This window comes from Bufo gargarizans, chromosome 2 (assembly GCF_014858855.1).
Source record: "Bufo gargarizans isolate SCDJY-AF-19 chromosome 2, ASM1485885v1, whole genome shotgun sequence".
Classification (NCBI taxonomy): Eukaryota; Metazoa; Chordata; class Amphibia; order Anura; family Bufonidae; genus Bufo; species Bufo gargarizans.
This window is the reverse complement of record NC_058081.1, coordinates 559,341,645-559,485,823: the sequence shown is the minus strand read 5'-3', so window position 1 is coordinate 559,485,823 and position 144,179 is coordinate 559,341,645. Positions and strand designations below refer to the sequence as shown.

The 144,179-nt window shown below is 45.6% G+C and overlaps 2 protein-coding genes across 9 annotated transcripts; one reads left to right on the top strand and one right to left on the bottom strand.

Annotated features, from left to right (window-relative positions):
- Window positions 1-11,709: 11,709 nt before the first annotated feature.
- Window positions 11,710-42,521, bottom strand: TSKS (testis specific serine kinase substrate). 5 transcript variants are annotated; one of them, XM_044278161.1, is made up of 8 exons: window positions 42,471-42,486; window positions 36,575-36,655; window positions 36,270-36,499; window positions 32,658-32,795; window positions 31,841-32,024; window positions 21,318-21,401; window positions 20,241-20,539; window positions 11,710-11,926 (listed from the first exon to the last, which is right to left on the bottom strand). In XM_044278161.1, exons 4-8 carry the CDS (start codon window positions 32,786-32,788, stop codon window positions 11,752-11,754), a joined length of 873 nt encoding a protein of 290 aa, XP_044134096.1. In that variant the 5' UTR covers window positions 32,789-32,795; window positions 36,270-36,499; window positions 36,575-36,655; window positions 42,471-42,486; the 3' UTR covers window positions 11,710-11,751. The 5 variants fall into 5 exon arrangements, with proteins under 5 accessions (XP_044134096.1, XP_044134094.1, XP_044134091.1 ...); XM_044278159.1 differs by lacking the exon at window positions 36,575-36,655 and having other exon boundaries at window positions 42,471-42,521; XM_044278156.1 differs by lacking the exon at window positions 36,270-36,499 and having other exon boundaries at window positions 42,471-42,498.
- Window positions 42,522-49,829: 7,308 nt separating this feature from the next.
- LOC122928619 (AP-2 complex subunit alpha-1) lies at window positions 49,830-124,472 on the top strand. 4 transcript variants are annotated; one of them, XM_044281628.1, is made up of 23 exons: window positions 49,830-50,208; window positions 60,662-60,730; window positions 62,144-62,286; window positions 63,479-63,672; window positions 63,776-63,905; window positions 64,356-64,457; window positions 67,126-67,234; window positions 75,596-75,746; window positions 76,350-76,518; window positions 78,473-78,610; window positions 82,547-82,729; window positions 83,189-83,286; window positions 95,296-95,527; window positions 96,147-96,311; window positions 102,766-102,923; window positions 106,622-106,687; window positions 109,522-109,604; window positions 109,721-109,810; window positions 112,047-112,170; window positions 112,248-112,364; window positions 113,120-113,189; window positions 119,988-120,122; window positions 121,400-124,472. In XM_044281628.1, the coding sequence occupies exons 1-23, from the start codon at window positions 50,142-50,144 to the stop codon at window positions 121,475-121,477; spliced, it is 2,871 nt and encodes a 956-aa protein (XP_044137563.1). In that variant the 5' UTR covers window positions 49,830-50,141; the 3' UTR covers window positions 121,478-124,472. The 4 variants fall into 4 exon arrangements, with proteins under 4 accessions (XP_044137563.1, XP_044137564.1, XP_044137565.1 ...); XM_044281630.1 differs by lacking the exon at window positions 49,830-50,208 and adding an exon at window positions 55,611-57,111; XM_044281631.1 differs by lacking the exon at window positions 49,830-50,208 and adding an exon at window positions 55,611-57,117.
- Window positions 124,473-144,179: the final 19,707 nt, after the last annotated feature.

The window sequence follows — 144,179 nt, the reverse complement described above, 5'->3', positions numbered from 1 at the left end:
TATTGGTTTGGTGGGGTTAATGGAAGCACCTTGGCATTAGGCATGTATAAAGTTATTAACCCCTTCAAACCAATAACTTTATACATGCCTAATGCCAAGGTGCTTCCATTAACCCCTCCAAACCAATAACTTTATACATACCTAATGCCAAGGTGTTTCCATTAACCCCTTCAAACCAATAACTTTATACATGCCTAATTACGTACGTTATTTTAAGTAGCTTTTTCTTATTAGATTACTCGATGAATCGAGAAATATAATCGATAGAATACTCGATTACAAAAATATTTGTTTACTGCAGCCCTAGTTTTGACGGACAGCCAATTGGATCCTCCGGCTCAGTGCTGATGAAATTTTTTTGGCTCTTCCACTTGACTTTTTTGTTCCATAACCCTCAGGATCATTTAAGAAATTCCAAATGACTGTCTTACTGCGTCCCACCTCAGCAGCGATGGCGCGCTGTGAGAGACCCTGCTTATGCAGTTCAACAACCCGACCACGTTCAAAAAGGGAGAGGTTTTTTTGCCTTTACCATCACAACGTGTGACTACCTGACAGAAAATGACAATGAATCCACATCTTTGCACAGATTTGTCCTTTTAAAGGCATGTGGTCCTAAAATTTGGATCAGCTGAAAAACAGCCTGTTTCAGTTTAATCGTTATTTTCAATTAATTGAATGCTCAAAAAATGTTTTGTCTCACTCTCATTTCTTCTTGTTGCATGTTGAAGCTCTACTTGGAACCTTGTTAAGATCCAGCCAAGCTAAATATGATTTTTTGCCATTTTTCAAGTGGTCTTAAACTTTTGATCAGGACTGTACAACCTGCTGAGCTGTGTATCAAAAGCTTTATGCACACAACCGTATCCATTTTGCGATCCACATTTTTTGCAGTCCCATTGAGTTCTATGGATTTGAGGTCCTCATTTTGAGGACCAGAATAGGACATGTTCTGTCTTTACTGGAACTGACATACCGATGTAAAAAACCCTGATGACGTCCATGTGCTTTCCACATCCGTATGTCAGTTCTGCGAAAGATAGAACATGTCCTATTCTGGTCCTCATGATGCAGATCTAAAACCCATAGAACTCAATAGGACTGCAAAATAAACATAAGTTGCACATGGACAGTAACCTTATTTAGTGGATCAGCAACTTGTAGACTGCAAAACCGAAACTGTTCTGTGCAGGAGCCCTATCACTTATACTCAGCGCCCATAATAGTGACATCCAATGCAGGGCAGCATGGTTGCTCAGTGGTTAGCGCTGGGGTTCTAGGTTCGAATCCAACCAAGGATAACATCTGCATGGAGTTTGTATGTTCTCCCCGTGTTTGCGTGGGTTTCCTCTGGGTTCTCCGGTTTCCTCCCACACTTCAAAGACATACTGATAGGGACCTTAGATTGTGAGCCCCATTGGGGACAATTGGATTCTAATGTCTGTAAAGTGCTGCGGAATATAGTAGCGCTATATAAGTGCATAAAATAAATCCACAGGGCCCCCATAACAGTGACGTCCACAGCGCCCTCATAACAGTGACCCCTACAGCGCCCCTATAACAGTAACATCCACAGTTCCCCCATAACAGTGACATCCACAGTGCCGCCATAACAGGGACATCCACAGCACCCCATAACAGGGACATCCACAGTACCCCCATTCTGCCATCCATTGCCCCCCTTGTGCCATCCAGTGCCTTTGTACCATCCATTGCCCTCTTGTGACATCCATTGCCCCCATTGTGCTATCCAAAGTGCCCCCAGGGACATGAACAGCATAGCGATCAGCCTCACATAGAAGCCTGTACACTGCAGAAAGCGGCAATCCCGCGCATGCGCACTATGATTCAGCATAGTGCGCTTGCATTGTAAGTGAAGACGGTCAGGCGGAGCTTTCTTTTGCAGGAGGCGGTGACATCATTCATGACAATCCGTCTCATGCACAAGAAAGGAAGAGAAGAAGACGGAGACTCACCAGAAGACAAGAAAACCCGACAGGAGCAGTCACGTGAGCGGGTGGTGGATCTTGGAACCGGCTGAGCTGTGGAAGGTAAGTATGTGCTCAATAATCTTTCCTCCACAGGTAAGCTTTTAATAAAAAAAAATAAAAAAAAGGTTAAGCCCGGAGAACCCTTTTATAGGGGGAAAAGTAGTCGCTGTGCTGTTTGGTATCATGGTGGGTACCACACTGAACATGGACCAAAGAAAGCTAAGGAGAGAGTTGTCTCAGGAGATTAGAAAGAAAATTATAGACAAACATGTTAAAGGTAAAGTAAATAAGACCATCTCCAAACAGCTTGATGTTCCTGTTACTACAGTTACACATATTTGGGGTCACCTATCAAACTGGTGTAAAGTAGAACTGGCTTAGTTGCCCATAGCAACCAATCAGAATCCACCTATCATTTTCCAAAGGAGCTGTCAAAAATTAAAAGTCGAATCTGGCTGTTTGCAATGAGCAACTAAGCCAGTTCTACTTTACACCAGTTTGATAAATGACCCCAAATATTCAGAAGTTTAAGGTCTGCGGGACTGTAGCCAACCTCCCTGGATGTAGCCGCAAGAGGAAAACTGATGACATAATAAAGAGACGGATAATACGAATGTTAACCATAGAGCTCGGAACAACTTCCAAAGACATTAGAGGTGAACTCCAAGGTCCATCAGTGTCAGATTGCACCGTCAGTCGCTGTCTTAGACAAAATGGACTTAGGCCTCATGCACACGACCGTTGTTTCATTCCGTGTCCGTTGTTCATTTTTTTGTGATTTTCTGCGGACCCTTTGACTTTCAATGGGTCAGTTGAAAACTCGGCTAATGCACCGTTTGTCATCCTTGTCCGTGATCCGTGGTTTCAGTCCGTCAAAAAAATATAGCCTGTCCTATTTTTTTCACGGAAAACGGTTCGCGGACCCATTCAAGTCAATGGGTCAGTGAAATAAAACGCAGAGGCACACAAGATTGTCATCCGCGTTCACTTTTTTCCTATCATTTGCATGGCAAACTTGACTTCGACTTTTTTTTACTTTCCTTCATGTCTGGTGATCACGGATCACGGAACAACGGAACCACATTTTGCGGACCGATAAAAACAACTGTCGTGTGCATGAGGCCTTAATGGAAGACGACCGTGGAGGAAACCACTGTTGAAAGCAAATCATAAAAAAGCAAGACTGGAATTTGCCAAAATACATATTGACAAGCTACAAAGCGTCCGTGAGAATGTCCTTTGGACAGATGAGACAAAACTGGACCTTTTTGGCAAATCACCCGCTCTATGTTCCAGATGCAAATATGAAGCATACAAAGAGCAGAACATTGTACCTACTGTGAAACATGCAAGAGGCTCGGCTATGTTTTAGGGCTGCTTTGCTGCATCTGGCACAGGGTGTCTTGAATCTGTGCAGGGTACAATGAAATCTCAAGAGTAGCAAGGCATTCTGGAGCGAAATGTGCTGCCCAAGAAAACTTGGTCTCACTCACGGGTCATGGGTCCTCCAACAAGATAATAACCCAAAATACACAGCTAAAACATCCAAGAATGGCTAAGAGCAAAGCATTGTACTAATTATTCTTTTCCCAAAGGAATCTCTATGGGAGTTGGAAAATGCCTGAAAAGAGTAACTGTTCTTAGGGTACTTTCACACTAGCGTTTTTCTTGTCCGGCATAGAGTTCCGTCCTAGGGGCTCTATACGGGAAAATAACTGAACAGTTTTATCCCCATGCATTATGAATGGAGGGTAATCCGTTCAGGATGTCATCAGATCAGTCATTTTGACTGATCAGGCAAAAGATAAAACCGTAGCATGCTACGGTTTTATATCTGGCGAAAAAAACTGAAGACTTGCCTGAATGCCTATAGGAATGTATTAGTGCCAAAATACCGGAATGCCGGATCCGTCCTTCCGGTCTGCGCATGCACAGACCGAAAAAAAGGTGAAAAACTTAAATGCCGGATCCGTTTTGCCGGATGACACCGGAAAGACGGATGAGGCATTTCAGTGCATTTAGTAGCCTAAGTATACAGTTACAAAAGCCACAAAAAGAAACATGAAAAAGGGGTCAAAACACAAGCTTTTCTTGCCCCTGAAAAACAAACTCAAGCAAAAAAGTGTGCAAAGAAAGGCCCCATGCACACGGCCGTTGTTCACGGCCGTGTGCGGGCCGTGGAACCGCGGCCTGGATCCCTTCCTGTGAGCTGGAGCGCACGGCGTCACTGGTTGCTATGACGCCGTGCGCTCCCTGCTGCCGCCGCAATACAGTACTACACTGGTATGATCTATACCAGTGTATTACTGTACTGTGCCGGCAGCAAACAGACGAGTTAGTAGTCTGCAGCAAACAAGATCCACGTAGAAGCACGATTTCCTTTCCTGGACACTGCTCTTGTAAGGCTACTTTCACACTATCGTTTTGGCTTTCCGTTTCTGAGATCCGTTCAGGGCTCTCACAAGCGGTCCAAAACGGATCAGTTCAGCCCCAAGGCATTCTGAATGGATAAGGATCCGCTCAGAACTCATCAGTTTGCCTCCGTTCAGTGACCATTCCGCTCTGGAGGCGGACACCAAAACACTGCTAGCAGCTTATTGGTGTCCGCCTGACGATGCGGAGGCAAACTGATCCGTCCTGGCACACAATGTAAGTCAACGGATCCGTTTTCACTGGCACAATAGAAAACGGATCCATCCTCCACTGACTTTCAATGGTGTTCAAGATGGATCCGTTTTGGCTATGTTAACCACCTCCGGACCGCCTAACGCACATGTGCGTTCCGGAGGTGGCAGGCTGGCGCACAGTCACGCATATACGCGTCATCTCGCGAGACGCGAGATGACGCGAGTATGCGCCCGCGCGTGCGCAGTTCGCGCCGGCATTTCTTCGAGAAGTATTTCGTCAGCAACCTGCCAGCCAATGATCGTGGCTGGCAGGTTGCTGATTTTTAAAAAAGCCAATGAAAGTGCCAGATATCAGATCATATTAGTAAATATGATCTGATATATGGCTGCCTGCTCCTCTGCTGGTTCTTTTCGTCGGTTGGATCCAGCAGAGGAGCAGGCTTCACAGTGAGTACACCAAACACTACACTATAGCCCCTGATCACCCCCCTGAACCCCAATTAACCCTTTGATCACCCCTTTGATCACCCCTGTCAATCACAAGTGAAAAGAAAAAAGTGATCAGTGCAAACTGTCACTTTTTTTTTTCACTGTTATTGACTGTTAGGTTTTAGGTATAGTTTAGGTCCCTTGGTTAGGTAGTTAGCGATCAGTTAGCGCCCAGCCCACCGCACCGCAGTCCGTTATTCGCTGATTAGCGTATCGCTAATCAGCATTTGTACTTTTATAGTATCTGGAAGTGATCAAAACTGATCACGGTCAGATCTATAATAGTACTAGTGTCACTTTAGTTCGCCCTCCACCCAAAACGCAGTATTTGCCCGATCAGGCCTGATCGGTCGCCCACACGTGTGTTCGCCCACACCCGCCCCACCGCAGTGACAAAAAAAAAACTTTTTTTTGATCACTGCACATTCACTTTACACGCACTGCGGCGATAAAAAAATCAGTTTTGATATTTTTTATCAACCGCAGTGGCCTCCGGTACTTCGCTAGCCTCCCCTTTGTAAGACAGGCTTGCTTTTTTTTTCTTGGGTAGTCTCAGGGAATACCCCTAAATTTAGTTGCCCACATGTCTAACAGGGGGTATTCCTCTGAAGAGGCCTACAGGCTTCTGACCCAGTCGGATGAGGAGTGGGAACCCTCATCTGATGAATCCAGCGGGTCAGAATACGAACCTGTAGAAAGCAGAGGCTCTCTGACCCAAAGTTCGGACGAGGAGGCTGAGGTCCCTGATACCACCAGGCGTACCCGGCCCCGTGTTGCTAGACCGCAGGTTGCGCAGGATCCGCTTCAAGAGCAGCAGAGTGGGGCTGGTGCTGTCGGATTACGTGGTGAGGCATACACCAGCAGCCCAGCCCTCCCTGGACCTAGTACCAGCACTGCCGTACAACCTGGTGAAGTAGCGAGCACCAGAAGGGCAGTTGAAGCTGGTACGGTGGCACGTGCAGTAGTGACCCCGTCGCAGCCACCGCAAAGACGTGCCCGTAGAGCCCCTAGAATCCCAGAGGTGCTGGCAAACCCTGATTGGCAGTCCCCAACTTCAGCAGCACCTGTAGTTTTCCCTTTCACTGCCCAGTCTGGAGTTCGGGTTGAGACGGCTCAGATCGGTTCGGCCCTGGGATTTTTTGAGCTGTTCTTGACTGCGGAGCTTTTAGACATAGTTGTGGCCGAAACAAACAGGTATGCCACACAATTTATCACCGCTAACCCGGGAAGCTTTTATGCCCAGCCTTTCCGGTGGAAACCAGTCCAAGTTTCCGAACTTAAAACTTTTCTGGGCCTCCTCCTCAACATGGGCCTGACAAAAAAGCATGAATTGCGGTCATATTGGTCCACGAACCCGATTCATCACATGCCCATGTTCTCTGCTGCCATGTCCAGGGCACGTTTTAGTGACTTTAGTGACAACACCGCCTCCCGTCCCAGGGGCCACCCTGCTTTTGACCGGCTCCACAAAATTCGGCCCCTCATAGACCATTTCAACCAGAAATTTGCAGATATTTATACCCCAGAGCAAAACATCTGCATAGACGAGTCCCTGATACATTTTACCGGGCGCCTTGGCTTCAAACAATACATCCCAAGCAAGCGCGCCCGGTATGGGGTCAAATTGTATAAGCTCTGTGAAAGGGCCACAGGCTATACCCACAAATTTCGGGTCTATGAGGGAAAAGATCAGACCCTGGAGCCGGTCGGTTGCCCTGACTACCTGGGGAGCAGTGGGAAGACAGTTTGGGACTTGGTGTCACCCTTATTCGGCAAGGGGTACCATCTTTATGTGGACAATTTTTACACAAGTGTGGCCCTCTTTAGGCATTTGTTTCTAGAACGGATTGGCGCCTGTGGTACCGCGCGAACTAGTCGCGCGGGCTTCCCCCAACGGCTCGTTACCACCCGTCTTGCAAGGGGGCAGAGGGCCGCACTGTGTAACGAAGAACTGCTCGCGGTGAAATGGAGAGACAAGCGTGACGTTTACATGCTCTCCTCCATTCACGCAGACACGACAATACAAATTGAGCGAGCAACCCGTGTCATTGAAAAGCCCCTCTCAGTCCACGACTATAACCTCCACATGGGAGGGGTCGACTTCAATGACCAGATGTTGTCTCCGTATTTAGTTTCCCGACGCACCAGACGCTGGTATAAGAAGGTGTCTGTATATTTAATTCAATTGGCTCTGTACAATAGTTTTGTTCTCTACAGTAAGGCTGGGAGAACTGGATCCTTCCTCAAATTTCAGGAAGAGATCATCGAGAACCTCCTGTATCCAGGAGGTTCCGTGGCCCCAACCACCAGTGTAGTTAGCCGTCTACACGAGCGACATTTCCCCAATGTCGTTCCTGGTACCTCAACCCAACAGTCACCCCGAAAAAGATGTCGTGTCTGTAGCAGGAGTGGAATAAGGCGTGACACCCGCTATTTCTGTCCTGACTGTCCGGACCACCCTGCCCTATGCTTTGGAGAGTGTTTCCGGAAGTACCACTCACAGGTACACTATTAGCATAGGGATCATCTCACCAGGACAGGCACACAGGGCTATTAGGGCCCATTCACTCACTGCTGCTGCAAACGTCTCCTTTCACATGGGACAAAGTGCATAACGCACTTCGCCACATCTTTGGTCGATTTGCGCTTTGCACATTGACCCATGGGGAAGGAGAGGTTTGTTCTATAAAGGTAAAAAAACAAAAAAAAAAACAGGTAAGCAAACACGTTAATGTTCAGTTCAAAAAGTTAAAGTTACATGTTCTGTTCCAAAGTTAATAAAATTATTGCGTTGTGGCCTGGTTTTTTCTTTTTTTTTTTTTTTTTTGTTTTTTTACCTTCCAGGTGGACCAACCGATCTACTAGCTGCAGCACCGATGTGCATTCTGACAGAAGCATTGCGCTGCTGTCAGATTACACGCAAGTCGGTGTATGCGGCGCTGCAAGACGGGATTTTCTCCTCTGCAGTGACAGATACGTTTGCCGAGGCATACGAGCTGAGGAGGAGGCGGCGTTCCTATGCTTTGGCAAGCATTTTGTATATATATATATAAAATAAAAAATAAAAAATCCCGGCAATGATTTATTCATCGACTCATCGATTGATGCGAATGGAGAAATCTGGTTTCCCAGGGCATACGAGCTAAGTGGGTATGGATGTAGGGCGGAGCTCCTATGTCCTGGCAGACGCCTTTCCCCTCCATTTTTTTTTTTGGCAGAGATTTTTTCATCCACATTGATCGATGCGAATGAAGAAATCTGTGCCGTTCATTTTTTTCTTTCAGCCCAGAGGCTGAACGGAAAAAAAAATCTCATTACCTGTATGCTCAATATAAGGAGGATAGCAGAAACTCCTAATGCTGGCCATACATGTAATGATTGCGGAGACCCTCAAATGCCAGGGCAGTACAAACACCCCACAACTGACCCCATTTTGGAAAGAAGACACCCCAAGGAATTTGCTGAGGGGCATATTGAGTCCATGAAAGATTTAAATTTTTGTCCTAAGTTAGCGGAAAGTGAGACTTTGTGAGAAAAAACAAAAAAAAATCAATTTCCGCTAACTTATGCGAATTTTTTTTTTTTCTATGAACTTGCCAGGCCCCTCATTGGATACCTTGGGGTGTCTTCTTTCCAAAGTGGGGTCACATGTGGGGTATTTATACTGCCCTGGCTTTTTAGGGGCCCTAAAGCGTGAGAAGAAGTCTGGGATCCAAATGTCTAAAAATGCCCTCCTAAAAGGAATTTGGGCCCCTTTGCGCATCTAGGCTGCAAAAAAGTGTGACACATCTGGTATTGCCGTACTCAGAAGAAGTTGGGGAATGTGTTTTGGGGTGTCATTTTACATATACCCATGCTGGGTGAGATAAATATCTTGGTCAAATGCCAACTTTGTATAAAAAAATGGGAAAAGTTGTCTTTTGCCAACATATTTCTCTCACCCAGCATGGGTATATGTAAAATGGCACCCCAAAACACATTCCCCAACTTCTCCTGAGTACGGCGATACCAGATGTGTGACACTTTTTTGATGCCAAGGTGGGCAAAGGGGCACATATTCCAAAGTGCACCTTTCGGATTTTGCAGGCCATTTTTTACACATTTTGATTGCAAAGTACTTCTCACACATATGGGCCCCTAAATTGCCAGGGCAGTATAACTACCCCACAAGTGACCCCATTTTGGAAAGAAGACACCCCAAGGTATTCTGTGAGGGGCATGGTGAGTTCCTAGAATTTTTTATTTTTTGTCGCAAGTTAGTGGAATATGAGACTTTGTAAGAAAAAAAAAAAAAAAAAAAACATCATCATTTTCCGCTAACTTGTGACAAAAAAAAAAAATTCTAGGAACTCGCAGTGCCCCTCACGGAATACCTTGGGGTGTCTTCTTTCCAAAATGGGGTCACTTGTGGCGTAGTTATACTGCCCTGGCAATTTAGGGGCCCATATGTGTGAGAAGAACTTTGCAATCAAAATGTGTAAAAAATGGCCTGCAAAATCCGAAAGGTGCACTTTGGAATATGTGCCCCTTTGCCCACCTTGGCAGCAAAAAAGTGTGACACATCTGGTATCGCCGTACTCAGGAGAAGTTGAGGAATGTGTTTTGGGGTGTCATTTTACATATACCCATGCTGGGTGAGAAAAATATCTTGGTCAAATGCCAACTTTGTATAAAAAAATGGGAAAAGTTGTCTTTTGCCAAGATATTTCTCTCACCCAGCATGGGTATATGTAAAATGACACCCCAAAACACATTCCCCAACTTCTCCTGAGTACGGCGATACCACATGTGTGACACTTTTTTGCTGCCAAGGTGGGCAAAGGGGCGCATATTCCAAAGTGCACCTTTCGGATTTCACCGGTCATTTCTTACACATTTTGATTGCAAAGTTCTTCTCACACATTTGGGCCCCTAAATTGCCAGGGCAGTATAACTACCCCACAAGTGACCCCATTTTGGAAAGAAGACACCCCAAGGTATTCTGTGAGGGGCATGGTGAGTTCCTAGAATTTTTTATTTTTTGTCGCAAGTTAGTGCAATATGAGACTTTGTAAGAAAAAATAAAAAATAAAAATCATCATCATTTTCCGCTAACTTGTGACAAAAAATAAAAAGTTCTATGAACTCACTATGCCCATCAGCGAATACCTTAGGGTGTCTACTTTCCGAAATGGGGTCATTTGTGGGGTGTTTGTACTGTCTGGGCATTGTAGAACCTCAGGAAACATGACAGGTGCTCAGAAAATCAGAGCCGTTTCAAAAAGCGGAAATTCACATTTTTGTACCATAGTTTGTAAATGCTATAACTTTTACCCAAACCATTTTTTTTTTGCCCAAACATTTTTTTTTTATCAAAGACATGTAGAACTATAAATTTAGCGAAAAATTTATATATGGATGTCGTTTTTTTTGCAAAATTTCACACCTGAAAGTGAAAAATGTCATTTTTTTGCAAAAAAATCGTTACATTTTGATTAATAACAAAAAAAGTAAAAATGTCAGCAGCAATAAAATACCACCAAATGAAAGCTCCATTAGTGAGAAGAAAAGGAGGTAAAATTCATTTGGGTGGTAAGTTGCATGACCGAGCGATAAACGGTGAAAGGAGTGTAGTGCCGAAGTGTAAAAAGTGGCCTGGTCATGAAGGGGGTTTCACCTAGCGGGGCTGAAGTGGTTAAAGATAATCCATTCTGAACCGATGCATGCAGTTGTATTATCGGTGCAGATCCATGACGGATCCGCTCCAAACGCCAGTGTGAAAGTAGCCTAACAGAGCATTATAATGATTTACTGTATAATGCTGTGTGTCCCTGCCCCACATTAGCTGTGGTGATCTGTGCTGATGGCATTATGTCAGTACAATACATTACAGATGATGTCGGGCAGAAACACAACTTGGCAAATTTAATAACATTTACGCCTGAAAACAGCCGTAAAAGAGGAGTAAAAACAACTCCAGTCAGGCTGGAGTACTTTTTCCTCCAGGCGCACGGACTGCCGGAGGTGCGATTCATTTATGACAAGGCGAATGCGCAAGTTCATTTAACCAGATGAATAAGCGTTTTGCTCATCCATACGATGATCTGCAGCACCTTTACATGGGCCGATTATCTGGAGAGCGCATTGCGCATTAGGCCCCATGCACAGAACTGTAATTTCAGTCTTCATCCTATCTGCATTCTATTGTGGATCAGATGCGGACCCATTCATTTCAATGGGGCCGCAAAAGATGTGGACAGCACACTGCTGTCTACGTCCGTATGTCCATTCCACTGCCCTGCAAAAAATAAATAAATATATAATATATATATATTATTGTCCATTTTGCAGACAAGAATAGGCATTTGAAACATACTACGGGACCTGCGGAAGAGAAAGTGAGGCATGCACGTTGCCAGTATCCGTGTTTTGTGGATCAGTGATTTGCGGACCGCAAAAACGGATATAGGCATGTGCATGAGTGTTAGGTTTCCCTCATGTTAGGAAATCGACCTCACCCCATGTCTGTTCCCTGTTTCTAACTTGTGACACGGCAAGGCGTGGTGGCATATTAACACGTGGTGAACAGAAGACCTCACACTGACCTATTATATGACCGAAAGTTTATTGGAAGTAAAGCTGGGATGAGACAGGGAATTGGGGGATTACACGCTGGAGCTCAATTCCTGGATGTTGTCAAGTCCTTGTTGCTCCTGAGCAAAACTCCCCTGAGATAAGACTGATTCAATCCGTGTGTTCATGTGAAAGACGGTTCTATGAACGTTCTTCAGTAAGATGCTCGCTTTCTCAAAGTTCACACAAATTTGGGCCACACTGTTTCTATAAAAGTACAGGAAGATCTTTACATATTAGGCATAGGAACAAAATGAATAATTAAACGAGGAATATTTAGACATAAAATTGAAAACATAAGAAAATGTTGAATGGCTTAGGCTACTTTCACACTTGCGGTAACCTTTTCCGTCAGGCTGTTCCAGCGGGGGAACAGCCTGCCGGATCTGTGCTACCGCCTCTCAGCATGTTTGCCATGCTGCGGCCGGACCTCTGGCCCTCCCCATTATAGTGTATGGGGTCGGAGCGGACTTCCGCCAGCACGGATCCGGCAGGCTGTTCCCCCGCTGGAAAAACCTGCCAGAAAAGGCTACCACAAGTATAAAAGTATCCTTAATTCTCCTACATTATAGACCCAAAATCTGTGATTCTAATACCCTAATGACAACACTTCTTCACTGTGCTTTGATCAGCCTTGTCATAGGGATATTTGTCAAGATTTAGTAATGTAAGTGCACCTAGACCTTGTTGTGAATTATGCCACAATTTGCTGCATCTAGTTCTGCACCTAGACCAGCAAGTGGACATGGCCTAATGGCGGTAACTTTTTTTTTTTTTTATAAATTATTTATTTTTAAAAGAAGAAATATAACATACAGGAAGAATACAATAAGTATATAGCTTGCAGAAATCAAATCCAGCCAGATATACAATATGTTCACATGGAAAGGTGAGGGGGAATTAGGAATGTAGTGAATAATCCTAACAACAAAAAAATCCTTGAAGTTGCCATGTGAATCCCAGGGCCGGTGTAACCATATAGGCGAACGTAGGGCGCCGGCCTGCTCGGGGTGCCCTGGTGGGCTCCCCCTGACTGGGGCTGCAGCCCTGGGTGAGCGGCTCTTGAGCCACCCCCAGCGCCGTTACAGGGGGGCCAGGAGGTGGAGGTCCTTCTTAAATATGGCAGAGCAGGCATCTGCTTACCCTGATGGCAGGTGCCTGCTCTGCCAGTAAATTACTGGAGGAGAGGAGGCGGGCGGCAAGGGAGGCAGTTCTAGCAGCTCCCCAATCCTCCCTCATGCGTCCTCTGTGATGCCGGAATATGACTTCATTCCAGCCCTGGCATACTAAACGGCCCGCTGGAGGACTCAGGAGCTGCACCACACTGGACCCCAGGTGAGTGTTTAAGTGTTTGACTGAGTGAGTGTCTGCCTGTGTATTTATGTGAGTGAGTGTATGTATGTCTGTCTTTCTGTCAGTAAATGTATGTGTGTCTGTCATTGAGTGTCTGTGTGTGTATGTCAGTGAGTGAGTGTATGCCAGTGAGTGTGGATGTCTGTTGGTCAGTAAGTGTCTGTGTGTTTGTCAGTGAGTATGTGTATGTTTGTCTGCCAGTGAGTGAGTGTCTGTCAGTGAGTTTCTGTGTACGTCATTCAGTGAGTGTCTGAGTGCGTGTCTGTCTGCCAGTGTGTGTGTGTGTGTCTGTCAGTGAGTTTCTGTGTACGTCATTCAGTGAGTGTCTGAGTGCGTGTCTGTCTGCCAGTGTGTGTGTGTGTGTCTGTCAGTGAGTGAGTGACATGAGGGGGCGGCAAAATGGATCTTTGCCTAGGGCGGCAAAAATCCTTGCACCAGCCCTGGTGAATCCTATAAAACAGTCAGTCACCAGCAGAGCCATATTAAATAAGAGTGAGCAAAACAGAGGTCAATGAAAACACGTGAATGAAAGGAAACATAGCCACTAACTAAACTTAGGAGAATTAGGCAAGCTCCATTTGGGGACCACAGCTTGAAGAAGAGGGGTGACTCCATTGCTCCCAGCTAAAGAGCTCCTCTAATAGATATCTGATGTATCTTGTCTACCCATTCCGAAGCAGAAGGTAGATTAGGATCTAGCCGATGCAGCAGGACTAGTAATTTGGCAACCATAATGAGATAGGTCTGTAGAGTCTTCTTACTAAGAAGACAAGATTGTATCAGGAGGTATAGTAAAACAGTCTGAGGGGTAAGTGTAACCTGGAATGAGCAAATTATATTGATCTTCGCCTCTACAGATTTCCAGTAGACTTGGATACTGGGACAAGTCCACCAGATATGGTATAAGGATCCAGGAACTCGGCCACATCTCCAACAGGTGTTAACCATTGACGGTGTCATTTTTGATACAACATCCAGAGACCTGTACCATTTGGTAAGTATTTTGGGGATCAAGCGCATCTAGAGGGGCCATGAGCGCAGTGTAGAATTTGCTTAACCTCAGATTTTGTACATTGGACTTGTAGATCACTCTCCCAGGCCAAGACATAAGGAACCTTAGTAGGGGCCCTGGTTGCTATTAATTTATTATAGCTAAGAGACAGTAAGTGTCTGGGAGGGGTCGGAAAAGATAACAAACGTTCAACCCAATTTAGCTGTCGAGACTTGCATTGAGATTCAAATGCACTAAAAACTTTCATCATCTTAATAATAAAATGTTGAGAGAATAGAAACAAGGGGAGGGAGAACATCTGTAGATGATACTCTGATCAGGGAACGCCAGAGTTTTATGAAATAAAACTGTACACAATAAAAAATAGCCTCAAAGTTAACCAGGCAAGGTTGATTCAAAAGGGACCGAAGGCCCAAGCTCCCATTCAAACATTACAGGCATGAACCGAAATCACTGTAACAAAGCAATATGGCTTCCAGGTCTCAGCAGAAGAACTATTAAAAAAGGATATTTAAGTTTGTAATCATTGAGGGGCCTGGGGAGCCGCCGGAGTCTTCTGTTTGGAGTGTCGCAATTTCTGGACCATGTGCCAAAACTCTCTCTTTGGAAGCTCAGGCAGGTAAGCATTCTGGAGTTGAACTCAAGAAAATCTACTTGCAGTTGTGACCCTATCGGTGGTAGGTCTCCTAGTTTCCTAATGGTGAGGTTTTTTTCCCATTCACCATGGTTTGCAGGCCAAAAGGGTATAGGCAATTTATTTTTTAGCTGCAGTGCAGATCTGTAAGAGGTTTTAGAAGCTTGTGTTTCTGCAGGGTGGAAAGAGCTAGATCCTGGAAAAATTATAGTCGGGCGATCTCTGTCTGCGGACAATAGAGCCATTGTATCCAGATAGTTTAAAAGACCAAAAACGATGTCCTTCTGTGGGGATCACTTTAAGCAGGGTTTGGCTTGAAAACCCTGTGAGCACTTTCAATAATAATCTTGGCTGCCAGACCTTGACCAAGTCCGCAAAGATGAAAGACACCACCTCTGTTACCTTTTCCAGATTAGTGTATTCCAGGAGGCCCCGAATACGAATATTCTTTTTCTGGCTCCTGTATAGCCTCTGAGTAAGATAGTGAGCTGCATCTTCTACAGGGCCTCCACCCGACCCCCTATCTATTGGATGTCTATTCTCATTTCTGACATTTCCGCTACCAAGGGCGGCAAAACTTTGGAGAGTGCTCTGCTCCGGAAGTGTCACAGCGGGCGTGCACTCCAAATAACAGACAACGCACCAACCAGGCTCGGGACGAGAGACAGGGGAAGGGCCACCCCCCACCTCCCTCCCTGCACTGCCCAGCCCACACACAGACCCCGAAGGCAGGCCCTCCAGCCCGGGCCGACAAAACCCCGAACTCCCTGAGATGGTGAAGTGGGGAAACAGGAGCAGCCCGCTCACACAGAACCCGGATGGGAAAGATGACACAAAACAACCAAACTAGAAATGACACTTATCTTCCAGAGCAGGAACAGACAGCCAACCTTCCCTCCTAGCTTCCCAGACCACAATGATTAGTATAATCCGCTCAGATCACTTGGCTGGAGTGCCATTTAAACTAATGACTCCACCCAGTGCACTTGATGAGAGGCGGATCCAGCACGGCACCAAAACAAACACTAACTTCGTGCTGCTATCCTGGCCGACCTCCGCACATCGTCCGAGTGGGGCATGACAGGAAGCCCCAGGAGATGGAGTGGGAGTCCATGCACTCTGCTTTATCTGAAACGCTCTATGAGTAAGAGCACGCTGAGCAAGATCCTGCTGCGCACTCATGCAGCACCATCTCAGAAGCTTGTGGCTGGGAACTCGGGGGAAGGTTTCTTGAAGTCCTTCTCCATATCTGGTTGGGAGCGGGGGTGGACTTGACCATGTTGCACTAGACTTGATCATGTTGCTAGTGGGTTAGATTAGAAGCTGTGTCTGGTGTTCGGCAGCAGGAGTGATGCTCTTAGGCCTCGTTCACACTTCAGTGTTTAGTCAGTGATTTCCATCAGTGATTTGTGAGCCAAAACCAGGTGCAACTCTAAACACAGAACAGGAGCAGATCTTTCCCTTCTACCTCATGTCTGTGGAGGCTCCACTTCTGGTTTTGGCTCACAAATCACTGATGGAAATCTCTGACCAAACACTGAAGTGTGAACGAGGCCTTACTCTTCTGCCATCAAGCATGGTCAGGCTCTGTCCCCTAAGAGGTAACATTTTGTGCCATAGTTCTGCAGTGAAATTCTGTTGCACACCAAGCCAATGTGGGGTGAAATAGTTTAGAGACTTTTCTCTATCCCTGCACCGCATTTACCATCCAGTCTGAGCCACTGTGATAAGTCTAGGCAGCATGTCTAGGTTTATGCCATCTACAAAATTAGTAAAATCTGCCCCCATTGTGCAGAACCACATCACTATCCACCATTGGGGGCCATATGTTGTGTGTTTGTATGATCATATGGATTTTCAAAATTGTGTAATTTTGGTGTAATTGCAATTTAAACATCCCACCAACTTTTTTAATAGAAAAATGATAAGTCCTTCATAAAATTGGGGCTTGCACAAAAACTTGTGACTTTAGAAGCATTAATAAATTCCCCTCCAATGTCCATTTGGTACCAAAAAACCAACAGACTGCTGAGAAGGAAGCGTTACCTAGAAGACATGGAAGTAAGGTCCCAAAGAGTATTAACTCAACTAACTTCATTCAGGGAAATTCAGACCCCCATTCTCTTGATAAGTGAGGGTCCCAGCAGTCAATCAGATACTTATCCTGGGGATGGGTATATAGCTTGGGACACTTTTGACATTGATGGTCTGATACTTAACCCCTACATGTCCAATATAAATTTTTCCTCCCTACCTTCCAAGAGCCATAACTTTTTAAGTTTTTCGTTAACACAACCATATGAGAGCTTATTTTTGGTGGTACAATTATTTTTTAATGGCACAATTTAATTTACCATACCTTGTATTAAAAAGGGGGGGGGGGGAAATGTTGTGGGGTGAAATTAAAAAACTAAAATTCAATTCTGCCATGGTATTTTGGTTTCGTGTTTAAGCTGTTCACTGTGTGCTAAAAGTCATATAAAGTCCTTATTCTATCAGTCAGTATGATTACAGCGATACCAAATTTATATTACTTCCTATTATGTTTTACCATTTAAAAGTTAAAAACCTTAACTTTTTTTTTTTGCATCACCATAATCTGACAGTCATACCTTTTCTTTTATTTCTCTGTCTACAGAGCTATGTGAGAGGTTATTGCAGGGAAAGCTGTAGTTTTCATTAATACCATCTTGGGGTAAATTCAATCATTTTTTTATTCAATTTGGGGGTTAGGGGGGCAACATGACAAATTTTTTTTTTTTTTAAATTGGCTTTTTTAAATATTTGTTCCGTTACAGAGTTGACCACACAATAAGTGTTAAGCAAAATACTAGTATTTTGCTGTATTTGTGAGAGGAGAGGCTGATTACACGGCTACTTACTTGCACCTGTGAGGCCAGGCTGGGTGGGTACTAGGCTATTTATAGGCTCCTGTAGGCCTAGGCTGACGACGGGTCAGCTGATTTCACCCACCCACCCACGCCATCTTACAGTCACTTCATATAGGGGTGGCCCCCTTTAGGCTACCCTACAGCAGCAGTTACGGCACAATTCTACTGCTTGTTGAAGATAGGGTTAGATAGGTTAGGGACACCTTTCTGATAGCCGATCCGAACACAAATATTTTTATATTTTTATAGTTTGGACATTTTCAGCCACGGCTATATCTATTATATTTATTTTTGTTTGTTTTATTTTTATATGTAAAATTAGGAAAGGGGGATGATTTGAATATTTAATGTCTTTTCTATTTTTCATTTTTTTATGTAACTTTTAATTCCCTTATGGGACTTGAACATGTGATCTTCTGATTGCTTGTCCAATAGGCTGCAATAGAATACCATAGCAGCCTATGAGATTTTCACAAGGCCCCATGGTAAAGTGGCCAGAGATGGTACACACATCTGACAGACATTTAGGTGGGAATATCCCTTTAAAATTGGCCAACAATGTTTGATTGGGGGTTCAAACTTTGGGACCATTGCTTATCAGCATAATTAGGGTAGAACTTTCTTGCTGTGGATTCTGCTGCGAATCTACAGCAAAATCCACGTATATCATACAGGTTATGTTGTGGATTCACTGCTACATTGAAAGGAGTGAAAGCTGTGTTGAAAATCAGCAACAGAAACTGATAGGCTGAAATGTGTACAATCTCATCCACTTGCTACTATTACTGTATTCTGCTGTGAATTTTAAATGGAATCTGTCAGCTTGGGAACAGATCTGTAATTACCTTAAAATAACAGTTTTCATTAATGTCTCCTGTTCCTTTCCACTGCTCCCTTGAATGATAGTTGCTATAGCTCATCTGTCTCTGGCTAAGAAGACAGCAAGACGGAGGGGCGGTCCTTCACACTGCATGCCTGCATTAGGCTTCAGAGTGAGGAGGCGTGTCTCTCAGTCTCTGATTGGCTGGCAGGGAGCTGCTGTCTACAGCAAGTGTGTATGGGAAGTGAGGGAAAGCAGTTTTGGCCTCAGAGAACTGGCAGAGGAGCCACCTTTGAGAAGGTCCTCATATTGTAAATATTTAAACAGCCGTGACTAAGGGAAAAACTCGAGGAAAACAGTAGTATGTGAAGAAACTAAAGATTGCTTTATGCATAATGCTGCTGCAGCAGTGACATATGCTAAAATTGATTTTTGATGCAAACATGGCAGTTACACTTTAAGGTTGAAGCGGTACCTTTTTACTGTTTACATGGGCACTTCAGCTTCTCCTTGCAAGCACCTGGCCTGATACTGCAGCTAGTTCTATACAGTCCCATCGTAAACTAGCCATACACATTAGATTTATGTCGGATGGACCTTCTAATATGCAGATGTTGGGGAAGAAAAGGCTTGGGCATGTTGGACTCGGGCATGCCAGATCCTATTCTCAGGGAAATCACGCCTCCCCCCCCCCACTAGAGGTGCTTGGCAGCATATTTCTCTTCCATTCACTGCAATTGGTTAAATGTTCAGCTGACAGTTATCTTTATCTCGGGTATGTCCAGCTTAAGGCTGAGTTCACACGGGCGAGATTTCCACGCGGGTGCAATGCGACAGGTGAACGCATTGCACCCGCACTGAATCTGGACCCATTCATTTCTATGGGGCTGCGCACATGAGCTGTGATTTTCACGCATCACTTATGCGTTGCATGAAAATCGCAGCATGCTCTATTTTGTGCGTTTATCACACAACGCTGGCCCCATAGAAGTGAATGGGGCTGAGTGAAAATCACAAGCATCCGCAAGCAAGTGCGGATGGGGTTCGATTTTCACGCACGGTTGCTAGGAGACGATCGGGATGGAGAGCCCCGATCATTATTATTTTCGCTTATAACATGGTTATAAGGGAAAATAATAGCATTCTGAATACAGAATGCATAGTACAATAGCGCTAGAGGAGTTAAAAAAATTAAATAAAAAAAATTGACTCACCTTAATCCACTTGCTCGCACAGCCCGGCTTCTCTTCTGTCTTCTTCTTTGCTGTGTACAGGAAAAGGACCTGTGGTGACGTCACGCCGGTCATCACATGATCTTTTACCATGGTGATGGATCATGTGAGGGACCATGTGATGACCGGAGTGACGTCACCACAGGTCCTTTTCCTGTACACAGCAAAGAAGACAAAAGAGATGCCGGCTGCGCGAGCAAGAAGATTAAGGTGAGTTGAATTATTTTTTTAACCCCTCCAGCGCTATTGTACTATGCCTTCTGTATTAAGAATGCTATTATTTTCCCTTATAACCATGTTATAAGGGAAAATAATACAATCTACACAACCCTGATCCCAAACCCGAACTTCTGTGAAGAAGTTCGGGTTTGGGTACCAAACATGCCGATTTTTCTCATGCGCGTGCAAAACGCATTACAATGTTTTGCACTCGCGCGGAAAAATCGCACATGTTCCCGCAACGCCCGTGTGAACCCAGCCTAACAGTTTTTAAACTAGCCCTTATATTGTCCTAGGTGTGTGTACTTTTGTTACCATTGTATTAATTCTACCTTGACTGGTCATATAGTCATCACCTACCTTATTTCTCCAATCACAGTCATAAGTATTGTCATGTCATGCTTCTCTTCTGCCCTGCTGGGCTGTGCTCTGTGCCCTGTGGTTTCCAGGATATGCTGCAACCCTTTTACAACACTGCACAGGGAGGCCATATTTTGGTTCAGATCTCTCAATTGAGCAGTTTCATTTACAGATTCTACACTCTGTTGTAAACCTTGAAACGAAGAAATGTCTTTCAGAATTTCGTATTTCAGATTGTTCAGACTCTCTCTTTTCTCACAGATGGCTTCCAGCTTCTTCGAAATACGACTTAGTTTTTCCTTTAAGAGAATATATCACTGTAAGACGCTTGTGAGCTATGTTACGTAGATATGTAATATCAGAAAGGTAGGTTCACATGGAGTTATTTGGAGGAGGCATATTTTCCTCCAGGTTTTTTAGCCAAAGCCAGAAGTGGATTCAAAAGGAATCGGAAATATAAAGGAAGGACTTCACACAGCAGGTTTTTCCCCAGGAATAATGGCATGGACACTATGCCAAAATTCTAGCAGTACCACCTAGTTCGCAGCATCTGAGAGAAGCAACTTAAAAATCTGCTGTGCGAACGGATCCATATAATACTGTGCGGTATCTACTTCTGCCTTTGGGTGAAAAACCTGCCAGAAAATCTGCCTCAGAACCTATTCCAAAAAACTCCATATGAACCTACACCAATGGTTAACATTGCCCCTTTAAATTATGGCAAAAGAAACAGACCCTTACTTGTCCTTTCCTGCCATCTGTTATATATCTACTCCAGGAAAAACTTCATGACATAATATGACTGTTATTACTGGCTCCATAAGGGGTGCAACGCAGCTTTTCCATACTCCTGAATATCTTCCTATATATGGAGCAATAAACTCTTCCTGTACTGCTGAAGAACTAAGCAGTGACAGCTATTGGAACTTTAATGGTGACAAAGGAGGGCCACGCAAGGTCCCTTTATACATTTCTCCATAATGAGCCTACAAATGGACTTTATTTTTTTACTTAAAATAAATTTGTCTATGAAACTGTACCATCCTTCCTGATCTTCTCTGCACCCACACACGTTACCTCCATCTTATTGCAAATCGTATCCAGCTCCTCCACTTCCTGTTGTCTTTGCTCCAGGTTCTCGCATAGTCCTGCACTTTCAGTCTAAAACCACAAACCAGGAAACTGAGATCTATAGTAACCAGAAAACAATGCCACAATTCTACATGCTAGTGTGGCACAGAAAAAGTGATGCGTTTGAGAGTTCATAAAAGAAGCAATAAGGGGAGTTTGAAGATGCTGGAGCCAGAAGACTGCAAGATGGATCTGGGCATATGGTAGCTGGCTCCAGGGTGTCTGGAGAATTGTTGTCCTTAGGGCAATAGTGGATGGAACTGTGTGAAAACCTGCAGTTTGTGATAGACTAGGGATGGGGTTTGATGGCTATTTAAATAGCAAGTGAACCCATGTGAGACAGTTTACATGTGAAGAGCTACAGGACTACCTGGACACTGACTATGAAGTACTCAATTGCTACTGCTGAAATGAAGAGGACAGTTGAGAATACTCCACCTAGCAAGAGTGCTAAGAGAAGGACTGACATTTGCTGGTACAAGAAAGCTGTGAAAAGACAAGTAGAATGGCCAGACCTGGTAAGATGCTGGCTTTCACCGAGCTTGATGCCCCTTCAGCTGTGTTTTCATTCCACCCAGTCTCATTGGTGTGGTGAACCCAAAGTACTAGATCTGTCCTTGAATCACCAGCAATCTTTGCTCGATTTGGGCTGTGGTGGTGCAGGTTCCCTGGTGACAGGCACTGACCAGTAGTTTATCTGGTATTTATGCACTGTGCAGCAGCTTGACGCCTAAGGGCTCTTTCACACGAGCGGATCCCGTGCATGGAGTCCGCTGCGTGAAAGACAGCCGAACCCGTCGCGGACAGCAGAGACTAGGAGCATTAACATGATTGATAATGCTCTTTGCCTCTCTGATCTTTATACTATAAAATCACAGTGGGATAAGGTTGTCACTGTGATTTTGTAGTAAAAAGATCACAGAGAGGCATGGAGCATTATCCATCATGTTAATGGTCCGTGTCTCTGCTGTCCGGGACGGGGCTTGGCTCTCTTTTACGCAGCAGATTCCACGCACGGGATTAGCTTGTGTGAAAGAGCCCTAACTCTTCCCAGGTAGCATCAGCAGTTTGGAGCAGATACAATGTGTAGATTCAGTCAGTCATGGGACTCCGTCAATATCTCTATGCAGTGCTCCTGTCAGGAAATGTACAGAAACCTACAGATGCAGCCAAGCTTACGCTACTTTCACACTTGCGTTCGGAGCGGATCCGCCTGGTGTCTGCACAGACGGATCCGCTCCTATAATGCAAACGATCTGTCTGCATTATATTTCAGAAAAAAATCTAAGTCTAAAAGCTAGTCCGACGTATCCGGCCTGACTTTGCATTAAAAGTCAATGGGGGGCGGATCCGTTTGAAATTGCACCATATTGTTTCAATGTCAAACGGATCCGTCCCCATTGACTTACATTGTAAGTCTGGATGGATCAGTTTGGCTCTGCACGGCCAGGCAGACACCCGAACGCTGCAAGCTGCGTTCGTGTGTCCGCCTGCTGAGCGGAACGGAGGCCAAACCGTGCCATACTGATGCATTCTGAGCGGATCCGCGTCCACTCAGAATGCATTGGGGCTGTACAGATCCGTTCGGGCCGCTTGTGAGAGCCTTCAAACGGAACTCACAAGCGGAACCCCGAACGCAAGTGTGAAAGTAGCCAAATTTTGATGGTTAACGGGTTAAGTAAAAAATGGCAAGAAAAAGATAACTAACATTTCAATGGATTACAATGGCTTTTGTCAGGAGATAACACAAAACACAGTGTTATTTTGGTTATCAGAGTCAAGTTTAGCTCAGCTACATCTGTAGCCATGATCCAGTGCATGGCCTAAATGGTCAATCTATCTGCGAGACTGGATGTTAAACCAATCAGGTTTCTCAAGTACCACTTGGAACCGAACCCGAGTTCGGGAAATGTTTTTTTTACAGTAGAAATCAATTTATGAAGTTATTACGCAAAGTCTCTCGAGACTTCGCGAAGTAATAACTTCAGCTCATAGGAGCCAATACATTCTTATTCTGTACGGAGCACTCGCTCCATACAGTATTGAAACAAAGTTTTATGTGAATCGACTTCGGATGTTTCATCCGAAGTTGATTCGTTCATCCCTAATTACTACTACATTTGAACGCATGGTAATCTGACTGTGGCTTGTTTTCTGGATTAATCTCTTGTTGCTGAATTGGCATCTTCTGATTCTCCTGGTATTTTGACTATTGCTAGTTTCTTGATTAATCCCTCAAATCGCTGTTTTGGCACTAACCGTTTCTCCTGGCTTTGACCATGCTTGTCTACTACTCTTTGTACCCTAGTCCTTCTAGTACAACTTCTTCTAGCAAGCTTGCACCAGTTTTATGACCCTTTACTCTGCAGATGTAACCTGGGTTCCGAGCAGTCAAATCCATCTGGACTTGTGGCAGGCTCTGATGAAGTACCTATGGATGGCATTAGCTTCTTACCAAGTGGTTAAGGAAGACTAGTTTCTGAGTTTGCTGGCTGTGGTTCCCAGAAGTTGACCATAGGTTCTCTGACAGCCCCTTAACAGCTCCTGCTACCCGTTCAATTTCACACAAGATTCCATGGGCATTATGTATTACCCAGTGGCAAACATGCTCAATGGTCAGAAAATGTTCACTATGTTATGCACTGGAGACCAAAGCAAAGGGGCCCCAACATTGCTCCAGGCTGCATTGCTAGTGGGCAGGGAGTTTTTAATGGGAATGTGTTTGTCATCAATTTGGGATAAGCAGCATAAGTGGGTATTGGGTATAGCCTCATGTAATACACCCTTACCGGAACTGCAGCAAGAATATAGGGGCAGCAGGACACACAGCAGAATATTTCAGTGGATCAACCAAGAAACAAATATACAGGATACTGGCACTATTTATTCTTGCAGAAGTTCAGATTTCAGCGACACAACCGCTACAGGAAAAAAAATGGCATGATCATGAACAATCCATACCCATCTCTGCAGGAATAGGTATTGACCGACCAGCTGGAGAAGGGTGAACTTCAGGACCTGGGTGAGCCAGTCGCTGCTTTATCTGATGATGATTGAACAGATGTTGATGAGCTTGTAAATGATGACAAAATGATGCATACATTACAAAAATGTATGATACTTTTGTAAAGCAAGAAGAATAGGGTAAGCAAGGGTAAGAGGACAAATGTGGAGGAAAACATCTCCACATACTTCATAACCCCTAATTACCGTACATACACTTGCTGCAGAAGGTAGTGTGTAACTTAGCAGAAGAGAAGTTTGTGGATGTTTTTGAGCTATCTAGGGAAGTGGTTGCAGCTAAGGAGGTGCGCATGGAGAGCGATAAGGAATGTAGAAGAGCAATCATCGATTGGGTAAAAAGGTTCTTGGTCTATTCTAGAGTTGCGATTGAGGAAAGGCCAGAGCATGTTGTTAACATGGTCAAATATATGGATCTTATTATAAATGCAGGGTTAAGCTGGAGTGAGTATGATAGAGTCTTCAGAAAGACAATGGTGGGTAACAATGTTCTCAGTTTCGGCTACAAGGATATATATTTGTGGACATGGATAATGTGGAGAGTAGTGGCACATAGGCAAACTTGCAAGATCATAGTGTCAAGTGGTAAAGAGCAGTTTGATTGTTGGAGTTATGACAAGAGGTATTGTAACAGAGGTTTTGCATGTAAGTTCCGGCATGTGTGCAGTACATGTGGTAAGGGGCATTCATAGACAAAATGTTGAGTCAAGAAGAGTGATAGTAAGCAGGAGAAAGGCAGATTCAGAAGATGGAATGTCCAGATTGATAGAGGGCAAGGTGGAACCTCTTAGGCCTCTTTCACAAGAGCAAGTTTTCTGTCCGGATGCGATACATGTAGTTAACACATAGCATATGGACTGCATCATGTTCTATATTGTGCGTTTTTCACACAGCCCTGGCTTCATAGAAGTGAAAGGGGTTTACGTGAGAAACAGAAAGAATCAGGATACAATTTGTTTTTCACTAATGGGTACTAGGAGATGTAGATTGTTATTCTTCAGGTTTTTTTTTTGTGAAAAACACATGCAATCTGGATAGAAAAAACGCACAATTAACACAATTTCAGGCAAAAGTAATTAAGCTTGCGTCAAAACCATCCGTTTTTCCCTAAAAAGATCCTGAAAGAGGCCTAAGGGCTCATGCACTCAGCTGTGGACGTTTTTTTGCAGTCCACAAAACACGGATACCGTTCGTGTGCGTTCAGCATTTTGCGGAATGGAATGTCCTGCCATGTATAGAATAGTCCTATCCTTGTCCGTAAATAGGACATATGCTATTTTCTTTGTGGGTGCTGTGGAACGGACATAAGGATGCAGACAGCACACAGTGTACTGTCCACATCTTTTGCGGCCCCATTGAAGTGAATGGGTCCGCATCCAACCCGCAAAAAATGTGGATCGGATGCGGACAAAAAACACAGTCATGTGCATGAACCATTAAACAGAAGGTTTAGTTGGTAAGAGGGCTATGTAAGGGGTCAGTGAGGAAGATAGAGGCTTTACTGGACTCCCTGTATGTAAAATTGTTCCAATGGGGGAGGGGGATATTTTTGCAAACAATTGTAACAGTATACTGTTGTCATTAAGAAAGCATGTTTTAAGATATGGGTTACAAGCCAGCTGAAGGAGCACCTTGCTGTATGGGCAGTTTTTGAGCAAATTTAACCAGAAAGATTTTAGGTCTGGTGATCAAGAGTCAGATCAAATACTCATAGTTAGATATTTCGATGGGCATTTTATCTGGGCATGGCCACCAGAGTGGGACAAGATAGGCTTGTTGTGTAACACAACATTGATTATGCCGATTCACGTTATAACAGCAGTAGAGCTTTGGGCCACGGACCTTCGCAATAAATTCATTATGTTTTTGTTGGACATGGGTCTAGTGGAGTCGGTCAATAATCTGTAAAGTATGCCACTGCCAGTCAAAGGCATCTGGTGTTGAGGCGTATGCTGAACAACATAAAATTCAGAGCTAAACACATATGGGGCTAATAATTAAAAAGCGGATACATTGTCCAAGGACAACTGGAAAGAATTCCTTGATTTGTGCCAAGGCCATAAAGGAATCGGACCAGTGTATTAGACAACATTTTTGCCATTAATTAATTAAATTAATTAATTTAATTAATGCTCAGAACTGTGAGGTACTAATATGTGGGTGGGTTTGGGAATGAGGAATAAGGGTTTTTCAAGACCAAGAAGGGCACAACCTTTGGAGGACTTGTAGCCGGGGGCATGCAAGATGGTGCTGGCTGCATGACAAATGGTTCCAGGGAGAGGTACAGTATTAGAGCTACATGGCAATTTTAGCAATAACGCATGGACAAAGATTGTGGTGTAGTGCTACCTACAGAGCAAGTCATTTTAACTAATGCAAGTAAATGGGGTTGTGTTATGACTGCAAGTTACCAGAACCATGTCAGCTGCAATAAATCCTGCAGGGTTGGATTCCTTGTGACTGTGTCCCACAAAGATACACTCCCTTTCCTTTAAACCTCACCCCTTTGTTGGTCTAGGCAAAGATATTTTTTCTCAAACTAGATGAGCCAAATGGAAGCACATTTTGGCACAATTTATGCCAAAATCCAGGTGCTCTCACATTAGTAAACGTGGACCTTTATTTCTCTTCTACTGACTTACATCTAGTCATAGAGGTACTAAAATTACATATACAAGGCATTCCCTGTAAGGTCTGTAGACAGAAGCATGAAAAATCTGCCTAAAACAAGTTTTATATAGTGCTCCAAAAATACCAGAAGGGGTAGGCTTGTTGTATTCCCCCTTTTGTCTCAGGTCCCAGTTGTTTTGGTTACACAAGATGGTTCTGAAGAGGACCCTAAATAGTGGAGGCCAAGAGGCAATTGCCCTCCTCTAACTAAGACACAATTGCAGTGACTCAGTGGCCACTGCAAAAGGGTTAAAATTGTATGTAATCTGTATTTTCCTTCCACACGGTTGTATATGGGGTTAATAGCCTGCTCACAGAAACAGTTGCTAGGTGGGGCTGATCCACCCTCCCCTCCTAAGGGGCTGCTGCTTTGTGTAGGGAGGCAGTTGGAGTTGGTAAGAGAGGAGAATCATCAGACAGAGATATACCAGTCCTGTGAGCCAAAAGCAGCTAGTAAAAATAAAAAGGACAAGGGACTGTAATAGGTGGCCGCCCTTTGAGGGAGAGAAGAACAGAATCTAATAGAAGGTAGAGCAGCCATTACAGGAAACAGTGCATGGAAAAAGCCAGTGAAGGTGATGCATGTGTCAGGCTATGGACCTCACTGCAATTTGTTTTGGTTAGAAGCTTCAGACACCCTTCCATATTAAAGAGACAGACTAGCCATCTGTACAGAGGGTACTGTAGTATTACTGAGAGAGAGAGAGAGAGAGAGAGAGAGAGAGAGACAAAGAGAATTGCACCCCTTTGGTCGGATTGGAAAGACTACACTGTTTACCTGGAAAGGGACTCGGAAGGGACCTATTTAATGTCCACCTCCTACTATATGCAGCCTTAGGAATACTGTTTTACACTATGTTTAAGAACTTTGCCTGCTTTCTAAAAGTACATGTATTTACAGACTACCCAAGTTTCTAGTAAAAAATTTCATTTGTTATACCCAAAAGCCAGCCTCATCATTCTGTAGCATTGCAATGTTTTACCAGGGACCCCTGCCTTCCACCTTACCATAACTCACCAACTCCAAGGGGACCCCAACCACCAATAAGAAGGAGAACCCAAATCATGGTGTGCCCAGAAGGACTTAGCCCCAGGGAGTGCTGGAGAATGATCATTACTGTGAGTACTACCACATTCATCATCTCACAAGCACCACCACTCATCCTCATGCCTCCCCTTCGGGCCGCCGCTCACCACAGAGTTTGCTAGAGCTGACGACATATCACATACCTTACACTGATCTCAGCAGGTCAACATCGTCTATGGGGTCTGGAAGATCTTTAGAGCAGGGCTACTGTCTCAGTAAGTGGTACCAAAGATGGTTCTCCAGGGAAATTGAGACAGTCATTCTATGTCTATGGTAGTGAGTCCCACCTGGCCAGTATGATAGGGAAGGCAGCCACATTCTTTTGCAGTCAGAATTTGGTAGAATCCTCAGCAAAAAGTGGCCGCAAGGAATATGCCACTCATTGTCCCAATGGGAGGCTGTGTTGCCGTTCATTATTTTGTGTGTAAATGAGCCTTAGATGTGAACATATAAGACTACCCCTTGTCCTAGCCCATGGTGCAGATAGAATGACCAACACTTGTCTTTGGCCACCATTTTATATATGTGTGAGCAATATGTGAGGGCAATAATAGAAGGAGGTACTGGAAAAGGGATATATATATATATATATAGAAGAAGAATAAACACACCGCAGCACGTCCATAAGGTGAAAAATGTGTGATCCTTTATTCACCCAAGCAGTGACGTTTTGGTCCGCTTACTGGGACCATTTTCAAGCTTGAAAATGGTCCCAGTAAGCGGACCGAAACGTCGCTGCTTGGGTGAATAAAGGATCACACATTTTTCACCTTATGGACGTGCTGCGGTGTGTTTATTCTTCTGGCTATTGGACACTGTGGTTGAGTGTCGATACCGCTGGCACCCTACATCTGCTACAAGGAGTGCTGCCCTGAACTTTCATCTATATATATATATATATATATATATTCACACACACACAATCAAAATATATAAACTACAGGCCTTTAAACCGTGAACGTGATGATTGAGATTTGAACTTTTCTCTTTCAGCTCGATGACAGAGTCCTTAGCAAATATCAGCCCAGAGTTCTTCATCATATTCTGAGGGGAACAACAAATAAACTTAGGCAGTCATAACGCGACCGCAGTTTAGTGTATGTATTACCAGCTGTAACCAAACCTAAATCCCAAAACCAAACTTATATCCCTGGGGGGCATGTTTTGCGGCTGTAATATAGATGTAAAGAATGTGGCCACAATGTGAATATTCTAGCAACCACTGCAGGTTTATAACACGTGGTGCATAACCCCAGCATTCTACCCTATTTTTTCAAAAATGGAGTACTAGTAAACTACAAATTCATCATAAAAAGAATATTAAGACATCTATTTCTTAGCATGCACAAAAGACTATAGTAGAACTGGCTTAGTTGCCCATAGCAACCAATCTAAGCCAGTTCTACTTTACACCAGTTTGATAAATTACCCCAATAGAGCTTAATTTTGACAGTGTAATGTGCTCACGTATTCTAAGTGGAACACTTGGACCTCTGTGGTGTTACTGTACCTTGTAAGGTCCAGGTGCTCTGTCCAAAATATATACTATACACGTAAGAAATTAATGTTATAGTAGACCAGTGTGGCACACTAGGTGGTGCTGCGTGGAGTCGGGATCCCACCCCGTATATATATATATACATGTAAGAAATTAGCCATCTGAATTAGGCCATATGGAAATTTGTCAGATAAAACAGGGGGCCATCTCTTTCTTACCCTCTATCTTCATCTGTAGACTCGCTGACATGCTTCGGTTTGGGAAGGAAACCAGCACCGAACGTAGGAGGGCAAGGTGAGGAAAAAAGGCCTGGAAACTAGGGAAAGGAGCCGGTCACCTCCTAGAGAAACCCTAATCAAGTCCTGACTGCAAGTATGAACTGACCCCAGAGGTAGGTGAGTTCATACACCATAACCTAAAGTAAAGTCCTAACTCACCCTGGAGGACCCTGGTACTAATGTCAGGACAAGAGACAACCTGTTCCTCCAAATGGCAGGACGAACAGGAGTCTCCCTCAGCCTAAACACAAATGACAGGGAAAAGAGCAACACAAAATTTTGCTGGTGCAGTGATATGTTTAAACCATTTGGTCGAATTGTTACTGTTTTGACTATATCTATACTATTGTAACTTTGCATATGTGTCCCCTGATGAGCCCAGAGTTTGCGTTGTGCGAAACGCGTTGGGACTAAGACTATTCTTCTTATTGTTTTTCACAATAGAAAGTAGGTGTCTTATTGTGCAAAGATTAATTGAATCCGACGACTCTGTATTTAACAGTACTACATTTTTTGTTTGTTTATATCTGAGATTTGTTATTTTCAGTATTTAGGGTAGGTCAGTTATTTAGACCCACTTAAGGCCACCTAAACAGGTGTTGGCTGCTAATACATCCCCTCTTTCAGGGCCATCCAAGGGCGCATAGGAGGTTCCTAAACACGGGATCGCCCCTATTGGGGTGACTGTTCCGTTTTGTAGGCAGGGCCTAAAGTATAGGGTTAGTATCAGGAACAGTTCCCCCATCTTATAACCCACACCTGTACCTACAAAACAGCCTCTCCTGTTTATGTGGAGAAGATAATATCATTTACTAATTTTGTTTAATATATATTTTTGTGTGTGTCCTCACTTTTGGGTTACTTTTAACTATATATTGATTAAAGACTATGTTTTATAATTAACAATTTTTATTGTTTTGTCAAAAATTTGTATCTATCCATACAGAAAGTAGCCAAAATACAATTACAAGCAAAGTTGGCAAATATATATGTTGACCGGTGAAGACCAGCCAGGACAGGTCATGGATAAGTACAGTTAAGAAAATAACCAAAGACAAAGAGAAGACATGGGTAATTGGAATAAATCATTATATTAAGGTTTAATCGTGCGTTACAGTATGAGCCCTGTGTCACGAGTGCTGTAGGGGGATTATCAGAGAAGGGAATTAGGAGAATTTCCTGTAATTTTTCCAGGGGGACCATACCCAGAGAAAAGTAGCTCTGGATCGTAAAGACTATGTTTTAATAGGGTGGTAATCTGTGAAATCTCTTACTGATATATACTGTAGCGAATACATTTAAACCCACTAACGGGTGATTGTCTGAACTGCGATCATCATGTTTTATAGGAGACTGATGCAACTCCAGTTACTATATGGCTTGTCATTGAGCTTTCCCAGGCTCCTGATTGACAAATCAGCCTAGTTATGCAAACAAACAAGGACGAGGGATGTATTACGAATTGCCATTTAGGATTCTGGGAAAGCTGGAAGGCAACCACAAGGCCACAACTGTAATGTTGGCTATATTGGTTGTCATCCAAAAACAGATATAACAACTTGATTGAAGAAGAGCATGCAAGGAACTGTGGGGACCATTTACTATCCAGAAATACACCTAAATGTTATTTGCGCAGCAATCTGTGACTTTTCCCCGCTCACGCCAGGTCTAAAAAAAGTGGGCGTGGCATGGGCGGGAAAGGGGACGTGCCGACAGGCCTGTCTAATTCATCATTGTCTACGCCTCTTTTAGGAGTAGAAAATACGGATCCACCGCCAGATATAGAGGTTATTAAGACCATAGTTTAAAACTTAATAAATGACCCCCCTATACCTTTGTTGCCAATTTCTTAATTTTTAGTGAAAATGTTCTTCAAATTAATAAATAAAAGAAGAAATGTTGACCATTCTGATACCTGAGATTCTGCATTCTCTTCCCAGTCTTCTGATTCTGATGATGATGATGCATTATTTTCTGATGTTTTAAACTCATAGCTGTCTGATTCGGTTAAATTCAAGATGGACACATTGGTGGAAGCTGAGGATCTTTTTAGCTGAAGACACCAGGACAGACTGTCATCAGCTTTAGGAACTTTCACCCTGAAGGATATAAGAAACTCTTGTCTAGAAGAAGGTTTGACACAATCTTTCTGTACTTATTTGACAAACTTCTCATACCATGACTTGACTCATACTAAGATTACCATAGACATTGTAAGTTCAGTCTTGAAGATTCATGTATGGTGGACAGTAGTGGATTTACATCTCAGGAGCCTATGGATAGGCACACTCATCCTGAGAATGAAGGGGCCACGGTGCTGAATCACTGCTGCTGCTCCTTTAGTCAACTGCTGTGCAGGGAACTGCTGCCGCCTCCATTTTCTTCGGGGCTGCAGTATAGCCTCCCAATTTTCAAGATTGGTGGGATTGGTGGGAATCCTAGAAGTGAACCCTCATAAAGTGACTGACCATGAGCAAAGGGAAAAAAATCTGCCCTACATCCCAAAGTCTAAAAGTATATAACAAAGGTTCCAATATTAATAGGTTTTCAGATTTCAGAAAGTGATGATGTGAAGGAAGGCGGCACAGCCTCCTCTGTATTGCAATACCTGATGTGTCCACAGGAGAAAGCAGCGCTGTGTCTAGTAAAAATGGGAAGGGGTGGCAGTGCAACACAGAGTGCAGCTATGGTTAGATAGATAATTACAATTGTGCATTATACTGTACATTTACCCATGAAAAGAGACGGCTTTCGCTCTTCTGTGCTTGTTGAGGAAACCAAAAGGTGCTTTTACTTTTATGGTCTCCATTTCTCCTACTCCGATTTCCTGAGACTGATAGATGGTCTTTAGCATTATTTCCATGAAGGTCCTGATGGGGAACATGAACTGTCAGTTTTCTAGCACCTCATTTTTATAATATTATTATCTATAAATAGATATATAATCTACATGTGAAATCAATGAGATCTATAGCGCTCCTGTGACTACCTCCATGAAGAGTCCTTGCTGCCCATGGCAACCACTCCTAAAGCATGGACTCTTTTTTTCCTTTGAGGCATACATAATATTCTGCAGACCAGAAATGTATCTCTCACGTCAACAAATAAAATATCATGAACTTATTTGGGACAAATTAGTGTTTTTGTTTTTTGCTGTTCCAGTGTTGTTTTTTGTCTTTGTTCTACACCATCCATTGAGAGCTAAAAATGGCATGATGACTTTTTTCTATTGGTCAGTACAATTATGGAGATAACAAATTTATATATTATAATTTTTATTATGTTTTACTACTTTTAAAGTATAAAAAACATCCGAAAAAAAATGAAATGTACAAACCGGATTCCAAAAAAGTTGGGACACTAAACAAATTGTGAATAAAAACTGAATGCAATGATGTGGAGATGGCAAATGTCAATATTTTATTTGTAATAGAACGTAGATGACAGATCAAACGTTTAATCCGAGTAAATGTATCATTTTAAAGGAAAAATACGTTGATTCAAATTTTCACGGTGTCAACAAATCCCAAAAAAGTTGGGACAAGTAGCAATAAGAGGCTGGAAAAAGTAAATGTGAGCATAACGAAGAGCTGGAAGACCAATTAACACAAATTAGGTCAATCGGCAACATGATTGGGTATAAAAAGAGCTTCTCAGAGTGGCAGTGTCTCTCAGAAGCCAAGATGGGTAGAGGATCACCAATTCCCACGATGTTGCGCAGAAAGATAATGGAGCAATATCAGAAAGGAGTTACCCAGCGAAAAATTGCAAAGACTTTGCATCTATCATCATCAACTGTGCATAACATCATCCGAAGATTCAGAGAATCTGGAACAATCTCTGTGCGTAAGGGTCAAGGCCGTAAAACCATACTGGATGCCCGTGATCTCCGGGCCCTTAAACAACACTGCACCACAAACAGGAATGCTACTGTAAAGGAAATCACAGAATGGGCTCAGGAATACTTCCAGAAACCATTGTCAGTGAACACAATCCACCGTGCCATCCGCCGTTGCCAGCTGAAACTCTACAGTGCAAAGAAGAAGCCATTTCTAAGCAAGATCCACAAGCTCAGGCGTTTTCACTGGGTCAGAGATCATTTAAAATGGAGTGTGGCAAAATGGAAGACTGTTCTGTGGTCAGATGAGTCACGATTCGAAGTTCCTTTTGGAAATCTGGGACGCCATGTCACCCGGACCAAAGAGGACAAGGACAACCCAAGTTGTTATCAACGCTCAGTTCAGAAGCCTGCATCTCTGATGGTATGGGGTTGCATGAGTGCGTGTGGCATGGGCAGCTTGCATGTCTGGAAAGGCACCATCAATGCAGAAAAATATATTCAGGTTCTAGAACAACATATGCTCCCATCCAGACGTCATCTCTTTCAGGGAAGACCCTGCATTTTTCAACAAGATAATGCCACACCACATTCTGCATCAATCACAACATCATGGCTGCGTAGGAGAAGGATCCGGGTACTGAAATGGCCAGTCTGCAGTCCAGATCTTTCACCTATAGAGAACATTTGGTGCATCATAAAGAGGAAGGTGCAACAAAGAAGGCCCAAGACGATTGAACAGTTAGAGGCCTGTATTAGACAGGAATGGGAGAGCATTCCTATTTCTAGAAACTTGAGAAACTGGTCTCCTCGGTCCCCAGACGTCTGTTGAGTGTTGTAAGAAGAAGGGGAGATGCCACACAGTGGTGAAAATGGCCTTGTCCCAACTTTTTGGGGATTTGTTGACACCATGAAATTCTGATTCAACATATTTTTCCCTTAAAATGGTAAATTTTCTCAGTTTAAACTTTTGTTCCGTGATTTATGTTCTATTCTGAATAAAATATTAGAAGTTGTCACCTCCACATCATTGCATTCAGTTTTTATTCACAATTTGTTTAGTGTCCCAACTTTTTTGGAATCCGGTTTGTATTTTTCCATCGTCATATTGTGACACCCGGAACCTTTTCATGTTTCTGTCAACAGAGCTATGTGAGAGCTTGTTTTTTAAGGGGCGAGCTGTAGTTTTATTGGTACCATTTTGGGGAGACATTTGATGTTAACATCACTTTTTATGAAAAAAAATAAATAAATCAGGGGGCGAGGTGACAAAAAAAAACCCTCCAAAAACAGCAATTTGCCAATTTTTTATTTTTTTTTCCGTTACAGTGTTCACAATACAGGGTAAATATTTTGGCAATACCAATTGTATTACTGCTTTTTTATTTTTATATGTAAGGGGGGTGGTTTGAGGGTGACAATTGGAGGACACCAGAAGCCCCCTCCCTCTAACTGGTCAGATACCGCAGTTGCTATTGACTGCAGCATCTCAGGGGTAAACCTGCCAGAACTGGAGCTATGTCAGCTGTAATCCTAGGCGTGAGATACAAATGACAAAGCCGTCATCCAAACATTTGGCCTCCCAGCTTCACGACTGTATTTTTTGGTCCGTGTCCGATCCATATTTTTTTAGGATCAAACGTGGATCTAATCATTTCTATGAGGCCGAAAAAAATGCGGACAGCACAAGGATGTCACCAGTGTGCTGTTTGCATCTGCTGTTGAGGGAGTTCTCACTGTAAAGCCTCATTCACACATCTGTGTTTCACGGACGCGTGCTCTCCACGGACCGCACACGTTCCCATTCATTTTATTCAGACATCAGTGCTTCAGCAAGGTCCGTGGCTTTGTGTTTTTAGCACGGATGCATGCTCTATTTTGTCCATGTTCACGGATCCATCATTCCAATTATAGTCTATGGATCCGTAAAAGCCACGGATCATTAGGAAGCGAAGCTTTGTAAATTATTTTTCAGCTGTGCAGGGTCAATGAAACACGGATGGCACATGGACAGCAAAAAACTGACACAGGGACCAAACACGGATGCATCACTGACCACCTTCTCACGAATTTGTGCACGAACACGGACATTAATTGGTGGGTTTGGATGACTTTTATAATGTCAATTAGTTTATATGTCAGATTAGCTACGTATCACCAGAACTCCTCAGCTTTCTGAGCCCCCTTTTTTTTAACCCTAAATCATCTTTATTATAAGTCACTGAAGCATTTAGATTTATCAAAACTGCTGTTTTTGGAGCTCCTTCCAAAAACGAAAGGTGGAATCTGATTGGTCGCTATGGACAAGTAAGCTAGTTTTCTTTTACACCAGTTTTGGTAAATCTCCCCGTGTCTACCACAGATGCCCCAATTCTGTCCATATCATAGAAGCCTCTAGTGCCAGCCTCAGATTCCCCCCTAGGGTGCCTGCCGCTCGTGCCCCTTATGGTGCCATTCCCAGATTCCCCAACTGAATGCCTCCTCTCAGAGCCCAGTCTGCACTTACCTCCTGCCCTGGGCTGAGCTTCCCAGCAACTGACACCAGGTGCTCACGGCCAAGGAGTAACTGACGGCTCCAGCATCAGTTACATCACATCACATCTGATGCAGATTTTAGCGCATCTATAATGGTGAAATCCACAGCAAATTTCCTGTGTGCAAATCTGTGCCGTACATTTATGCCAAATGTGAAACCACAGGGACAGGGTAGCAACCATGGCTTAATGGCCACAACTTCTAAACAGGATAAAAACATTTTTTTAAAAAGACAAAAAGAAACAGAGTACAACGTAGCACTATCTCTATACATACCTTGCATGGGGCTGCCTGGAAATCTGCAGCACTTTCATTTATTATCAGTGAGGGCCCCAACGGTCATAGCTATCCCCTACCCTGTGGGTAGGAGATCATTTTAGAGCTTGGCACAACTCCTTTGTGGTTACCAATATCTGTAGCCTGGACAGCCCCTTTAATACACGTGGCACAATTTAGGACTTTTACCACATCCTGTTTTCCAAGCACTGTTTAATTAAATTTCTGCCAATTTTGTGGCACAATTTGTGTCATCATTACGGTGCATTTTGCTTAGTAAGTCTGCCCGCTGTGTTATCCCTATTGATGGACCTGACTGATAACGGAGCTCTGTCTTCCTGAAAACTGAAGTTCTTCAGAGGGTCTCGCTACTTCTCTGTCCCTCTCCATGCTTTACACTGCAACTCTGCTTATTCAGATTGGCTTTTGTGTAAAACCATAAGCCTATAAGGGTATGGGAGGTGCATGGGGATCAGATTTCCATTAAAGGGTTTGGCCCAGTTCACACATTGGGGGCATATCTCTGTGCCCCCAATGTCTGATAGGTGCAGGTCCCAGAGGTGGGACCTGCACCGATCTCTAAGATGGAGCCCACAAAGAGAAGGAGAGAAGACTGCGCACATGCAGCCACCCTTTATTCATTTCTATGGGACTGATGAAAATAGCCGTGCCAGCGATTTCCATCAGCCCCATAGAGGTGAATGGAGCCATGACTGCACTTGCACGGTGCGCTGCCCATTTATTTCTATAGGACTTCCAAAAACAGCCAAGCGTGGCACTCGGATATCTTCAGCAGTCCCATAGAAATGAATGGAGGATCGCCTCGCAGGCATGTTCCCCTCTCCTTTTCTTTGCGGGCTCCGTTTCAGGCTACTTTCACACCAGTATTTTTGCTGTTTCCGGCAGGGCTCAGCAAAAACGCTTGCGTCATGATAATACAACCGTCTGCATCTGTTCTGAACGGATCCGGTTGTATTATCTCTAACATAGCCAAGACGGATCCTTCTCTAAAACCATTGTAAGTCAATGGGGGACGGATCCGTTTTCTTTTTTGTCTGAGAAAAAGGATCCGCCACCATTGACTTACATTGTGTGTCATGACGTCTTTCTCCGCACCACATGGCGTACAGGAAAACGCTGCTACAAAGCGGAAGCGTTTTCCCCCACTATTGAGATCTTATGACGGATCTTGATAGTGGAAAGGGAAAGCGCAGATGTGAAAGTAGCCTTAGAGATATTTGCGGGTCCCAGATGGGGCCCACACCGATCAGACATTATGGGCATATCCTAGTGATATGCCCCCAATGTATGAGATGGCAAAACCCCTTTAATGCCAGGATTTAAAGTTTGTGAACTATAAGGCCTCTTTCACACGGGCGTTATGTTTTTTGCCCGGATAAGAGGCGGGTGCGTTGCGGGAAAATGCGCGATTTTTCCGCGCGAGTGCAAAACATTGTCATGCGTTTTGCACTCGCGTGAGAAAAATCACGCATGTTTGGTACCCAAACCCGAACTTCTTCACAGAAGTTCGGGCTTGGGATTGATGTTCTGAAGATTGTATTATTTTCCCTTATAACATGGTTATAAGGGAAAATAATAGCATTCTGACTACAGAATGCTTAGTATAATAGGGCTGGAAGGGTTAAAAATAATAAAAAAAGTTAACTCACCTTCTCCTCTTGTTAGCGTAGATCCCGGTCTGTTCTTTAGCTGTGGACTGAATGACCTGAGGTGACGTCAGATCACATGCTCCAATCACATGGTCCATCACCATGGTGATGGAGCATGTGATCTGACGTCATCAAAGGTCCTTCAGCCACAGCTAAAGAACAGACCGGGATCTACGCTAACAAGAGGAGAAGGTGAGTTAACTTTTTTTATTATTTTTAACCCTTCCAGCCCTATTATACTATGCATTCTGTATTCAGAATGCTATTATTTTCCCTTATAACCATGTTATAAGGGAAAATAATACAGTGAATAGACTGTCACCTAGAACCCATGCGTGAAAATCGCACCGCATCCGCACTTGCTTGCGGATGCTTGCGATTTTCACGCAACCCCATTCATTTCTATAGGGCCTGCGTTACGTGAAAAACGCACAAAGAGGAGCATGCTGCGATTTTCACGCAACGCATAAGTGATGCGTGAAAATCACCGCTCGTGTGCACAGCCCCATAGAAATGAATGGGTCAGGATTCAGTGCGGGTGCAATGTGTTCAACTCACACATTGCACCCGCACGGAAAACTCGCCCGTGTGAAAGGGGCCTAACTAAGCTAAAGCAACGGTGAGGAAAATATGGATACGACCACGCAGCATGGTTGTGTCACGGATGCGACGAGGACGAGCTTCGGTAAAGGATCGCGCAACCATACAGGCCATAGACCGCAATGTTTAGTTAGCTGCGCAACCACGACACGACTACACCGTGCGGGAATATCAGATACTCCAGCACGCTCCAGGCACACGAGCCTCTCTTAGGCTGAGTTCACACGAGCGTGACAGATTTGGTCCGGATGCGTTCAGGGTGCGTTCAGTTAAACTCGCACCATTTTGCAAGCAAGTTCAGTCAGTTTTGGCTGCAATTGCGTTTAGTTGTTCAGTTTTTTCCGCGCGGATGCAATGCGTTTTGATGCGTTTTTCACGCGCGTGATAAAAAACTGAAGGTTTACAAACAACATCTCCTAGCAACCATCAGTGAAAAACGCATTGCATCCGCACTTGCTTGCAGATGCAATGCGTTATTAACGCAGCCCCATTCACTTCTATGGGGCCAGGGCTGCGTTAAAAACGCAGAATATAGAACATGCTGCGATTTTAAAGCATTGCAGAAGTGATGCATGAAAAAAAATGCTCATGTGCACAGCCCCATTGAAATGAATGGGTCAGGATTCAGTGCAGGTGCAATGCGTTCACCTACTGCATTGCACCCGCGCGGAAATCTCGCCCGTGTGAACTCAGCCTTAGGCCCCTTTCACACGGGCGAGTTTTCCGTGCGGGTGCGATGCGTGCGGTGAACGCATTGCACCCGCACTGAATCCTGACCCATTCATTTCTATGGGGCTGTGCACACGAGCGGTGATTTTCACGCATCACTTATGCGTTGCGTGAAAATCGCAGCATGCTCCTCTTTGTGCGTTTTTCACGTAATGCAGGCCCTATAGAAATGAATGGGGTTGCGTGAAAATCGCATGCATCCGCAAGCAAGTGCGGATGCGGTGCGATTTTCACGCATGGGTTCTAGGTGACAGTCTATTCACTGTATTATTTTCCCTTATAACATGGTTATAAGGGAAAATAATAGCATTCTGAATACAGAATGCTTAGTATAATAGTGCTGGAAGGGTTAAAAATAATAAAAAAGTTAACTCACCTTCTCCTCCTGTTCGCGTAGAGGCCGGTCTGTTCTTTAGCTGTGGCTGAAGGACCTTTGATGACGTCAGATCACATGCTCCATCACCATGGTGATGGACCATGTGATTGGAGCATGTGATCTGACGTCACCTCAGGTCATTCAGTCCACAGCTAATGAACAGACCGGGATCTACGCTAACAAGAGGAGAAGGTGAGTTAACTTTTTTTATTATTTTTAACCCTTCCAGCACTATTATACTAAGCATTCTGTATTCAGAATGCTATTATTTTCCCTTATAACCATGTTATAAGGGAAAATAATACAATCTTCAGAACATCAATCCCAAGCCCGAACTTCTGTGAAGAAGTTCGGGTCTGGGTACCAAACATGCGTGATTTTTCTCACGCGAGTGCAAAACGCATGACAATGTTTTGCACTCGCGCGGAAAAATCGCGCATTTTCCCGCAACGCACCCGCCTCTTATCCGGGCAAAAAACATGACGCCCGTGTGAAAGAGGCCTTAGGGTGGATTCACACCTAGGTATTTAGTGGAATTTTCCGGCACTTCTGGTGGTTTTTTTTTGTGGCACGTGCATTTTCTGCTGAAAGAACTCCAACACCAGATGTGAGCTGAAAAGCCTACGGGAAATATCAAATGCAGAACACACGCAGTTTTTGGCTACTAATATTTTTTCCAGTTTGGGGGCCTTTTTTAAACTTTTTATAAAAACACATGTTGAAGCCATATGGACGCCGAACTGATGCAAGTTTATCCACAGTTTAAGGCTACATGCACACGAACGTTGTTTGTTTCCGTGTCCGTTCAGTTTTTTTGCAAACAGCATGCTGACCTATTCATTTCAATGGGTCCGCAAAAAATGCGTATAGTACACCGTGTCCTGTATGTCTGTTCTGTAGCCCCGCAAAAAAATATAGAACATGTCCTATTCTTGTCCGTTTTAGGCATTGTTACAACGGATCCGCAAAAAAACAAAAAAAGGATGGCATAAGTTTTTTTTTGCGGATCCGCAAATTGCGGACCGCAAAACACATAAGGTCGTGTGCATGTAACCTAAGGGCTCATGCACACGACCGTATGCCTTCCGAGACATACGGTCCATATGTCCCGGAGCGGCATACATCGTGCGCACGGAGGCGCACAGCATCATAGGTTACTATGATGCTGTGCGCTCCCATGCGCACGATGTATGCTGCTCCGGGACATATGGCCCGCTCACGGACCGCATGTCTTGGAGTATAATTTTACGCAACTTTCTAATATACAGTAAATTATTTCAGTTCCGCATTCTTTTTCTTTGCTTAGTGAAACATATTTTCAACCTCTTAAAAAGTGGGTCATCGTTTTTCAAAAACATAATCATGCCCCTTTTTACATATGCAACCTTTGTCAAGCCACCCCCTCCTCCCCCTAATTATGCTGGTGAGTACAAGTCGCCTGAACCCCAGTGCTGCTGTCTAGATGAAGGTCCAGCTGAATGTTACCAGTTGGGGGGGTGTCCTTGCGCAGTGTAGTACTATCCAATCAATGCTGCAGCGTCAGACTGCAGGGACACGCCCCCAGCTGGTGACGCCGAGCTCGACTTTCATTGCAAACTGATAGTAATTCATCCGTAACTTCTCGTAGGAATAATACAGGACTGGTACAACATAGAGTCATAGGAATAGGCTCTCCAGAATTTCTATTAAATGGGGAATGCAAGTAAAACACATGTCAGGAGAGGGGACATGTTGACAGAAGTAGCGGCTACACCCTGAATGTTCACACTGTTCTTCAAGTGAAATCCTGCTGAATCACAGGAAAACATTTTACTAAAAGTTTCTGATGAACTCGCAACTTTCCACAAGTCAGCAAAATTCCAGAGCACACGAGGTCAGCTGCTGCACGGCCCGGCGAATAAATCGTGATTGTGTAATAATGAGAATTCCATGTCAATCATCAGCCAGACAGAATACAGACTGCTGGTAATGGCAGCCTGGCATCTCCTGCAAGCTGCACACGGTGTTACAGAAGAGCTTGAACCTAGTTCACACACAAAGCAATGGCTGTGCCTCTCCAGCTGTTGCAAAACTACAACTCCCAGCGTGTCCTGACAGCAAGGTGCCGCCTCCTTGGTCCTGGGAGCTTAAAAACAACCCTCCAAGTGTACCATTTGGGTATGTTCAATCCATTTGTGCCATGTTTTCTGCCCGTTCGTTAAACGGATTTCAAATCCATAAGGCTGGTTTCACACGGGCGTTGCGGAAAAATGTGCGGGTGCGTTGCGGAAACACCCCCGATTTTTCCGCGCGAGTGCAAAACATTGTCATGCGTTTTGCACTCGCGTGAGAAAAATCGCGCATGTTTGGTACCCAAACCCGAACTTCTTCAAAGAAGTTCGGGCTTGGGATTGATGTTCTGTAGATTCTATTATTTTCCCTTATAACATGGTTATAAGGGAAAATAATAGCATTCTGAATACAGAATGCTTAGTATAATAGCGCTGGAAGGGTTAAAAAAATAATAAAAACGTTAACTCACCTTATCCCCATGATCGTGTAGTTCCCGGTCGGTCTGTTCTTTAGCTGTGGGCTTGGGCTGAATGACCTTTGGTGATGTCAGATCACATGCTCCAATCACATGGTCCATCACCATGGTGATGGAGCATGTGATCTGACATCACCACAGGTCCTTTAGTCACAGCTAAAGAAGAGACCGACCGGGAACTAGGCGATCATGGGGATAAGGTGAGTTAACTTTTTTATTTTTTTTAACCCTCCCAGCACTATTATACTAAGCATTCTGTAGTCAGAATGCTATTATTTTCCCTTATAACCATGTTATAAGGGAAAATAATACAGTGAATAGACTGTCACCTAGAACCCATGCGTGGAAATCGCACCGCATCCGCACTTGCTTGCGGATGCTTGCGATTTTCACGCAACCCCATTCATTTCTATGGGACCTGCGTTACGTGAAAAACGCAGAATATAGAACATGCTGCGATTTTCACGCAACGCATAAGTGTTGCGTGAAAATCACCGCTCATGTGCACAGCCCCATAGAAATGAATGGGTCAGGATTCAGTGCGGGTGCAATGCGTTCAACTCACGCATCGCACCCGCACGGAAATCTCGCCCGTGTGAAAGGGGCCTTAGACACGGAGAACAAGAGTCCTAATTCTTGGCCTGGTCCCAGTGCCCACATTGAATGGAGATAAACCTGCGGGTGTATGCACAAAACGTAGACTGAAGAGCTCCGACGTTCCCAACACTCCCGTTCTGTTGTTGAAGTACAAGGCCTCTTTCACACGGGCGTCATGTTTTTTGCCCGGATAAGAGGCGGGTGCGTTGCGGGAAAATGCGCGATTTTTCCGCGCGAGTGCAAAACATTGTCATGCGTTTTGCACTCGCGTGAGAAAAATCACGCATGTTTGGTACCCAGACCCGAACTTCTTCACAGAAGTTCGGGCTTGGGATTGATGTTCTGAAGATTGTATTATTTTCCCTTATAACATGGTTATAAGGGAAAATAATAGCATTCTGAATACAGAATGCTTAGTATAATAGTGCTGGAAGGGTTAAAAATAATAAAAAAAGTTAACTCACCTTCTCCTCTTGTTAACGTAGATCCCGGTCTGTTCTTTAGCTGTGGACTGAATGACCTGAGGTGACGTCAGATCACATGCTCCAATCACATGGTCCATCACCATGGTGATGGAGCATGTGATCTGACGTCATCAAAGGTCCTTCAGCCACAGCTAAAGAACAGACCGGCCTCTACGCGAACAGGAGGAGAAGGTGAGTTAACTTTTTTATTATTTTTAACCCTTCCAGCACTATTATACTAAGCATTCTGTATTCAGAATGCTATTATTTTCCCTTATAACCATGTTATAAGGGAAAATAATACAGTGAATAGACTGTCACCTAGAACCCATGCGTGAAAATCGCACCGCATCCGCACTTGCTTGCGGCTGCATGCGATTTTCACGCAACCCCATTCATTTCTATAGGGCCTGCATTACGTGAAAAACGCACAAAGAGGAGCATGCTGCGATTTTCACGCAACGCATAAGTGATGCGTGAAAATCACCGCTCGTGTGCACAGCCCCATAGAAATGAATGGGTCAGGATTCAGTGCGGGTGCAATGCGTTCACCGCACGCATCGCACCCGCACGGAAAACTCGCCCGTGTGAAAGGGGCCTAAAGTTCTTTGCTCTTTAGGGGAAACTACATGGGTCCTTTTTTTGTGTTTTATGCAAAAATAGTGATTTTTTTCCCCTAAAATAACGACAATAACAGCAAAAAAGGCCCACAAAAAACACAACACAAAGGCCTCATGCACACGACAGTTTTTTTTCACGGCCCGCAAAAACGGGGTCCGTGATCCGTGACCGTTTTTTCATCCGTGGGTCTTCCTTGATTTTTGGAGGATCCACGGACATGAAAAAAAAGTCGTTTTGGTGTCCGCCTGGCCGTGCGGAGCCAAACGGATCCGTCCTGAATTACAATGCAAGTCAATGGGGACGGATCCGTTTGATGTTGACACAATATGGTGCCATTTCAAACGGATCCGTCCCCATTGACTTTCAATGTAAAGTCTGGAGTTCTTTTATACCATCGGATTGGAGTTTTCTCCAATCCGATGGTATATTTTAACTTGAAGCGTCCCCATCACCATGGGAACGCCTCTATGTTAGAATATACTGTCGGATATGAGCTACTTCGTGAACCTCAGATCCGACAGTATATTCTAACACAGAGGCGTTCCCATGGTGATGGGGACGCTTCAGGTTAGAATACACTACAAACTTTGTACAAGACTGCCCCCTGCTGCCTGGCAGCACCCGATCTCTTACTGGGGGATATGATAGCACAATTAACCCCTTTAGGTGCGGCACCTAAAGGGGTTAATTGTACTATCATATTCCCCTGTAAGAGATCAGGGCTGCCAGGCAGCAGGGGGCAGCCCCCCCCCTCCCCAGTTTGAATATCGTTGGTGGCACAGTGTGCCAACCACCATCGGCCCCCCTCCCTCCCTCTAATGTATTAAATCGTTGGTGGCACAGTGTGCTAACCACCATCGCCCCCCCCCCCCCTCCCTCTATAGCAGTAACATTGGTGGCAGTGTGCGGTCTCAACAGTAGAAGATTCATACTTACCTGCTTGCTGCTGCGATGTCTGTGTCCGGCCGGGAGCTCCTCCTACTGGTAAGTGAAAGGTCTGTGCGGCGCATTGCTAAAGAACTGTCACTTACCAGTAGGAGGAGCTCCCGGCCGTTCACAGACATCGCAGCAGCAAGCAGGTAAGTATGAATCTTCTACTGTTGAGACCGCACACTGCCACCAATGTTACTGCTATAGAGGGAGGGGGGGGGGCGATGGTGGTTGGCACACTGTGCCACCAACGATTTAATACAATAGAGGGAGGGAGGGGGGCCGATGGTGGTTGGCACACTGTGCCACCAACGATTTAATACAATAGAGGGAGGGAGGGGGGCCGATGGTGGTTGGCACACTGTGCCACCAACGATTTAATACAATAGAGGGAGGGAGGGGGGGCGAAGGTGGTTTGCACACTGTGCCACCAACGATATTCAAACTGGGGAGGGGGGGGGTCTGCCCCCTGCTGCCTGGCAGCCCTGATCTCTTACAGGGGAATATGATAGTACAATTAACCCCTTTAGGTGCCACACCTGAAGGGGTTAATTGTGCTATCATATCCCCCTGTAAGAGATCGGGTGCTGCCAGGCAGCAGGGGGCAGTCTTGTACAAAGTTTGCAGTGTATTCTAACTAGAAGCGTCCCCATCACCATGGGAACGCTTCTGTGTTAGAATATACTGTCGGAAATGAGTTTTCACGAAGTGAAAACTTAGATCAGAAAAAGCTTTTATGCAGACGGATCTTCGGATCCGTCTGTATGAAAGCAACCTACGGCCACGGATCACGGACACGGATGCCAATCTTGTGTGCATCCGTGTTCTTTCACGGACCCATTGACTTGAATGGGTCCGTGAACCGTTGTCCGTCAAAAAAATAGGACAGGTCATATTTTTTTGACGGACAGGATACACGGATCACGGCCTCGGCTGCAAAACGGTGCATTTTCCGATTTTTCCACGGACCCATTGAAAGTCAATGGGTCCGCGAAAAAAAACGGAAAACGGCACAACGGCCACGGATGCACACAACGGTCGTGTGCATGAGGCCAAAGACTGACGTATATACACTTCATCTTCAGAATTCAGTGGTACACCCTTTACTATTTTTTCAATTCAAGATTGAATAGAAAATAAAAATAAATGCTTCAAGTGTGGCTGGGGCACTTTGGGGGGCATCTATGGTAGCTCGATGTTATTGGGGCACTATGGAAGACACATGGTTACACACAGAGGTCGCAGTAACGCCTGTACGAGCGTCATAGACGCCTGTTCAGGCCATTTTACTCCTTAAAAAAAGTCTAAGGCCTCTTTCACACGACCGTTTTTGCGTTCCGTATACAGTCCATATACGAAACCATTAATTTCAATGGTTCCGCAAAAAAACGGAATGTACTCCATATGCATTCCATTTCCGTATTTCCGTTTTTCCGCTCCGTTGAAAGATAAAACATGTCCTATTATTGCCCGCAAATCACGTTCCGTGGCTCCATTCAAGTCAATGGGTCTGCAAAAAAAAGGAACACATACGGAAATGCAGCTGTATGCCTTCTGTATCCGTTCTGTTTTTGCAGAACGATCTATTGAAAATTTTATGCCCAGCCCAATTTTTTTCTATGTCATTACTGTATACTGTATATGCCATACGGAAAAACGGAACAGAAAAACGGAACTGAAACGGAAACACAACGGAAACAAGAAACGGAAAAAACGGATCAGTTTAAGACGGACTGCAAAACACTGAAAAAGCCATAAGGTTGTGTAAAAGAGGCCTGAGGCATACCAATATGGCTTAGGGCTCTTTCACACGAGCGGATCCCGTGCGTGGAATCCGCTGCGTGAATGACAGCCAAGCCCCGTTCCGGACAGCAGTGACAACTTTATCTCACTGTGATTTTGTAGTAAAAAGGTCACAGAGAGGCACAGAGCATTATCAGTCATGCTCCGTGTCTCTGCTGTCTGGAACGGGGCTTGGCTGTCTTTCACACAACTGATTACACGCACGGCATCCGCTCATGTGAAAGAGCCCTTAGAATTTTCCTGCCATTCATCAGCGCAGAGCGCACTGTGAATATGCGCGAAAAGCGCAGCGATGCTGCCTGTGCCTGAAAAAACCTATAACAAAGCTCCTTACATCAAGGAGCTTTGTTACTGGTTGGTTTGAGCGGGCTTCCGGATCATTGGGCACACCACTTTGAAGTTAGGAGAAAGAGTCCTTCAGCGGCACGCGATCCTCACTGTGTGGCACCTGGCGGGGTAAGTGGTCTTGGTGGGTAGTGGGACCTCCACTAATCTCTATAACGAGGAGTCTGAAGACTCAGCTGAGCACTGCTTCTCCTCACTTCTGAGTGCGGTACTGAAGATAGCCCCAACAGAAAGTCCATGAGATGTCTTCACTACTGCACTTAGCAGTGAGGAGAAGCAGCGCTCGGCTGAGGCTTCAGACTCCTCCTTATAGAGTTCAGCATCGGTGTCAAGAAAAGTGTAGTTACTTGTTAGACAGGGGGTCCCTGGGGGGCGAGGGGAGCTGTGTTTTTTTTCTGTCTAAAGCCTCATGCACACAGCCATTGCTCGGCCGTGGCTGTATTGCGAGCCACAAACAGCGGGTCCGCAATACACGGGCACCAGCCGTGTGCAACCCACATCACGGACGCGGACCCATTCACTTGAATGGGTCCGCAATCCGGAAGGTCGGTGCGGAACGGAGGCACGGAACCCCACGGAAGCACTCCGTGGTTTCTGCCCATGCCTCCGCACCACAAAAAAGTACTGCGTGCCCTACCGTCAGATGTGGATCGCGGACTGCATTCAAGTGAATGGGTCTGCGTCCGCATGCGGCGGCCCTCCGGCCGGTGCCTGTGCATTGCGGACCACAATTTGTGCTTCGCAGCACAGTCCATGTTTGTGTGCATGAGGCCTTAAATCATACAGAATCAAAAAGAAGAAATCTCTGCACAGACAGCAGATCTACACGTGGTACACAGCATGTCAAACTCTCTACATCTGGTACAGAGCATGTGACGCTCTCTACACGTGGTACAGAGCATGTGACACTCTATACGTGGTACAGAGCATGTGACGCTCTCTACACGTGGTACAGAGCATGTGACACTCTATACATGTGGTACAGAGCATGTGACATTCTACATGTGGTATAGAGCATGTGACACTCTCTACATGTGGTACAGAGCATGTGACCCTCTACACGTGGTGCAGAGCATGACACTCTATACATGTGGTACAGAGCATGTGACCCTCTATACATGTGGTACAGAGCATGTGACCCTCTACACGTGGTACAGAGCATTTGACACTCTCTACACGTGGTACAGAGCATGTGACACTCTACACAGGGCACAGGGTGTGTGGCACTACCTACAAGGGGTTAACAGCTGGGAGGGGAGGATCAGCAGGTTTGTATCTATTGTGCATTTCCAGACATTGGAGGAAACCCCATAGGTCCCCGATTCTACATGAGAACACAACAGAGGACCTATTGACTGATGGATGTGGACGCACAACGATGGACATAGAAAAAACTAAAGGAAAAGCTGGAACCATTGTCCACCAAGAAGAATTTTCGTTCCAGCACAGATTAGAAAATTCAGCGATGAACCTGAATGGCTGCAGTTTCCCTCTATGTCAGTTGTCAGACAACTCTTGGAGGGTGCAGTCTCATGTGGCAGCCTCCATGTTGGCAGCAGTGCTTGGCACATGGATTCTCTCTTGGCGTTCTTTGCACTAGGAATGACAGTGTTTCCGTTTTGCCTGGAGTATTCCTTCTGCTTCTGTATGTGATCAGTGGGGGTCCGACTCCCATCACCCTCGCTCATCAGCTGTTGGAAGAGGCTGAGGTGGTCCGGTGAGCGCCGTGGCCTCCTCCTAGGCCAGGGACGTTTACCAATCACACCGCCTAGCCGCAGCTCAGTCCTATGTAAGTGAATGAGCTGAACTGCAATACCAAGCACTGCCTGTATACAAAGGGCAGCGCTGTGACCTCTTCAAACAGCAGATGAGGGAGGTGCTGGGAGTCAGACCCCACCGATCAGATAGTGATGACCTCTCCTGAGGAAGACTACTGCATAGTCGATACATTGCTACTTTTATGGGCCTGTTTGTACATTTTTTCATGGAGAAACTACAAATAAAGAATTTTTGGGAAGAATATGCTGCCGTCATCTACTATTTGAACTTTCTATCCTGAGGAGAGGTCATCATCAGTATAAAACACTCAGAAAACCCCTTTAAGATGACCACAACTATCTCAGCCTCCTGGCTAAGCAGCGGTATAGCTGTGGTTGACGAGTCAGCGCATAGCAACTAAGGGAAAGCTGGGTGACTACACCGTGACAGCTGTATAGTGACCATCACGATTGTCACCCAACACATCATGAATTAAAGGCAACTACCGCCCTACCATTTTTAACTAGGTGGCACAGGCGGACGAGTTGAAAACATATATTTAATGGGTTGTCTAGGAGAAAAAAAAAAAAAAAAAAGGTAAAAATGTAACCCAATAAAAACAGGACCACCCCTGAGTCATTGGCTGCAGCTTCATCAGCTGTAGGGCGTGGCCGTCAAGAAGCCCCTCCTCCTGGTGACGTGTTCTCCTATAAGAGCCAGCCACTCAGCCTGCCTCAGCTAATAGGACGCGAGCCTGGAGCGAGTACGCTAATATTCTAAGTTACAAAAGTGACGTCATTTCCCACTTACACACCCTGCTTCTCCTCCCTCAGCTGCTTGGTTGATGGACGCAAGTCTCGTCCAATCAGAATAATGCTCCTGCCGTCACTGTCCAATGGGAGGCTGGGAAAGGCGGGAGAAGCCCCTGCGGCGGATTTCCTGCTGTTCCCCTGCTTTCCCCTCAGCCTGTAGCTCTTCCATTCCCTCGCTGTGTTCTGTCGGTAATAATAAGACGGGGCCGTGTCCCGGAGCGAAGCGGCCGGTGTCATAGTGTGAATTAGCCGCTGTCTGCGCTCCCGCCTTCCTCCCCCACAGTGCAGCAGCAGAAGCCCCCGCCCAGGTCTGCTCAGCTCGGCTGCTAGGAAAGATGCCGGCCGTGTCAAAAGGGGATGGCATGCGGGGACTGGCCGTGTTCATCTCGGACATCAGGAACTGTAAGTGGGGCTCGGTGTGGAGGGGCTGGGCCCCGGGCCGCGGCCTGTATTTGGCAGCTTCCAGTCACAGGTGGGGAAGTTTGAATGGGGTGTGGGAGATCCTGTCACTGTGGCCATGTGCCTCCAGTCCTGGGGGGGAGCTGCACCGGGCATGCAAGGACTGGTGAGCTGCTGGAGGACATGCCATGGGGAATGGCTGCCACTGGGCATGCAACAGGAGTTTTTAATTTCCTGACTCAGGGCATGCTGTGGGCACCCTTAATGGGTGAGCTGGCAGTGGGCATAATGGGGACCATGAAAGGTAAACTTTATCACTAGGCACAGGTAGCCTGCTTCTATACGTCAGGTCAGTTTGGGCACAATGACGGGTGGCGTGAACTAGCTCTGATGTATTGAGCTGGCACTTCATCAGTTTGATGGGTGAGCTATACAAGCATCGGGCACATTGAAGGATGAGCTGGCACTGGCTGGGCCATAGAAACATAGTGTACTGGCACTAGGCATACATTGGCAATGACAGGGAGCTGGTGCCGGGCATGTGAAGGGAACAATCCAGTGACAGCTGGCGTGGGGCATGTCGTGGACGCCGCACCCAGTGGCTCTGCAGCTGTTGTAGAACTACAACTTCCAGGCTGCCCGGCCATCTGCAGGCTGAGAGCTATAGTTTCACAGAAACTAGCTTCACATTGTGCCAACCACTTGTGATGGCAGGACCAGGTGCCGTGGGCTAATCATCTCGGCGTTCAGGTTACTGTGGGTGGACAGCACTGAGGAGGTCCTCCTAAAGAGACAAGACATGCCAAGTGACAGAAAACTTATTTTGCTGGTGGGCATAGCCATTGTAGACCCTCCACAGGTCTGATGGTGATGGCAAGATGTAGACTTCAATACTTGTCTGTAGGGGGTGCGAAAATCCTGTTATTGCCACTAAGGGAAGGCTTCGTGTGTGAACTTGGAGATCTATTCCCTCCCAACTTCAAGGTTTCGGCTACAGCTTCTTTCTCGGCCGTACTTGTGAAATAAAGTAGGATTCACCTTAAAGGGTTATTCCCATCACCTAATGTACTGGCATATTGATGCTTTATGACTGGTGGGTTGACTCCTGGGACCCCTTTGCTGCAGTGCGGATTCATCACTGCCCCCTTTTCAGTCTGTCCGTGCACAGCGGTGCCACAGTAACCTACTGCCAGAACTACAGCGTGATCCATTGACGTGAAGGAGGCCCGCTGCAGTTCCCTGTTCATCCATGTGGCTGGAAGCAAAAGATTTTTTAAAGGGACTCTCCATTTAGAGAAAAAAAATCACATTAACTGAGGAATAAATAAAGCACTTAGGCTAGGTTCACACCCACGGCAGAGGTTCCGGCAGGCTGGTCCGATAGGTAACTGGCACCTGTCCGCTGGACCCTATTGACATTAAATGGGTTCGGCAGAGATACAGCTGCTATCCGGCGAGATTCGGCCGGATTAAAACCGCTGCATCCTCTGCTGGCCAGATCACCCCGCTGCACCATGTCGTAGTTTTATTCAGGCTGCCTCTTGGCATGTTTGCTGTGCTATGGCAGGACTTCCGGCCCGCCACCATTATAGTCAATGGGGCCGGAGCGGTAGTCCGAGGGCACGCGTGCACTAGCGGCAGCACAGATCTGCCAGGCTGTTCACCCTCCGGAACAGCCTGCCACTAATGTGAAAGTACCCTTAGGCCTCATGCACACGAACATGTTTTCTTTCAGTGTCAGTTCCATTTTTTATTTTTGGACTGTATACGGAACCATTCATTTCAATGGGTCTGCAAATAAGCGGAAGTTACTCAGTGTGCATTCCGTTTCCGTATTTCCGTTCCACAGAAAAATAGAACATGTCCTAATATTGTCTGCATTACGGACTAGGATAGTACTATTCTATGAAGGGACAGCTGTTCTGTTCCGCAAAATGCGGAATGCACACGGACGTCATCAGTATTTTTTGTGGACAGCAAAATAGATACGGTCGTGTGCATGAGGCCTTAGATGGTGACCTCCTTTTCAGCTGCAGATTCGCAAATTCCTGGGCTCCTCTTCTGCCATCCAGCAGTGGCCAGCCCTGCTCGTGTGAGCCGTCCAATCCAAGCACAGCCGGACGCGTCTTGGGCTACCAAATGCATAGTATGCAGAAGAAGAGCCCAGGAACTGACAGATTGGTGGCCACAGGTAAGTACTATTTGTCTCCCAGTTATTGTGAATTTGTTTTCTTGTCACTTTAACTCCTGAAGGTTGTGAGGTGAGGCCTCCAGGCATCGGACTTGTTCCAGCACAGCCCAAGGATGCTTGATCAGATTGACAGCTGTTCCTGCAGTGTTTTACATCACATTGTCCTACTGAAAGAGCCCTCTGCCATCTTGGTTATGAGGGGGTGTCCTTGTTCTGCAGCAACGTCCAGGTAGGTGGTAAGTGTCACAGTAAGATCCTCATCAATGACAGGACCAGAGCATCACCCTGCCTTCACTGGTTTGCTTTCTTCCTGCGGTGCATCCTAGTGCCAGCTGTGGACCATGGAGAAGTGGGTGAAGGTGGCCACATGGGGTGAATCTCGTCTTCTTTCACATTATGTGGACAGCCAAGTGCCAGTGTGTCACTTCCCTGGGGAGGAGATGGCACCAGGATGTGCTATGGGAAGGAGGCATGCCAGTGAAAACAGTGTGAAGCCCTGGGCAGTGGTCCTGGCATTAATGTGGATGTTGCTTTGACACAGGCCAAATACACCCCTCTATTCCCTGATGGAAGTGGCCTTTTTTGCAGCAGGATCATGCGCCCTGCCACACTGTGGAAATTGTGATCCTACATATCTGCTGCAGGGGAATTAAAGGGGTATTCTGGTGATAACTATCAGATTGGTGGGGTTCCTAGTCCCTACCCAGTGGAGTCCCCCTGAAATGGATGGACCGGCTGGTTGGAAAAGTGCACAGCCACTCCCAAAACTGCACACCTAGAGCAAGCACCAGTTGGGGGGGAAAAAATACCATCAACCCCCAGTAATGTCGCAAACAGAAATTCATGGTGTGTGGAGAAAATCAGATTCTTTTGTTTGCTGGTGACTGCCAGCAACCAAACCATGAAAGAAGAGACGCCGCGAAAACCTGCGGGAATCCAGCCAAAGTGATCTGTATAGAGTAGACCAAGAAGTGGCACCTATTATTCGGCTTAGGCCTCTTGCACACAAACTGGTTTTTTTTTTTCCGTTCCGTTTTTGCGTATTCCATTTGGGGTGCGTATGCGGAACCATTCATTTCAACGGTTCCGCAAAAAAAAAACGGAATGTACTCTGTATGCATTCCACAAATAACGATCCGTGACTCCCTTCAAGTCAATGGGTCCACAAAAAATACGGAATGCATACGGAACACATCAGTTTTTTTTGCGGATCCGTGCTCACTTTGCCCATGTGTATACTGTTAAAACATTACTGTACAATACATTAATGATTAAAAATGTAATGTTTCTGTTTGTGATCCGCAAACAGATCGCATATGGAGATTTTTTGCAGAACTACGGCTTGGAAACGGAAAAACTGATCCGTTTAAAACGGATTGCAAAACCATACGGTCGTGTGCAGGAGGCCTTAGAGTCAACTGGGAAAATTGTAGGATTTTAGGGGGGTTTTAATATACATACATAGAAAATTACAATTAACGTCATCAATAATTCTTTAAAAAAAAAAAAATGTTTAACTTAAAAACATGATTTAAACCAGGGATGCCCAACCTGCTGCCCTCCAGCAGTTGCAAGACTACAACTCCCAGCATGCACAGACAGCCTATAGATATAAGGGCATGTAGGGAGTTGTAGTTTTGGAACAGCTGGAGGGTTGCAGGTTGGGCATCCCTGATTCGGACAATAGGGGGAAAGATATCAAACTGGTGTAAAGTAGAACCAGCTTAGTTGTCCATAGCAACCAATCAGATTCTTCCTTTCATTTTCCAAAGGAGCTGTCAAAAATTAAAGGTGGAATCTGATTGATTGTGGGGTTTTGCTCTGGTAGACAGGATTAGAGGATGTAGTATAGAGGCAACAACAAGTTCTTTGTATCAAACAATTCAGTGTTTTATTCACACTTTAGGCAAGTGCCAAAACAAGCAAGGGGACTTTTTGCGTTGTTGGTGGTAATTCACACCCTGCGGTAATTCTGCCTCAAAGAGTCATAGCTCATAGCAGCACCAACCTGTTTTCACTCCAAACAGGTAGCAAGCCTTCATCCAGCCACAAGGCTCCCAGATCCCAACACAGAGACATGGCTTCTGATCCCAGCTGTCTATTTAAGGACAGCCAGGTGCTGCCAAATCCCGGACCGGCACTTAAAGGGAACCTGTCACCGGTATTTTGTGTATGGAGCTGAGGACATGGGTAGCTAGATGCCCGCTAGCACATCCGCAATATCCAGTCCCCATAGCTCTGTGTGCTTTTATTGTGTAAAAAAAACGATTTGATCCATATGCAAATTAACCTGAGAGGAGTCAAGGACAGGACTCATCTCAGGTTAATTTGCATTTGTATTAAATCTGGTTTTTTTACACAATAAAAGCACACAGAGCTATGGGGACTGGATATTGCGTATGTGCTAGCGGGCATCTAGCAACCCATGTCCCCAGCTCTATACCCAAAATCCAGGTGACAGGTTCCCTTTAAAAACCGGTCTTGTATTTGACCCACCTGGCTGTAAATGAGCCCAGCAGCACATGCTGGGAGGAAAATACCTGTTTTCCCAGACCAAACCTCTCACTGTGTCACAGTTGCTATGGGCAACTAAGCCAGTTCTACTTTACACCAGTTTGATAAATCTCCCCCAGGTCATTTTCTGATGATACAATCCTTTTGAAGGGACTGTATTATCAGAAAATGACCTATCGTAATAAAATAAATTTTTAATGTTTTTAATTTTCCATGTCAATATCTATATTTAAACAAGCATAAAATCCTGCAGTTTTTGCACTGGCCACTATGTTTAAGGCCCTTTTCACACGAGCGAGTTTTCCATGCGGGTGCAATGCGTGATGCGAGCGCATGGAATCCGGACCCATTCATTTGAATGGGTTTGTGTACATGAGTAGTGTTGAGCGAACTTGTGTTTTAAGTTCTTCGTTCGAAGTTTGGGTTATTGAAGAATCCCGTTATGGATCCCAAATTCTGTTATGGTCCGTGGTAGTGGAATCCATAACGGGATTTTTCCATAGCCTGAACTTTGGACGCAGAACTTAAAACACAAGTTCGCTCAACACTATACATGAGCATTGGTTTTCACGCATCACTTGTGCGTTGCGTGAAAATCTCAGCATGTTCTATATTCAGCGATTTTTCTTCACACAACGTTGGCCTCATAGAAGTGAATGGGGCTGCGTGAAAATCGCATCCGCAAGGTGTTTTCACTGATGGTTGTTTGTAAACCTTCAGTTCTTTTATCACGTGCATGAAAAACGCTTAAAAACGCATTGCACCCGCATGATAAAAACTGAACAACTGACTGCAATTGCAAACAAAACTGAACTGGCTTGCAAAATCGCTCATTTTTCACTGAACCCATCCGGACACGCTCGTTTGCAAGGGGCCTAATAAGCGCAACTTCTTGGTCTGTACAGATCACATTACTGCAGTTATCTGCTTATCTGTCTTTCTAATCCTGTCTGTAATATCCTATAGATAAGTTAGCATCCACCATTCATAGTAGGTGATATCACAGCTTATCTTCTCCCTCCGGAACTCTGCACAGGTCACAGAACATGCCTAGAAAACTGTCCCATAGACGTCAATGAGGTCTCCTCCTGAACATTGTGTCTAAATGCTGTTAAGAGCAGCTCAGGCAAGATGGCCGCCCCCATATTCATGTTCAGGGAATAGAATACATAAATCTGCAATCAAAAAATTAAAATCAGATTCGAAAAAAAAGGAGACTTATTACTATCTGGTTTAAACTGGCAGATACAATTTTTGGCCTTTAAGGCCCCATGCACACATCTGAATCGTATTGGCCCCCGTGGGCTTGAGGTATCATGCCCTGTTGGGTGCATGTATGTTATGTTCCAAGCAATGCTTGTTAGGAAGAATGCTCCCATCGGAGCATGCTGAGGTGTATTTTCTTTTGGATTCTGTATGGAAGTATGCAAATGGACCGTACCTCTCTATGGGAGCCATATTGCACTCTGTACAGTTCAGAGATTGTACGAAGCTGTATAGAATAGGGCAGAGTTTCCCATTGGAGTCAATAGTGTGTGGCATGGGAGGGACAGAGATGAAGAAAGGCCGTGTTCACATCTTCCATCTTTATTGCTGTTGCTCTGCTCTGGTAGGCTACCTGCATGCAGGGGCAGGTTTCAGAATTATGGGGGAGATTTATAAAACTGGTGTAAAGTAGACCTGGCTTAGCTGCCCATCCGCAAACAATCAGATCCTTCCTTTTAATTTTCCAAGGGAGCTGTGAAAAATGAAAGCTGAAATCTGATGCTATGGAAAACTAAGCTAGCTCTACTTTACACCCGTTTGATAAATTACCCCCTATGTGTTTTCTCTCCACGTGTTCCCACCCAAAAAAACACGTTTTTTGCAGCACAGATCTCATCCTTGCATTGAGAAGGGTGAAATCTGCACAAAAAAAATCACACAATTTCAAAATCCACACTACAGGTCAAGTATACATGGGATTTCTCTAATCTCATACTCTTTGCCGGTACTGTATTACGCTGTGGTTTTTTTTTCCCCACATGAAAATCCACGTGGAAGAACCAGTCCGCAAGGTGTGCAGGGAGCATTACTGGAGCAGAACGACGGAAATAATGGAAGTGCCAGTTCTGTCCTATAACGGACACAAGCTGTGCGCAGTGAACCCCAATGACTGATGGAGTACGCCAGATTTCGGTCAGGCAAACCTGCATTTTAAGGTGAAGGTATGATGGCTAGGGGGCATTCACACTGCGCTGTCTGCTTGGCATCTGTGCTGTGAAAGCTCCCGGTGTATAAGCAGACGTGACTGGAGTCCTGTGCGCAGAGCGTTCAGCCAGCGTACGTATAGAATAGTGCAGCCCACTATGCTGCTCTGTACAAAGTTACACCGCGGGGTGCAATAGTGTTCTATGGGTGACAGTGGCATGCTTCAGAGGGGATACCCTGGGAAATCTTCCCGATGTATGCATCCGATTACCTGAACATACTGACGCCACGCTTCAGTAGTGCAGTCTGTAGGGTGGGGTGAGTTTTTGTATTTCCTGCCATTGTGTGTCTCTCCCCAATTGTATTCTCCTCATTTCCCTTTTCTTGTCATGGCTGCACATGTCGGAGAGTTTGAGTTGACCGCAGCAGATATCACTCACACAGGTTATAGGGGCGTTCACATCTGGGTCATTTATGGCATATATTATGTGCTGTAAATGTCTGATAGCAGTAGGTTCCACCTCAGGGGCCCCTTTCTGGAGACAGGAGAGGGTCCTGGAAGTGAACAGAGGGCAAGTAAATAAGCGCTGGCTCAGCTATTTTCAGAAGTCCCGTAGTGGTGAGAGAATGGTGGGCGTGCTTGCACCATGTGCTTTCTATTCTTATTTGCTTAGCTATTTTCTGAAGTCCCATAGTAGTGAACGGAGAGGACGTTGCACATGCGCAGTGCGCTCTCCTTCTCAGGATTCCATTCTGGAGATAGGAGCCATCTCTGGTGCATTCTCCACTTTTCCAGTACCAATGAGTTGTATTGCCTCAGATGCACAGATTTGTTGCAGAAATGGAATTAGGATTTCAAAAATCCAAGCACTTGCTGCAGAAACTGCCCCATTTACTTGTATGAACATGGCTGTGTGAACATCCGCTAACACCGCGACAGAATATTCGCGTCAGAAATGCCCTGTGTAACCAGGAATTCATGGTTTCCTATTCATCAATAAAGGGGTTGTCTAGGTTAAGAGCTGAACCCAGACATACCCATAATTTTACCCAGGCAGCCCCCCTGATGTTGGCATCGGATCGCACAGGGCAAGGGCTCTTTTATTTACAATAACACGCTGCCGGGCGGAGAGCCCGGTACTTCGCCGGAACTCAAAAAAATGCCTTTGCCCTGCACGATTTAGCTATTTGGGTGAAAATGGAGGTCTTTAATATTGGACATCTGGCTAAACCAAATTTCTACCCCCCAGCCAAATAAATGCTTCCCTTTAAGACAGGGCACATATGTTGTGAATAAGTGAAAAACATACATTTTTTTGAGCGTCATAGCTGCTGCGGGTGTGCCAGCCTGCGACAAAGAACCTGTGGGCACTTCGTACCCGTGTGTTGGTGGGGTTCTCCTCCTTGGCTCTGAATATTTGCCGTTGTGATCTTGCACCCATACCCGCATTCCTCCAGTATGTTATCTATGGAACATATTCCTGTCCGTTTTAGGCATTGTTACAATGGATCCGCCCAAAAAACGGATGGCATATGGATGGCATTTTTAGTCCGCAAAACCCGTACGGTCGTCTGCATGTAGCCTTACTCTTAGTGGAAATCGACTAAATAAGAAAATTCAAGCATCTTTGACAGAAAGCCCCAAGCAGGCAATCCTGTCTAGGATGCTTCACCTCATTCAGCTAAAGCTCATTAGAGATTGGAGGGCCTGCTTGGAAGAAAGTACAGGACGCTAGTGAGAGACTTAGGCCGTCTTACAGAGTTAGTGTTTGGTCAGTTATTTCCATTGGTGATTGTGAGTCAAAAGTAGACGTGGAGGCTACACTGAGATCAGTTATAATGGAAAGATTTGCACCCATTCTGTGTTTTGTCTCAGTCACTGATGGAAATCCCTGATCAAACACTGACCATGTGAAATCAGCCTTCCCAAAGGGGAGTATAAATGATGGATACTAGATCGTGCATCCCCTGCTGTGAAAGCTAGGTCTAGACATTCCAGGGGTCAATTATTATAGCTCTTGTCTGCTGTAGAAAAGTCTCAAATTTTGCCACAAGTGTTTTTTTTTTGTGTGACGTTTTAGGTTTCTCTGACACCCTCACCGCTTTTCCAAAACAGTGTGGTGGAGGAGGGCGGTGAGACCTTCATGACACAGACTCCTTTAACAACATGTGCCAGAAAACTGCCACCTCTCATTCTTTATACTTGTATTTCTATTGAGAAAGTGTCTGAGAAAGGTTGTTTACCAGACCGAAACGACACACATGTTGATTTCCCGAAAATAAAACAAAATAAAAAACGTACTAATGTCACCTGAAACTCAGGAGTACTCAAGTTACTTTCTGTTCAGATTTCAGTTTTGGCACACAAAGGGTTAGTGAGATCTTTCTTCACTAGAGTTTTTACAAATGGCCTCTTTACCCTGCTCGAGAAGGAAGCATTCCTTCCCGCAATCGCCTTCTCATCGGTGGAGGAGACATTTACATGGAGCTATCTCCTCCGCAGTATGGTGAGCAGTGATCACTAATGCCATCGCTCGTCCCCATACTGACTCATTGTCTGCCGGCAGAGACCACGATTAAGGTGACCGCACCAATGATCCCATTACCTGATGAACGAGCAGCAGCCGATTATTGTTAAGGCTACTTTCACACTGGCGTTTCTGGGTCCGCTTGTGAGATCCGTTTTCAGGGCTCTCAAGCGGCCGAAAACGGATCAGTTCAGCCCCAATGCATTCTGAATGGAAAAGGATTCGTTCAGAATGCATCAATTTGGCTGCATTTGGTCTCAGTTGCGCTTTTGAGGCGGACACTAAAACGCAGATGCGGAGCCAAATGGATCTGTCCTGACTTACAATATAAGTCAATGGGGACGGATCCGTTTTCACTGACACAATATGCGCTCAAACATATATCGGGAGTACCATCAAGACTATCTCCCTGATGACGCAATAAGCGAAACGCGCGTCGGGACGCAGGGGACACGGACCTATTTAGGTATATGCATGCGACCTTATTACTGCATAATGACTGGTGTGGATGGTTATGTAAGCACTTGGCACTTTATGTATTCAATCTAGAACCATTTGTGTTGCTGCTGACATTGGACTGATGTTTGGTTTTTGAATATTTTTCCTCTCCTGCGAGGGCTTATTATTACCCTGTATGTGCTCTTAACACCAACGGATCTGCAACCTGTTAAATACCGTTTTTATATGTTTACAAAAAATAGAGGGTAATCTAGCTGCTTCTATGGAAAAACCAGAGCAATTGTGCTTTGTACACCATGATTTTTCCATTCTGGATTCAAGGTGTCCCATTAGATTGTTTGCCGTAGGAGGAGATTAATCAGAACTGGTGTAAAGGAAAACTGGTTTAGGAGTTCTGAAAAATGGAAGGTGGAATCTGATTGGTTCCTTTACAGCAGTTCCGATAATTCTCCTCCTGTGTTTTGGCACTAGCATAGAGAATGGAGATGCTGATTTTTGCAGAATTGGGGCTTAGAGCACCAGTTGGATCAGGTTTTCTGAATATTCATTTATTTTTATTTTTTCTTCTCTCCAGGTAAGAGCAAAGAAGCAGAAATTAAAAGAATCAATAAGGAGCTGGCCAATATACGGTCCAAATTTAAGGGTAAGTAACCAACCTTGTGGGTCTTGTGTGTGCCAGGTGCTGCGTATTGTATAGTATATGAACAGCGGCTGCAGACTGTTTCTCCACTGTACAGTATATATTATCAGGCCATCATACTGTATGATGCCAGTAGTAGGAAAGGCGCCCCTCAGAAGTGGTGTAAAGAGGAGGCTTCCAGTGTTTCCATGTTGTGCTGCATCATTATCAGCATTATATTGCCATACCAGTCTCATTCTCCTGCAGAACACGTATATAAGCTGGTTGTTCATTCACTTTAGTATGAAACCCACCACTCTCATCCACATTGCTCTCTGCCGTGCTGTACCCCCCCCCCCCCCCCCCTTCCCCAGTCAGTCATCTCTGTCCGAACCTTCCTCTCCTGTCTCTTAAGATTTTTCTAGTGCTGAACCAGTTCTATGGAATATAATAACCCAGACAATAAAATTAATTCCCAACTTCCAGTTTTACGAGTTCCTGAAAATATGACATTTCATAAATTGACTGCTGTCCTTATATCGCCATTATTCCTCAGAACCTGCTCCCTTCACTCCTTGCACCCTAATGCATAGTTACTGGCGCGTATCTCGTTCATCCAGTGATCTGCCTGTGTAACTCCACCTTGACACAAAAAACACTGACTACTTTTTTTCTTCACAGATTGTAAGCTTTTGTCAGCAGGTCCCTCACTCCTATTGATCAACCCTTTTAAATCCAGCATACTGCATGTTATGGTTGATCATACTGAGTGAAACAACCCCTCTCTTGTTGAAATCGGTGACCCCAGTTTTGAGAAACCCTAACCATGCTAGTGTACGTCCTCATAGCATGCACAGTTCGGATCTCAGCATTGGGAAAATCAGCCTGATATTAGCAGGAGGACGGCCTCTTTCACAAGAGCGATACGGATTGTGTCGGAATCGGTTCAGGAAAAAACTGGTGGTTTTCCACACAGTCTGTTTTGTATGCCATTGCACTCTTCCTGTCCGAATTGCATACGTTTTTCACGCACACACACTGAAGAATAACAATCAGTAAAATACACATTGCTTCTGGATGCCTTCGGTTTTTTATGCAAGCCCCTTTCACTTCTATGGAGCCAAAGCTGCACGTAAAACGCACAATATAGAACATGCTGCGATTTATTTATCGATTTTTATTAATTTTTTTCGAGCCCTTACATTAGTTTAAGAAACATGATTTCTCTAGAGCTGGAGCAGTCTCAAACTCCTGCTGTAGGTTGGGAATCGCCGCTTTTACTGCCTGCTAAATATATATGGTTAGAAACATAGAATGTGTCGGCAGATAAGAACCATTTGGCCCATCTAGCCTGCCCAATATACAGAAATTAGTTAGTCATAGAAGCGTCATTGGATCTTTGATTTGACTGTTTTTCTTTCTGGTTTTCTTTACTAGGAGACAAAGCCCTGGATGGCTACAGTAAGAAGAAATATGTGTGTAAGCTCCTCTTCATCTTCCTGCTTGGACATGACATTGATTTTGGGCACATGGAAGCGGTAAACTTGTTGAGCTCAAATAAGTACACAGAGAAGCAAATAGTAAGTAACTAGACAAGGTTGTCTTAGATTTTCTCAGTGTTGGGGGTTGTCCCTTTAAGACAACATATCCACTATTTGCAGAGAATTGAGGTCCCAGCTCCTCTATTCAGTCCTGTTTATCTGCCAGAGATTGCGGAGTGCTTGTACTCTATCACAGGCAATCATGTCTGCATTTTTGATTGGGAGCACAAGTCCCCGCCGATCAGACCTTTATCCCCTATCCTGCGGATAGGAGAAAAGTTGTCTTAATGGGACAACCCCTGTAACACAGAGCTGCATATGGTTAGGGTCCTTTTACGTGGGCTGGTACATAGGCAGTTATCAGGAACAAACCATTCATCACTGAGGTGAGTACTGATTTATATGCAGCAGTCATCCCCTTTGTAGGAGGACAAATGATTGATACTGCCATTGTTTGTTCCAATACAGATTCATTATTTGCTGGCTACATTAAAAATGTGATTACCAAACAAGCGAGCATTTGCTCAGGTCATCAAAAGCGCCTTTGCACAGGGCAGTTATTGGAAATGAGCGTCTTTGCAAATGCTCGTTGTCAATAATTACCCCAGTCTTCAGGCCATGTATAAGGACAGACGCGCATGAACGAGGTCAGTGTGAGAAACTCGCTGTGTGTGGCAGTGTGAGTTGCCATTCTGGACTCTGCTCCTTTGACAGGATCACACAGCAAAAGGGCTCATGCACACAAACGTATTTTCTTTCCGCTTCTGTTCCGTTTATTTTTTTTTTTTTTTGCGGACAGTATGCGGAACCATTCACTTCAACGGGTCCGCAAAAACAATGGAAGGTACTCCTTGTGCATTCCGTTTCTGTATTTCTGTTACGCAAAAAAGTAGTGCATGTCCTATTATTGTCCACAAATCCCGTTCTGAGGCCCCATACAAGTCAATTGGTCCGCTGAAAATACAGACCGCACACGGAACACATCCGAATTTTGCAGATCCGTACTGTAGAAATGCTATGCCCAGCTGATATTGCTTATGTGTTTTGTGATTAAAAAGCTGTTTCCGATCCACAAAAATCGGATGGCATACAGAAACTATACGGATATGTTTTGTGGAATAACGGAATGGAAGAGGACTTAAATTGGAGAAAAAAAGAGTGCAAAACAACAAGAATGCATTTTCATGAAGTGTCTTTCATGTATCTGATGAATCTTTCTTCTTCTTTTTAGGGTTATCTTTTTATATCTGTCCTGGTGAATTCCAACAGTGAGCTTATTCGTCTTATTAACAATGCCATCAAGAATGACCTGGCTAGCCGTAACCCCACCTTCATGTGCCTGGCATTGCATTGCATCGCTAACGTTGGCAGTAGAGAAATGGCAGAAGCATTTGCATCAGAGATCCCCAGGATTCTTGTTGCCGGGTAAGATTTAGTTGCGCGTTAAATTTATTGCCATTTTTTGGGGTTTGTTTTTGTTTAATTCTTTGATGTATCCAGTGTCTAATAAAGATGATACCTTTACCAGTGACACAATGGATAGCGTGAAGCAGAGTGCTGCCCTGTGCCTGTTAAGACTATACAAGACCTCGCCTGACCTTGTGCCAATGGGTGAATGGACGTCACGGGTGGTTCATCTACTGAATGATCAGCACATGGTAGGTGTTTAATTGTACCTCCATCTTTAGGGTGTATTAACACTTTTCTTGCACATTTTTGCTGAAAAATATGCAACCAAGCCGGCATTTGCGCATACAGCATTTTGATGGGTAGAGAAATCTGTTTTTGCTTGTTGTGGGTTCATGTAAAAACAGCTGAGAATTTGGAAGACATTATGATATGTTTAGAAGTATGAGTCACAGCTAAATTAATGGTTAATTCAGTAATTATTTCACAAAACCACCGGGCAGCAAATAAATATTACTTGTACAGTCCATTTCTGCTGGACTGATGACATTTATGATAACGAACGGGGTGCGGAGTAAAATTAGTAAACCGTTTAACTATAAACCTCCAGACGCAGATCTAGAAAAATGATGGGTTATGTGCATTTGCTGTAATGGTAATTGGAATATAATGCCTGCTATATATTGTCTTTATTACATTAGGGAGTGGTGACTGCAGCTGTAAGCCTCATTACCTGCCTCTGCAGGAAGAATCCTGATGACTTCAAGACCTGCGTCTCTTTGGCAGTCTCTAGGCTTAGTAGGGTATGTATAATTTCTCTTTAGGCAGCCTCCACTAGGCCATTGCTGCGAAATGAAGTAAGCGTAGACATGAAGCTGCAGCTTGCTTTCCCGTCTCCTAGCTCACGTTGAATAAATCAGATTTTCAATAACCTAGTGGTCTGTTTTTGTCCAGACCAGCTCCACAGTGTTCAGCTTGGTTTTCCCATTTCAGTATATGTAATCTTCAGGTTTTCTCACGGAAGCATCAGAGCCCACAGAGGTGTCAGATGAATATATCTTCAGTCAATTATTTAGAAACTTGGTAGATACATAGAATGAGGCTCTCTGGCAGGAAGGTAAAACCCCTACTTTTCAGCATTCACGATTTAGTTGTTAAAGTCTCCTCTGAGTCTCACACAACGGGGTTCAAAAGGTTAATGATATTGCACATGTACAGCTGATAGTATGGGGAACTGCTCTGTGAGGCCAGGCTCAGACAGACATAGTGCGCCACATTATAGCTTCTGTATCATGGTCACAGGCCCCAAACCTTATGTGATGTTACTGAACCAAACTTGGATAACTACCCTTTAGGGCCGTTTGGTTCAGTAGAACCATAAGGAAACTGGGTCTTGTGGCTGAAATACAGAAGTTGAAATGGGTCCGTATTTAGTGTGTCAATGCAATTTCATGTCCCCTGTTCATGTAGTGTGCTTTACTTAACATGGCATCTGTCAGCAGATCTGTACCTTATGGAACTGGCTGACCTGTTGGATGTGCACTTGGCAGCTGAAGACATCTGTGTTGGTCCCACGTCCATATGTGCCTGCATTGCTGAGAAAAATTATGTTTTAATGTATGCAAATGAGCCTCTAGGAGCAACCGGGGCATTGCCATTACACTTAGAGGCTCTGTCTGCTACTCCTGTACCCTCTCCACTTTGACTGACAGGCTCAGGTGTGATAAGGTTTTCACTGCCTAGCCCTGTCAAAGTGGAGAAGGTGAGGCACTTGCAGAGGCTTAAAGGGAACCTGTCACCCAAAAATAGCCTATTAAGCTGTTTACAGTACCTTATAGTGCTGTATAGTCGTTTCCTGATGCACTTTTTGTTAGTTTTGCAGCATGTATGCTCAGTCAGAAATCGATGTTATATTCAGCTGCTGCCCCGTGCTTCAAGTCAGGCTTGAAGTCACGGGGGCAGCGGCCTCGGCGTCTTACATGGCCCTCTCCCCGCCCCCTGCCTCTGTGACTGACAGCCGAAATCCGATTCCGGGACCGCGCTCAACGGCCGCATGCGCAGTAAAGGGCGGCAGGAGCGCGGTCCCGGCTGCCGCGCGTACTACGCGCCGTCTTACTTTCGCCGCACTGCGCATGCGCCCGACATCCTGTATCAAACGCGCCCGCGCCCGGCATCTGGGCGCGGGCGCGTTTGATACAGGATGTCGGGCGCATGCGCAGTGCGGCGAAAGTAAGACGGCGCGTAGTACGCGCGGCAGCCGGGACCGCGCTCCTGCCGCCCTTTACTGCGCATGCGGCCGTTGAGCGCGGTCCCGGAATCGGATTTCGGCTGTCAGTCACAGAGGCAGGGGGCGGGGAGAGGGCCATGTAAGACGCCGAGGCCGCTGCCCCCGTGACTTCAAGCCTGACTTGAAGCACGGGGCAGCAGCTGAATATAACATCGATTTCTGACTGAGCATACATGCTGCAAAACTAACAAAAAGTGCATCAGGAAACGACTATACAGCACTATAAGGTACTGTAAACAGCTTAATAGGCGATTTTTGGGTGACAGGTTCCCTTTAATGGCAACTCCCTCATTGCTCCTAGAGGGTCATTTGTATGTATTAAACCATTTTTCTCAGCAGTGTGGGCACATATGAAAATGGGACCAACACAGATTCCTTCCGCTGCCAAGCGCACACGTAACAGGTCAGCCAGTGTCATAGGCACAGATCTGCTGACAGATGCCTATAAAAAGTTCATTAAAGTGTTACTGTATGTGTGGCCAGCATAGGGACTGGGGGAATCGTATACTATATTTTGATTCAGTATTTTTATGTAAAAAGCTGCTTAAATTCTCATTGGACACACAAAGCCTGTGAGTCCTGGTTCCCCTGCCTACCTCACACAGTGATTGACGGCTCTTTTTGTATACAAGCTCATACAGGAGGAGCTGTCAATCGCAGGGGAAGATAGACTCCCAGACTTCTCCGTGAGAGATTCCAGGAAGTGGGACTCCATGCTTTCTGTGAGGGAAGGGAGGGTAAAGCAGGACATACAGGCTTTCTCCATTATTGGATTGGGGGGTGGAGTAGAACTCGCAGGCTTTCTCCTTTTTTGGACAGGGAAGTGTGGGACTCTCGGGCCTTTTTCATTATTAGGTTTGTAAGTAGGACTTACAAGCTTTTTCAATTAGTGGGTTGATGAAGTAGGACTCGGGATTTATCTATGAATGGGCAATGGTAGTAGCAGTAGTATAGGAGACCTGGCAGATCTGCTAGTAAGGGGACCTGTCATGAGCAGTGTCCTGCCCTCCCTGAACAAGCCTGGGAAATGATATTGCTGGACTCTAATGGAAGTCCTGTGTACAGACAGCAGTGGATGCATGAGGTCCATAGCAACCTAAATGGGACGTAGGCTTTAATAAAAAAAAAATATATGAAATTTTATGACCGGATCAGATCAGAATTCTTTTCACACCTTTACACAGATTGTGTCTTCAGCCTCAACCGACCTGCAGGATTACACATATTACTTCGTCCCGGCACCATGGCTTTCTGTAAAGTTGCTGCGCCTTCTCCAGTGTTACCCTCCACCTGGTAATAAAGAGCTTTTTGCCCAGTATCCTGAGTGAACGTTTCTTTGCATAGACTAGCAAATTACCTGTTGTAAGTGCAAAAAGTTAGCAGTTCCTCATAAAGGGAAATGGACAGGTACCATGAATGCACGGCAGTACTAAAAAACAGATACAGCAGCAGCACTCTGATCAGAACCAAGAGATGTTATTCAGACAGAACACATTATTTTGTACAATTGTTCTCTCTTCACATAAGTGATCCTAGCGAATCCTGATGGTACCCTTGTACTTTATTAGAGCTTTCGGGTTACTGTCAGGATTTAGATAGTTGTGACATGAGTACAGTGCAGATTGTGTTATTCCTGTCACCAAGAAAGTTATGAGAACCCGTGACAGGAAGTGAATAGTAGTGTGAACAGAGCCTTATCTGGAGCAGTAACCATTGAAATTGAGGCAATATGTGGATTGTAGAATTTAAAGGGGTTATCCAAGGTGTAAAATATCCCCCCAATGCCCGGGACTTTAATATAGATGGTACTTACCCTGTTCCCCGGCACTTGCGTAGCTCCTGCTCCCCCGCATAGCTGCTGCTGCATCTCCTCGTCGCACAGATCAAAACTAGGGCTGCACGATATGGGAATTTTGTGCGATTGCGATTAGGGCCCGAAAAATTGCGATAACGATATGCGAATCGATATTTTAAGGGAATTGTGCTAGAGGTCTATTTGCTTGGATTTTCCCGTATGAGCCGCTGACGCCGCCACAGGAGCGGCGTCAGCGGCTCATACGGGAAAATCAAGCAAATAGACCTCTAGCACAATTCCCTTAAAATATCGCATATCGTTATCGCGGCCAATCACCCAGGTATCGTATTGTTTGCTTTATAGGACAAACCTGATTATTTAGGTTTTTGAGGAGGAAAATAAGAAAAGGAAAAAAAGATTTTGAACCAGAAGGTGTGCTTTTGGTGGATTTTGAACTAATGGTGGTCTGGGTATGACATTGTTGTGGGGGACCTGTGGCTGATGCGCGGTTGTGGGGGACCTGTGGCTGATGCGCGGTTGTGGGGGACCTGTGCTATGACACATAGGGCCATGAGGGGGGCCAGCATAAGATGCTATATGTGTGAATGACACACATATAGCATATTATGCTGGTCCCCCTCATGGCCCTATGTGTCACAGCATTATTTTATTAATGTCCCCTCGTGTCCTAAACCGCACACATAACTGTCTTTGTATGCAAAGTCTTTCTTTACTGCTGAAACGATCGCTCTCCTATTGATAAAATCACCAGCGTCTGTACTCCCTATGAATGCACTGCAGCGAGCGTGCCGGCCGGCGCATGACTGACCTCACTCAGTCACGCTCCTGTTCTGGTTCTGACAAAGCTGCCAGTTCAGTTGATGTACTGCTCCAAATTAATTAATTAAGATACGTGCACGGAGAGATCAGACAGACAACTCACTACATGGAGTTAATCAGTATCTCTGGTTTATTTCTGAAAACAACATGGGTTTCATGAGAGGAGGGAGTGGGAGGGGGGTGAAAGATAAAGTATATATTTTCTATTGGCTATGAACTCTCTACTTTTCTGTAACCTTGACGGCCAGAGGAAATTCCTTCTCCCTCCCCCCTGGGTGAAACCGTTACTTCTTTCTTTGTAGCTGCTTGCTTGAGCTGAACGGAAACCACAAAGAAACACATGATAAAAACACAAAGTAAGATTCTAGTTTATAGGTGTAGGCTGAATGCCTGGCCGCCATCTTAGCTCAACAAGCAAGTATCCATTTTGTATCAATAGTCCATAACAGTCCCCCCTTGGAGACTTGATTGTAGACTTTCCCTTCGCCTAGCGAATCCCCTGGGCATACCATTCGTATCCTCTTCACCCGCAGTGGCGACAACCTACCCCTTATAGGTAGGCTCCCGGTTGCTCGGACTTGTGGTAATACCCTGGGATTCATCTCACCCTATCTCAGCCAGGCATCATTGTGAGGAGGGGGAGCTGTGTTGAACGATGTTTCCTTCTGTCCTTCCTCATCGTAGAGGAGCATAATAGGTCGTTCATCAGTTTTCTTCATTCTTTTTGAAAAGCGGGTCACACAAATAAGAACGAGCTTAATCACTACATATATCACCAATATTACTAGGGCTACCTGCAATATTACCTGGACAATTCCCATGAGCCAACCCCAAATACCTTTGAACCAGTTATTGGGGTTAAGGGAAGAGAAGGTATCAGACCACCATGTATCTTTATCAGCTTTATGTGCATCCAGCCATTTATCTCTTAAATCCGCCATTTTCTCTATACCCACCTTAACTTGCAAATTACCCTGCGGGTCTATGTAATGGCAACAAGAGGGTCCCACAACCTGGCACATACCTCCATCTTTAGCTGTAACATAATCTAGAACTAATGTGTGTTGGTTGGTGACAATGATTAACTGGTTTTGCACAATGTTTGAGGTATTCATAAGTCTCATCACTTCCCATATTTGGTCATCCAGGTAGTCTGTTGCTACTACCAGATGATCCCACATCTGCACTATCATGGGATATATGAAGATGGAACTAACAGTTTTGTTGGTAATGCTCATCTCTACTACATGTGGCTTGCCATTTGGTCTGGGTGTGTTATCTTTGGCCCTATGATACAAGGTGTGTTTAGGTACTGCATTTATGCCAATTTCAGAGTGTGGTACTATAAAGGTGGCAGGAGTAAGCTTGGCGATGGTGCACAGTCCTGTGACATTCTCAGATAACCATTTGTATGCTTTGTGTCCACAAACTAAGTATATATCTTCTGGAACTGCTACTGCTGTGCCATTGAATAATCGGGTAATTAGTTTGGCTAATTGTCCCTTTCGCCAACTCATATCCTTTTGACTGACTTTCGGTGTCGTTAGCTAATATACCTGTCCGGAGATCCTGTACAGTACGGTGGTTACAGGGCAGATCCTTTCCGTTCTCAGCATCTACACCAATACACTGCACGTGGCTGTCTGTTTTTGAATCATTGCAACCTGAGTGTATGTGTGGACTAAATGTCATACCTTTGGTTTGTACTTGGAGACAATAACAGTGTGTCCAGCTAGGAAAACATGTGACATTAGCCCAGTGTCCCATTCATTACCCAGTGGCGTGAACACTGCAGATATGCCCACTGTCAAAGTCATGATCAGTATGTGAATCCTCATGGCTTATTGTTCCAGGGTCGTCGGGACAGCCTTTACTCTTTTACAATGTGAGGCGTGGATCCAGGTAAGCCTCCCTTCGAGTTTCACAGAGGTCGGGGTAGTCAGCAACACCTGGTAAGGCCCCTTGTATCGTGGTTCGAGGGTGTTTCTGACGTGTTTCTTGACCACCACCCACTCTCCAGGTTTGAGAGTGTGTATTCCCTCTAGGGAGTCAGGATCTGGAATGGAAGAGAAAACTTGTGCACATATGTTAGACAATTGTTTACTATGGGCAATCACATATTTAGCAACAGATTCATAATGCATTTGCAATTGTGGGAAGTACTGTCCCATCCTAGGCCGTGTCCTAAACAAAATTTGGTGTGGAGGCCTAGGGGTGTGTCTAACTGAAAATAGTGCTATTGGCAGGCATTGTACCCAACTGAGCCCTGTCTCCCCAGTCATTTTCAGCATCTTGGACTTCAGTACCTCGTTCAGTCGTTTGACTTTGTCGCTGCTTTGGGGTCTGTAGGGTGTGTGATAGGCTAAGTGTGACCCTACCATCTTCCAGACTTCTTGGGTTAATCTAGCAGTGAATGCTGGGCCCTGATCACTCTCAATGACCTCAGGTACTCCGAACCTACAGACAAGCTCCTGCATCAGTTTTTTTGCAGTAGTGGTTGCTGTCTGGTTTCGGACGGGGTAGGCTTCTGGCCACCCAGAGAACAAGTCTATCACTACTAGCACATATTGAAACCCTTGGCACATTGGCATCTGGATGTGGTCAATTTGAATCCGTTGGAACGGGTACTGGGCTTTGGGGAGACATTTGGTTGGTGTAGGCTCAGGTCTTCCCGGGTTGCACTGCGCACAGATGAGGCAAGACTGAGTATGCCTCACCAGGACAGGGGTTATCCCTGGGGCCATTGTCTATTAGTTCTTTCATGATGGTCTTAGATTGGTGGGTGGGCCCATGAGCTATTGAAGCTATCAGAGGATAGAGAGCTTTGGGCAGAGATGCTCTCCTTCCTTGGGTCCACAGTCCAGATTCTTTCTCTTCTTGGGCTGACTCTTTTAGCCAATCCAATTTTTCTTGTGGCGTGGCCTGTTTCTGTATTTGTTTCAGGAGGTCCTATGTGATTTCTTCTTGTTCCAGGTCTTCCTGTGTTATCATAATCTGGTCTGACTGGACTCTTTCCTCTTTCACTGCTGCTTCCTTCGCAGCTTGGTCAGCTAGGGCCTTTCCTCTGGCTTCAGAGGTGTCAGCTCGAGTGTGCCTGTAGATCAATAAAATCTTCAGATTCTCCAGTATACTCCCCCCTTGGAAGAGGAAGGAGTGCAGCAGGATTGAGGATGCGGCACCTCTGAATGGTGACATTATCTGGCAGAAGCAAACTACACGGAAGCCGGAGGTGGCGCTGTGCAGTGAGGTGTTTAGGTTGAGTCTGCTGGAGGATGGCAGAAACGTCATGGAGAGCCAGAATAGTGAGGGGATGACCTAGCACAACGTCAGATGTGACGTTTAGAAGAGAGCTGGCAGCATGGATAGCTCTGACACAGGAAGGGGCTTCTCTGGCTACTGGGTCCAGTCTCTTTGTATGGTAGGACTTTGGGGTCCTTCAGGGTCACAGTGACTGGTGGGACACTGAGGTATCCAATATCCTGGGGTCCTCTGGCCCAGAGAGTATTGGGGATGAGGTGCAAAATGGTTTGCAGCGAATCCCCTTGCTTATATAAATCAGTGCAGAATTTTATTGTCAGACATCCGGCATCTGTGGGTGTCACATAATTTGAGTAAAAACCACAAAGACCAAGAAGCAAGACAGTTTCTTATCAGAAAGAGGAGCTTAAACTAACACAGCAGAAACCAACATTTCTGTGAAAAGAAAAAAGGTGGGGGTCAACTGATCCCCCGCAGCTGTCCTGCAGTGTGGTGAAATGATCTGCTTGGAATGATCTGCAAATTTAGCTTTTGTCCATTTCTGTAGTTGTTCTATAAAGAATTCTCCAGACTCATGATCTTGGGGGTCAAAGTTAGCACCTTTTAAGTTCAGGAATGTGGATTTGATCCATTATCAGTGAGGAGTATTCACCCGTCTTGTTTTCCACTATACTTTGCAGGTCCGACCATGTGCACCCATAGGTTTGATGCACTTGGGACAGTTTCCTGAAAAAGGGCATGGGATGGGTCTCAGGGTCAGGCAGTAAATTCACTATGGTGAATAACTGTTGTGGGGTGAAAGACACATATTTTGGTGGTCCCTGTGGCCGGTTAAGTGCTAGGGCTTCTTTCAGTGTCTCAAGGTTTCCCTGCTCAATTTTCTGTAAGTTCTTTTGTAACTCTGTAATCTGACCCTGCAGTATTTGATCTTGTGAACGTCGTGATGGGCGCACGGTCATGGGTACAGTCCACTGTGGTGCCAGGGGTAAAGTTGGCGGATCACCGTAGTCTGTCGGGGTACCCCGCGAAGGAGTTTGCATATTACCCGGTGCATTTTGTATGCCCATTGTGGATTCTGCAGCACCGTCTGCATCCCCCTGTTCTGCTTCATCAGGTTGCCCCCCTACCATTATAGGAGTAAGGGTGGCAGGTGAGTGGGGTAGCATGAATGTACCGTCCGGGTTTATCATCGGGTACAGCATAGAGATCACCGGGACACTAGGGGTGACATAGGAGTGACGGGGGGGGTCCGGACCGAATGATATTAAAGGTCCGTTCATGGGCGTTGCCTGGGGTCAAGATGGCGCTGTAGCTAACACGGGAAGTGATGGGACGTGCCGGGGAGTAGTTACCAAGGTGTGGTTTTGTGGGTGGGGAACCCCACAGGGAAGGCACGTATCACGGGAGCAGGGATTCTGTTGACCACATGTTTTGCAGGTCCACCCACCTGCTTTCTTCCCGGCGCCATTATAGGGTGGTGGCTAGTCATGTATCAATGCAACACCAGGCTTACAGAAATATCTGTCTTTTCTCATCAAAATTTAGTTCCCCCCCCCCCGGTCTGTTCAAATTCTTTACTACAGTCCAACCACACACGGACCATGTCTGTCAATTAATCATCTTCTAACTTCCCTCTCTTCTCGTTTAACAACACTTGCCAGGTAGCACTACATAGGATGCCTCCTTTACAGACACCTTTAACTCTTCTCCAACTTACTTAATCCTTTTATGAGGATGCCTCCTTTACAGACACCTTTAACTCTTCTCCAACTTACTTAATCCTTTTATGAAACGTTTGCCTCTCCTGTCCGCCACGTACTGTTCAGGTGAACAGTAACCCTTCGGGACACTTTCCTCATTTCCCATTATCTCTCGTACCTACTGAAGCCGCCTAAAGACCTCTGCATAGAGTAATCACTGGACGTGAAGACCTTTGAGTTCCGGTCAGCACACTCTGGGCTACCGCGAACCGCTCTCCACCCATCTGTGATCGTCCCCTTTATGGAGATTCGAGTCAGACACCGGGCTGAACTCCGATACAGGAACACAGGAGAACTCCGTGTCTCAGTCAATGATACTTGTCAACAGGGTCTTCACAACTTATAGGCACAACACAGTACATCAAGACTTTAAGAAAACATATGGGGTTCTTACTTTCATGCCCTCGAGGACGTCCCAGACTGCTTCCGCACCCCTCCCTCAGACGAACACCAAGAGGCTACACCAGGGGACACTTTATAGGCAAGATGACTCAATTTTCCTACCTCATATCACGGGTTGCGATCCCGGTGTCCGTTAGTGCGCCTCTCCTCGTCTGGTCTCTGGGGGTACGGGAACAGAGGGTCCAATCCTCGAGCCCCACGATTGGGCGCCAAAATTGTTCTGGTTCTGACAAAGCTGCCAGTTCAGTTGATGTACTGCTCCAAATTAATTAATTAAGATACGTGCACGGAGAGATCAGACAGACAACTCACTACATGGAGTTAATCAGTATCTCTGGTTTATTTCTGAAAACAACATGGGTTTCATGAGAGGAGGGAGTGGGAGGGGGGTGAAAGATAAAGTATATATTTTCTATTGGCTATGAACTCTCTACTTTTCTGTAACCTTGACGGCCAGAGGAAATTCCTTCTCCCTCCCCCCTGGGTGAAACCGTTACTTCTTTCTTTGTAGCTGCTTGCTTGAGCTGAACGGAAACCACAAAGAAACACATGATAAAAACACAAAGTAAGATTCTAGTTTATAGGTGTAGGCTGAATGCCTGGCCGCCATCTTAGCTCAACAAGCAAGTATCCATTTTGTATCAATAGTCCATAACACTCCTCCCACTTCATTAATGAAGCAGGAGCGCGACTGACGTCAGTCATGCACCGGCCGGCTCGCTCGCTGCAGTGCATTCATAGGGAGTACAGAGTCTGGTGATTTTATCAATAGGAGAGCGATTGTTTCAGCAGTAAAGAGAGACTTTGCATACAAAGGCAGTTATGTGCGCGGGACCCGCAGCGACTTACCTCCAGCCCCTCCCCGCACTGTAACTGATGTATCGCCGGCCGCGCTGTGCAGCATAGCGGCCGGTAATACATCAGTGTCGGCCACGTAAAAAGTCAACCATCATTTTAAAACGCACTGCCATTTTCCTCCCACTTTTGGGGGAAAAAAGTGTGTCTTATAAAGCGGAAAATAATCGCAGTATTTTTGGGTGGGCCATATCGCAATCAGTGATTATCGCGATACAATTGCTTTGGCAATATATTGTGCAGGCCTAATCAAAACCTACGGGGGTGGGGGGATTTGGGCAGCCAATAGCGGGCTGCAGTAGGGGGTGAACGAGCCTCCCTAGCATCATGGCCCGGGTGACGTTAGGGAGGCTCGTCCCCGTTGTGGCTCGCTGTTGGCAACCACCCCTACTGACCTGCTGAGTGTTTTGATCCGCACGACGGGGAGATCGGGGTGCAGGGTAATATCTATATGAGGGGCTTGAGCATTGGGGGAATGATTTACACCTTGGATAACCCCTTTAAAAGTATTTGAAATGATCAGTTACTACTACTTCTGATGACAGAAATCAAGTCACATGCTGCAGAATCAACACCATTCAAATAAGCAAGACTGATTTCCAGTTTCTGAATTTTCTGCAGCAAACCTACCATGTGTGAACATAGGCTAACACAGATTTGAGTTTCTCTGGGAAAAAAACCCTGCATGATAAAATAGGTTGAACCTGTGTTTTGCAAACGTATTAACTATGTGACTGTTTTCAGAGGATGCAGCTGTAAAAGGACGACTTGTTGAATGCCTGGAGACCATCTTGAACAAAGCTCAGGAGCCCCCAAAGTCAAAGAAAGTGCAGCACTCCAATGCAAAGAATGCCATACTTTTTGAGGCTATTAGCCTTATTATACATTATGACAGGTAGGTGTATGTAATAATATTGCTTCATAAAGGGGTTTTCCAGGATTTTGATATTGATGGTCTAGCCTCCAGATAGACCATTAGTGTCAGATTGACAGGGGTCGTGCACCCCAGAATCCCGCCAATCAGTTTTTCTATAGTAACCCTGGCATTTGAAGTTGGTACCAGAACTACACAGTTCCATCCATTGTGTATTGGACGGAGTTGGTAATAGCAGCTCTGCTCCCAGTGAAGTGAGTGGAAGCAGCGGTGCAGTTACCTGCTCCATTTATTACACAACGGATGGAGCTGTGTAATTCCTGCACCAGAGCTACAAGGAAACAGCTGATCGGCAGGGGTGTTGGATCCCTGCTGATGTGATGTTGATGGCCTATTCTGAGGATAAGCTATCTATACCAAGTCCAAATAAGACATCAAATGTATTATCACACAATTGGAAGCATCAGACAGATGGCAGTTCTACAGCCCAAGAAGAGCGTCTTAGCAAATAACCACACTCTTATTGTCACAGCTGTATTTTATTCCCCCCCCCCCCCCCCCCCCATGTGTACAGACGCTAAAATGAAATGTTGAATTATGTGGGGTTTTTTTTTTTGTTTTTAGCGAACCCAACCTTTTGGTTAGAGCCTGCAACCAGCTGGGTCAGTTCCTGCAACACAGAGAGACTAACCTGCGATATTTGGCTTTGGAAAGCATGTGTACGCTGGCCAGTTCTGAATTCTCACATGAAGCCGTGAAGACGCACATAGAAACAGTCATTAATGCTCTAAAGGTGAGTGAACAATTCCTTGCTTTGATGGGTTCACATATTTATGTAGTAGCATAGAATTGGTACCAAAATACTTCCCAGCATTACCTTTTAAAGGGATTGTCTCACTTCGGTATGTGTCATGTAGAGACTCATTTTTCCATCACATTATACACTGTTCATTTTCCATGGTTACGTCCTCCCATCAATCCAGCATTGGTGGCCGTGCTTGCACACTATAGAGAAAAGTTCTGGTGGCTCGGACCATGGGGAGCGCACATATGCCGGCGCTTTTTGCTATAGTGTGCAAGCGTGGCTTCCAATGCTGGATTACAGGGTGGTCGTAACCATGGAAACGAACGGTGTATGTGATGGAGAAAGGAGTCCTGCTAGTGAAGGAGGCAATATGGACAATCACAATACATTAGTAAGTGCCTTGTATTAACTTTCTCTACATGATAAATGCCGTTTGCTGAACAGAGACAACCCCTTTAATGTGTTATCTGAAAATGACCTATATTTTTTTTATCATAAACATGTTTAAGTTTTGGTGATGGTTTTTAATTTCCATGTCTCCTATATAAAAACTATAAATAAATCCTAAAATCGTGCATTTTTCACATTGGCTGTGCTTCCTGTTTGTGTAGGGATCACTTTTCAGCAGTCATCTCATGGTCATGACTGAAATGATTACAATGTAGTATGGCAATATACAGATAAAACTGGATTTTAGGTGATGTCAGTTTATCTACCCCTCTCCCTAAACCCTTTTCCCCTGCTCAATGGCTTCTGCACAGGTTAGACACGTCTACATAAATCTTCATTTTAAGTCAATAAATGTTTCATGACTGCTGTGTCTGTTGGCCATGTGGCGGCTGTAAAGCATATCTCTTAGGCCCCATGCACATGACTGCAGTTTTGTTGCACATCAGATCCACATTTTTTTTGCAGATCGGATCCCATAGTTATGTAGTTAATACGGTTGAAAAAAGACATAAGTCCATCAAGTTCAACCAAGAGATAGGTGGGGACGCGAATCCCAGAAGGAAGTGAGACTCAGATTTCTACACGTTTTCATAAGCATTAATTTCATTTACTTTTAGGAATTCATCTGAACCCTTTTTAAAACTGTCCACTGTTCCTGCTGTGGCCACGTCCTGAGGCAGGATGGGTCCTGACCCATTCATTTCAACAGGACTGCCAAAATGCAACCGTCCGTTCTTCTGCCCCATCTAATCATGTACATGAAATTAAATCTAAAATTAGAAAATAAAAATATTAGAAAAAGCAAACATGTTTAACGCCCAGTTTTATTGGTAAAAGAAAATACAGATGACACCTTCCTTTTAAAGGGGGTTCCACATCATACTAGGATAAATGCCATGATGGTTAATTCAATGAGGGTGGTCTTTGAGACCCTTTCCCAAAGTCTGGAGAAGAGACCACTGCTTGACATGCACTTTAATTTTAGACATCATGGATCTTCCTGAGGCTGAAACCCCACTGAGAAAATGATTGTGTAGCCCTATGAAATGCCAGTGTTGTGTTCAGAGGACAAACCTCTTTATTATGCCTCATGCACACTAACCTTGTTTGGGTCCATATCCGAGCCGCGTTTTTTGTGGCTCAGATGTGGACCTCTTCACTTAATTGGGGCTGCAAAAGATGTACGTGTGCTGTCCGCATCCATACTCCGTTCCGCAGGTCCGCAGGAAAAAAAAAATATATATATATAGATCACAGACAAGGATAGGACTGGTTTGAGTGCCAGACCTGCGGTTCCTCAATATTCAGAACACACACAGCCGGTATGCATGTTTTGACGATCCGTAGATTGCAAAACACTGTACAGCTGTGTGCATGAGGCCTTACAGAGTGCTTGTCTTCAAGAGCCTAATTTTATTTTTATTTTTAATACTAATTGAAACCTCCTTTTGTCTTTGATATTTCTTCCCTATTCTGACCCGTTTTACTACAGACAGAGAGAGATGTCAGTGTCCGGCAGCGAGCTGCAGATCTCTTGTATGCAATGTGTGACCGTACAAATGCTAAGCAGATTGTGTCTGAAATGCTGAGCTATCTGGAAACAGCAGATTATTCTATCCGGGAGGAAATTGTAAGTAGAATTTACCTGCGTGTGCTGGCCTGTTTGGGTTTATCCTTAGAATAACATTTATGACTTGTCCTCTGAAATCTTTGAGAGATCCGAAGGATCTTTTCACCTTGTTCGCCTTTCACAGTCATTTGTGGCAAGAAAGCTTATGGCAGACACTCAGTGTGTACTAAGAACAAAACAAGGCGGCACTCACTAATGTAGAACCTGTACTTTCCTTTATTTTCTTCAAGTACCAGTTCAGAACGTGAAAAGGCAGGCGCGGACAAAACTTCCACGCAGGCACAAAGTGTAGCAACGGCCGTTTCACTCACCCGCACTTCCTTAGGCCACTGACGTCATAACGCTGCCATGTGGCTCTTTATACGTCATCAGCTGGCTGGGGTCGTCAGGTTACTCATGATGCTCCCCTATCCTGACGTTCTTAAAAACGTACAAAGAAAACCACAAAATGGACCTTGCACAAATCAATCTATAAAAACACATAAGTCATTCTTATCATTAAAGGGACACTGACGGGCTGTTAGAGCATATAAAGTGACATATAGTCTTCTATTGGTCTTAATATGCTTAATTAAACTATATCATTATCACCCCTCGCTGCCTTTCCTTTACTTATAAAAAGTGTTTTTATCAATATGCAAATTACCTTACTTTGTGCCCAAGGGGCTGTCCCTCATTCAGTTCTGTGCCCAGCCGCGCCACAACTTCCGTCTTAGTGCTGCCCAGCTCATTAGTATTCACTGCACTGGGCGGCTTTTTTTACTCCAGACGCAGCGAAATCCCACGCATGCCCAGTACTATCTTCCTGGCATCGGCTTCATCTTGTCTCTCCGTGCCTGCGCCAGATAACATCCTCGGCACCCTCCAGCTCCAGTAGAAGATAGTACTGGGCATGCGCGGGATTTCGCTGCGTCTGGAGAAAAAAAAGCCGCCCAGTGCAGTGAATACTAATGATCTGGGCGGCACTAGGAGATGGCAGTTGGGGCGCGGCTGGGCACACAACTGAATGAGGGACAGCCCCTTGGGCACAAAGTAAGGTAATTTGCATATTGATAAAAACACTTTTTATAAGTAAAGGAAAGGCAGCGATGGGTGATAATGATATAGTTTAATTAACCCCTTAGTGACCAAGCCTGTTTGGGCCTTTATGACCAAGCGTTTGTCTTTTTTTTTTTTCATGGTCTCGTTCCAAGAGCTATAACTTTATTTTTTCGTCTATATAGCTTTATGAGGGCTTGTTTTTTACGGGACAAGTTGTAGTTTTTAATGGCACCATTTTGGGGTACACATAACTTTCTGATTAACTTTTATTAACTCTTTCTGGGAGGGAGATGGGGGGAAAATAGCAATACTGCCACTGCGTTTTTACATTATAAATTTTACGGCGTTCATTTTTCGGTACAAATAACATAATCTTTATTCTCTGGGTCAGTACGATTAGTGATACTAAATACTTATAATTTTTTTTACGTTTTACTACCTTTTTTTTTTTCTAATAAACCCCTTTTATTAACCCAAAAAATGATTTTGCATTGCCACTTCACAAGACCGATAACTTTTTTTTTTTTTTTTTTTTTTTTCTCTATGGAGTTGTGTGAGGGCTTGATTTTTGAGGGACAGTTTGTATTTTTCATTGGTATCATTTTGGAGTAAATGTCGCTTTTTGATCGCTTGTTACGTTTTTTTTCGGTGGAAACTAAGAATAAATTAGAAATTCTATCTTTTTTTTTATTTTTTACGGCGTTCACCAAAGGGGATTATTTATGTAGTCTGGGTCGTTTTTACTACTTAAAAGTCCCACAAGGGGACTATAATATACAGTATTTTGATTGCTTTTAAAATGTAATGCTTTATCTCTATAAATGGATTACATTTCAATAGCCATGCTATTCAAACCTTGACCAGCAGGCTGCGCCAGAGAGGCACAGCCTGCTGGAGAGAACTGAAGACAGGCTCGGGGCCCTGATCGGAAGCAAGGTAAGCTTCCGAACACATCAGCGCCCCGCGATCTTATTTTCGGGGTGCTGATGAGACAGAGGGAGTCCGCTCCCTCTGTCACCACTTTACATGCAGCGGGCGCCATTGCGCCCAGCATGTAAAGGGTTAAACAGCCCGGATCGGCACTCCTGCCGGTCCGGGCTGTTAGAGCAGGGTCCCGGCTCTCATGTGAGAGTCGGGTCCGCGCTCCCCGCTGCACGGGGGAGCCGTGCAGCGCTTAGACCGGGCCGCCGTAAAAACGCGGCGGCCCAGCCTAAGCCCCTTAGTGACTGCCATAAAAACATGTATGGGTGGTCACTAAGGGGTTAAGCATATTAAGACCAATAGAAGAATATGTCTCTATATGCTCTAACGGCCTGTCAGTGTCCCTTTAAGGCCTAACGGGCCCATCGCTCCCGAGCGGATAATCCACATTGCTTCTTTTTGCAGCAACATGAGGTGTCTATCTCCTTGTGTGGGGGGTAGGGTACTAACTCAATACATGCAAAACTCAAGGTTCTCGGGTTCCCTCCATGAGCCTCTCACGTGCTCTATCAATCGGGGACATCCCTTTCCTGAACTAATAGAATTGATATGTTCCCTAAACCTCTCACTCATACTCCTTATTGTTTTTCCTATATAGAAGTGTGTCTAAAGACCCCCAATCACACACTGTAGGTCAAAACAGTCATTTTGGCATATTTTTTTTTTTTTTTTTTTTTTTTTTTTTTTTTTGTCTTGCACTGCATGTCTGTACAGTGGTATATGTCAGAGGCTTCCATCAGAGAACGGCACCAGGGAATACTTAATCGTAGACAGTGCCCTCCATGAGTGGCCCAACTCCTGATTGAGAGCTGACTATCAGTCACCCCATTTTTTGCATTAGACTGAAACTGTGGACATACGTATCAGAACTAAATCTTCTTTCTTCACACTGTGCAGATCTCATCCAGTTTTTCTTGCTCGTATCCTTGCAAGACACAGAAGACCATGGGTATAGCTGCTGCTGCCACTAGAAGGCGACACTATGCAAAAAAAGTGTTGGCTCCTCCTCAGCTATATCCCTCCTGCAGACACTGAGCTAATCAGTTTTAGCTTAGTGTCCGTAGGAGACAGAATTTTTTTCTGCAGGTCTGCCAAAGTTCCCTGTTGTTTTGATCCATGAGCATCACTTCTTTTGGTCTTCTGGATCCAGGCTATGTATTTCTCTCCTGTATCTTCCACAATCGCTCCCTTGCTTCTGGTGACTTGTCTTCATTCTTGTCCATCTTGTGGATATTCTGTGTGCTCTCCACTTCTTCTGAAGTCTCCTAAGCCGTGACTTATATTCCCTGGGCTGTTCTTTCTTCTGCCCAGCCGGAGCCTCTGTGTATTCAGCAGCTCTCTGGCTGGCCTGGGGAATGGTTTAATGATACGAGCGAGAAAATAGGATTTTTGTGCTTATCTGTAAAAATCCTTTTCTCGCTGAGTTCATTAGGGGACACAGCTCCCACCCTGTAAATACATTGCTGGCTCTCGTGGATGGGTCCCTCCGGTTATTGATTCCTACCCATCTCCGTTTTTCTTCTTTTATTGTTTTCTCCTGGCTGCTCCTACTGCTTTTGTACAAACTAATTAGCTCAGTGTCTGCAGGAGGGGTATAGCTGAGAGGAGGAGCTAACACTTTTTTTGCTTAGTGTCGCCTCCTAGTGGCAGCAGCTATACCCATGGAAAAGGATTTTACAGGTAAGCACAAAAAGACCTATTTTTGTGTGTCCCAATACTGGTGTATTAACCCTGAACATTTTTTAATCCTTGAACTATTCTGGGTGACAAATGGATTCCCAATGAAAGGGGTTCTAATCATAAAGCAAAGAAGTGTTTACAGGATGTGGTCAAGCCAATCATTTCTTATTATCTTGCATTTGCTGTACATATCCAGACAATCTTTTCTTCAAATGTGCTTGTTGCATTCTGTAGGTGTTGAAAGTAGCCATCTTAGCTGAGAAGTATGCAGTGGATTACAGCTGGTATGTGGACACAATTCTGAACCTGATTCGGATCGCTGGTGATTATGTCAGTGAAGAGGTTTGGTACCGTGTTATCCAGATTGTCATAAATCGGGATGATGTCCAAGGCTATGCGGCCAAAACTGTATTCGAAGTAAGATATAGGTTTTATATATAATTTTTTAATGTGCTTTAATGCATTTACTGCTCCATTGTGAAGATTGGATGAAGGGCATAGAAATGCTCCTTCAATTTGAATTTGTGATTTTATTTTTATTTTATTTGATATTTATGTATTGTATAACATGATGAATTTTTTCTCACGTTTTTGTACTTAATCATGTAAACTATGCATTTATGAACTTTTATCACACTGGGTATATATTGTTTAGAGATGAGCAAATTTCATGTTAAGAAATTTGTTCACGCTTTGTTTGGTTGTAAAGGCAGAATTGCGTTATGGATTCTGTTACCACGGATCCGTGCCGTTTCCGTTATGCAGGAGAGGACTCCCCTGTGAAACGGGGCGGATCAGTTTTGCTGCCCATTTGTAATTATTATATAATTTTTATCTGATCTTCTAAAAAGATGAATATTATTGCTGTACTTACAGGCTCTACAGGCTCCTGCGTGTCATGAGAACATGGTTAAAGTTGGGGGTTATATCTTAGGAGAATTTGGTAACCTTATTGCCGGAGACCCTAGGTCAAGGTATAGTGCAATCATCTAATGCCATCAGATATGTACCTTTTTATCTTTTTCTGAAATATTAAAGTCAAATGGAGGTTTTATTCTGTAGGCAGCTGGAACACCCTTGCAACAGCCCCTTTAAAGCTACTGTATTACCTTTTGTAAAGTCAAGCACATTAATAGAGGAGATTTTATATAAAGAAACAGAGGTGGTTTTGAACACTGCAGCCCTGACTGGTACTATGGTTCTTGATGAACATGTGTCGTCTGATTTGCACTCTGCTGCCTGCCGAACCAGTAGCACACATGATGCTTTTGCGCTGTTCCCCTTAACCATCCTTTCTCGCTGGTATCATTGGGGGACACAGGACCGTGGGTATAGCTTGCTGCTGCCACTAGGAGGCGACACTAGGCTGAAAAGTGATAACTCCTCCCCTGCAGGCTATACCCCCTCCAGCCTGGAGAGAGCATATCAGTTTTTAGCTTAGTGTCGTAGGAGGCAGACCTCCCTGCTTAGCAGGGTGGCTCTTTTACGATTTTTGTTTTTATTTTATTTTATTTTATTTTTAGGTTAAGGGGCACAGATTCGCATGCGTCTCTGTCTCCCTGGGAGGCTGGCCGGTGTTGCCTTTCCACCGCCCTGCCTCCCCCAAGAAGACAAAGTGGACCAGGGCAGCCTAGCTCCCCTGCTTCCCGCCAGCAAGAGGGCCACCTCCTCCCCAGCCCTTCTCTACATGGACCCCTGTTGCCTGGTGCCAGCGGTCGTGGGGTGGCCCTGCTGGTACAAGACTATGGGTGAAGAACACAGATGAAGTCTGGTGAGTTTTACTGTCCCTCCCTGTCCCCCTCACATGGCCCCTTCTTGAGGGGGTGAGGAATCCTCCAGCCATCGCCCAGCTCACCTCAGTAGAAAGGGTTAATCCCTTTCCACGGCCGCGGCATGTTATTTTCACCTTCCCGACTACAAACAGGCGCCTTCTGCGCCCTATTCCGGTGACCCCGCTCTCCGACCGACCGGGTGGGCTTCCCGGTCGGCCAAGCGACGCACCTTCTCGGCGGCTCCCTTTTCAGGTGTCCACTAAGCCGTCCCGGGAGAGCAGGCAGAACGGATTCCCTACTCGGCCGGACGCCGCAAAATTTAGGCCCCGGCTTTATTTGGGCCTACCGTTTTATTTATTTCTTTTTTCTTCGGCCACGCATATTTACTCCTCCGATGGGCTTACGCGGTCAGCGGACTCAGGTGACCGCATTCCGGACATCGATCCAGGTTCGCTATGTACTGACTAGCGGTGAGTCCCGGTCGGCCGGCGTGATAATTTAGTCCCCGGCTTTGCGGCCTTCTAGGCCGGAACTTCCTCCCTCATTTCAGGCCCCTGCTTTCTATAGATTCTGTCTGCAGGCACAATGTGCCTTTATATTGCAGTATACAGCCCTTCTCCATATCGGGCTAGGTCCTTCATAAAAAATTAGTAAAAAAAAAAAAAAAAAAAAAAAAAAAAAAAAAATTAAAATTGTGCGCATGCAGATCCTGCTCTCCTCAGCCCACAAGTTCCAATGGAGTGCGTATGAGGGATCCCAATCCGCCACCTGAGGCCGTTTGGTTGATTATGCTCCAACTGCGCATATCCAGTGGAGTACATCTGAGAGATTCCCATTCCGCCCTCCGGGCCGTTTGGTTGATAATGCTCCAACTGCATAGATCCAGTGGGGTACATCTGGAGGATCCCAATCCGCCCTCTGAGGCCGTTTGGTTGATTATGCTCCAACTGCGCATATCCAGTGGAGTACATCTGAGAGATTCCCATTCCGCCCTCCGGGCCGTTTGGTTGATAATGCTCCAACTGCATAGATCCAGTGGGGTACATCTGGAGGATCCCAATCCGCCCTCTGAGGCCGTTTGGTTGATTATGCTCCAACTGCATAGATCCAGTGGGGTACATCTGGAGGATCCCAATCCGCTCTCTGGGGCCGTTTGGTTGATAATGCTCCAACTACGTAAATCCAGTGGGTACATCCGAAGGGTCCCCAATCCGCCCTCCGGGCCGTTTGGTTGATGATGCTCCAACTGCATAAATCCAGTGGGGTACAGGGGCGTCTGTTTCTGGAGGATCCCGATCCGCCCTCTGAGACCGGTTGGTTAATGGTGCTACTACTGCGCAAATATCCGACTGCGCAAATCCAGTTGTGGACAACTGAAACTTCCCATCCACCCTCCGGGGGCGTCTGTTTGAGTTTCTACCCTGCGCAACTCAGCGGGGGACCTCTGGAAGTTCCCAATCCACCCTCCTGGGTCGTTTGGTTACTACAGCACCGTCTGTGCAATCGGTAAGCAGACCTTTAGTTCCATTCCACCTCCGGGTAGTTTGGTTCTTATTTCAACGCCGCCGCAACCTGCAACAGCCATGGCTAGAGGCTGAGAGGTGGAACTGCGCACGAGCGGGCCGAGGCAGGACAGTTATTCGGTCCATAGATTACGTCCGTGTTAACCGGTTCTGGTGTATGCATTAACCCCTTCCTTAGGCACTATTTACACTTCTACTAGATACAGTGCTTAATTTGGGTTTTACCTCCTTCCTGAGGTGGACTGACCTCACTAGCATTGGTCTCAATGCCGGCAAGGTGTCCCTCTTTCTGTGAGTGGCGGAATTGAAGTTCCACTGGGCTCAGTATTGTCAGCATACATTAACCGTCTGTTAGGTGGCATGATGGCATTCTCACTGCTGTCGCAGTGTTTACGTACGCATTACACCCTTCTGGGGGGGATGATGACACCTCCCACAGAGTACAGAACTCGTTAATATGCAAGTTCCTGCTAGGTGCGTTACCCCCTTCGATGGGTGATGTATTGCACTACCTCGGGGTACAGTACTTACTGGATATGTTACTCCCGATCGTAGGTAAAGCGTTTGCACTGCCATTGGGTGCAGTGTTTGCCGTCGGTTTTTCCCCCTCCATTGAGTGGGTACTTACACTTCCGTAGATTGCGGTTCTGACTATCGCTACCCCCTTCCCTACCGGGGGTTTGCGCTTCCGTTGGTTGCTATTCCACCTCCCATTTGCCATCACATACTTCCTATGGCAGTTCCCTCTACAAACGATCCAGTAACGGGGGAATCGCTATGCATCTTTGCATGCTGTATTTCAGCTACGCCACGACTCTAGATGCCTTGGTTCCCTTCACGGGTGGTCCGTGGCAACAGTCGGTACCGCTGGTGCCTGATATTCTCCATCTAGTGGCATATGGATACTGCCACTGGAGACTATGGATACCCCCATTTTGTATCCCTCTTTTCTTCATGCACCCTTTGGAGACACAAGAATGTGGCCTTTGTGCTCTCAGGGGAGTCACCCACCCTTATGTGTCCTAGAGACTCCCCATCCCCATGAGCCTCCACCGTTCAGGTCAGTCACACTGCACAGAGTACTGTGATCAAGATCCAGCAAGCAGAGTATTCCACCGACTCCGGATGCTGAGTCCACCACTCATCCTTATCTAGATGAGGGCGTTTTGCTGGCATTCTGCAGTGGCTACTACAACGGCTTCTCCTTCGCAGGGTAGTCTTCACGCTAGGGCCAGATGCTCCTAATCGCTGTAGCGAGACAGCCCCCCTCAGGTAGGGGTTCTACCCTGGTACTAATTCGGCAGTTGCTCCTGTTCAGCGCCCTTGTCAGGTGGAGGGGTTAGGGTTGGCTCTACTGACTGGGCCAGCTTGATACCAGAACTTCTCCTGGATGTTCTCAGGCCGTCCCCTCATGTCCACGCTGGCGGAGCATACGGTAGCCCCTACCGCACGAGGGGTGTTTGAGTCTCCACTACATGCGAAGGCTCCTTCTGCACAGTTCTTTCGTCAGGCAGCGGATTCCTCTACCACGAGAATCAGTGACCTCTACGGTGTGGTCTACTCCTCGGCTGGAGTATGGCGTGTGCATTACTCTTGGGGCTTCCCTGGTAGGGCCTCCCCTTCTGGCGGTGTGTCGCATCTCCACTAGACGCTGTGGAGCCCCCGTCTCACATGGGAATGGGCTTTAGTTCTGGCCTCTTTCTGGTTTTCTACCAATAAGGGTACGTGGCTCTGACAACTGTTGTCCTTCTGCCACATCCAATCCATATCCATATGTTTGAGAAAGGCTCTTGATGTGAGCCGTAACGCGTCAGAGTATTGTATGTGACCAAAAAAGACATCATCTTTTGTTGAAGGCTATAGTGAGTGCCGGTCTTTCTTCATTATTGTTGGCTATTGTCCTTCTGTCGTAGGCTCGGGTGTGGCGATGGTGTAAGTACAATGGCTGATCGGCACCTACCTTTTGAGTGCGTTCTACTGGGTAGATCAGTCCCTACGGCACTCGTCTGCTCTAGATTGCCGTTCTAAGCGGGACCTGGATCTAGTAGTCATACTGTGTCGCCAGTGGTGCTACCTCTCTTCAGATGTCAGTGATATCACCTCAAGCCAATGGTGGTTGTTCTTTCACTGCTCATTCCGGGGGTGGACTGAGAGTCTTCCCAAGACGGGTAGAGCGGGTGTATGTTACGACGTCCCCTGTTAGTAGGAGTTTCGTTCCTGGTACGGATCACACGTTTCCTTTCCGGTCTCCCCTCGTGGTGGATAACTGATCTCCTTATCCTCCTGTCTAGCTGACCAGTAGCCATGGGTTGTACGACTCTGGGAGCCCATCCCTATTTATTTATTTATTTTTTTCGGGCCCAGGGTTCCTCGGGTATGGTGAAGGCGTTGGACGTTGTGGTCGAACTTCACCCGGCAAGAGTATTTCTCTCATCTTTGTTCCACTCGTCTGCCCTTCCAGGCAGCGTTACTGTTTTGTTGAAATATGGTCAGTGACGGGGCTTCCCATCACTGGCGGTGCTCACATTGGCTTTTATTTTACTTACTTTTCCCATGTGGTATTGATACTTTGGCCGGCAGTGGGGCACGCCTGGCTCAGGCGTTTGTTTCCTAGTGATTCTCAGGCAGCTTCTCTTACTAGAGATCTCGCCACCAGCCTCTCTGGCTATGAGGGCGTTGGTCTACCAATTTTCCGCTCCCTAGGGGCTGTTCTCTGGACCAGAGGTGAATCCTAAGGACTTGGCTTTTTAGTTCTGCTTCCACAGCTGCGGCCAGGAGCCAGCTGTTTGGTGGCATTGTTTTTTATTTTTTTCTCTGAATTGTTACGCCTTCTTGTACGTACTTTTTTTCTTTAAGTATGAACATAGGGCGGTGTTCCGTCCAAGGTCCTCTTTTTTTTTTCGCAGAAGGTGGTCGCCTTTCCACGCCTCACAGACATGGTTTCTCTTCTTTCTCCCTCGTAGTACACGGACCGAGCTCTCAATCAGCCATGTGATTTGGCCTCTGGGTTTGCTTGTCCTTGTCTGGCGCCTACAGCCCTAAGGACTTCTACCAATTCTTATCCTGGGGTCCTTGTCAAGGCTGACGGCCTCCAAAGGATGTTTTCCGGATAGATCCATTCAACAGTTGCTCGGGCATTCCGCCCTCGGGTGGGCAACGCCCAGCTGAGTCTTGGCCCACCCGACCAGCGGTCGGCGATTCTCGGGTCCATCTCCTCGTGCAGTAGCTTCCAGAGTGGAAGGCAGTATCTTGGTCTTCCGGGCACACGTTCGTCAAGTCTTACCGGGTGCCTTCCTAGGCACCGGCGGATACTGTTCCAGGCAGCAAATTCTTGCAGGCGACAGTGAGTTACGCATCCTCAAGGACGTTTTTTCTCCAGGGGCATGTGATTTTTTCCCTCCCCGTGGACTGCTTTAGGACGTCCCACGGTCCTGTGTCCCCCAATGATACCAGCGAGAAAACGAGATTTTTGTGAAACTCACCTGTAAAATCTCTTTCTCGCGTGGTTCATTGGGGGACACAGCTCCCACCCAGTGATTTCTGTTTGCCGTGATTGTTGGCGGTTGTGGAGCCACTATGGCCCCAGTTCTGGTTTGATCCGACTGGCGTTGGTCAGTTGTTGGTTGTTTACCGTATGGTTATTTTCTCCTACTCCTATTGCTTGGGCACAAACTGATATGCTCTCTCCAGGCTGGAGGGGGTATAGCCTGCAGGGGAGGAGTTATCACTTTTCAGCCTAGTGTCGCCTCCTAGTGGCAGCAGCAAGCTATACCCACGGTCCTGTGTCCCCCAATGAACCACGCGAGAAAGAGATTTTACAGGTGAGTTTCACAAAAATCTCGTTTTTAAACACAGATCATGTTAGGGTATGTACATGTGAAAATAATGCAGAAACATCCCCATTTTTCAGTACCAGAAACTTCTGCCATAAATCTGCCACATGCAAACTTGGGCCTCTTTCACACTTGCGTTGTCCGGATCCGGCGTGTACTCCACTTGCCGGAATTACACGCCGGATCCGGAAAAACGCAAGTGTACTGAAAGCATTTGAAGACGGATCCATCTTCAAAATGCTTTCAGTGTTACTATGGCACCCAGGACGCTATTAAAGTCCTGGTTGCCATAGTAGGAGCGGGGGAGCGGTATACTTACAGTCCGCGCGGCTCCCGGGGCGCTCCAGAAAGATGTCAGAGCGCCCCATGCGCATGGATGACGTGCCATGCGATCACGTCATCCATGCGCATGGGGCGCCCTGACGTCACTCTGGAGCGCCCCGGGAGCCGCACGGATGGTAAGTATGCTGCTCCCCACTACACTTTACCATGGCTGCCAGGACTTTAGCGTCCCGGCAGCCATGGTAACCATTGAGAAAAAGCTAAACGCCGGATCCGGCAATGCGCTGAAACGACGTTTAGCTTAAGGCCGGATCCGGATCAATGCCTTTCAATGGGCATTCATTCCGGATCCGGCCTTGCGGCAAGTCTTCAGGATTTTTGGCCGGAGCAAAAAGCGCAGCATGCTGCGGTATTTTCTCCGGCCAAAAAACGTTCCGTTCCGGAACTGAAGACATCCTGATGCATCCTGAACGGATTTCTCTCCATTCAGAATGCATTAGGATAAAACTGATAAGGATTCTTCCGGCATAGAGCCCCGACGACGGAACTCTATGCCGGAAGAAAAGAACGCAAGTGTGAAAGAGCCCTAAGGCCCCTTTCACACGGGCGAGTTTTCCGTGCGGGTGCGATGCGTGCGGTGAACGTATTGCACCCACACTGAATCCTGACCCATTCATTTCTATGGGGCTGTGCACATGAGCAGTGATTTTCACGCATCACTTGTGCGTTGAGTGAAAATCGCAGCATGCTCTATATTGTCCGATTTTCACGCGACGCAGGCCCCATAGAAGTGAATGGGAAGCGTGAAAATCGCATAGCATCCGCAAGCAAGTACGGATGCGGTGCGATTTTCACGCACGGTTGCTAGGAGACGATCGGGATGGAGACCCGATCATTATTATTTTCCCTTATAACATGGTTATAAGGGAAAATAATAGCATTCTGAATACAGAATGCATAGTAAAACAGCGCTAGAGGGGTTAAAAATAAACAAAAAAATAATTTAACTCACCTTAGTCCACTTGATCGCGAAGCCCGGCATCTCCTTGTGTCTCCTCTGCTGAACAGGACCTGGGGTGAGCTGCTGCATTAGAGGTTAAGGACCTTTGATGACGTCACTCCGGTCATCACATGGTCTTTTACCATGGTGAATCACCATGGTAAAAGATCATGTGACGTACCATGTGATGACCGGAGTGACGTCATCAAAGGTCCTTAACCTCTATTTAATGCAGCAGCTCACCCCAGGTCCTGTTCAGCAGAGGAGACACAAGGAATATGCCGGGCTTCGCGATCAAGTGGACTAAGGTGAGTTAAATTATTATTAATTTTTTTTAACCCCTCTAGCGCTATTTTACTATGCAGTCTGTATTCAGAATGCTATTATTTTCCCTTATAACCATGTTATAAGGGAAAATAATACAATCTTCAGAACATCAATCCCAAGCCCGAACTTCTGTGAAGAAGTTCGGGTTTGGGTACCAAACATGCGCGATTTTTCTCACACGAGTGCAACGCATGACAATGATCTCCTGATGAATATGACAACTTCTCTCCTCAGGGGGTTGCCCAGCATCTCTCATTTGTCCCAGTGTTCCCCATCTCCATGGTCCTCCACTGTTCCAATGTGTCTTCAACTATATGTAGTGCGTACACCATGGCACGTGATATTGTGATTACGTCCCACTGAGTCGAGTGTTTCACTGACTCTATATTCTCCTTCCACTATTTCTTATGGAGGAAGTGGTTGTGCTGGCACTCGGGTTTAGATTTGCAGCCTGTTCTCCGCTGGTGCAGATTTTACGCTGGTACTAGTGTTTGCAGTCTCTACATTGGGGCATCCCCTCAAGTAAGGGTTTTACCCTGACGCTGGCTTGGCGGTTGCTTCTGTTCAACGCCCTTCCCAGGTGGAGTGTTGAAGGTTGGCTCTCCTTACCTGGGGCAGTATTACCTGGGGCAGTATGATACCATGGCTTCTACCGGATTCCTCTACTCTGCCCCTCAGTTTGTGCTGTCTGGGCACGCGGCAGCTCCTGCGGTATGGGGGTCCTGGAGTAACCATTACAGTCTCTGGCTCCTCCTGCATGGTTCCTTCGTCCGTTGATGGATTCTTCTAACGCTGAAATCGGTGGTGTACGCTGTATGGCCTCCTCCTTAGGCGGAGTAGGGCACCATCACTATCATCCAGTGGCTACTTCTGTGTACTACCAGGCTCAGATGGGGAATGGGCTTCGCAAATCTTGGTGGCTCACACGTTCCTACTTCCCCCTCATCTACATTGATGCAGGGTATTGGTTCTGTGGGTTTTTCTTCCAGTCTTGTTCCAGACCGACTGTTGGGCTGTGGCGTTTTTTCCATTTTCCTCCTCCTACAGGTGAATCCTACCTGTTGGTCCTGGGTGTGCTACCCGTTTCTACAACTACCTCTTTTGGGACTTAACTAGTGACTGCCATGTCAGTCCAGTGTAGTCATGCCTTTTTCATGGCACATTCCATGGCTAGACTACGAGACTCACGACGCCTGGCTGTGCGGGGGTACTGTCACGACGGTTGATGGAGTTTCGTTCCTCACCTGGCACACCCTTTCTATTCTTCCTCCTCAAGGCAGGAGTTTTATTCCCTCGTCTTGGTCTGGTCTAAATTTCTGTCAATCAGTGTTGCTACGCCGTCAATACACGGTCGCTGATGGAACTCCACCGCCGGTGATTCTCACATAGTCTCTACTTTCACCTATCCAATATGTTGGTTCCTTGACTTGCGGTTGGACATGCCTCATTTAGGCGTTCCTTTCTCTGTGGTTTATCACCAGCTTCTCAGTCTCCCCACAAGCCTCTTCGGCTCAGGGGACATTGGTGGCCACGTACCGTTCCGTGGAACGCTTCCCTTTAGCAGGGGTGGATCCTGAAGTCCTGAGTTTTTTGGTTGACCATTAGTTCCTTACTGGGTCAGGTTTGGCGCTGTGTATCCTTTCCAGCGTCCTCTGTCTCACCCAGAGTCCATAATACCTTCCTTCAGGGAAGGGCACAGACGGTTCCCCCATACCGTCCTTCCTTATCGTCTTGGGATCTGACCTTAGTCCTGTCAGCGCTCCGAAATTTTCCCCTGGAACCCTTGCGGGGGATGTCTCTCCGGATCCTGTCCTGGGAGGTGTTTTTTTTTTTTTGGGGGGTTTTTTTCTGGTGGCTATCACATCTATCAGATGGGTGTCCGGGTTGGGGCGCTCTCTCAAAGAGTAGCTCCTGGTTCGGACAGGGATAAGCGGTTCCCCAGCCCGTTCATTCCTTTCTCCCGACGGTGGTCTCTGCTTTCCATTTCGATGGAGAAACTGTCCTTAGATCTCTGGGTCCTCCCCTTTACACCCTAGGGTGAGGGAGTTAGGTCATTTGGATGGTCAGGGCTCGGATGATTTATTGGCCAGCCTCCGGTTCCTTCCGGCGTACGGTCTCTCCTTTATTTGTCATCCGGAGGATCCTCGCAAGGCATTGGCGGCCTCCAGGCTGGCAATTGCACGTCAGCATTTGATTAAGCATACTGCACCTGGGGCAGGGTTCCGCCCCTCGGTGTCACGGCTCATTCCACCAGAGCGAGGGCGCTCTTGGGCTCGGTGGATTCAAGGTTCGGCCGTGCAGTTGTGCAGGGCGACTACTGTCGTTCTTACGCACATTCACTGAATTTTGCCAGGTGCATAATGATGCATCGGCGGGCGCCGCCTTTGGCCCGCCTGGTTTTTCAGGCGGCAGTTCTTAGTTGCCTGCAGGGGCGCTTGCTCCATGGGTCTGGGGTTTTTCCCTCCCCGTGGACTGCTCTGGAACGTCCCACTGTTTCTGTGTCCCCCAATGAATATGGGCGAGAAAAGGAGATTTTTGTATTACTTACCAGTAAAATCTTTCTCGCTCTTCATTGGGGGACACAGCACCCACCCAGTATTTTTGTCTGGCCACAGTTGTAGCTGTCGCTGGTTTGGGCTCCGTTGGGTCCTTTGGACATGGTTGGTTTTCCACGTGTTTTCTCCTTGGTTGGCTTGCTTCTCCTACTGCTTCTCACAAACTGAAGCTCTCTCTCCAGGCTGAAGGGGGTATAGCTGCCAGGGGAGGAGCTAACAGCTTTTACTAGTGTCAACGCCTCCTAGAGGACATAGCTATAACCACAGTTTCTGTGTCCCCCAATGAAGAGCGAGAAAGAGATTTTACTGGTAAGTAATACAAAAATCTCCTTTTTGCACTCGCGCATTTTCCTGCAACGCACCCGCCTCTTATCCGGGCAAAAAAACTGACGCCCGTGTGAAAGAGGCCTAAGAGTATGTCCACATGTAATATCAATGTACTTGTAAAAATTGATACAAGTGAATGAAACCACAATAACTAAAGTAATTAATAGATTTTCCTTTGTACTGCTGACTAGGGTTGTTTCAAGTATCGGATTTTCGATACCCAATCGATACTTTTGTCTGGTATCGACCTAGATACCGGGATCTGCCCTTTTTTTGATAATAGGCTTTGCTATTGCGCAGACTAGTATCGGAGAACCTGGAGCGCGCTGCTCAGCGCGCTTCGTGTTCTCAGCAGCACAGGGTAGAAGGAAGCACTCTCTCCCTCACCCCTGTGCTGCTGCTGCCACCAATGAGGAGAGAGGGGCAGGCGCACTGTGCCACCAATGAAAGTAAATGTTTAATACAAATCCTGTATTAAATGTTAATTATCATTGGTGGTGCAGTGCGCCCTCCTCCCCAGTATTAAAATCATTTGTGGCAGTTTCCAGAGTCCCCTCTCTTCCTCCTCACTGGTGGTGCAGTGGCAGCTTCTGATCGGAGCCCCAGCAGTGTAATCCTGGGTCTCCGGTTACCATGGCAGCCAGGACGCTATTGAAGCCATGGCTGCCATGGTAAGCTTCCTGCTGCTGTGTGCACGGAGCACAGAGCAGCAGGAACAGTGTGGGATCCTATTCACCCTGATGGAGCTCTATTAGGGCGACTAGACAAAGGATTAAAAGATCCCAGGTTCTAGCCCCTAAGAAGGGAAATAGTTATTAAATAAAATAAAAACACCAAAATATTAAGTATAAATCGCCCCCTTTCTCAATTTTACATATATATATATATATATATATATAAACAATAAATTAATAAACATATTACATATCGCCATGTCTGTATGTGTTTTTTTTTTTGTTTTTTTTTGTCACCTTGTCCCCCCAAAAAATAGGATCGGACTGTTCTATTATTGGTCGGATGTTCCATAAAATTATAAAATGCGGAATTGAATGGTATCGAGTATTGCAATACTTTTTTATGGTATCGAAACCGAATCAAAATTTTGGTATCGAAACAACCCTACTGTTCACTAATGGGGATGCGAGGCATGGACACCCACTAATAACACAATTTGATCCCCTCCAGAAGCCCATTTAATTTGTGTACATGATTGATGGCTGTTAAGCAGGTTATGCCCCAGACCAGTGCTTTTACTGTGAGCCCATTGGTTTTCCCCTTTTTACCAGTCCATAGCTATATGTAACTCTTGTCTTTTGCTTAGTGGATTTTATTGTAATTTTATTTATTTTTTGTTTTATTTGCAGCCCTCTGGTGCAGTTCAACCTCCTGCACTCTAAATTCCATCTGTGCAGCGTATCGACCCGTGCCCTTCTACTGTCCACTTATATAAAGTTCATCAACCTCTTCCCTGAAACAAAACCCACTATCCAAGATGTTCTGCGCTCCGATAGCCAAATTAGAAATGCAGACGTGGAGCTCCAGCAGAGGGCAGTAGAGTACCTTAAGCTCAGCTCTATTGCAAGCACAGACGTCCTGGTAAGAGATTTATTTGGCAAATTTCCAATTTAAATTGATGAAGAAAGTCCAAACATGTGCATCATGCTGGCAAATTTGTCATAGATGTGGGGTTTCAGATGCTTATGTACACGTGCAGTAGGAAAGGATCTGGATGATGTTTATAGTTCACAATCGCTGCTCAAGAAAGATGTCTTGTGTTTTGTATTAGGAACTATTCACACGTCCGCATTTGCGGACAAGAATAGGACATGAAGGAAGAAACCGGCACTCCTTTGTACTGCAATTATATCAGGTTTATTCGCCACTCATAGAAGAGAATACCTCTGAGTGGCGAATAAACCTGATATAATTGCAGTACAAAGGAGTGCCGGTTTGATCATTCAAGCATCCGGAGTGACATCCGCTATACGCGCACCTATACCTTCACGCAGTGCCGCCGACTAGTCGTAACCAAGAATAGGACATGTTTTTTGTTTTGTTTTTCGGGAACGGAAGTGCGGATCCGCAATTCCGCATCCGAGCAGTACATCGTGTGGCCCTATAAAAATGAATGGGTCCAGAATTGCGGACGTGTGAATGGAGTCTTAGAGTGAGTCATGGTTTCTATTTTTATCTTCATTTTTTTTTTTTTAATAAGGCTACAGTGCTGGAAGAGATGCCCCCTTTCCCTGAAAGAGAGTCTTCTATCCTGGCCAAGCTTAAGAAGAAGAAGGGACCTGGTGCTGTCAACGAGTTAGAAGAAGGGAAGAAGGACCAGAATGCTGAAATTAACGGTGGAGTGGAAGCCACACCAAGTACTGCAGTAAGATCTCATACATTTCATTCAGAGAAGCAGCATGACTGCTTCCGATTCTGCAGAGAATCCATGTTCTCCACAAATTTCCCTCACTTTGTTCGTAGAGTGAGTAGACTCCCCCCCCCCCCCCCCCCCCCCCCCCCTTTTTGAATAGTAAAAATAAAAATTCACACTTCTCCTAGAGGGCGCCACCTCACTTCTTAATGCTGGTGGCGCGCCCATGGATATCAGCCTGCATTATGCTGCCAACCATCTTTCTGGGCAGGTTCGCCTTATAAAACGCACTGACTCTTCTTCCCCCCCCCCCCCCCCCCGTCATAAAAAGCGAAAAATACGGGGTCTACCTGCCTGACTTCACTTGATTGATCTGTCTCTGCCTATCTATCAATACCCTAGTGTCAGTCAAGCCTGGTGGGGAGAAGCCAGAGGGGAGCCTCCCAGCAGCCACCTGTGTCACTATATTTCCCTACTATAGGGCTGTATTGCTAATGCTGTGTTCTGATCTGACTCATCTCCTATAGTGAGGGTAATCTTTTTTTCTCGCTAGTATCATTGGGGGACACAGACCGTGGTATAGCTGCTTGCTGCCACTAGGAGGTGACACTAGGCTAAGAAGTGATAACTCCTCCCCCGCAGGCTATACCCCCTCCAGCCTGGAGAGAGCATATCAGTTTTTAGCTTAGTGTCGTAGGAGGCAGACCTCCCTGCTTTTGCAGGGCGGCTTACCTTTATTTTATCTTTTTCCTCTTTTAGGTTGGGGAAACAGAGTCGCCTAGCCACTCTGTCTACCCCGGGAGCAAGGCCGGTGTCGGAATCCCTCACCGCTCGCCCTCCCCAAGAAACGAAAGTGGACCAGGGCAGCCCAGCTCCCCTGCTTCCCGCCAGCCAAGGGGGTCACCTGAATCCCGCGAGACCCTCCGCCATTCCAGTCTCCTGCCACTTCGTGTGCCAGCGGCTGAAGAGGTGACCCTGCTGGTACTCTGAGAAAGGGTGAAGAGAAGAGGATGAAGATGGGGTGAGTAGTCCGTATTGGGTAAGTACCTCGGCCCTTCCCCTCCCCCTTCTCCCTTCCCCCCCGGTCACCTCATCATAAGATGGAGGACCTTTTTCCTCAGGTGGGCCATTCATGGTGAGGGCCCCACATTACCTCAGCCCCAATGTAGGTTTGGGCTTCTGTCCATACGGGGGGCCTGGGTTCTCCTCAGATTCTGGTCCAGTTGTACGGCCTGCGGGGTGAGCTCCCGCGGCCGATGTTCAGCCAGGGCACTTACAGAGCGCCGCTCCGGTCACTCCACTCCTGGCCGGCTATTCGTTTGGCCGGCGCCAAAAATTTAGCCCCCGGCTCCACTTCGGGCCTACCGGGATTCAGCCCGTGCAGTTGTTTTAGCGGCACGGGATGGGTTCCCGCAGCGAGAGTGGACACTCCCCCTCCAAATCAGTGGGCAGACATCGGCGGTTGCTCTTCAGGCCCCGCTGTGGTAACCGGCCGGCAGTACCGCCCGGTCGGCTGTGCGCCGAACTTTATGTCCCGGCTTTTGCGGCCTACTAGGCCGCAACTTTCATTCCAGTTATGGAGGGGGCGGGTTCGTCCTTTTGGCGCGGATTCTCCCCGACTAGCTGTCGCTCCTCCCCCAGGTGCCCCGCTGAGCTCCGCATCTGGTCCTCTGAGCTGGGTTAACCCTTTGTGGCAAGTCGTTTGTTTGCAGCCGGCACTGCATTATCTGAGTGTCCCCTTTCTGCAGGCCAATTACCTTAGATTAGGAAGTTAACCCTAACCCCTTCCTGCCGGCATGTCCACCCTGGTGGTGGGGTATGGGGCTGGGCCCATGTCCTATCTGGACAGGGCAGGATTGCTCACAGTTTCCCATTCCGCCCTCCGGGGCTGTTTAGTTGAGAATGCACACATGAAGAATTCCCAGACCACCTTCTGGGTCGTCTGGTGTATAGGCCACCACAGGTGAAATCCAGGGGAGCACATCTGAGGGATTCCCAATCCGCCATACGGGCCGTTTGGTTGATAATGCTCCACCTGCACAAATACAGGGGAGCACATCTGAAGGATTCCCAATCCGCCCGCTGAGGCCGTTTGGTTGATAATGCTCCACCTGCACAAATGCAGGGGAGCACATCTGCAGGATTCCCAATCCGCCCGTTGGGCTGTTTGGTTGATATTGCTCCACCTGCACACATACAGGGGAGCACATCTGGAGGATTCCCAATCCGCCCGCTGGGGCCGTTTGGTTGATAATACTCCACCTACAAAAATACAGGGGAGCGCATCTGAAGGATTCCCAATCCGCCCTACGGGGTCGTTTGGTTGATTAATGCTCCACCTGCACAAATCCAGGGGAGCACATCTGAGGATTCCCAATCCGCCCGCTGAGGCCGTTGGTTGATAATACTCCACCTGCACGGATCCGGGGGAGCACATCTGAAGGATTCCCAATCCGCCCTACGGGGCCGTTTGGTTGATAATGCTCCACCTGCACGGATCCGGGGGGAACACAGATGCAGGATTCCCAATCCGCCCTACGGGGCCGTTTGGTTGATAATGCTCCACCTGCACAAGCCAGGGGAACACAGCTGCTGGATTCCCAATCCACCCTCTTGGGTCATTTGGTTGTTAATCCACATGCGCAATCCAAAGGAGGACCTCTGGCAGTTCCCAATCCACCCTCCTGGATTGTGGGTCGATTGAGTACCGCCCACACAATCCTGTGAGCGGTCAGGTAGGGATGCCGATTCCACCTCCTGGGTGTTTTGATGGTTATATCACCGCTGTCACAGCCTGCAACTGCCATGGCTGGATGCTAAGAGGTAGAGCTGCGCACGAGCAGGACATTCCTCCTCGGTCTCCTCCGCACCTCCATCCTTCCTCATTAGGGTGATATTCAGAACCCTCCCTTCTGACAGGGGTTGGTTCTGAGGGAACAGGGAACAGTTCTGCGGACTCTGATATGAACCTTCTAGACTGCATCCATGCTACCGGCAGTACTGATTGTCTGCATTGCCCCTTCCTTAGGCGGCATTTGCTTTGCTACTGGATACAGTACTTACCCTTTGTATTCCCTCCTTCCACAGGTGGACTGACGGCACTTGCACTGGTCAGTGCCAGCCATTTGCGTCTCCCCTTTCGGTTGTTGACGGATTGCTGTTCCACTGGGTACAGTACTGGCGTTATGCATTAGCCTCTCTTATAGGAGGCGTTATGGCTTTATCGCGGGTGGCAATGTTTGCTGTAAGTATTACCACCTTGCTTAGGTGGAGGAATTCTCTACCCACCGGGAACGGGACTATTCGTATGCATTATCCTCTTCGATAGGGGTGTAATTCTCTGCCATAGGGGTCAATTCCTACTGGGTGCATTACCCCCTGCCATAGGTTAGGTACTGGCGCTAACCTCAGGATACAGTACTCCCTATATATTTTTCTCCCCTTCATAGGTGGAGTGGTTGCACTTCCATTGAGGGTAGTGCTTACTGTACGCGTTACCCCCTCCAGGGAGGGGGTTGTTACACTACCGTTGGATGCGGTTCTGTTTATCTCCCTACCTTCCTTCCTTGACGGAGGGTTGCGCTACCACTGAATACTAGTCAACAGTCGTGGCATTACCCCCTTCTACATCTTACGGGAAATCTCTGAGCATCTATGCATGCTTTAATTCAACTAAGCCTCCGCACTAGATGCCGTGGCTTCCTTCACGGGTGGGCCGCGGCAACAGTCGTTGCCATTGGTGCCTGGTACTCTTCATCTAGAGGTATATGGATACTGGGACTGCTCCCATACTGTATCCTCCCGTCTCTTCTGGTACTGGTGGTTGGCGCAGATAGGTCGTTCCTTGTTCTCTTAAGGGAGTCGCTCAGCAGCTCTTCAGGTGCCCTAGATTCCCATCCCTATGGGCCTCCACCGTTCAGGTCGGTCAGAACTTGGTCCTCTACAGCGTGTGGGTGCACGCCATTATACAAATGTTGGGATTACGACCCAGCGAGCCCAAGGTTGCACTGACTCTGTATTCTGGGCCACCACTCTTCCTCATTAGGTGAGGGTGTTTTGCTGGCATTCTGCATTGACTACTACAGCGTGTTCTCTAAGTCAGGATGGCCGAGTGGTCTAATGTGCCAGACTCAAGAGTTAATCTCTTCCGTGTATGGGTGTTCGGGTCTCCAAATGGAGGCGTGGGTTCAAATCCCACTTCTGACAAAAAAAAAAAAAAAGCAAGGGTAGTTCTCACAAGGGCCGGAGATCGAACTCATGGCAGTGGGTCATCCCCCTCAGATAGGGGTTCTACCCTGACACTGCTTCGGCGGTTGCTCTGGTTTTGCCCGCTTTTTAGATGGAATGCCTCAGAATGGCTCTGGTTGACTGAGTTAGCTTGGTTCCATGCTACTTCTGGGTGTCCTTAGGCCTCTCCCTCAGTTTTACGCTGGGAGGAGCAGGCGGTAGCTATTACTGTACAAAGGGTATTTGCATCTCCACTACATGCTAGGGTTCCTACTGAACATTCCTATTGCACAGTTCCTTCGTCAGACAGCGGTTTCTTCCGACTCTGGGATTGGTATCCTGTACGGTGTGGCATCCTCCTCAGCTGGAGTGTGGCCTTTGCGTTACTCTGGCAGCTTCCTTTGTATGGGCTCCTCCTCAAGGGTGTATTTCATTACCAAGAGATCTGTACAGTGCCAGTCCCTGATGGCAATGGGCTTGCCCTGACCTCTCATTGGTCTTCATTACTGTTAACTGTCCGTTGCTCTGACGACTATTGTTCTTGTGTCGTCAACTCGGGTTTTGCATTGGCGTCAGTGCCATAGCTATCAGCACCTTACTTGGGCGTGCTCGACTGGGTAGCTTAGTCCCGGTGGCACTCGTCTACCACTACGGTGATACTGGCCGTCAGATATGTTTACTTGGTCCCTGTGGCACTCGTCTACCACTACAGTGATTCCTTCCTTCAGTTATGGTTACTTCTGTGTCACATCAAGCGATGGTGGTCATTCCTTTCACTGCTCCTTCCGGGGGTGGACTACGGTCCCCCCAAGCCAGGCTGAGCGGGTGACTGTCTCACCTTGTCACCACTGGTAGGGATTTCGTTCCTTGAACGGAACACCCCTATTTTTCTTTCCTGTCCTTCCTCTAGCTGGACTGCTGACCACCTTTTCCCTTCGGTCTCCTCGACCGGTGGCATTGGGTTGTATAGCTATGGAATCCGGGATCTATTTTTTTCCACGGAGAGTATTCTCTTATCTTGGTCTCTGCCCGGAAGTCAATATATGTCAATTATGGTTTTTTTTTTTCCATTACCGGTTTCTTTTAACCAGAGGAGGATCCTGCGGACCTGGATTTTGGTTCCGCTCCCACAGTTGTGGTCTACAACCGACTTCGCCCCGACGATCGGTAGATCGCTGGGGGCGTTTCAGGAACAAACAAGCCCCCCCTCTGGGACTTCTTCTTCTTCTTCTTTTTGTACGTCCATTTGTCCTTTGTCATTTGCATCAGGCAGTGCTCCGCCAGAATTTTCTTTCTGGCGGAAGGTCACCGCTTTTCGGGTCTTCTCGGACATGGTTTTTCTCTTCTTTCTCCCTCGTATTTTAAGGGGCGGGCTCTCCATCAGCCATCTATTTTGGCCTCGGAGTTTTGCTGGTCCATATCTGGCGCGTTGGCGCGTTCCGCTGTATGTGTTTTCTGCCTGATTTTCTTGGAGGTCCTTGTCATAGCTGGCGTCTTCCAACGGGATGCTTTTTTTTTTTCCTGGGATGTCTGCCTGTCGGTTGCTTCCTAGCGGAGTGATGGCCTGGCCGTCCAGCGGTCGTCATTTCTCGGGTTCATCTACTCCAGACATCGCTTCTAGAGGGCAGCGTCTTGGTCTTCCGGCAAGTTCTCCGAGTTTTTCGGGGGTCTTTCCTAGCCATCATCTGTTGCTGCTCCAGGCAGCAAGATCTTGCAGGCGGCAGCGGATGCCGCATCCTCGAGGGCGTTTTTTCCCCAGGGGCGTGTGATTTTTTTCCCTCCCCGTGGACTGCTTTAGGACGTCCCACGGTCTGTGTCCCCCAATGATACTAGCGAGAAAACGAGATTTTTGTGAACTCACCTGTAAAATCTCTTTCTCGCGTAGTTCATTGGGGGACACAGCTCCCAGCCAGTGTTCTGTTTGCCGCACATATTGGCGGTTTGTGGGCCAGTATGGTCCTCAGTTCTGGTGCATTCCGACTGATGTTTGTCAGTTGTGGGTTGTGTACTGTATTTTCATTATTGATTTTTTTCTCCTACTCCTATTGCTTGGGCACAAACTGATATGCTCTCTCCAGGCTGGAGGGGGTATAGCCTGCGGGGGAGGAGTTATCACTTCTTAGCCTAGTGTCGCCTCCTAGTGGCAGCAAGCAGCTATACCACGGTCTGTGTCCCCCAATGAACTACGCGAGAAAGAGATTTTACAGGTGAGTTCACAAAAATCTCGTTGTTTTTACAGTCTACTCCTTCACCATCTGCTGATCTCCTGAATTTGAGGAGTGCCCCTGTCACAGGATCAGCAGCACCAAGTGCTGGCAATCTCCTGGTGGATGTGTTTTCAGATACACAGTCTGCCACTGCCTCGCTAGCTCCTGGTGCTGAGGACAACTTTCTCAGGTAGGAAAAAAAAATTTTGGGCCCTATGGGGAAGTTCACATCACGTCTGTTCAGTCAGAAGAACAGGGGGAAAAAATTCCAGGAGGATCCTGTTAAAATCGATCCTGTGCATCAGTTATACACAATTGGCATCTGTTTGAGCCATTTCCATTTGAGATCTGTTTTTCAGACCAGACACTCCAGGTGTTCTGAAACTACAGCTCCCAGAGTACTCCACTTTTGTGGCAGTTAGAGGAACAGCCAAGCATGTTTGCTTGCTGGGTGTTGTAGTTTCACATCAGCTGGAGTGCGAAAGGTTGCAGGACCTTTTTTTTCCCATCTAAAATAAGGGATCTCAGATGGATATAGCTCAAATGGTTGCCAAATGTGCGTAATTGATGCACAGGATCCGTTTTTTTTTTTTTTTTTTTTTTACAGGATACATTTTTTTTTTTTTCTGTTCTTCTGACGGATCAGCAGAACGGAAAATGAAACGGAAATGTGAACTCTGCCTCAGGGCTCATGCACACGACCGTTGTTTTGATGTCTGTTTTTCACGGATCCGTTTTTCCGTATCGGAGGGGTTTTTTTCTGTCTGATTTTAAGTTCTTCCATTCGGTTATCGCACAAAACATATCCATATGGTTTCTGTATCTTGATCATTTTTTGTGGATCGCATACAGAAACAGTAACTTATTAATCACCAAACACATGAGCAATATGTGCTGGGCATAGCATTTCTACAGTATGGAACCACGAAGTACGGGTGATATACAGATGTGTTCCGTGTGCGCCCGTGTTTTTTTTTTTTTTTTTTTTTTGTGCAAACCCATTGACTTGAATGGGGCCTCGGACTGTGATTTGCGAACAATAATAGGACGTGCGCTACTTTTTTGCAGAACGGCCATGCGCACAAACGGAATGCACACCGAGTAACTTCTGTATTTTGTACAGTCCCATTGAAGTGAATGGTTCCGTATACGGTCCGCAAAAGAACGGAAGCCCAAATAAAATACGTTTGTGCGCATGAACCCTTAGTCTGTTTTTATATAAAGTGCAAACGGGGCTAGAATGAAAAATTAACTACTTATAGCCGTCTTCAAATGCTAAACTTGTCTGTACTGTATATTGAAAACTAACGCTCATCATGGAAGTAGAAAATGCCATCCGTCTTCTTTTTTCCTGAGGAAAGCCAATTTGCATACATTTGCTAGGGAGCACTGCCTGTAAGGCTTCCCCACCTCCAGTACCTTCCAAGAACTAGTCTGTATCTTGAAAGCTTCTACTGGCAGTGCTATGTTATATATCCATGCACTACATCAGGGATGGCCAACCTGAGGCTCTCCAGCTGTTGCAAAACTACAACTTCCATCATGCCCGGACAGTCTACAGCTTTCAGCCTACAGCAGGGCATGGTTGGAGTTGTAGTTTTACAACAGCTGGAGGGCCGCAGGTTGGCCATACCTGCACTACATGTTGTGTGTATGCTGCTGTTCTGTCTGTCGACTGTCTAATTGCATGTCAGTTTCTTGTCTTTTTTTTTTTTTTTCTGTCTTGCTGCTGGGATTGTTTCTTGTCTGTCTGTCTTGCTGTGCCTGCCTGTGATTGGATGTACAGTGACTTGGAGCCGCCCTCTGAGAGTCCCTTGTCTTTGTTGGTCGATGCAGCCCAACCTTCAGAGTAAGGGCTGATTTAGTAACTGTTACAGCATGTTGGTTACTTTTCATCAGTATATCAACAGGTTTTTTTTTTTTTTTTTTTTATTTAACTGCACTTTGTGAAAGTTGGTTTAGTCCGAATTATCGGAATTACATATTCTTTGAACAAGCTTAAAGGTTATTGAAAACTCTTATTGATTGACATATATTTTGGGGTAAAAACATTTTATTAAACATTTTGCATGATTTCTGCAGCCGGTTCACAGTACATAGCAGCTGCAGAAAGCAGTGACTGTCAGGTGGCTCAGCCTCCATTCCCTCTCTGACTTCTGAATGAACGTGTAAGCCAGGGGTCAGCAACCTTCGGCACTCCAGATGTTGTGAAACTACATGTCCCGTTATGCACACTTGCTTGGCTTTTCTCTAAACTCCCACACAAGTGGAAGGAGCATGCTGGGAGTTGCAGTTTCAAAACAGCTGGCGTGCCGAAGGTTGCTAATCCCTGGTCTAAGCCCTGGTTATTAGCACGTGAAATTTTATTGAGCTTGAATCGATTTAAAAGCTCATTCAAGAGGTGCTGGAGACCAAGTAGTAAGATTTTTTTTAGCCAATCTGACAGATTTATCAGAGTGATAAAAAAATAAATAAAAAATTAGGCCAATTTCACATGAGTGTATTCAATGTTAGAAATAATCTGTGTATCTGAGGTTTTTCCCATCCTGAATGCTGCTCTTATGACAAGGACCCATGCCATGATGCTGTGTGTTCCTGCATGAACTCTGATTCACTCTGATGGCAATATGGGACTACAAACCATTAGAGTTAAGATCATGCAGGAACACACAGCATTATATATCATAATGCCGTGGGTCCATGTCACAGGAGCAGCATTCAGGATGGGAAACCACACAGAGCTTATTTCTCGCACTGAATACACTCATGTGAAGTTGTCAGATTTTTTGCAGTCTGGGAAAAATAGTCCCTTTTGTTCTCATTTATGATGCGGTGAGCTCCTGCCCGACCACGCGTCTGCTGTACTGTACTCGCATAATTGAGATTGGGGGAAAAAAAAAAAACACCTACTTCATGCTACCCTCTATGAAGGCAGCACAAAGTATGACAGGTTCCTTTTAAGGGGTTGTCGGAGACTGCAAACTAATGTCCATGGGGCCAGACAGTGTAAAAGTAAAAATAAGTCACTTCTGTGACAGCTGCCAGCCAGCCAGTCAGTGTCCTTAGTGGTGGCCTGTGCTGGAATGGCACATAACTGCTAATTGGCTAGCTGCAGTGACCTGCATCATACATGTAGATGGCATGTCAGAGTTCCAGTCCGGCACTGGGCGGTGAACACTTTGAGCAGGTTAGCGTTTTTGTGTTCCTTTTCCCAGTCTCTCGATAACCCCTTCAAACCTCGGGGTTCAGATTGCTGAATCTCTCCATGGGTATGCGATGGTGGGTATTGAGAACATGTATCGTAGAAGGGTTTATATCAGTTATGGGGAACCTTTTACAAACTGAGTTACCAAACTGTAACTCAAAACCCACATATTTATCGCAAAGTGCCAACATGGCAATTTACCTCAACAATACAGTCCAATATAGTATATCTTCCATGTACTATAATAGCCTCCCTACATTCAGCGCGCTGTTTGTTATGTCCATAGTGCGCCCTGCGCTGATGAATGGCAGGAAAGGTCTAAGGCATATTGGTACACCATAGACTTTATCCTGGGTGCGGGTGCCCAGAGAGAAGGCCACAGGTTCTCCACCACTGGATTATATTGTTGATTTATAATAGGATATATACTAATGTGTTTTGCTTCCATGTTACATGCTGCATTCAGTATGACAACCCATTTATATTGAACACATAGCATAAAGGTTTCTTCCTTCAGCTGCCCTTTTCTGTTACATAGTGCTTTTTTCCTTAATTCTTGTGGTCTATTAATGTTGAGACTAACGCTTTTGGCGTCTCTAACAAACACATTTAAATTTTTTTTTTCCTGTTTTGGTTGCGTCCTCGACTTTTCCATTCTCTTTCCTCTCCCTCCTCACTTTCAGCTCTGGCTCTGCTGTGTCCGAGGATCCTGCTTTACCTATCGCTGAGGCTGATGAGCTGCTAAACAAGTAAGACAGGCATGTGTACTCCTGTGTGTGTCATAGCCTTGTAGATACCCCTGTCCTTCCACCTTCTGAACGTGTGTCATGTTCATAGTGTGTTAATAGGCTGTGTTTTCACATATGTTTATCCAAGCATCGCCTCAGAGCCAAAATGGTTAGGAAATATCCCGAGCTGTTTTCTTGTCTGCTGGTATGACATGGGTGCACAAACTCTGTTGTAGTTCCATGTTATCCATGCACCATATGCTTCCGTATTCCAACACACGCTCCAGTGCTTCCTCCTGTTTTGCATAATGTACATGATACTTGAGTCCCTTTTTATAAGGGGGGTTTTCCGACCAGAGACATTTATCACAGGCTGTTCCATAAATGTCTGACAGGTAGGGACCACCCCCTGTTGGGGAGCTAGAATCCGTAGGGGACCATGCATGCATGTTTATGGTGAAGTCGGGGGAGATACATATTGGTCAAATAACAGTTTATGGCTGCCTTTTACAGAAACATCAAAGCAAGCCTCCAAGTAGACTAGAATGGAGGGAGGTGTGACTGTGAATCTCTGCCCCGATGGGGTATGGATGCTAAGGGTGGTTCAGGGTGACTGTAGGGTGTCAAGCCCCTTTATTTTGGAAATAGATGAATCCCAGAGATGATTTAGGTGAAGCACGTCTATGTCCCCACTGCAAAAGCTCCTGACCTATAAATAAAACTGACTGCCATGACATCCGTCACCCATTGAGTTTAATGGCATCCGATAAACATATACATCATGCGGACATATACTGGCCAGACGAGCCAAAAGGACAGTCCTTTAGTGTCTTTCTAAATAATGAAACCCTGTGCACATGTTCACAGTGTACGTCTGGGGTTTACCCAGCATACTTGCTAAACGTGGGTCAGAAACGCAGTGTGAACCCAGCCTAAGATGCACAGTTTGGATTAGGCTACTTTCACACTCGCGTTTGGTGCGGATCCGTCATGGATTTTCACAGACGGATCCGTTCAGATAATACAACCGCATGCATCCGCTCAGAACGGATCCGTTTGTATTATCTTTAACATTGCCAAGACGTCTTGAACACCATTGAAAGTCAATAGAGGACGGATCCGTTTTCTATTGTGTCATAGAAAACGGATCCGTCCCTATTGACTTATATTGTGTGTCCGAACGGATCCGTTTGGCTCAGTTTCGTCAGACGGACAGCAAAATGCTGCAGGCTGCGTTTTGGTGTCCGCCTCCAAAGCGGAATGGTGACTGAACGGAGGCAAACTGATGCATTCTGAGCGGATCCGTATCCATTCAGAATGCATTAGGGCAAAACTGATCAGTTTTGGACTGCTTGTGAGAGCCCCTGACGGATCTCAGAAACTGAAAGCCAAAATGCCAGTGTGAAAGTAGCCTTAATTTGCAGTGCACATGGACACTGGAAGTCCAGTATGTTAGTTACATTACTGTGCCACTGACTGTGATCATCTCTAACCAGAAGCATGACTAACAGCCTGGCCGGGAGCTGATTTTCTCATGTCGCCCATTAATCTTCATGTTTGATCTCTCCTTTAGGCCGAATGCACACGGCCGTTGTTCATGTCCGTGGAACCGTGGCCTGGATTTCTGCTGAGTGCAGGAGCGCACGGCGTCATGGGTTGCTATGACGCAGTGCGCTCCCTGCTGCCGCCGCAGTACAATAATACACTGGTATAGATCATACCAGTGTATTACTGTACTGTGGCGGCAGCAGGGAGCGCACGGCGTCATAGCAACCCATGACGCCGTGCGCTCCTGCACTCAGCAGGAATCCAGGCCGCGGTTCCACAGACCGCTCACGGCCATGAACAACGGCCGTGTGCATTCGGCCTTATCTGCATGGATGAGGATTACTGTGCTTCTGTTGTGTACAGTCACTGGGGATATCCTTTACAGTTTTGGTTAATTTATTATTTCTATTTTTTTGCGCCTTTTAGTCTTCTTTCACATTAGCGTTGGGATTGTCCTGTAGGCTGTTCCGGCAGGACACACGTGCCGCCAGGAGTCCGCTCTGGCCCCATTCACTACAATAGGGACAGGTGGGAGATGCGGCTGCAGCACGGCAAACATGCCAAGAGGCGGCCGGACAAAAACTGCAGCGTGCCGAACAAGCTAACGCTAATGTTAAAGAAGCCTTAGAAGAAAATCCTCATGGTTGAACCTTGTGTGGCTGTGTTCCTTCATGTGACCTTTAGATGGCAGCGTTTATTTTTGCATGTATTTATTTCAAGTGTAGATTCTTCCTCTTCCAGTCTCCTGAAGCATGCGTTATGCTACTTTCACACTAGTGTTTTTGCTGAATCCGGCAGGGCTCAGCAAAAACGCTTCCGTTACTGATAATACAACCATCTGCATCTGTTATGAACGGATCCGGTTGCATTATCTTTAACATTTCTTTAACATAGCCAAAACTGATCTGTTTTGAACTTAACTGAAAGTCAATGGAGGACGGATCCGTTTTCAATTGTGGCAGACAAAACGCATCCATCCCCATTAACTTGCATTGGGGTCATGACTGTTCCATTTTGCTCTGCATCCCAGGGCGGAAAGCAAACTACAACATGTTGCGGTTTGCTCTCCAGTCTGGGAACGCAACTAAACAGAACGCAATGCATTATGAAGCATTCTGTTCAATTCAGTTTTGTCCCCATTGACAATGAATGAGGACAAAACTGAAGCGTTTTTTTCCCCGGTATTGAGCCTCTATGACGGAACTCAATACCAGAAAACTTTAACGCTAGTGTGAAAGTATCCTAATAAATCAAATAATAAACCCCTTCTTTTTTTTTTTTTTTTTTTTTCTTCATGGGGTTTTTAGATTTGTGTGCAAGAATAATGGAGTTCTATTTGAGAACCAGCTTTTGCAGATTGGGGTGAAGTCTGAATTCCGCCAGAACCTGGGTAAGTAACATTAATGGAATCTTAACATCCACCATTGCCTTTCCAATTAAGGCCGGCTTTGCTCGCTTCTGTTGCCTCTTATATATCCATTGACTGTATTTTTCTCTTTGCTCTAGGTCGTATGTATCTGTTCTATGGTAATAAAACTTCAGTGCAGTTCCAGAGCTTTACTCCCACTGTGTCATATCCAGGTGACCTGCAGAATCATATCCTTTACTCAAGAATTCTGGGTGACTGATATGCTCAGTTAGACCTGCTGTCGTCACTAATGTTTAAATGAGTGCGTTTATTGATCTTTTGAGACTTTATGTTCATGGAAGCTACTGCTGCTTTTTTTCAGCCCACGGCAGGGTCAGTTTGCTTTTATATTGTCCCTAATCCTATAGAAGCCTGTACAAGCTGTAAATGTGCATAAAATTTCTTCGCTTATGGACTAACACTGTGTTCCCTCTAGATGATGATGGTTTATCTAAGACTGCCTTCACACAGCCATGTACAGTCCACAAAATGCAGACCGCGTGAACACCATATTTCCCAGACCAACCGCGGCTCATGTAAGCCGAACTCACTTCACCCTAGTGATCTACAGGGAGTGCAGAATTATTAGGCAAATGAGTATTTTGACCACATCATCCTCTTTATGCATGTTGTCTTACTCCAATCTGTATAGGCTCGAAAGCCTACTACCAATTAAGCATATTAGGTGATGTGCATCTCTGTAATGAGAAGGGGTGTGGTCTAATGACATCAACACCCTATATCAGGTGTGCATAATTATTAGGCAACTTCCTTTCCTTTGGCAAAATGGGTCAAAAGAAGGACTTGACAGGCTCATAAAAGTCAGAAATAGTGAGATATCTTGCAGAGGGATGCAGCACTCTTAAAATTGCAAAGCTTCTGAAGCGTGATCATCGAACAATCAAGCGTTTCATTCAAAATGGTCAACAGGGTCGCAAGAAGCGTGTGGAAAAACCAAGGCGCAAAATAACTGCCCATGAACTGAGAAAAGTCAAGCGTGCAGCTGCCAAGATGCCACTTGCCACCAGTTTGGCCATATTTCAGAGCTGCAACATCACTGGAGTGCCCAAAAGCACAAGGTGTGCAATACTCAGAGACATGGCCATGGTAAGAAAGGCTGAAAGTCGACCACCACTGAACAAGACACACAAGCTGAAACGTCAAGACTGGGCCAAGAAATATCTCAAGACTGATTTTTCTAAGGTTTTATGGACTGATGAAATGAGAGTGAGTCTGGATGGGCCAGGTGGCTGGATTGGTAAAGGGCATAGAGCTCCAGTCCGACTCAGACGCCAGCAAGGTGGAGGTGGAGTACTGGTTTGGGCTGGTATCATCAAAGATGAGCTTGTGGGGCCTTTTTGGGTTGAGGATGGAGTCAAGCTCAACTCCCAGTCCTACTGCCAGTTTCTGGAAGACACCTTCTTCAAGCAGTGGTACAGGAAGAAGTCTGCATCCTTCAAGAAAAACATGATTTTCATGCAGGACAATGCTCCATCACCCGCGTCCAAGTACTCCACAGCTTGGCTGGCAAGAAAGGGTATAAAAGAAGAAAATCTAATGACATGGCCTCCTTGTTCACCTGATCTGAACACCATTGAGAACCTGTGGTCCATCATCAAATGTGAGATTTACAAGGAGGGAAAACAGTACACCTCTCTGAACAGTGTCTGGGAGGCTGTGGTTGCTGCTGCACGCAATGTTGATGGTGAACAGATCAAAACACTGACAGAATCCATGGATGGCTGGCTTTTGAGTGTCCTTGCAAAGAAAGGTGGCTATATTGGTCACTGATTTGTTTTTGTTTTGTTTTTGAATGTCAGAAATGTATATTTGTGAATGTTGAGATGTTATATTGGTTTCACTGGTAAAAATAAATAATTGAAATGGGTATATATTTGTTTTTTTGTTAAGTTGCCTAATAATTATGCACAGTAATAGTCACCTGCACACACAGATATCCCCCTAAAATAGCTAAAACTAAAAACTACTTCCAAAAATATTCAGCTTTGATATTAATGAGTTTTTTGGGTTCATTGAGAACATGGTTGTTGTTCAATAATAAAATTAATCCTCAAAAATACAACTCGCCTAATAATTCTGCACTCCCTGTATGATGCTGCGAGTTTCATCCCAACTGCCAGTCTACTGTCCCATTCTCACACCATTATGTGAGTACAGGCCAATAGACCCACAGCATCATTGATCACTATGATGCAGTGAGTTTGGGAAATGTAGGCCTCATGTGGACCGCACACGGCCATGTGAATGGAGAATTTCCTTGGAGAGACTGCATACATCACCTGTAGCGAGGAAGTAAAAAATGTTCTATACTGTGCTGGAACCACAGGCAGAGTTGGGACATGACCAGTGTACCAGGAGAATACCATGTATTATTGTGTAGTCATCCTTAACATCCAGCATTACAGCTTAATATTCAGACCAAACCAGTTGACCCTATGGTGGAAGGAGGGGCACAAGTACAGCAGGTGTTGAACATTGAATGCTTGACAGACTTTGATGATGCCCCTCTTATTAATATTAAGTTCAGGTACTGCATTCACAATTTGCATTTTCTAATACTTTTCTACTGGCGAATACTTTAATGTTGTCATCTGTCACTTTCAGATATGGAGGAACATTACAAAACATCACATTGAAACTACCGATTACCGTTAACAAGTTCTTTCAATCTACTGAGATGCCGTCCCAGGACTTCTTCCAGCGCTGGAAACAGCTTAGCTTGTAATTGAATCTATCATTTTACATGAATGCATTGGAAATACATTTTAATATAAACATAAAACCTTAGAGGACATTTACCTGTTTGGATGGCTAATTATATCTGTAATTGAGCAACTGTATACAGTGTTTGGTCCAGTGCAGAAAATATGGTCTATGCTGTATCCTGCATAGACTCATCAGTTTATGTTCAGTGTATGTCTGACCTCTGATACCCCCTCCAATTAGGAGAATGAAGCCCTGCACCCCTTTTTAGATTTTGCCTACTCTCGACCACCTTGCTGTGCAGGGGACCTCAGAATGCCAAATTCACTTGAAGGGGGATGGTTGCAGTTCCCTGCACAACGGGGCCCCAAAAGTGATGGAGGGCGCACTGTGCATGCGCAGCCACCCTCTATTCATTTTCTATGGGGCCACCGAAAATAGCTTCATTCACATCACCGTTCAGCCTTTCCTTTTGGAGCAGGAAAACGGAAAAGACGGATTTGGCACATAACTGAGCCCAACAGAACCTTCGGACCCCATAGACGATAAAGGGGTCCGTTAGGTTTCCTCTCGGAAGATGATTTTGGAGCAGAGACAAAAGTAATGCATGCAGGACTTTAGTCTCCACTTCAAAAATTATAGTCTATAGGGTCCGTAGGTCCCGTTCGGCCCAGTTATGTGCCGAATCCGTCCTTTCCGTTTTCCTGCTCCGAGAACGGAAAGGCTGAACGGTTATGTGAACAAAGTCCTAACAATACTATCCACATTTCCAGACCACAACAAGAAGCGCAGAAGATTTTTAAAGCCAACCATCCCATGGATTCTGAAGTGACGAAAGCAAAGGTCAGTTCCATTCTGGTGTATTTACCCCCTCTCAGCTTGTTTCTTATAGAGCATTGGTGTAGCTAAAGTGTGGACTTCAATATATTTTGCACTTAAGGGTACTTTCACACTTGCGTTTTTCTTTTCCGGCATAGAGTTCCGTCATAGGGGCTCTATACCGGAAAATAACTGATCAGGCATATCTCCATGCATTCTGAATGGAGAGTAATCCGTTCAGTTTGCATCAGGATGTCTTCAGTTCAGTCGTTTTGACTGATCAGGCAAAAGAGAAAACCGTAGCATGCTACGGTTTTATCTCCGGCGAAAAAAACTGAAGACTTGCCTGAATGCCGGATCCGGCATTTTTTTCCATAGGAATGTATTAGTGCCGGATCCGGCATTCAAAATACCGGAACGCCGGATCCGTCCTTCCGGTCTGCGCATGCGCAGACCTTTAAAAATGAGAAGAAGAAAAAACGGATCCGTTTTGCCTGATTACACCGGAAAAACGGATCCGGTATTGCAATGCATTTTCCTGACTGATCAGGCATTTTTCTGACTGATCAGGATCCTGATCAGTCTGAAAAATGCCTGATCAGTCAGACAAAATGACATCCGTTTGCATACAATGGAACTGCCTGCCGGAATCAAACAACGCAAGTGTGAAAGTACCCTAAGCTGTTCATACTTGGCAACACTGTATTATTATTAAAGGGGTTCTGCACTTTGTTTAAACTGATGATCTATCCTCTTCAGCATCTGACCGGCGGGGGTCCAACACCCGGAACCCCCGCCGATCAGCTGTTTGAGAAGGCAGCGGCGCTCCAGCAGCACCGCGGCCTTCTCACTGTTTACCGCCAGCCCAGTAATGTCACGACTAGTATCAACTGGCCTGGGCGCAGCTAAGCTCCATTTAACTTAAATAGTGAGAAGGCCGCGGCGCTGCTGATCAGCGCCGGTCAAATGCTGATCTATCCAGAGGATAGATCATCAGTTTAAACAAGGTGCAGAACCCCTTTAATGATGGTGTATTTCATTTGGTAATGGGTAATGTCAGCTTACATCTGAACTGTGTGGAAAATGATGATGATTTCTCGTGCATGGCATTGGGGGACACAGCACCATGGGTATATGTCCAACTACCACTAGGAGGCACTAGACACAAAAAGTGTTGGCTCCTCCCAGGTGGGCTATACCCTCTCCACAGGCACGAGGCTATTCAGTTTTAGTCTAGTGTCCGTAGGAGGCAGACCTGTCCTGCTTTTTTGCAGGTTCTGCTGTTTATTTTTATTCTTTTTCTTTTTTTCTCTCTTCCGCAGGTCGGTTTTTTCCACCGTTATACCTGCTGCAGGCTGGGGCTCCATCGTGTTCCACTTTAGTTGCCCCCCCTGCGGGCGCGTACTTCGGTACCATCGCCGGTCACCCAGTCCCCACGGACTGCATCCGCAGTGGCTTGCCGGCATTCCCACGGTTCCCGTGTTGAGTCTGCCGAAGGGGTGACCGTGCTGCGCCCGAAGACAACGGATGGTGAGTATACTCCCCTGTCCCTGTGTCCCTGTCCCAGGGTTAGGTTCCCTTCTGTGGCCAGGGGGATGGGATCCACCTTAGCTGGGGGTCCTGGGGAGCCTCTTCTTTCCTCCTAGCCAACCCCCCCCCCCCCCTCCTCCTGGGGGGGTTTATATTCATGGTTTTTCCTCCCTTCTTTTTCCCCCTCGGTTGGTCTTTTCTCTCCTCCCTGGCCACACAGTCTCTCCCTGGCTTCCCCGCTACTTTAGTCCCCGGCTTCTGCCGGGACTAGGCCTCATCTTCTATGGCCTGTCCCCGGCTCCCAGGTGCTCCGTTTGCCCTGATCTGCCTATCCCCAGGTGTCGCTTCTCCCCCCCTACCCTACTCACCTATTTTTATGGTCCGGTGGGCCCTCTGTCGGCCGCGGTTTCCCCCGCCCCCCTTGCTCCATTCCCGGCCGCATCATAAATCGAGGCCCCGGCTTTTGGGCCTGCTAGGCCGCAATCTTCCCGGCCCCTCCCCCTTGCTTCCCGGGCTTTTCTGAGCCCCGCCCGGCCCTCGGGAGGAGCTATCTCCTCTCCCTTTCCTGGGCTAACGTGTTTTTTCTGTTGGAGGGGGTGGTTAACCCCTCGATTGTTTCATGTCCCCTGCAGCCCTACTGACCACCTCTTTTTAGGGAACAAGCTGCTGCTGCTGCACCTCTTTGGGGGACCACTGCGTCCGGGTCAGGATAGACAGCCTCTGCTGGCTGCTTTTTGAGCATCTCTTCCCCCAACAGCTCCTCGGTCGCCACGTGTTTTCACGTGCGTCCGCTGTCTACAATGGCTGCCATGTGGTCAGCCTGTCCCTGCTGGTGTGCAGTACCTCTTCCCAGATCCCATTGTTTTCCCTGAACAATCTTTTTGTGTAGGTTCCCCATGAATGGGTCCCTCCGTGTCAATGCCATGGGAACCTTGGCCGACTCTCCCTAGCAGTGTCGCTGGCACGCTACCAACCCAAATTGCGGCCACCTCTGCCCTCCAGGGTCCTCCCTGCAGATGGGGCATACTCAGTTAGGGGTACCTGCACCCGGGTTCGGCGAGGGGTAGCTCACAGTACACCCTCGGGTGGTCTCAACGGGGTCCCACCCCTCCTCGGCATCCTCGGATCCCCCCCAGGACAGGCCTGAGGCTGGTGACGAATCCTTCCTGTCACCCCATCCGTTGCCTCTGGGGACACCTCTGCACCGATTCCCTCGGAACAGAGCCTCTGGGAGGTCAAGACTACGTGCACAGAGGAACCTCTCCTACCTAAACAGGGTTGGTATCACCTCTAGTGGATTTTCGGATGGTGCTCCCCTGACCGCACAGGTATTCAACCGCACAGGTAAGGCAGCCGTCCCCGTGTTTAGCATACTGAGTCACCTACCCGGTGTCTGATACGTACGCCTTCTCCTTAACAGGGGGGTTCCTGCACCACTGCCATAGGCTGTCCCTGACAAGCCTTCCTGGTTCCCCTATACCAGGGGTTATCCCCTACACATTTGAGAGTGTTTCCGTGGGGTCCCCATCCTGGTGTTGGTGTTCGCCACTCTACCTCATTACTGGGAGTTCCTGTTCTGGGCAAGCGGTTAGCTCGGCTATCGCCTCCTGTAGGTTGGTGAGTTCAGAGCAATTGTACAGCCGCCTTGCCCCTTTGCTTAGGTAGTGTACCTACAGAAGCCATTACTCCTGGCTGGCTCTATGGTGTTCCATACAGCACTATTTCTCCCTTCCGGGTGAGATATACAGGCCGCTTCAATTGCCGTTGCAATTGCACCTGTCTGTTCCCAGCCACTTTGCTCCTGTCATAGGTGGAGTACCTACACCATCTCCTGATGCTGTAGCCGATTCCCCTGGCTGGCGCTATGGTGTTCCATGCGACACTATTTCTCCCTTCCTGGGAGAGATACAGGCTGCCTTTGATTGCCGCTGCAATTGCGCCTGTCTGTTCCCAGCCAATTTGCTCCCTTCACAGGTAGAGTACCTACGCCATCTCCGGTGCTGTAGCCGATACCCCTGGCGGGCTCTGTTGTGTTCCATGCGGCAACATTTCTCCCTACGGGCGGAATGTAGAGGCCACTTTCAATTGCCTTAGAATTGCCCCTGTCCGGTTCAGTTACCTGTCTGTTCCCTGCCGCCTTGATCCCTTAACAGGTGGAGTACCTGAGCCATCTCCGGATGCGGTAGCCGTTCCTCCTGTCCGGCTTTATGGTGTTCCATGTGGCATTTTCTTTCCTTACAGGACGAGATATTGAGGCCTCCTCCAATTGCCGTGGCCATTGCACCTACCTCATCATAGTGTGCACCAAACGGCCATCTTACTCCCTTCATGGGTAGAGTCCCTGAACCGTCTCCGATGCTGCAGCCGTTCAACCTGTCTGGCTTCTAGGGTGTACTATGCGGCCCTGTTTCTGTTGCCATTGCACCTACCTGATTGTGGTGTGCACCTGTCTTGTTCTTTGTGGTACCGTGCGGCCCTACTGGGTTCCATTCTTAACGCGGTTGCTGTTGCACCTCTCTGGGTCTAGGGTGCACCATGCGGCCACATTGCTTCGATCTTAAATGTAGTTCCTCTAACACAGCCATATTTCTACTTTACAGGTTGTGTACCTGTACCCTCCGAATGCTGTCTCATTCCCAGATGCTGTGGCTATGTTTCCACTCTCCTTAGTTGGCAACATGCAGCCACTTTACCCATATTTTAGGCGTGTGTTTGTAGTACCCCAAGTGCTGGGCCCTGTGGTGCGGTCTGTAGCTCAGACAGTTTCTGTATTACTGGGTGTTTTCTGCCCACGAGTTCTAATCTGTGCTGCGGTTGTTGGTTCCATCCATTTGGTTCTTCCATACATCTGCCACTCCTTTACTGTCGCGCTCATTGGTCTCCTTGTACCTCTCAAGGCACTGTCTGTACAGGCCCCCTTCGTTCAGCATGTGCATGGTTACCATGTCTGGCAGGTGTGGGCCAGCCCAACCCCCACCTTATCGGTCCACTGCTACTTCTGGTAGCTCCAGTATATGACCGATCTGTCTGATCCGGCGGGTGGTCCTCATTCAACCACGCTCCCTACTCCGTGGCCAGGTGGTTGTTGGCCTTTGTGCTGTAGTTGCTCTTGCCTTCTCTTTACGGTACTACGGTATGCTGTGCTCCGCGTTACCCCATGTTATAGGGGAGTTCTCGCGTTGTTTCCTAATTGCTGAGCGGCCCATTCCTGGTGAAGTACAAGGATCTCCACTGGATCTTCTACCTTGTTTGGACACGTAGCTGGTGGCATCGGCCGCGGTTGCGGTTTTCTGTCATCGTTGGATGTCTGCCACACGGAATCCTTCTGGGTCCACGGTTTTTATCATTGCTGGACGTCCTCCCTGACGGGTCAAGGACAGGACCTCTGAGCGCCACACACACCTGTCTGAATTTTCAGCTGATTGCTCTGGTATCGGACAGGGCCCCGTAGTTCCTTCTGGGTCCAGGTGTTTTCGGTATTCCCTTGTATTTTCTGCTTAGTTGTGCTACATGGCGAAGGGGCAGTCCTCTTGGACCTTGCCGTCGTCTGCACCTGTCTGGTACTTTCTCCCCCCTGGAAGTTTTCTGTATGCCGGTCGCAGCTGGTTTCTACATTTCTATGTAGGCTACCCCGGTTTTTTCATGGCGACTTCTGCATTCCTTATGCATATGGATGTCTGTCGTTTTGTGGTACACCCCGAGCTGCTGTACTTGCCCTCTCTGGGACAATGTTTAAGGTTTGCTGGTCAATATTCTTGGTACGGCTAGTTGTCCATGGCCAATGCCCCTTCCCCTATGGTGGTTTCTTTTCGCCTTTCCTGGATATTCTGGCTTGCGTTGTCTTCTGGTGGTTCAGCTCCTGGTTCCTTGTGAGCCCATACTGGGTACTCCTTTCGGGAGTCCCTGTTCATTTGAGGTCCTCTTTGGATTTGTCTCTTTTTTTCCATCCTCCCACGTCAAGTACCTGGTATTGAGTGGTTTAGTGCTGCGGTTTGCAGTTCCACCGTATGGTCTCCTTCGGGAGGGACCTCCTCCTGTTGTAGGACCTTTCCTCTTTAGGTTTTTTGGAGTGCTCTCCTTCTACTCCCATGTCTCTCAGTCCAGTGTGTCCTGCCGAGGTTGCCTGGCCTGTATTTGGCTTCTTTTTTCCATGATACTTCACATGCCCAGAGTTTCCTCTGGTCTTACGCTTCACGGTGATATCTTGTTTTCGGAGGCTTGTGCCTCGTCTCCTGTTTTTGGGGACGCAGGAGCTATCGTTCTTTTCCTGGTTTTTTACCTACAACCCCCTCCTTCTCCAGGGTTGGCGGTTTCCTCTAGCAGCCTTGGGTTTTCACCTACACCTTTTCACCTACATGGGGCGCTTAGCTTCTTTCCTGGCCTTGCGGTGAGGGGAGTCCCCTCCCTTCACATGTGAGCCTTGCTATGGCTTCCCCCACTCGTTTGGTTTTCAGTGCTTCCCTGTTTCGTTTCTCCCCTGGCCTTTCAGGGGATGGCCACAGGTTTTTTGGGTCTGAGACAATGTAGAGCGTTGGGTAGTTTCACCACACGGTGCTGTCCTAATTTTTTCTCCAGCCCTTGGCTGCGCTCTGTTTCCTTTTGCCACCTTCTTGCATTTGGGATTTTCTTCCAGTCATTTGTCCTGGGGTGCTGGCAGTCTTCCCTGCTTCTTCTGAGGTTTCTTCCTTGTTATGGAACCTCTTGCCCATCTCGTGTTTTTTCCCGTTGGGTCACATGGTTCTCCTGCACCTGTATGCCCAACCGGTGGCGCGTCTCTTCTTTTCCCTCCCTCAGGGACTGCTTTGGGACGTCCCATGGTGCTGTGTCCCCCAATGCCATGCACGAGAAAATTGGATTTTTTGTACTCACCGTAAAATCCTTTTCTCGTAGTAGGCATTGGGGGACACAGATCCCACCCTATGTTTTTTCTTCCGCTTCTCCGGGCTGGTCTCTTGATCTTTCCCGGTACGGGAGTTGTTGGTTCCTTGCTTTTCTTCTCTCTCCTACTGCTTTTGGTACAAACTGAATAGCCTCGTGCCTGTGGAGAGGGTATAGCCCACCTGGGAGGAGCCAACACTTTTTGTGTCTAGTGCCTCCTAGTGGTAGTTGGACATATACCCATGGTGCTGTGTCCCCCAATGCCTACTACGAGAAAAGGATTTTACGGTGAGTACAAAAAATCCAATTTTTCCTACACCCCATGACACTGACAAATGTCCTAAACTACTGACATGATCTATATGGTTCCATTCTGGAGTCATATAATTTTTTTTTTTTATCTTGCTTTGTTAGTTATTGGGCTTTGGCACTGCACTGCTAGAAAACGTGGATCCTAATCCAGACAACTATGTGGGTGCTGGCATAATCCAGACAAAGTCTGTACATGTTGGATGTTTGCTGCGCTTAGAACCCAATATCCAAGCTCAGGTAAGTTGAGTTACATGCAGCAAACTTTATTATGAGCAAATGCAATGTGACGGCTGCTGATGCCAAGCTTTGAGCATCCCTGGTCTGGGTGCTGTAATAAATAAGTACAGTTTATCTATGTGATTCAATGCTTAAGTATGGGAATTATAAACAGCCCCTTTAATAACACTATTGAGACCATGTCCGTTTGTGCAGTGGATATACCGATGCGGAAAATACATACGATCATGTGCATGAGTCCTGATATTGTTTTCTGCCTACTTGTTAAATGTCTGTAGATTATAAGAAAATCCCTAAGTGTCCTCTTGCTTGGACCCCTTGAGATCACCTGAGGGGAAACCTGCAGCAAGTGTGCAATTTTCCAACAATGCTGCCACAGGTGAAAGTAGGCACTACGCTGTGGTCATTCAAAACAATGGGCTGTCTATGTAATGTAGGAGAGGTTCTCCAGAGTGGACAGTAACCACTGTCCACTCTGACGTGGAGATGAGCATCTAGAATAGGAGATCCCCAATAATAAAATTTCTCGCCCATATTCATTGGGGGACACAGAAAACCATGGGTATAGCTACGTCCTCTAGGAGGCGTTGACACTAGTAAAAGCTGTTAGCTCCTCCCCTGGCAGCTATACCCCGTCCAGCCTGTAGAGAGAGCTTTAGTTTTTTTCTAGTGTCAATAGGAGGCAAGACCTCCCTGATGGTGGTTCAGTGGACCCACCCACACAGTATTGTTGTTCGACCACAGTTGTGGCTGTTGCTGGTTAGAACCCCGTTGGGTCCTTTGGCATGGTTGGTGTTCCACGTTTTTTTCTTTGGTTGACTTGCTTCTCCTACTGCTTGTACACAAACTGAAGCTCTCTCTCCAGGCTGGAGGGGGTATAGCTGCCAGGGGAGGAGCTAACAGCTTTTACTAGTGTCAACGCCTCCTAGAGGACATGGCTATACCCACGGTTCCTGTGTCCCCCAATGAAGAGCGAGAAAGATTTTACTGGTAAGTTTTACAAAAATCTCATTTTCCTATTAGTTTCTATTCTAGACAACATGAAGGGACTGTGTAGACACAAAAGTTAGGACCCTCTTCTGTTAGCTAGAGAAGAGCATCACCTATACATTCTAATGGGTATTCTGTTCCTCTAGCCGATTGTCCCTATATCATCTGGTTACTAATGGGCGTTTTATCACTTGCATGCATTGGACTACTTCTTTTAATTGGGAAGTTGCTTACAGTTAGATATTTCAGGTTGTCTTCTCTAACTGCTTGCCTCATCTTTTTTTCAGATGTACCGACTTACACTGAGAACCAGCAAAGAAAGTGTTTCCAAGCACCTATGTGAGCTTTTATCCAAGCAGTTTTAAGCCGACAAGAATGTGATTGCTAAAGACAGTAAAACTGGCAAACACTACAAGGAGGGTTTACCATGCATCAAGCAAATGTGTGTCTGTGTGCATGTGATGGCAGAGGTGCCACCTCAAGGCTCATCTCTGCAGATTCTTTATTTTGTGTGTGTGTGTGTGTGTGTGTGTGTGTGTGTGTGTGTGTGCGTGTGCGTGGTCTACGTCCAGTAAAGTCCCAGAGACTTTAGAACTTGTAAAAAAAAGAGACAAAGACAAGAGTAACTATTAATATTCTTATCGTCATAAGATGTGTGGTTGTTCTAATAGATTTTGTCGTTCTTTCTGTGACTATAAATTTACTAGACTGAAAGGGATGCATGATGACGAGGAACCCCAGAAATGCAGACAGAGGGTACCTCTGCCCATGCCGCCTCTGGATGTACTGTGGATAAGGGATCAGAAGTCTGCATGCTGACCCACAGGCTTGTCACTTGCTGAACAGTGGAAATGCTGCTTATTAGACGGACACTTAGACTAATCCTGAAGGTTTTTTCACAGTTTACATGTGGAGACTGAAGCAGCAGTCACTTGTATTCTTACTTTAGTATTTTCTCCCCCATGTGCTCACTCTTTTCATGTTTCTGCAAGAGGAGTCCTCTATGGGTTTCAGTAAATGGTGATCTGCATTTTAGCACTTCCACCATTATTGAGCTTTGGTGTAGAGCGAGTGACAGAAGGTAGGTGACCAGGATTTCATTAAGATTTATGGGATCTCTATAAGAACAACTTTGCCAAATTCAGTGTGGAAATTCTGAAGGACACCTCTAGAAGGGAAAGTCACTATCACATACCGTATATGCAAGACCATTTTTCTGTCCATTGGGTCCCTGTGCCAGTGAACTAGTGAGGTGAGGAATGTGTCCCCATAGTCTGTCCAAGTAAAAATGAGTGTTGCTGTACATTGCATCTTCGTTTTTGGGACTTGCTGCTTAGATGAACCCCACTTTTCCTCAGTGTGTTCTCGTGTCGGTGCGGTTATGTCGGCCTTTGTTGAAGCATTCCATGCCCCTGTATTGTATCCAGTGATTTCTCACTGACCTTTTACCTCGTATAGTCATTCCAAGTTTGCACAAGCATATGTCTGACCCATCTTTCTTGGTGTTTCTCTTCTGGGGCTCTTAATCCTTCACCCTAACTTTTCAAGGGGGTGTTACATATCATAGTTTTAGTCAAAAGTACTAGCCCAGCACTGTAAAAACTTATGAAGGCTCAATATCACATTCTCATATCCGCATATGATGTCCATCTCGTAACTGCTTACTCAGTTGCTGCAGGTTCTCATTACCTCCCCATGATAGCTTTTTAAACCTGCCTTGCAATTTTGTGCTTTATTTTGTTTTTAGTCTCATTTATGGCTTGTAATTGCCACATTTTTTTCTTTTTAAGATGATTTTTTATTTTTTACCTACCATTGTATATAGGTATATATAAATATATAAGATATTATATAAATGTTAATACATAATCAAGAGGTACATAGATAACAACATCAAGAATTCCATCCCTGCACATCCCCGAATTGGACGTCACACACGACCAGCCCAGTGAAACTCACTCCTCCAAGAGGCCAGTCTGATCTTGTAGTCCTGAGTTTCATTCAGTAATCCACAGCAGCCAGAGTGGTAGTTCTATCTCTGTTAAAGGGCTAGTACACACTTGGTTGCTTCTGCCGTCACCTCTTGTAGAAAAGATACTTTCATGGCACGATTGTGTTGTTCTTACATCAGGCAGGTGCAGGGAAGCGGTTGATTGTGGAAACCCTATAAATTTGTTGTCTTCCTTGCTCCTGGTTTCTCAAAGCTCCCATCTCTGCTGCCCATGACTACATGAGCTAGTGTGCATTTCTAGCTTCCCAGGACTTCTCCTGTAATCTTATTAGGGGTCAACCTGTTACACCAGGGCTTTATTCACTCCTCTGTATAAACAGTCTAACCTGTATCTGAACATATTGCTTTTTTCCAGTGATATAGAGAGGATCTTGTGCTCAGGCCTTAAATGGGTTATTCCACCAAAAGTATTTAACACAAAAGTCCTCGAGTCCCCTCTGAATGAGGTAGTTTGTCTTCCCACCACTCTATTCACTTCTGTGGGTGACTGATGTAGCACTGTCCAGGTCAGTGAATGGAGCGGTGGACACACATGTGTACAACTGCTCTGTTCAGAGAGGGAACTTGGGAACTCGTGAGATAGCTAGAGGTCCCAGTGGTTGGAACCCTCATGATCCAATATGTACCATCTTGTGGACAGATGATAAATACTTTTCATGGGATAAACCTTTAAACACAAAAGGACCTAGGCCTTGTTGCAATCAGATACTGGCGGGGGGTGATTTGGTTATTTGAAAAATATCAGCTTTTTTTTCTTGGCAGAAACAGTGCTGCTCTTGCACATGGGTTTTGACTAGTATTGCATCTCATCCTTACTTGAATGGGCTGCAATATCAGACACAGCCTGTGCAAAAAGTTGCACTTTTTGTGACATACTGTACGTAATCTCATACACATCTCTTCACTATACAAATGGATTCCCCTCCCCATTTTAAGCAGTGGTTGTCTTTACCTGGCTGGATAAATGACTCCAGCCTCTTGTGATACCTTAATATTTCCTCCCATAAGCCATCAATGTATTTTGGATGTCAGTCGGAGAGAATTCGGCAGTTTTATTTTTTTGAAGGATAGTCTCTTCCATTTTTTTTTTTTTTTTTTCTGCTGTTTTGCCATCCGATTTTACTTTTGTGGTTATGGAGTGCAGTTCTCGCTGGTGCTGTTCCTTATTTTGTGTAGTGCACTGCTAGTTATAACAGCTCCTGAGAGTGTGTGCGCGTGTAGCTGCATATGGATGTATTGCTGAAGCTTAGTGCGTTCTGTATCATATTAGACTTACATATTTTTTATCTGTATTTTATAAACTGTATCATTCCCACCAAAAGTCCTGGAATAAAAGGTTGAGCCATGGAGTTCTTGTATTGTGCCGTAATTGTACTCTTACATCCAAGGCAAGGATGACTCGCCTATAGACACCAGTGAGGTTGCATTGCTGGATTTTTAGTAAGAACATGAGTGAATGGGGCTGCGTCATGGTTGGGTTCTTGTCCCCAGTAACATGGTCAGATAATGAATGCATAATATATGCTTTGTCAACAGATCCTGCTGAGGTCAAATAACAATCTAAGGGTAGTTTCACACTAGCACTTTTAGATCCGGCAGTGAACAGCCTGCTGGATCTTTGCATTACGATATCCGGCCCCATTCACTATATAATTGGGACTGGCGGAGATCCAGCCACAACCTGTCAAATATACAGAGAACTGAGCAGTGTTTTTTGTCCAGCCGAGTCTTGTAGTGAATGGGGCCAGCGAGTGTCAGGTAGCGTCCGGCAGTGCTGGATCCAGACATCTCCTACAGGCTGCTCCCTGCTGGAGATTTCTAATGCTAGTGTGAAACTAGCCTAAGGCTAATGTTGCAAAATGCTTTCAGGCCGTGAGACATTAAAATTTCAAATTTTAACAACACCTCCACAACATGGAGTTTCCCCACCTCCAAAGAAGAGTAAACAACTTGGAAGAGTTTAAAAGGCTCCTCCACATCACCTGCTCATTATTTCCTGCTCATTCAGGCAAGAGCTACAATGATTTGCCCAGCCTATTCTACTTCCCAGTTTACTGCTGGGGGGCTACAGAGAGTGGGGCTTAGAAGCACTTGGATCTTTTGCTCTTTTAGGCATAAGACCTTCAGTGTGAAGGCTGCCCCGGTCTCCACCGTTAACTTTGTTTCCTCAGGTTTTGCCACTACAGACTGGGAGCTCTCTATCAATCTCCACGCAGCAGTAGGCATTGGTGAAGTGACGTCAGATGCTCATTGTCGCTGAGCTTCATGACATCAGATACTGGAGGCAGGGATGCCAGCAGGAAGCATTTTGCAGCTCAGGATCAGCTGTGATTATGGCTGGCATCCTCTCACATGGACAGGGCAGTGGTCTACAGGGTCCACCATTTATGGGAAGGGTCAGCTCTTAATTGGTGATGGGTCATTTCAGAAATGGTGTTCATCGGTGCAGATTGCTCACATAATATCCACACTAAGTGATTCTGCTGAACTGCCAGTCTATTTGCTTCTCTGTAGAAGTAGACATAGGAATTTTATTCTTTTAGGACAAAGATGCTACAGCTCCTAAATTCTCCAGTAAAAGTGGCATTTGTAAGGCTAGTTGCACACTAGCTATAAAATCTTCCAGCAGGCTGTACCAGCAAAGGAACAGCCTCCCAGAGTTTGTGTCCAGTGTAGCCGGATGCTGTCTTTCACCACTGGAGCCCATTGACTCTAATGGCACTCAGCAGATATCCAGCTGGTTTCTGGCATTTGTACCAGGGTCTGGCCGAATTCTGAAAATGCAAGAAACTGTCTGGGTCCCATTATAGTCGATGGCAGTGCTCTGGCAGCACTGCCCCTTTCCAGTTAAGCTGGATATTATGAACTCCAGCAAGGCTGTTCTGGAAGATTTTACTGCTAATGTGCAACTAGTCTGAGATCTATGTCTTCTTCTTAAAGAAAACCATTCTGAATTAGGGCTCATGCACATGAGCGTGTGGTCCCCAATGCATGGGCACCGTCTGTGAGGCTGGTGCTGACAGATGCAGACCCATTCAATTGGAATGGGTCCACCATCCATCTGCACCTCAAGAAAATAAAGAATGTGTGTGTGTTTTTTTTTTTTTTTTTTGCGGTGCGGAGGCACGGATCAAAATGCCACAGTAGTGCTTCTGTGGCTTTCCACTCTGTATCTTCTGGATTGTGGACTCGTTCAAGGGAATGGGTCAGCATCCATGCTATGGTGGGCATATGGCCGATGCCATGTATATTGAGGACCGCAATGCGGGCATGGTGAGCATATGTTCATGTGCCTTTACATGTACCAAAAAAAATAGTTACTGAAGAATCTCCTGTTCTTGATACTTTGAGGTCTCTTATCAAAGAAAATGTTAATGTCTATAAGAATGTGGAAAAATAAAAAAGGTGTCTAGAGAATGAGAAGAGCCCGGGACAAGGTCACGTATTCCTAAGTTTGAACACCTAAAATTAATGTTCCAGTTGCTAGACTAAAAAAATAAAAAATAAATCTGGTTTACTATTTGAAGACATGGGTTCCCTTATGGATAAGAAGGTGGAAGACTTACTCAAGAGGTTTTGGAAAACTTGCCATGTCTAGGCCAGGAATTGCTGCTATCTTCCCTGCTCAAGCCCTTTCAGTGCCACTAAATTGGCTTAAGGCCTCTTGCACACAACCGTATGGCTTTTTCAGTATTTTGCGTCTGTAAAAAATAGGGATGACGTCTGTGTGCATTCCATTTTTTGCTGAACGGAACAGCCTGCCCCTGATATAACACTACTATCCTTGTCCGTTATGCAGACAATAATAGGACATGTTCTATCTTTGAATTGAAATGAATGGTTCCGTATACGAAACGCAAAAAAACAGGGAAAAAATGTTTGTCTGCAAGAGGCATAAATCTATTTTTTCAGACACACCAATTGAAGACATCTTGGCTTCTATCCCTGTCAGTTAAACACTCGCTGAGCTATCTGGCTCTGATCATGGATGGGAGATTCTAGCTTGTTTGTCTCGGTACTGCATGTTAACGTCGATAAGGTTTCACATTAGGTGTTTTTTTTTCTTGTTTTTTTTTTTCTTCAGGCATGGGAAAACATCACCATCTTCCCCTGGAATTGAGAAACCATCCAAAACGGCTACAAAATAAAATTGTAATCCTTTCCCTCCAATGCATTTATGACAAATAAACGTCTGCCTCAATTATCCTCTCAAAAAGCCTTGGAACAAGAAATCTCCCTACTTTTCAAGAGGGTCCTTCCAGTGCCATTTACTCAGCAAGGTTATGCTCCCCAATGTTCATGTAAAGGACACCAAATAGATCTTTCAAGCTCATGAATCTAAAAATCTTAACATTTATTAAATATAAAAAAAGGCAAAATAGACTGTTACATCCACCTGCTACAGGAGACTTATCTGATACCTGCTACAGGAGGCTTATCTGATACCTACCATCATTCCTATGCATAGAGACTCCCAGAAATATCACAGGATTGCTGTTTTTCTAAACACTGTATCATGCCACTTCCAATTTCCACCTCTTTCGTTGGACTCTCGAGTGTCCTGAGAATCTTCAAGGTAATTGCGAAGGTATCCAGTCATCTGTATCAACAAGGAATTTTGATAGTTGCCTATTTGGACATAGTTTGTAAGGATGAAAAATTCATATGTCCATCCAGTTCAGCCTGTTTATCCTGCAAAGTTGATTCAGAAGGCAATTTTCCTCATTTGAGGTGAACAAGATTCCTTCCTGACTCCAATTAGGCAATCAGAATAACTACTACCTTGATGAGCAACCCTTCTCCAGAACTATAACTTGTAATATTACTACTCTCCAGAAATACATCCATGCCATTCTTGAACTCTTTTAGTGAACTCCCCATCGCCACCTCCTCAGGCAGAGAGTTCCATAGTGTCACTGCTCTTAACGTAAAGAATCCTCTTCTATGTGTGTGTACAAACCTTCTTTCCTCCAGACGCAAAGGATGTCCCCTCGTCATAGTCCTGGGGATAAATAGCTGATGGGAGAGATCTCTGTTCAGACCTCTGGTATGTGTGTATATATACAGTACAGACCAAAAGTTTGGACACACCTTCTCATGCAAAGAGTTTTCTTTATTTTCATGAATATGAAAATTGTAGATTCACACTGAAGGCATCAAAACTATGAATTAACACATGTGGAATTATATACATAACAAAAAAGTGTGAAACAACTGAAAATATGTCATATTCTAGCCACCTTTTGCTTTGATTACTGCTTTGCACACTCTTGTCATTCTCTTGATGAGCTTCAAGAGGTAGGCACCTGAAATGGTCTTCCAACAGTCTTGAAGGAGTTCCCAGAGATGCTTAGCACTTGTTGGCCCTTTTGCCTTCACTCTGCGGTCCAGCTCACCCCAAACCATCTCGATTGGGTTCAGGTCCGGTGACTGTGGAGGCCAGGTCATCTGGCGCAGCACCCCATCACTCTCCTTCATGGTCAAATAGCCCTTACACAGCCTGGAGGTGCGTTTTGGGGTCATTGTCCTGTTGAACAATAAATGATGGTCCAACTAAACACAAACCGGATGGAATAGCATGCCGCTGCAAGATGCTGTGGTAGCCATGCTGGTTCAGTATGCCTTCAATTTTGAATAAATCCCCAACAGTGTCACCAGCAAAGCACCATCACACCTCCTCCTCCATGCTTCACGGTGGGAACCAGGCACGTAGAGTCCATCCGTTCACCTTTTCTGCGTTGCACAAAGACACAGTGGTTGAAACCAAAGATCTCATCAGACCAAAGCACAGATTTCCACTGGTCTAATGTCCATTCCTTGTGTTCTTTAGCCCAAACAAGTCTCTTCTGCTTGTTTCCTGTCCTTAGCAGTGGTTTCCTAGCAGATATTCTACCATGAAGGCTTGATTCACACAGTCTCCTCTTAACAGTTGTTCTAGAGATGTGGCATTGACCTGGTCTCTAATCTGAGCTGCTGTTAATCTGCGATTTCTGAGGCTGGTGACAGTTGAACTTATCCTCCGCAACAGAGGGGACTCTTGGTCTTCCTTTCCTGGGGCGGTCCGCATGTGAGCCAGTTTCTTTGTAGCGCTTGATGGTTTTTGTGACTGCACTTGGGGACACTTTCAAAGATTTTCCCAATTTTTCGGACTGACTGACCTTCATTTCTTAAAGTAATGATGGCCACTCGTTTTTCTTTAATTAGCTGTTTTTTTTTCTTGCCCTAATACAAATTCTAACAGTCTATTCAGTAGGACTATCAGCTGTGTATCCACCTGACTTCTCCACAACGCAACTGATGGTCCCAACCCCATTTATAAGGCAAGAAATCCCACTTATTAAACCTGACAGGGCACACCTGTGAAGTGAAAACCATTTCAGATGACTACCTCTTGAAGCTCAGCAAGAGTGTGCAAAGCAATAATCAAAGCAAAAGGTGGCTACTTTTGAAGAACCAAGAATGACATATATTTTCAGTTGTTTCATACTTTTTTGATAAGTATATAATTCCACATGTGTTAATTCATAGTTTTGATGCCTTCAGTGTGAATCTACAATTTTCATAGTCATGAAAATAAAGAAAACTCTTTGAATGAGAAGGTGTGTCCAAACTTTTGGTCTGTACTGTATGTGTATATATATATATATATATATATGTGTGTGTGTGTGTATGTATATGTATGTATATATATATATATATATATATATATATATATATATATTTATTTATTTCACGGTTAATAAGATCTACCCTTTTCCAAACTAAATAACTCTAATTTTGATAATTTTCCAGAAGTACATTTATCTAACCAGGTTGTTCAGGGACCCTGGGACAGTAGTATGGTCCAAGTTTTTTCTAACGTAAAAAAAATTGTCAGCAGTGTAGGAGGCCCTTGAATCCTTCAGCCCACAGGGGAAATAGAAACATGAAAAAAAAAAAAAATCTTATAACACCACTGTAGTGGCCTACTTCAAGAGGACCTTTCACTAGAATAAAAAATCTAAACTAACTATACAGACATGTTATACCTGGGCGTCGCTCCGTTCTCCTGGTATAGCCTCCGGTATCTTCATATGTTAGGCTCCACCCAGTGGAACCTGTCGGCGTCTCCTTCTCGCATGCTGTAGCGCTGGCCAATCGCAGCGCTCAGCTCATAGTGTGAGAGGCTTTTTTTTCTCTCAGGCTATGAGCTGAGTGCTGCGATTGGCCAGCGCTACAGCATGGGAGAAGGAGACGCCGGCAGGTTCAACTGGGTGGAGCCTAACATATGAAGATACCGAAGCCTATACCGGGAAAACGGAGCGGTGCCCAGGTATAACAGTAAGTGCAGGGAGATCCCTAGATGCCACTCTCCATGTCTGTATAGTTAGTATAGATTTTTTATTCTAGTGAAAGGTACTCTTTAAGTAATCAATGGGGCACTAGAAGTATAAATCCAGCAAAGGTAGCGGTGTAACATTTTCAGATGGGCAGAAGATCATATAAATATCTCTCTCTCAGCACTCCATCTGAAAGGTTCTGCATCTTAGTAAGAATATTCTTGGGGTTAGAGAGTGGAAGATGAATCCTAATACTTTCCATAAAAAATGTGGATGTCCAGACTTGGGTTTGTTTTCTTCAAAAAATAATGAAGGTAAAAGTTTTATCCCTCTCGTTCCAGGATCGCCCATTTCATGTAGATGCATTTTCCTTTACCTGGCAACAGGGACTCCTGTATGCCTTTCCACCTTTCTGTCTAATTCCCAGGACTTTGAAGGCGTCAAAGGAAAAGGCTCAACTCCTCTTCATAAATCCCTATTGGCTGAAAAAAAATGGTGGTTCCCTCTTCTCCTCACCATGACAACAGACAACTATTGTATTCTTCCCAACATTCCCGACCTACTCCATCAGGGTCCAGTCTTTCATCCATACATTTGTCAGTTGCGCTTGACTGCCTGGATGCTGAATGTGCCAACCTAAAGAATAAAGGTTTGCTTAATGCAGTGGTATCCACCCCCATGAGTAGGAAGATGAATGTAAAAAAAAAATAACATCCTCAATATACCTTAAAACACAGAAAGCGGTTCTGTCCTTCTGGAATATAGATGGGACATTGTTAAACATCCAAAGATACCCTTAATATTGAACTTCCATTAGAAAGAACTAAAAATTTATACTTTAACCACTTCAACCCCCCTAGCTGAAACCCCCTTAATGACCAGGCCACTTTTTACACTTCTGCACTACACTACTTTCACCGTTTATTGCTCTGTCATGCAACTCGCCACCCAAATTAATTTTGCCTCCTTTTCTTCTCACTAATAGAGCTTTCATTTGGTGGTATCTCATTGCTGCTGACATTTTTACTTTTTTTGTTAATCGAAATTTAACGATTTTTTTTTTGCAAAAAAATGACATTTTTCACTTTCAGTTGTAAAATTTTGCAAAAAAAACGACATCCATATATACATTTTTCGCTAAATTTATTGTTCTACATGTCTTTGATAAAAAAAATGTCTGGGTAAAAAAAAAAATGGTTTGGGTAAAAGTTATAGCGTTTACAAACTATGGTACAAAAATGTGAATTTCCGTTTTTTGAAGCAGCTCTGACTTTCTGAGCACCTGTCATGTTTCCTGAGGTTCTACAATGGCCAGACAGTAGAAACCCCCCACAAATTACCCCATTTCGGAAAGTAGACACCCTAAGGTATTTACTGATGGGCATAGTGAGTTCATAGAACTTTTTATTTTTTGTCACAAGTTAGCGGAAAATGATGATTTTTTTTTTTTTCTTACAAAGTCTCATATTCCACTAACTTGTGACAAAAAATAAAAACTTCCATGAACTCACTATGCCCATCACGAAATACCTTGGGGTGTCTTCTTTCCAAAATGGGGTCACTTGTGGGGTAGTTATACTGCCCTGGTATTTTAGGGGCCCAAATGCTTGCAAAGTAGTTTGAAATCAAAATCTGTAAAAAATGACCGGTGAAATCCAAAAGGTGCTCTTTGGAATGTGTGCCCCTTTGCCCACCTAGGCTGCAAAAAAGTGTCACACATCTGGTATCGCCGTACTCAGGAGAAGTTGGGGAATGTGTTTTGGGGTGTAATTTTACATATACCCATGCTGGGTGATAGAAATATCTTGGCAAAAGACAACTTTTCCCTTTTTTTTTTTTTTAATACAAAGTTGGCATTTGACCAAGATATTTATCTCACCCAGCATGGGTATATGTAAAATGACACCCCAAAACACATTCCCCAACTTCTCCTGAGTACGGCGATACCACATGTGTGACACTTTTTTGCAGCCTAGATGCGCAAAGCGGCCCAAATTCCTTTTAGGAGGGCATTTTTAGACATTTGGATCCCAGACTTCTCACGCTTTCGGGCCCCTAAAATGCCAGGGCAGTATAAATACCCCACATGTGACCCCATTTTGGAAAGAAGACACCCCAAGATATTCAATGAGGGGCATGGTGAGTTCATAAAAAAATTTTTTGGGGGGCACAAGTTAGCGGAAATAATTTTTTTTAAAGTTTTTTTGTATTTTCTCACAGTCTCCCTTTCCGCTAACTTGGGACAAAAATTTCAATCTTTCATGGACTCAATATGCCCCTCACGGAATACCTTGGGGTGTCTTCTTTCCGAAATGGGTCAAGTGTGGGGTATTTATACTGCCCTGGCATTTTAGGGGCCCTAAAGCGTGAGAAGAAGTCTGGAATATAAATGTCTAAAAAATTTTACGCATTTGGATTCCGTGAGGGGTATGGTGAGTTCATGTGAGATTTTATTTTTTGACACAAGTTAGTGGAATATGAGACTTTGTTTTTTTGTTTTTTTCTTACAATTTCCGCTAACTTGGGCCAAAAAAATGTCTGAATGGAGCCTTACAGGGGGGTGATCAATGACAGGGGGGTGATCAGGGAGTGTATATGGGGTGATCACCCCCCTGTCATTGATCACCCACCTGTAAGGCTCCATTAAGACGTCCGTATGTGTTTTGCGGATCCGATCCATGTATCCGTGGATCCGTAAAAATCATACGGACGTCTGAATGGAGCCTTACAGGGGGGTGATCAATGACAGGGGGGTGATCAATGACGGGGTGATCAGGGAGTCTATATGGGGTGATCAGGGGTTAATAAGTGACGGGGGGGGGAGTGTAGTGTAGTGTAGTGGTGGTTGGTGCTACTTATTACTGAGCTGCCTGTGTCCTCTGGTGGTCGATCCAAGCAAAAGGGACCACCAGAGGACCAGGTAGCAGGTATATTAGACACTGTTATCAAAACAGCATCTAATATACCTGTTAGGGGTTAAAAAAAATCGCATCTCCAGCCTGCCAGCGAACGATCGCCACTGGCAGGCTGGAGATCCACTTGCTTACCTTCCGATCCTGTGAACGCGCGCGCCTGTGTTAAGACGCATTATGAGATGACGCGTATATGCGTGACTGTGCACAGAGCTGCCGCCTCCGGAACGCGATCCTGCGTTAGGCGGTCCGGAGGCGGTTAAAGGTGTTCTCCGGGAATTAGAAAAATGAAAAAACAAAATATTACTTTAAAATAAAGATATTCCTAAATACTTTTCACTAGTTATAATGACCCGTTTTATCTAGGGAGCAATCATCAAGAGTAATAAAATGATCGATGTCCTATTAGTACACACAAAACCTGTCCCAATCACACAGGAGGAAAAGTTACTTCAGAACACTGAGCTAAAGAACTGACTCATCCTCCTCTTGTACTTGTCAGGGATTATGATCCTGAATACAGCTTATAATAAACTTAGCTGAATATCTAAGAATGGAGTTGATGAGGAGACATGAAGTACAGAGAGGAGGGACAGGACAGACTGTGCTAATGGAGACTGCGTACAAGCACTGCTGCTTATTAGCCACATCCCCACCTCTTCTCTGTACTTCATATCTCCTCATGAACGCCATTCTTACAGAGATTGAGCTGACGATCTTATCAGATGTATTCAAGATCATGATCCCTGACAAGCAGAGCAGAGAGGAGGATGAGGCAGCTCTTTACATCATTGTTGTGAAGTAATTTGTCCTCCTGTGTGATTAGAACAGGTTTTGTGTGTACTAATAGGACAGTAGCCATTTTATTTCCCCTGAAGATTGCTACCCAGACAAAACAAGCCATTATAACTAATGAAAAGTATTTGGGAACATATGTATAATGAAGTCATATTTAAGTATTTTTATTTTCTTAATTCCTGGAGAACCCCTTTAAAAGTACAAATTTCAACACTAAGTAAGCATACACGGCGCATCCATCTTTCATATCTACTGTCCCTCCTTAAGATTTGAATTTAGTGCTATCTACATTTACAGAAGCTCCACTTGAACCTATTATGTATCTCTCCTCAAAACGGCTTACTCTAAAAACCATCTTCCTCCCGGCTATCACCACAGCTGGAAGAATAGACGAAAACTAAGCCTTCTCTTGCATGCCATAACTAAACATTTTGGATAATAGAATTATTCTCAAACACCATCCTGCATTTTTACCTAAAGTTGTGTCTAAACTTCACTGCCAAAAATAAAATTCTATAATTTAGATGTACATAAATGCCTCCTCAGCTGTCTGGATAAGACTTTAGAAGAATCTCTTCTCGTCACAGGGGCTCAATACCGGAAAAAAACGGATCAGTTTTATCCTAATACATTCTGAATGGAGAGCAGTCCGTTCAGGATGCATCAGTTCATTTCCTCTTACGTTTTTTGGCCGGAGAAAACATTGCAGCATGCTGCAGTTTTCTCTCCGGCCAAAAATCCCGAACACTTGCCGGAATTTCCATTGAAATTTATTAAAGCCGGATCCGGTTTCCCGATCTGCGCATGCTTTTAAAAACGAAAAAAAAAAAATACCGGATCCGTCTCACAAATGCATCTGTTTGCGACGGAACTGCCTGCTGGAATCCTCTGCCGCAAGTGTGAAAGTACCCTTAATCCAATATCTGGGAAAAATTATAAAGGAGGTCAGTCTAGTAAGGCTACCATAACCCGTTGGATTAGGTTGTCCATCTCGGTGCTATACAGCAAAAGCCATTTCTGCTCCTTTTTTTGCGTACTCATTTACTTGAATAGAGCCAAGCGCTGTGATTTGCGGACAAGAATAGGACATGTTCTATCTTTTCACGGTACGGAAATACTGAAACGGAATGCACACGGCCAGTATACTGAACGCAAAATACTGTCGTGTGCATGAGCCCTTAAGAAGAGATGAAATGTACAGTTTAATGGATTTACTGTAACCTCCACAACTACATGGCCAACCTTACACTTTTTCTCAACCGTACCTTTTTAAAAAAATTTGTTATAATTCTGTATGATTAAATATGTCCCATATATGATGTTCTCTTTCACCAACTGGAGCAAGTGATGGAGAGGAGACTTTTAAACTCTGACTTCCAAGTTGCTTCCTGTCCCTGGGAGCCAGGGGGGAAACACTCCTACCATTGTAGGGGTTACGGAAAGTCCAGTATTACCAGTAAGAATCATTTTCATCTTTCCCACTGCTGATCACAACTAATGATGGTGAATTTGGTTGTGCACAAATCCATCTGGTTTGGATCTCTGACAATGGTCATTCCCAGGTGACCTGTGTGATACACTTGACCATTTATTACGATGTAATAGCACAATAATGCAGTAACAAGTCGCCATGTGACTATAGCCCAATGTGTGTGGGAGCGGCCTTCACTGTCTCCTACTGTTGGAAGTGCGGGGGAAATTTAACTTTTTTTTTTTTTTTTTTTTATTTTTTTTTTTAAACCAAGAGATAAACTAGCAGTGATATCTGGTAGCTACTTATCTCCATCTACCTGTGGGAATAAAACATGCCTGCATTACCACTAATTAGTAGACAGGAGAAAGGGTTGTTTCTAGGAGTGTGCTGGTGCTGCAAAACCCCAGGCAGTTGTCCCTTTTGCCCTCTCTATAATCCCCAAAATGGCATTGTACTGTGTACACATACAGAAGTTGTACCTCTATTACTATGAATGTTTTTTGGGTTTTAGAAACATAGCTGTACCCCCAATGTAGGTATTTGCTACATCATTTCCATGATGCCTCAGTCTAGCATCACATGGGCAGCTAGCATGCAGTCTGGGTATGATGGTAGTGGACAGCTTTACAATATTTGGAAAGGATAGCTGCAGATGGTTTTGCCATGCATAATTTGTTCCTATATAGATCCAGCCCCTAGAGATTTCTAGACTCTATATGAGTGAATCTAATTTTAATTGAACAGTAAACACGCTGCAATCTTAGTATACTTGTCCTACAATAGGTTCCTGTGGCCCCAAGTCCAACATCATAAGGAAGTAATTGTAAGAAATAAGAAATAAATTGCAGACTATAAAATAGATTGATCAGTCGATTTGCAGAACTTCCAGGTACCGGGATGATGTCACTGGCTGGGGGTAATTATTTTGAGTTGACACTTGTATGAAATATGGTTATATTTAGAGATGAGCGAATTTCCGCTTATGAAATTCGTTCAGACTTTGTTGGTTAAAGGTGAATTGTGTTATGGATTCCGTTACCACGGACCATAACGCAATTCTATGACGGAATGCAGAACGGAAACAGGATGGATCCGTTATGCAGGCCATAGACTTCTATTATGACGGAATGAATTACAGAATGCCTCTGAAGGCATTCCGTTATGCATTCCATCATAGAATTGCGTTATGAACGGAATCCATAGCGCAAGTCACCTTTAACCAACAAACTAAGTGTTAACGAATTTCAAAATAAGAAATTCGCTCATCTCTAGTTATATTTTACTCACGACAAGAACCTGCTAACTCATGGAAACCTACTGTATGACTGTTCATAGCGCATATCTGCTGCTAATAACTAGCGGGTCCTGTATAAAGAGCTGAGGACGGATCCAACCCTCTGTATATAGATGTGGATGTACAGTAAAAGGCTAAAAACACTAGGAAAATCCCATTAATTAGTTTTTTGATGATTTTTTTACTTTGCTGCTATTCCCAAAAAGCATTAACCATAAAATACCACCCATGACTTATTTTAAAATGTACCTGTGCCCACGCTACTCCGCGCTGTCTGTCTCCTGTTCTTACTATCCTACAAACCAATGGGGCAACCCTTTTATAAGCTGTAACCAACTATAGAAGGTCTAGGATGGGAATCAGCACTATTGGCACTCCAGCTGCCATGAAACTACAACTCCCAGCATGCAAGCATGCTTGGCTGTTGTTCTAACTCCCATTGAAGTGAATGAAGCATTCTGGGAGTTGTAGTTTCTGAACAGCTGGAGTGCCGGAACACTCGTTTATTTTTATCATATCTTCAAAGTTTCTTTAGTTTACTGCAACATATGCAATGTATAGTCATGGCCAAAGGTTTTGAGACTAACTCAAATTTTTGCTGCGTCAGTGTTTTTTATCTTTTTAATAGAGATGAGCGAATTTCCGGTCATGAAATTCGTTGACGCTTCATTTACTGGTAAAAGGTGAATTGCGCTATTGATTCCGTTACCACAGACCATAACGCAATTCTTTGACAAAATGCATAACGGAATGCCTTTAGAGGAATAGAAGTCTAATAGAAGTCTAATAGAGGACTCCCCTGCATAATGGAAATGGAACGGATCCGTTTTACCAGTAAACGAAGCATGAACGAATTTCAAAATATGAAAATCACTCATCTCTACTTTTTAACCTTTTTTTCTATGGTGCACTGAAGTACAATTATAAGCATTTAGTAACATACATAGTTTATAAGGCCGAAAAAAAGACCACTGTCCATCCAGTTCGGCCTGTTATCCTGCAAGTTAATCCAGAGGAAGGCAAAAAAAACTGAGAGGTAGAAGCCAATTTTCTCCACTTAAGGGGAAAAAAAATTCCTTATGGACTCCAATCAGGCAATCGGAATAACTCCCTGGATCAACGACCCCCCTCTAGTAGCTATAGCTGTAATATTATTACACTCCAGAAATACATCCAGGCCCCTCTTGAATTCCTTTATTGTACTCACCATCACCACCTCCTCAGGCAGAGAGTTCCATAGTCTCACTGCTCTTACCGTAAAGAATCCTCTTCTATGTTTGTGTACAAACCTTCTTTCGTCCAAACACAGAGGATGTCCCCTCGTCACAGTCACAGCCCTGGGGATAAATAGATGATGGGAGAGATCTCTGTACTGACCCCTGATATATTTATACATGGTTATTAGATCTCCCCTCAGTCATCTTTTTTCTAAAGTGAATAACCATAATTTTGATAATCTTTCAGGTTACTAGAGTCCCCCCATTCCAGTTATTACTTTAGTTGCCCTCCTCTGAACCCTCTCCAGCTCTGCTATGTCTGCCTTGTTCACAGGAGCCCAGAACTGTACACAGTACTCCATGTGTGGTCCAACTAGTGGTTTGTAAAGTGGTAGGACTATGTTCTCATCACGGGCATCTTTTCCCCTTTTGATGCAACCCATTATCTTATTGGCCTTGGCAGCAGCTGCCTGACACTGGTTTCTACAGCTTAGTTTGCTCCTTCACTAAAATTCCTAGGTCCTTTTCCATGTCAGTGTTACCGAGTGTTTTACCATTTAGTATGTACCGGTGACTTGCATTATTCCTTCCCATGTGCATAACCTTACATCTGTCAGTGTTAAACCTCATCTGCCACTTATCTGCCCAAGCCTCCAATCTATCCAGATCCATCTGTAGTAGTATACTGTCCTCTTCTGTGTCAATTACTTTACACAGTTTAGTGTCATCTGCAAAAATGTATATTTTACTATGCAAGCCTTTTACAAGATCATTAATAAATATATTGAAGAGAATAGTGCCCAATACTGACCCCTGAGGTACCCCACTAGTGACAGTGACCCAATCTGAGTGTGTACCATTAATAACCACCCTCTGTTTTCTATCACTGAGCCAGTTACTTACCCACATACAGATGTTTTCTCCCAGTCCGAGCATTCTCATTTTATATACTAACCTTTCATGCGGTACAGTGTCAAATGCTTTGGAGAAGTCCAGATATACGACATCCATTGATTCGCCGCTGTCAAGTCTAGAACTTACCTCCTCATAGAAACTAATTCAATTGCTTTGACATGACCGATCCTTCATGCAGCCATGCTGATATGGCGTTATTTGCTTATTTTCATTGCAATACTCCAAGATAACATCTCTTAGAAAACCTTCAAACAGTTTACCCACAACAGATGTTAAACTTGCTCTGCTTTTGGACCCTTTTTGAATATTGGCACCACATTTGCTATGCGCCAATCCTGTGGAACACTCCCTGTCAGTATAGAGTCCTTAACCCCTTAAGGACTCGGCCCTATTTCACCTTAAGGACTTGCCCATTGTTTGCGAATCTAACCAGTGTCACTTTAAGTGCTGATAACTTTAAAACGCTTTGACTTAGGCTACTTTCACACTAGCGTTCGGATCGGGTCCGTCTGATGTTTCATCAGACGGATCCGCTCCTATAATGCAGACGTTTGCATCCGTTCAGAACGGATCCGTCTGCATTATAACTTAGAAAAATTTCTAAGTGTGAAAGTAGCCTGAGCGGATCCGTTCAGACTTTACATTGAAAGTCAATGGGGGACGGATCCGCTTGAAGATTGAGCCATATGGTGTCATCTTCAAGCGGATCCGTCCCCATTGACTTCCATTATAAGTCTGGACGGATCCGCTCGCCTCCGCATGGCCAGGCGGACACCCGAACTCTGCTTGCAGCGTTCAGGTGTCCGCTCACTGAGCGGAGGCTGAGCGCTGGCAGACGGATGCATTCTCAGTGGATCCCGCCTCCACTGAGAATGCATTAGGGCCAGACGGCTGCGTTCAGGGCCGCTTGTGAGCCCCTTCAAACGGAGCTCACGAGCGGACACCTGAACGCAGGTGTGAAAGTAGCCTTACCCAGGCCGTTCCGAGATTGTTTTTTCGTCACATATTGTACTTCATAACACTGCTAAAATTGGGTCAAAAAAGTAAATTTTTTTGCATAAAAAAATACCATATTTACCAGAAAATTTGAAAAATTATCAAATTTCAAAGTTTCAGTTTCTCTACTTCTGTAATACATAGTAATACCCCCAAAAATTGTGATGACTTTACATTCCCCATATGTCTACTTCATGTTTGTAGCATTTTGGGAATGATATTTTATTTTTTTGGGATGTTACATAGCTTTGAAGTTTAGAAGCAAATTTAGAAATGTTTAAAAAAAAATCCAAATCCCACTTTTTATGGACCAGTTCAGGTTTGAAGTGACTTTGTGAGGCTTATATAATAGATAACATCCAAAATCCCCATTCTAGAAACTACACCCCTCAAGGTATTCAAAACTGTTTTTACTAACTTTGTTAACCCTTTAGGTCTTCCACAAGACTTCATGGCAAATGGATTTTTGGGAAAATTTTCCAATATAATCCATTTTTTCCAGGAAAAAAACAAGGGTTAACTGCCAACAAAACTCAAAATGGGTTGCCCTGATTCTGTAGTTTGCAGAAACACCCCATATGTGGTCGTAAACTACTATTTGGCTAAACGGCAGGACATAGAAGAAGGGGAACGCCATATGGTGTTTGGAAGGCAGATTTTGCTGGACTGGTTTATTTACACCATGTACCCTTTCAAACCCCCTGATGCACCCCTAGAGTAGAAACTCCATAAAAGTGACCCCATCTAGGAAACTACGGGATACGGTGGTTGTTGTTTTGGGACTATTTTAGGGTAAATATGATTTTTGGTTGCTCTTTATTACACTTTTTTGAGGCAAGGTAACAAATAATTTTAATTCTAAAATTGTTTCTACATTTGCTATTTAGTTTTGTGGAACACCTAAAGGGTTAACAAAGTTTGTAAAGTAACTTTTGAATACCTTGAGGGGTGGGGGGGGGGGGCTTCTAATGGGACATGGTGTAAATAAACCAGTCCATCAAAATCTGCCTTCCAGAAACCATATGGAGTTCCCTTCGTTCTATGCCCTGCTGTGTGGCTACATAGCCAGTTACGACCACATATGGGGTGTTTCTGCAAACTACAGAATCAGGGCAATAAATATTTAGTTTTGTTTGGCTGTTAATCCTTGAGTTATTACTGGAAAAAAGGATTCAAATTGAAATTTTGCCCCAAAATGGGTGTTTTGGCACCGTTTCTATTTTATATTTTTAACGCTGTTCATCCGAGGGGTTTTGTCAAATGTTTTTATAGAGCAGATTCTTACGGACGCGGCGATACCTAATATGTATTTAGATTTTACACTATATTATCATTTTAGGAACCCCCAAAAATATTTTTGTATCTCCATAGCCTGGGAGCTACAGTTAGTTTTTTTTGTTGTTGGGCGAATATCTAATGTAGGGGCTCATTTTTTGTGGGATGAGATGGCGGTTTTATAGGCACTAATTGGGGGTGCATATGACATTTTGATCGCTCGCTATTACACTTTTTCAGATTTTTATTTTTTACACGTTTTTTTAAATATTTTTTTTTAACGCTGTTCATCCGGGGGGTTGGGTTAAATGTTATTTTTATAGAGACAATTTTTACGAACGCGACGATGCCCAATATGTATGGCTCTTAGACTTTGGAGACACTAAGCAGGCATCCTAAAACTGCGGCCCTCCAGATGTTGTAAAACTACAATTCCCACCATGCCCTGCTGATGGCTGTCGGTTGTCTGGTCATGCTGGGAGTTATGGTTTTACAACATCTGGAGGGCCGCAGTTTGAGGATGCCTGCACTAAAACTAATATTTTTTTGGGGGAAATAAATTGTTTCCGTGTCTCCAAAGTCTGAGAGCCATAGTTTTTTATGTTCTCTAGGGGACTGTTGGGGATTATAAAAATGTAGTACTCCATGGAAGTGTGATACTCCCTGAAGCAATCGATAACACAAAGGCCCAGATGATCGGGGCAAGTGTCACACTGAGTGGTGGTGTCCTTCTGTATCCCCCTCTTGTGACACACTCTACATCTTTTTTGGGTTCGTCCCTTCTTTACAGTAAGGGGGAGCACACCTGGAAAATGTTGGCCAGGGACGATCCGAATTCCCGAGGTACTCCGGCCTGCTCTTTCCCGGTCTGAAAAGATCAGGTCTTTGAGGACTGCCTCATAGAATTGGAGGAATGTCCCTGTGCTGCCAGCGCTTTGGGATAGTAGTTGTACAAGGCAACCTGTACCAAGTAGACCGCAACTTTTTTGTACCATGCCCGGGTTTTGTGCATGGCATTATATGGCTTGAGGACTTGATCAGAGAGATCAACTCCTCCCATATACCGATTGTAGTCAACGATACAATCGGGCTTGAGGACCGTTGCCGCGGTACCTCGCACAGAGACGCGGGTGGTGCTGTTACCGTGGATTGTGGACAGCATAAGGACATCCCTCTTGTCCTTATACCTGACCAGCAACAGGTTTCTACTGGTAAGGGCACGGGTCTCACCCCTGGGGATAGGTACCTGGAGGGGGTGGGCAGGGAGGCCGCGTTGATTTTTCCGCACGGTCCCACAAGCGAACGTGGATTTGGCGGCAAGGGACCTGAACAAGGGAATGCTAGTATAAAAGTTATCCACGTAAAGGTGGTAACCCTTATCTAGCAGTGGGTACATAAGGTCCCACACGAGTTTCCAGCTAACACCCAGAGTGGGGGGACATTCTGGGGGTTGAATACGGGAATCTCGCCCCCCGTACACATGAATTTTGTAAGTGTACCCTGAGGTACTCTCACAAATTTTGTATAGCTTCACGCCATACCTCGCACACTTTGTGGGAATGTATTGGCGGAAACTGAGTTTCCCCTTGAACGCAACGAGAGACTCATCAACCGCGACTTCCCTTCCAGGTACATAGGCCTGCTCAAATTTGGTCCCGAAGTAATCGACGATCATGGGCAGGATCACCTCGGGGGGGACATGCTGCATTATCGGAATAATGCAGACATTTCCGGATGGCCTCAAACCGGGGACGTGTCATGACCATACTGTAGAGTGGGGTCTGGTAGAGGATGTCCCCACTTCAGTATTGCCTGACACTGGGTTTTTGCACTAGACCCATGTGCAGCACGAGGCCCCAAAATGTCCTCATCTTGGCTGCACTGACCGGCGTCCAACCACCGGGTCTAGCCAAAAATGAGCCCGGGTGCTGAGCAACGAACTGTTGGGCGTACAGGTTCATCTGCTCCACCATCAGATTCACAAATGGGCTACTGAAAAAAAAAAAAAAGTCAATTTCAGTAAACCCCACTGTGGGAATCTGGATTCCTGGATTGCCAGCAAAATCCGGAATCTCGGGCTCAAAGTCCACTGTGGGACACCAGCTAAGTTCATCGGCAGGGGGCTCCGGTGGGCTTATTTGGTGGGCCGGGAAACCAGTACGAACCCCAGGGCGGCTCGTACTAGGGTGGGCCACAGGATCCCTAGCATGCGGGGCCCCTGGCTCCGCCTGGCTGCGTCTGCGCCGCCTTGGGGGCTCATCGTCATCAGATGATGATGATGAGGAGGATGCGGATGACAAAAGGAACGTGGGGTCATCCTCATTCTCACTGGGGCTCTAGGAGTCGGAGGCAATCTGGGCGTATGCCTCCTCGGCCGAGAATATCCGGTGGGCCATGGGTATGTGTGTGCGTGTAAACCTTTATTGTATGTGCATGTGTGTGGGGGCACGGGTGTCCGCGTACTAAAAAGTCCAAAAAAAAAAAGTTCAAACTTGCTGATCAGCGGTACAACGCTAATCGGCGGTGGGGCTGGCAAAGCGCTAATAGTGGCTGGATGCTAAAAAATCAAGTATTGGGGGGAGGGGGGCTGGTGTTGGGGGCAAGTGCCAGGAAGGGTCTAGGGCAGGCATGTCCAAAGTGCGGCCCTCCAGCTGTTGCAAAACTACAACTCCCAGCATGCCTGGATAGCTTACAGCTATTAGGGCATGCTGGGAGTTGTAGTTTTGCAACAGCTGGAGGCATGCTGGGAGTTGTAGTTTTGCAACAGCTGGAGGGCCGCAGTTTGGACATGCCTGGTCTAGGGTCTGAAAGATGAAACAAAAAGTTTAGATAAAAGTGCTTATATTTTTTTTCTAA

Coding starts and splice junctions, on each gene's coding strand:
- LOC122928619 (XM_044281628.1), top strand. CDS start 50,142: ATGCCGGCCGTGTCAAAAGGGGATGGCATGCGGGGACTGGCCGTGTTC. Junction 75,747..76,349: donor CTTATTATACATTATGACAG/GTAGGTGTATGT, acceptor TTTTGTTTTTAG/CGAACCCAACCTTTTGGTTA. Junction 109,811..112,046: donor TCCAGGTGACCTGCAGAATC/ATATCCTTTACT, acceptor ATCCAGCATTAC/AGCTTAATATTCAGACCAAA.
- TSKS (XM_044278156.1), bottom strand. CDS start 36,612: ATGAAAGTGCTGCAGATTTCCAGGCAGCCCCATGCAAG. Junction 32,025..32,657: donor AAAGCCGTCTCTTTTCATGG/GTAAATGTACAG, acceptor TATATCCTTCAG/GGTGAAAGTTCCTAAAGCTG. Junction 21,402..31,840: donor AAGAGAATGCAGAATCTCAG/GTATCAGAATGG, acceptor TTGTGGTTTTAG/ACTGAAAGTGCAGGACTATG.